This window comes from Cnephaeus nilssonii, assembly GCF_951640355.1.
Source record: "Cnephaeus nilssonii genome assembly, chromosome: 5".
Taxonomy (NCBI): domain Eukaryota; kingdom Metazoa; phylum Chordata; class Mammalia; order Chiroptera; family Vespertilionidae; genus Cnephaeus; species Cnephaeus nilssonii.
In genome coordinates, this window is record NC_137076.1 from 36,046,399 (window position 1) to 36,160,127 (window position 113,729).

The following is a 113,729-nucleotide window of genomic DNA, read 5'->3' on the forward strand; positions in this document are numbered from 1 at the left end:
ACAATGAAAGAAGGAACTAGAACCATTGGGAAATAGGGCTTACTGTCCACAGTCACATGTCCAAAAGACAGCCAACTGGAATAGACCCAGGAGCCTCACTCTCAGCCCTTGGTGCTCCCCAATGGTCTCTACAGACATATGAACCCTCCTTGATGTGGTTCAGAATCCCCAAACTCGTTCCTTGGCAATTTAATTCCTACTGCTTTTCTCCTTCACTTTCTTTCTTGCTGTCTTGGAGGTGGCTGTATTTCAATAGATTTTCATAAGCATTTTAACTTTAACCCTGTTAGAGAAATCAGGGGCACAAATGAGAGAGAAATTGGCTCCATGGCCCTTAGAAGGCTAGGTGCTGACACCCCCACCCCCACCCCCCGCTCCCAGGCTCCTGTGGGATTTGGGACAAATAACAATAATAATAACTAAAACATATAGAGCTATTTATTACTCTTTGCATTTAAACAAGATTCCAGGCTGGCTCATATGCACATTAAAGTTTGAGAATCCCTGCTTTCTAATATTTCCATAAAACATCATGAAATAGATATCCCACTTTAATACATGGATAGATTGAGGTATTGTGACTTGCTTGTCTTCCCACAACTAATAATGAGGCGATCTATGTAAAGAGCTTAGAATATAATATGTGCTCAACAAACAACTGTTATTATAAATGACAGTCAAGCTGTGAACCGTTGCTTTTCTCAACTCTATAGCCCTTTGGCCTCAGCAGAGACCTCTTAGGAGCCAGACATTCATTCCAAGAGGTGAGCCAAAGATTATAGTTCCTTCCCAGCTCAGCCAGAGTCTACAGAAAGGGGGATTAGGGGCTCTGAAAGCTATTGTTGGGTGTGCCTGATCCTATAGCAGGGGCCATTCTGTGGTGAGAATGTTGGTCTCCAGAAGAGGCCAGATATAGAAAGAGGCTGTATACCTCCTGGAAACTGCATGCCTGCAAACCTCATCCAGTCTGTCTCCAGGGCTCCTCTGTGCTGAGCTCCCTCCGGATCCCAAGCCATCCCAGCCTTTCTCTCCTCACCTCCTGCCCAAGCCCCTTCAGTAGAAGGCCCTCTATACTATATGGCTCCCTCCCAATCAGCAGGACACCATCTAAGGAGGGACTGGGCCTGTCTTCCTGTGTTGGCCCAGACCCCGCCCCCCCCCCCCCCCCCCCCTCCAGGGCCCTCTCAGCTAAGGCCCATGGTGCCTGCTTTCCTGTGCAGGTTCCCCATGCTCTCTGGAGAACTAACAACACGGAACATAACTATTTTTAAATAGTCTACTATTTTATCTTTTTATTCTTTGAAATGAAACTTTAATATACAAATATGATCTTTAAGGTAACATTTGTTTATGGCAAAAATTTCAATTATAATATTCAAGTTATACGAGTATAAAGTTAAAGATCCCATCCTTTAAAGATGTCATGAGAATTTCTTGACAACTTGTTTCCTTTTCACAATGACCTTGCTTAGGCTCGGAAGCTGAGCAAAATCAACTTACAGGCTTGCCTTTGCCTGAACCACCAAAGTTCTGTTTAGTCACTTAACTTTTCCCTAAAACCCTCGGTCTCATTAGACAATACACGTTCCAAAGGCGCTGCGTTTCTTCTCCACCGTCCGCTCGTTCTCAGTCTCTAACTGCCCTTCTTCCACGCCCGCTTTTTATCCCCAACCTTGGTTCCTTCGGGACCTCCAGGCGGTCCCGCCCCGCGCTAGACCCCGCCCCGCGCTAGACCCCGCCCCGCGCTAGACCCCGCCCCGCGCTAGACCCCGCCCCGCGCTAGACCCCGCCCCGCGCTAGACCCCGCCCCGCGCTAGACCCCGCCCCGCGCTAGACCCCGCCCCGCGCTAGACCCCGCCCCGCCCGGCGCCGAGCTCCCACAGAGCCTCGCGCCCCCGATGACGCAATAGCCCCGCCCACCCACGGAGGCGAGCCCCGCCTCCTGCGCACACCCGGGGGGCGGAGCCCCGCTGTACGCCCGCCCCAAACAGTCACGTGTCCACACAAGAGTGGGGACCCTAGCGCTACACCCACTTCCCCACGCCCGGCTCCCCGTTCCCAGGACAGCGTTCGCCCCCGCCCCGGGGCTGCGGGCCGGAGCCGGTGAGTGCAGCCGCCCGCCCTCCGCGTGGGCCGCGTGGGCCGGGAGAGGCGGCGGCTCCCTCCTCCTCGGAGGTGCGCGGAGTGCCCCCGGTCCCGAGCTTGGCCGCCGCCTGCGCGCGTTGTCGTCACTTCGTTATCAGCGGGAAAACTCAAATTAGGAAAATTTTAGAAGCGTCTCCATGGAACCCGCACCCCTGGCCGAATTTCCTAGGAGACTCCTCTGGGCCTTTCATTCTTGTCTCTGCGCCCACCTCACTTCCCCCCCGCCCCCCCACCTCGAGAAAGTTGGGGAGAGCATCCTTTTCGACTCTCCCGTCGGGAGTGAGTGATTTTCCTTGAAAAGACGGTGACGCCCTCTCCCCTGCTTTCAGAGTGGTCTGCTGCCAGCCGTCAGCCGGCCTGGAGGGGGCTTGAGGGCAGGCGTGGTTTCACGGTCAAATCTGCGTCCCGCCCTGGCCGCTTGGGCTCAGTGGACCGAGCGTGGGCCCTCCGACTGAAGGGTCGCTGGTTCTGGTTAGATTCTGGTCAAGGGCACATACCTGAGTTGCAAGCTCGTTGGACCCCAGTGGAGGGCGTGCTGGAGGCAACTTATCCTTGTGTCTCTCTCACATCAATGTTTTTCTTTTCTTTTTTTTTTCTTTTTTATAAATTTTAGTTGATTTTCTTTTTTTCTAAATATATTTTTTTATTGATTTTTTTACAGAGAGGAAGGGAGAGGGATAGAAAGTTAGAAACATCCATGAGAGAGAAACATCGATCAGTTGCCTCCTGCACACCTCCTACTGGGGATGTGCCCGCAACCAAGGTACATGCCCTTGACCGGAATCGAACCTGGGACCTTTCAGTCTGAAGGCCGATGCTCTATCCACTGAGCCAAACCGGTTAGGGCTCACATCAGTGTTTTTCTCTTCCTCCCTTCCACTCTCTAAAAATCAATGGAAAATATCCTCCAGTGAGGGTTAAAAAAAATGTGCCCCTTCTCGTTTTAATCTTTTAAGGCTATGGTAGAGGCAATTTGCTGCTCAGTTTTCCATCTCCAAAAATATACTTACACATGCCATGGGTCTAGGTACTTTAAGGACTAGGTGCATTTCAGAGGGAGGCTTTTCCAGAAGCTTCCTTCTTTGGAGATGACCTGGGCACAGAGAGCTGGCAGAGGTTAAGTTCAGCTGCAAGTATCCAGGTTTTTGTTTGTTTGTTTTAAATATATTTTATTGATTTCAGAAAGGGAGAGGGAGAGATAGAAACATCAATGAGGAGAGAGAATAATTGATTGGCTGCCTCCTGCTCGCCCCCTACTGGGGATGGAGCCCACAACCTGGGCATGTGCCCTGATGGGAATCGAACCTGGGACCCTTCAGTCTGCAGGCCAACGCTCTGTCCACTGAGCCAAAACAGGGCAAGTCTCCATTTTTGTTCCTATTGACTCTTAAGTGTCTTGAAAGTCTGATTAGGGGAATATTACTACATTTTAGTGACTCTCAGACACCATCAAATTTAAAATACACATTATTGAATGCGCTACTAATTAAGCTATGAGAAAGCATGACTTGTAAGAGGCATCCCCATTTCAGGGATTTTAAAATGTTTTTTAGAATTGCTGAAATACACTAGGTACCCATGTACCCACTTAGAGTTTTGGGTTTTCATCATTACTTATAGAGTCCCTGTGCAGGTGAGGAAACAGGTAGTTAAATAGTGTGTCCTGGGTAAGGGGGAGAGGGGGCGGTATTCCTGTGTCTGAGAAGCATCCCAGACTCAAACATCTGAATGCCTCCTACACAAGCTCTCAGTGAACTTGGGTGATTTGGGGCAGGGATTTGATTCAGGGTTAAAATGGAACCCCCGCTGTTGATCCATTACCAGGGATAAATATTTGTAGTTAAGCTGGAAGTGACCTCTCCCTGTTCTGAACCCACATGACCCTGTGTCTGCACTTGTCACATACACAGCGCCCTTAATTGTGAGGGGGTCCTGGGAGGGCTCAATCCACATCTGTGTCTTTGTGTCCCTTACAGCTTTCCCTACAGTGACCATCTCTTTCCTGAAAAAAGGAGGGGGGAATAAATCAGCAGCAGTGGGTTGGATTGGTTTTGGGGGAGGAAGGAGGAGGACAGAGAAAGTGTGGAGATGAGTTAGAGGCCACAGTCCAGGCAAAGGGTAACGAGGGTCCGAGGGTCCGCTCCTGTTCAAGCTGCCACAGGATCAAAATAGAGGGTGCCCTGAGATGCTGCCTAGCACTCTGTAGGTGCTTAATTGTTTGCCACATGAAGAACGGTGAGAGGAGCTGGAAGGGGAAACCCTTCCTGGGAAGCTGGCTCAGCTGGTTCCGCTCTTTGAGCTGACCCTCCTCCCAAGCCACGCCCCCTTTTGGGTCGAATGTACTGTTAAATGTTGGTGGCAAAAAATAGCTGCTTGAAAGCTCAGAGCTTGACACCCAGCAGAGATGCTAGAGAGAAACTAGCTACATCATTTCCGCCTGCAGGGATGCCAGAAGGGCCTTCGGTGAGGAAGTTTCACCATTTGACCTCCCCCTTTGTGGGGCAGCAGGTGGTCAAGACAGGGGGCAGCAGTAAGAAGCTAAACCCTGCCAGCTTCCAGTCCCTGTGGTTCCAGGACACCCAGGTGAGTCCAATCAGCTTCTGGTGGTCATGCCTCCCGCAGGTGGGCCGGCTCCCTTAGCATATCCTATGCCTCCTCTAGAATTTATCTCAGCACTTTCCATGCCATCACTTCCTTGAGCCCAAGACAACCATGCTAGGACTCCATGCAGCTCTCTTTCAGTCTGATACTTCTCAGCCAGAAGTGGGCGTTACAGTGGCCCATGGAATTGTAAAAAATACACATGCACGAGCTGGAGATGCTGATCACTTCAGCTGACTGAGGTGCACCTTTGGTTGGGAACCATGTTTAGTCCCACGGGGCCAGCAAGGACGTAAGCAAAGAGCATAGCCTTCTGATAGAGTTTCCAACCTGCCTCACCTTTGCCCTGAGTGTAAGTCAGAATTCCCTCAAGGTCTGACTGGTGCCTCCCTCTCTAGCACACTTCTGATCCTGCCCCAGATCTCTCTTCCAATCATATTGAACGTTCTGGAGCTCCTCTAACAGTCCTCCTCGCCCATGGCTTTGCCATGCTGCTCCCCTGCTTGAGCAAGTCTTCCTTTATCTTCCAACTCTGCCCCCATCCTCGTCAGCTCATGTTACCATGGCTCAGACACCTCTTCTAGTCTTCCCCCTTTCTGGGTCTGTAAGCCTCTATCTGTCTGTGCTGCTATAATAGAATACTACAGACTGGGTGGTCTACAAATCCAGAAATTTATTTCTCAGTTCTGGAGGCTGGAAAGTCAAGATCAAGGTGCTGGCAGATTCAGCTTCCTGGCTCATAGATGGTCATCTCCCTGTGTTCTCACATGGTGGAAGGGACAAGGGAACTCTCTGGGGACTCCTTTATAAGGGCACTAATCCCATTCATGAAGGCTCCACCCTCAAGACCTAATCACCTTCCAGAGGCTTCACCTCCAGATACCATCCCATTGCAAGTTATGGTTTGAACATATGAATTTTGGGGTGGGGGGTGGTGGTGTACAAACATATCTATCAGCAAAGGCTTAGATCATGTTATTTTTTTCTAGGTCCACGGAAAGAAATTATTCCTTAGATTTGATCCAGATGAAGAAACCAAGTCTCCTGGCAACAACCCACTGCCGGAACCTCTACTAAAAGGAGAGAGGAAGGAAGAGGCTGGGGACCAAAAGCAGACCTTGGGTCCTGACAGCCAGAAGATCTCAGACCAGTCTTCCCAGTCTGACAGTGGAGACAATGGTTCTGAGTGTTTGGGTGGAGACAGCCCAGCAGGAGGTGCCCAGAGGTGGCTGCAGGTCAGCTTTGGTCTGTTTGGCAGCATTTGGGTGAACGAATTCTCCAGAGCAAAGAAAGCAAACAAGAGGGGTGATTGGAGGGACCCCATTCCAAGGTAATGGTATGGTGGAGTGGGCTGTGGGCTGTGTCTGTCTGCATCTCTGTGGGGTCTGCAGTATTAACATGGCCCCCAGGGTGTGGCACACTCAGGTGGCTATCCAACCTGCTCTCCGGCAGTCCGCATCCAAGGAGAGAGAAGACACTTCTCTGTCTGTTGTCATAGACAGCAGACTGTGGTCTGCACCCAGAGAGGAAGGGTCACATCCTGGGTCAGCTTAGCGAAGGGGGAGATCTTCCCAACGAACGTGGTCCTGGTGGGTGGAGGTCTCTGAAGAACATTGGACAACTTGACGAGTGCCCTCTGAATTTAGGGACAGAATTGTCCCATTTTTTAATCTATTAATGTTGAGTCTACCTTAGTTCGTAAAACTCTATCCATATTCAGGGTTATTTCCTTACTGTACACACCCAGAGGAGTCATTGCTGGTCAAAGAGAATGAGCATTCTTCCTGTGGACCATGCTTACGGCCTTGCAAAGGTGCTCGCTTGCTTCGCTGAATTCTTACTAGCATTGGATTGTTTGTGTGCTTTTGATCACTTTGTAGGAGCTTTTGGATCTTGTGTATTAGCCTCTTGATGTGTGGTCCCAATATGGTTTCCTGTGTGTGTCCTTTGATACAATGTGCCTGTTGGCATTCAGGATTTTTAATTTTTATGTAGTCAATGCCAGTATTTTTTTAAATGCTTTTTCATTTTTCAATTACAGTTGACATCGAATATTATATTAGTTTCTGGTGTACAACATAGTGATTTGACATTCCTATAACTTAACAAGTGATCACCTTGATAAGTCCATATTTTTCTTGATAACTCTTAAGTTGACCACTCTTGCTAAAAAAGGCCTCTTCTATCCGAGTCACACTGCTTTTCTATTTTCTGAAGTCTCTTTTTTTTGTTTTAAGATTTATTTTATTGATTTTTTTACAGAGAGGAAGGGAGAGGGATAGAGAGTTAGAAACATCAATGAGAGAGAAACATCGATCAGCTGCCTCCTGCACGTGCCCTACTGGGGATGTGCCCGCAACCAAGGTACATGTCCTTGACCGGAATCGAACCTGGGACCTTTCAGTTTGCAGGCTGACACTCTATCCGCTGAGCCAAACCGGTTTGGGCTCTTTTTTTTATGCTCAGAACTATAGTCCTTATTTATGGTATGATGTCGGGCCAGTAGGATCTTTGGACTGTAAAAATAACTAATGCTGGCTTAAAGTGGGAGGAGATTTTTTTGGTTCACATAATTGGAAGTTCAGAGGGAGGGTGGGCCTTGGCGTGGTCTCAGTTCCCAGCTTTTGGCTTGAGGTTCTTGGGATTCTCCTGTCTTTGCACTTTTTCCACATGTTGGTTTTGTCCTTTGACCGGCAGCAAGAGGCTCTGCAGTTCCAGACCCTGTGTCCACACGAAGAAAGAGGAAAGAGGGAGAGAGAGGTCCTTTCTGAACGTCCTGACGAGCGTTTTCTCAGAAACCCCCAGCAAACCTCTCATTGCCTGAAGCTGGCTCCGGGGCTGACTTCTGAAATGGTCTCCAACTAGGGGAATTTAAATGCTCTTCCACTAACACAGCTCACCCCTAAGTTTTCAGATTTGTCATGGAGTTAATACATAACATTCTCTTACTTTTCAAGTCTTGTCAAGTTATGTCTCCCTTCTCATTGTTCATGTTTTATACATTACTTTGTCTCCCCATCCCTTTTTTCTTAATTTGGCTTGCCAGAGTTTTATCTACATTGTTGGTCTTTCAAATAAATAATGTTAGTTTTATATACTCTATATGTAAGAGTATTTCCTGCTCTAGCCAGTTTGGTTCAGTGGATAGAGCATTAGCTCGAAGACTGAATGGTCCTGAGTTCGATTCTGGTCAAAGGCACATATCTCAGTTGCAGGCTCCATCCCCGGCCCAGGTCAGGGTGCATGTGGGAGGCAACCAATCAATGTGACACATTGATGTTTCTCTCTCTGTGTCTCTCCCACTCCCTTCCGCTCTCTCTGAAATCACCTTCCAGAGGCTTCACCTTCAGGTATGAAATGGAAAAATATCCTTGGGTGAGGATTAACCACAGTTCCCCCCACCCCCCCAAAAAAAGTGTTTTCTAATTGTCCAAATGGTTAAATGTTTGGTCATCATTTTTATTGGATTATACTTTTGGCATTGAGATTTTCAGCTGAACACACAATTGACCTTTGCTTATACTTTATGTACATAAATGAAGATAGTATGTTCATTCAAAGTCAAACAATCTTTAAATGTTAAGAACAGGTTTATGGCTTTGATAACCCAACTTCTCTCTGTCTTTGCTTATTTATTGTTTACTATACTTAATATGCCAACGTGGGAAGAGGAGCGTTCCAGTCCCCCAGGGTAGTCGTGGTTTTGTAAAGTTTCTTCTTGTCTTTCTAAGCATTTGTGTGTGTGTGTTTTGCTCACCTGTGGTCCCAGGCAGCAGGGCTCCCTGACTCGTAGGTTCTTTACAGCTTCATTCTTATTTCTTTATTTTTAATAATATATTTTATTGATTTTTTACAGAGAGGAAGGGAGAGGCATAGAGAGTTAGAAACATCGATGAGAGAGAAACATCGATCAGCTGCCTCCTGCACACTCCCCACTGGAGATGTGCCCGCAACCAAGGTACATGCCCTTGACCGGAATTGAACCCGGGACTCTTGAGTCCACAGGCCGATGCTCTATCCACTGAGCCAAACCGGTTAGGGCTACAGCTTCATTCTTAAACAGCATCCCCTCTCATTGCCTTTGGTCTTGAATTCTGCTTTTCTGCTTTTTTTTTTCATTCCTTTTTTTCCCCTCCTGTATTCCCCCATTCAATCCTGTTTGCCACAATCAGACAGACAGAAAGGGCAAGAACATTCTTGCATCTGGAATTCTGCTTTTCTTGATGTTAATAGTGCCGCTCTGTTCCTTCGGCCCACCCCACGTGGTCTTTTCTCACTTAATTGTAGGTATGTCTCCTATGAACTGCGAGGCAGGCTTTTGTATCTCTTTAAACTCAAACTGAAACTCTTTGTTTTCAGATGGGGTAACTGTGGTATTTGGATTTTCTTCTACTTGCCATTTCATTATACCTTGTTCCTTTTCTTTTGTGGGATTTATTGTCTCTTTTCTGCCTTTTCTCCCTGTTAATTTGGAAGTATTGTTATTTATCTTCATTCTGTTGGTAATAATTTTATCTTTAAATTATACCTATATTTTTTTCTGAGTTAGTAACCAGCAAATTAAAAATTTTTTAATTTATTTTTCTTTTTAAAAAAAAATATATTTTATTGATTTTTTACAGAGAGGAAAGGAGAGGGATAGAAAGCTAGAAACATCGATGAGAGAGAAACATCGACCAGCTGCCTCCTGCACACCCCCTACCGGGGATGTGCCCGCAACCAAGGTACATGCCCTTGTCCGGAATCGAACCTGGGACCTTTCAGTCCGCAGACTGACGCTCTATCCACCGAGCCAAACCGGTTTCGGCTTTAAATTTATTTTTCAATTACATTTGACAAATTAACTGTAAATTTTTAAAAATAGCATTACATTAATAACTCCTCTCCCTTATTATTGAAACTGGCATTTTGGTCACTCTCCTCCACCCCTCTGAGATGAGACCTTTAACATATTTCTGCTTCCCTTACTCTTTTCTGTCACATCCACCCCATTTCCTGCATTTGCTAAAATAGTTTAGAATTTTAGTTCCAGGTTGTAAATTAACTAGATTGTGTAGTTAATTATATATAATTAAACTAATTAAGAACCTCGTCCACCAGCAGCTGCTCTCATTCCTGCAGCAGCTCTCTCCCCCTCACTGCCTGGAGCCCAGAATACATCCTGTCTTGTTCTTGCTGCAAGGCATGAATTTGAAAGACATATTGGCTGTTCTGGTACCTAAAGAGCAAGCCAGACAGTGGTGGTCAGATCACTGTGGACAGGATGTCTGGTGGCATGAGAGGCATGAAGGAATTGGTATAGGAAACATCAATTCTTGATCCTGATGAGGGCATCGGTTTCCGAGGCTACAGTATCCCTGAATGCCAGAAACTGCTGCCCGAGGCTAAGGGTGGGGAAGAACCCCTGCAAGAGGGCTTTATTTTGGCTGCTGGTAACTGGGCCAATACCAGCAGAGGGGCAGGTATCTTGGCTCTCAAAAGAGTGGACAAAGAGGGCAGCTCAGCCTCCTCATGTGGTCACCATGCTGGACGCCTTTTCCATCAATCCACACCCCATGTCTCAGCTCCGTGCAGCCACTACGGCCCTCAACAGTGGAAGTAACTGCCTGAGCATATGCAGAGGGTGTCAACAGAACCAAGTATTGATTCTGATTTACAAAAACTGTGTGGATATGATTGCAAAGCTACCTTGTGTTGCTGCAAAGATCTGCTGGAATCTGTACTGGGAGGGCAGCAGTACTGGGCCATTGACTAAGCTGGACTGGTCCCACAATTTCACCAACATGTTAGGCTATGCCTATGCTCAGTGTACTGAGCTCATGTGCTTGTACCTCACCACCCACAGTGACCATGGAGGTGGCAGTGTAAGTGCTCAGACCAGCCACTTATGGGCAGTGCCCTTTCAGACCCCTACCTGTCCTTTGCAGCAGAGCCCCTACATGGACTGGCAAATAAGGAAGTGCTTGTTTGGCTAACGCATCCACAGAAGGAAGTTGGCAAAGGTGTGTCAGATGAGAAGTTACTAGACTATAGTTGGAACACAATTCAGGGTGTGTTGTCCCAGGCTATGTCCATGCACTACTAAGGAAGGCTGATCCTGATACATGTGTCAGCAAGAGTTTGCTCTGAAGCACCTGCCCCATGACCCCATGTTTAAGTTGCTTGCTCAGCTGTACAAGATGGTGCCCGGTGTCCTCTTAGAGCAGGTCAAGGCCAAGAATCCTTGGCCCAATGTAGATGCTGCTCTAGTACAATGGCACAAAAGAGTTACTACAAAAGAGTTACTACACAGAGGGGGAGGAGGAGGGGGTAGGGAAGAAAGAGGAAGGGGTAGGGGAGGGGGAGGAAGAGAGAAACATCAGCATGAGAGAGACACACTGATTGGTTGCCTCCTGCATGTGCCCCTACTGGGGTTGGGGAACCTGCAATTGAAGTATGTGCCTTTGACTTGTAATTGAACTCTAAACCCTTTGGTCCTGGAGCTGACACTAACCACTGAGAAAACTGGTAAGGAATTATTTCTCTTTTAAAAATAATCCCATAAAAAGTAAGATCTGGAAATGTTCTAGTCCCCATTACTTTAATGCCTCCTTTGAGATTTTCTTTACATGCTGCGCCTCAAGCTGAGGATGCTCCGGACCTCCTTGCCTCAGTCCCTAGTAGAGACCTCGTTCAGCAGGTTGTAGAAACCACTGTCTGATGATGGGTCTTTCCTGTCATTTGGCTTTATTGGTGCTTAACATGAACTGGCCATTACTCTCTGACTTTTCCCCCCCTTATTTCTGTATGTGTGGGCCTTAGAATAGGGACTTGGGAATGACCATCATGTCTTCACGGTCTGGTCCCAGGGGTACTAGCACCTTTTTTGAGCAGGGAAATGACTTAAGTTTGACATGCTCTCCTTTGAATATCAGGTCCTAGGGCTGAGGGCATTAAGAATGGTAAGCCTCCTTCCTTATCCCCTGCCACAAGAAAGTATCCCTTTATGTATCAAGGTCCTTATCCCGCCTGCCCCATCCCTAAGGGCTCCGGGTATAGTGTTGGTTTTAGAAGCCCCATCTCCACAGGTTTTCAGTGACTCAGAATGCTCTACTGCCTTTTCTCTAAGAAAGGATCAAAACACACTCCTGCGGTGCCCCCTTCCTACCTCACAACTCCTGCCGGTGTTTGTGTGGCTCCCCAACCCCCAGAACCACACTGTTCAGGTGGCTACATTGTCTGTAAACCCCTGGGTCAAGTCATGTTGCAGACTCCAGGTTGTTCTGTATAAAATGCAAAATAAAGTTTTTATTCACAAAAAACCCCCAAACTAATAAATATTAAAAACACATTGCCTGGCCAGTGTGGCTCAGTAGCTGAGCATTGACCTATGAATTCCCGGTCAGGGCACATGCCCGGGTTACAGGCTCAATTACCAGTAGGGGGCGTGCAAGAAGCAGCCGATCAATGATTCTCATCATTGTTGTCTCTCTCCCACACCCTTCCTCTCTGAAATCAATAATAAATATATATATTTAAAAAACATATTAAAGTAGGTATATTTTGTTTCAAATAATTCTTTCCTAACACTTGTGTTGTAGTTTTCAGTTGTACTATCATAATTAATCCATTTTAGATCTCACAAGAAATATTACAAAACCCAGTGCTGCTTATTATGCCTGCCCTTTTCATCTCTCCCTGTCTTGAGATCCTTGCTGATTTAATTAATTACATCAGATACTATGCATAGATGTTTCTGAGTTCCTGTTCCTTTAAAGTCACACTTTTACTTGCATAGAAGAGTATCATCCAGGTCAGCTGCATGAATAGCACTCACCTTCCAATGTGGAGTCCAGTTCCAGCCCCATTATCTTCCCTTACAGAGTAACCCATTATTTCTTCTTCTTTTTTTTTAAATATATATTTTATTGATTTTTTACAGAGAGGAAGGGAGAGCGATAGAGAGTTAGAAACATCGATGAGAGAGAAACATCGATCAGCTGCCTCCTGCACACCCCCTACTGGGGATGTGCCCGCAACCAAGGCACATGCCCTTGACCAGAATCGAACCTGGGACCTTTCAGTCCACAGGCTGACGCTCTATCCCTGAGCCAAACCAGTTTCGGCTAACCCATTATTTCTTTATCACAGTTCATAAGGTTTCTCCTCTGTCCTTGGGGTTCAGGAAGCTCATGCGAGTATGTTTGGGTGTGTCTTTCTCAGTAAATCTTGCCTGAAACTGGAGTGATGCCTCTTTCGCATCTGTCTGTCTTTCTTTCCAGTAAACCCTGTTTTGTGCAGGTAGCCACAGCTCCTGAACTCTAGGCCTTTCTGTTCACCCCAAGTTGTCTTCAGTGAACATATATTGTTATCAGAAAAACGAAGAGCTATGTATCTGTTTTCTTTTCATTACTCCACTTAGCCGTGAAATTTTTATGATTCTGGCATATAAGATCCCTTTTCTCTTCGGGGACCTTAGCTTCCCCAGGTTAACCCTGATGGGAGTGGGAGCTGTATGGACGTGTGACCTGACAATATTGTGGGCACTCCGTGTGCTTATGATCTTTTCATCTTCCCAGGTTGGTCCTGCACTTTGGCAGTGGCGGCTTCCTGGCATTTTATAATTGTCAGATGTCTTGGAGCTCTTCCCCAGTGGTCCAGCCCACCTCTGACATCTTGTCTGAAAAGTTCCACCGAGGACAAGCCTTGGAAGCTCTGGGCCAGGAGCAGCCTGTCTGCTATACACTGTTGGACCAAAGATGCTTCTCAGGCTTAGGTATGACTGATGCGAAAGGGATAAATGAGATCCCCACAGTTAGTTAATAGGAAAGTCCCTTATCTGGGAGACACAAAATGGAGACCTACCCCACGTGTGAGCACTACTGGTCTTGCGGTGATCACTTACCCTCTTTAGCTTCACTTCCCTCATGTTTAAACTGAGGCACTTAGATTAGGCAGTTTCTGACTTCTTTCCTGGCTTCAGAATTCATATCTTAATTCTGTTATCAGTAGTGGTCTGCCTGACAGCATAGTGTGTGACCTCCTAAAGGGCAGAGTCCTGTCTCATCTGCCCTGAAGTCCTCCTAGCACTGTGCCGGGAACACGGGTGCTTGATAGGTGTCTGTTAGGAACCCAAAAGCCATGCAGTTTGCTAATGGAGAGCAGTGCATTTGCTAATGGGGGCTGCTCTCGGGCAGATGGAGCTGCCTGCTAGTCAAAGCAGAGATGTCTCAGCTCCACACTAGGATCTTGTAAGACACGAGTGAAGAGGCAGGTTCCCACTCTGTTCCTGTGCAGTGAAACTGAGCATTTTGAGAAGGAGGGAAGAGTCGAGCAATTTGAAAACTAGGACAGCTAATTAGCTGGACTACCTGACAACTAGAACAGCTAATTAGCTGGACTGTTTCCAGCAGTGGGACACCTATGATTGGCTGCTGAGGCAATAGGGTGAGCTGATGATGACAGAGTCACCTCTGTATCCAAGGCATCATTTTCTCTGCTGCAGGTGCAGCTCACCTCCTGAGGGGGGACGAGGCCCACTGGTTTGGTTCACCAGACAGTGGCCTTGCATTTTTATATTAGGACCATGGGAGTCCCTGCACCTTGAGAAGCAAAGGGTCTTCCAGAGTGGCCTTTAGGGTATATATAGTAAGGGCTAGTGCTCTACTAACAAATCGTTATTATGAACAATAGTAATAAGCGCCAACATTTCTCAAGTGACTCCGACATGCCAGGCACATGGTTTTATCCTCACTACTATTCTGTAGGGTGGTAATTTACTAGTGTTCCCTTTGTCCCGGGGAAGAAATTAAAGCAAAGGACATATTGCTAGTAAGTGGTACAGTGAGACAGGAATCCAGGTAGTCTGCCAGTGAATTTTAGAGAGAAGTGTTGTGTGTAGCCATGAGTGTGATTATGAAGCTCTTGGAAAGAACAGTGATTTCATTCATCCATTCACTCCACACGTGCTGAACGCTTGCCTTCTACCAAGCCCAACCTTTGCTGCTTAAGGAGATTATTGTTTAACGGCCCAGCAAGCATGGACTTCAGTTCACCGTAACTTGAGATAGACAGAAATAAATACCTGGTAGAGATTAAAGAAAGTGCATTGTTGGAACATTATGAAGAGAATTATTGACTCCGGAAGGAGGGATCAAGGCTGGCTTTATAGGGAATGAAGCAGGAGTAGAAATATAATAAAATAATACCTCCTAAACACTTTTATATCGTAGGCATTATGTTTGACAATTTAAACAATAATAACAGCTATTACTTATTGAGTGCTCTCTATACCAGCCACTTTGCTCAGCATTTGTGTGTGTAAATTCTCTTTACTGCTCACAAAAGCTAGGTAGCATCCCATTTTACAGATAAGGAAACTGAAGCCTAAAGGAGCTGAGAAACTTGCCAGGGCCACATAGCTAGGACCTAGATGAGCTGGGATTTAAATCCAGGTAGTTGGGTTCCAGAGCCTGTTTTGATAACCGCTTTGCTGTAACATGGGCCATGCATGAGTTTTATCTCCTTTCATCTTCACAACAGCCTTAAAAGTAAGTATTACCAAACTTATTTTTAAAAACATTCTTACTGATTACAGAGAGGAAGGGAGTGGGGGGGAGAGAGAGAGAGAGAAACATCAATGACGAGAGAGCATTGATCAACTGCCTCCTGCACGCCCCCCACTGGAGATGGAGCCCACAACCTAGGCATGTGTCCTTGATCACATTCGAACCCGGGACCCTTCAGTCCACAGGCCGATGCTCTATCCACTGACCCAAACCGGCTAGGCATCAAACCCATTTTATAGACAGGGACATCAACTCAAGGATTATGAGACTTACCCAAGAGCCTCCGAACACGCTGGCTCCCGTCTTCCTCAGGCTCTTCCCTGCTGTCCTCACACCAGCTTCAGTCTGCTTCATTAACTTTGTGGGCTGGCTTCATTACAAACGTGTCCTTGATTCTTCCCTTGTCCTCTCCCTGCTTTCTTTCAGGAAACATCATTAAGAATGAAGCCTTGTACAGAGCTGGGATCCATCCCCTTTCTCTCGGTTCACTCCTCAGTCCTCGGCAACTTGAGATCCTGGTGGATCATGTGGTGGAGTTCAGTACAGACTGGCTTCAGGGCAAGTTCCAGGGCAGACAGAATCACACGCAGATCTACCAGAAAGAGCAGTGCCCTGCCGGGCACCAGGTCAGGAAGGAGGCCTTTGGGCCTCCAGGTGGCTTCCAGAGGCTCACCTGGTGGTGCCCCCAGTGCCAGCCCAGGCTGCCACCCGACGAGCCAGAGCAAGTCCAGCTTTCCTAGGGCCCTTGGGCCCCTTCTTTACAAAACCTTGCCCTTCAGGGAGCTTGATGCTTGAGTGTAGAGAAAGGGGGTGTGGGCAGGGATTGGGACTAGGGGCAGGAGTTAGCGGTGAGGGTGGGTCCGGAGGGTATCAGTCCTGTTGATATTCATCTCACTGAAGTTGAGTTTTCAGGGGTTAGATTATTTTTTAAGTGTTGTTTAATTCTTCCTAATTCTGCCATTGTGAAAGATGATAAAAGTTATGTTGACAGTTACGGGAAAGAAAATATAAGTCTGTGGAAAATAGCTGTGCCCCACCCCACCATTGCTCTGTTTGGTTTGGTTTTGAAACTTTGGTTGTTTTAAGGCCCTCCATTTGAGAATCAGGAACACGAAATTATCTTTCTTTATTCCCCTGGAGAGATCAGGGATGAGGATGGAGTAGCATGAGGGTCATGCTTGGGGGCGGGGAAGGGGTTCGGGAGCTGGCCACCTTTCTGATGTGCCCAGTGGGCTTTAGAACAAAGCTGCTTGTTTCCTCCTAAGGTGATATATTTGTGACCATTGCTGTGTGGAACCAGCAGGAATCAAGGTTGTGGAGTCACAGTGTAAAGGTGTTAGCAACAGCTGGAAGAAACGAGGACATTTAAATAAAGCTGTTCGATATTTCCTGTTGTCATCTTTATTTGGCAGGAATAGTCCTTAAAATATAAGTAACTGAGTTCTTTGGCTGCATAGGACTTGTTGAAGTGGCGTGATGGATCCACTTAAAAGGAACAGGGCAGGGGGTCGGGGAGATGGAGGAAGGTAAAGAGAGATAAATGGTGATGGAAGGAGACTTGACTTGGGATGGTGAACACACAGTATAGTGTACAAATGATGTGTTGTGGAATTGTGCACCTGAAACCTGTATAATTTTGCTAACCAGTGTCACCTAATAAATTCAATTAGAAAAGGAAAGAAAAAAAAAAAGCAGAGGGTAGGGGGTTGGGGAGAGGGAAGGGGTGAGCGCACACCTGCCCTTCTGCCCCTCGGGCACTGCAGTGGCAGGAGAGCTGGTGAAGCAGAGATGGATTTCACTTCTGTGGCCCCAGTCTGTGGCTTGTAGAAGACAGTGATTTGCGAATGAATTAAAAACAGTGGCCGATACGTCTGGCTTTCCTTTTCTCTCCTCTGTCTTAGGAATTGAGAGTTGTCAACAGACGGAAGCCTCTTCATGGCAGACCTATAACCTGTATAATAATTCATATGTACTGATTGCTTACCATGTAAAGCATTTAGCCTAGTTCTTATGTAAGCTGCAATAAAACTCAATAACAACAAACCACATGAAAATAGGTATTCACTTTTTTTTTTAAATATATTTTATTGATTTTTTACAGAGAGGAAGAGAGAGGGATAGAGAGTTAGAAACATCGATGAGAGAGAAACATTGATCAGCTGCCTCTTGCACACCCCCTACTGGGGATGTGCCCGCAACCAAGGTGCATGCCCTTGACCGGAATCGAACCTGGGACCCTTGAGTCCACAGGCCGACGCTCTATCCACTGAGCCAAACCGGTTTCGGTGGTATTCACTTTTACTGTCTTTGTTTTATAGATGAGGAAACTGAAATCTAGACAGGCTGAGGAACTTGCTAGAGTCATACTGTTAACAAGGGCCAAGGGCACACACATTGTAGCCTCCTCTCTGTCAGGCTTAGACAGCAGCACTATTCAGTAAGTATTCATTGTGCACTAAGTATGTGCCAGGCATGATTCTAGATGCTTGGAGGTAAGTTCATGAACAAAACGAAGACGTGTTATCATTGAACTTACATTCTAGCAAGGGAAAACAGCCACTAAACATCATAAGTAAATTAGAATGTGATAAATATTCCCAGAAAATTTTAGAGTAGGATGGAGGATCAGCAGAGGTGGTGATAGGATGACCGTTATGGGCTTAAATGAGAAGGTAAGATTTCAGCAAAGACTTGAGGAGGTGAAGGAATTAGCCAATTGGATATTTGGGGGGGAAATATCACAGGGAGGGTGGAGTAAACCAAGCATGTCAAACTCCTGGCCGTCAGGCCACATGCCTTGTTTGTTTAACCCTACCAGACCGCTGTACTGATTTTTTGGTAATTTCCAAAATCTGCTGCTATACCACTGTACCTAATTTTCGGTACTTTGCCTAGTACGTGAAAAAAATGTGTCACAAACTAAAAATAACCAACCAATCGTGGTCAAACCTCATGGTTAGCCATTGCAAATGTGTGCCCCCATGTGTTTGAATTGACTTTGTGTGGTTTAACGTGAAAAAATTCTGAAAATTCACAATGAAACGAGCGGCTGATGAACCAAGCACTTCAACAGGAAAGCGAAGTAGGTCTAGGCTTATCACAGTCCAACAGGTGATCGATACTTTGGTTGATTCAGACTCTGAGGAGTCAGAATTTCATCAAGAATACGTTTCCAGTTCAAGTGACACAGACAGTGAGAGCTTGAGTGATGAGGAGAATCTTGAACCTTATAAAAGACTTGGGCGTCTCCTGACCTCATGTGCAATGGAAAATAAATCTCACGTGCTTGTCATGGACCGGTTCTATAACTCTGTAACCCTTGCTAAATATGCACTGTCAGAATTACACACAGGAATTGTAGGAACACTGCAGCAAAACAGGAAGCAGTTTCCTAAGTCGCTGAAAAGTGTAAAAAAACTTGCTAGGGTGACAGTCGCTATCTGTGTCAAGAAAGTGTAACATGTTTAGTTTGGCAGGAGAGAAAGCCCATCACATTTATTTCCAACTACCACGATGCAGCCCAAAATGTAGTAATAAAAAGAAGAAATAAAGATGGCAGTGTGCAAGAAATACAGATGCCACAGCTGGTGAAGGACTATAATAAATATATGGGTGGCTGTGACAAAAATGACCAGATGACCCGCCTTCACCGGTCTCGTCGTCATTACCGCTGGACCCGGCGGCTTTTCATAAAATTTTTTATGTGGGCCAGTTATAATTCTTATATCTTGTATGCTTCAAAGCAGCAAGCTGCTTCAAAAAAGCCAGTTTATTTCACCAGATATATTCAGAAACTGCCTGCAACTTATTGGTGGATACAGGACATCAGCCCACCGCCACCCACAAAAGGAACCCTGCCCTCAACGGATGACCCCAGGCAATCATTTTCCAGAGATTCCCCCTGGGACATCGTCTAATCATATCTGTGTTGTGTGCATGGAAAAGCACTCCAGGTACAACAAGCAAAATCCTGGAGTGTCTTACAAAGACAATCCATGCAAGAAGGTGAAGAGCAACATCTGGTTCTCACTTTGCAAGAAGTACCTCTGTGTGAAACAAGGCTCATCCTGCTGGGTGGATTGGCACACAAAGGTGGAATATTGGCGCTAGATGAAAGGTAGACCTATTTTCTACAATGTCTCCAAGTTCCATCTTATTCTAACCACTTGTTTGCATGTAACTAACATTTTTCTATATCATGTTGGTTTTTTCTCTTTAATGCTCAGGAGCCCAGGTATAGGGGACAGTTAGGTTCAGGGCCTCAGGTCTGGTAGGGTTAAAGACAGGCTCAGTTAAGGTAAAGGTTGATTTTGTCAGTGAAAATACGGGCCTAGGACATAACTACCCACCATAACTGCTTTTAGTTAAAGTTTAATTTCAGAGCATTCTTTGTGGTTACTTTAGGTCTCTGAGTTTGCAAGACTGCCATGCAGGCCTTCCCTGAGCTTGTCAGGTTAGCATGTGACCCCTTTCGTCCACACTTCAAATCCTTTTTTGGGGGTACTAAGTGGGTCCAAAATAAACACTTAGAGGAGAGTAGCTGAAACTCTAGTGGATGTGGTAGGCAGTTAGATAGACATGAGCAGAGCAAGGACGATGGGCCAGTCACAGAAAGTCACCGGGGCAGACGGCCCTGGACACCTAGCAATGAAAAAAAAAACTGGTAGAGCAGGTACTGGAGATATTCAAGATCTTGCCCTTAAAATGATGTCCTCTGCACCCCAGATTAGCAGGTATTAGAGGTAAGTATTGTTCTTCAAGAACTTTTCCCTAATACCTATCTCCACCCTACTCCACCCTAGAATGCCTTGGGTAATGCAGGTCAGATTCTCCTGAACTTTCTACCCCGGCACGTGGTTAGTCACGTGGTAGACCCCCACCCTTAGAGGAGAACTAGGGGGATGAAGGAAAGCTCCATCTAACTTGCGATGCAAGGACTGTAGACCATCCACAGGACAGGCCCTAATAGGTCAGTTGGAAGAAGAAAGCAGTTAACTCCCCTGAGAGGGATTAAAAGCAGCCCTACCCCACCCTCCAGGGCTGCTCTTTGAGGCCCCCCCGCTGGAAGTTTCTTTCCAGTGTGCTTTCTCTTTGCTTGCCCCAAAAAATTCTCTAGCGAGTTTGAGCCTTGGCTCTCATTTCTTGGCCAAAACTCAGAGTACTGAGGTTGCTGAACCCAGGATTGGTCTTATCCTACTGGCCAGACACCTGGGGCCCTCTGCCGCCTACCACAGAGCGATTGACAGAAGTGAAAGCGCTTTTCGGGACAAACGGGAGTTTGTCTGACAGGTGAGTTGGCCAAGCTGTTGCTTCGCATGTTGTTGACAAAGACCGACAACTTGTGGATGGGCTCACCTGCCTTTTAATGTTGGGCAGTCGGGCGCGACCGCCCACACAGCGCGCCCCGCCAGGAAAGAGCTAGTCTGGCCAGCAGGACAAACAAGACACATGGAGGCCCTATCGACAAAAATCGTGGCGGACTCTTGCCAGGTCTGCTCATTTTGCTGAGCCTCACCGGACGCCGAGGGGGCAGAGCCCATCGGGAGATCGGGAGATCAGAGACTGCGGGGTGCGTGCCCCCAGCCCCGGGGAGGGCAGCGGCGGAAAGCAAAGCCCCGCCCCCAGGAGGAGCACCAATCCGGTTCGTCTGCCTCTTTCTCACCGTTCAGTTAGCTTCCAGCCCATCTTCATCACGCCAGACCGATCCTGCCGCCGATTGGTCGGCATCTTCCTGGTGCGAACCGCCCTGGCCAATCAGCGCTTGTCAGTCCACCTCACAAGCCCACCGGAAGCGGCTCGAGAGCCCGAGGCCCGTTAAGGTGGGCGGGAAGTGGGCGTGGAGGCGCCGCGCTGGGCCCGCCTCCGTTCCTGCCCCGCCCGCCGCGCCTCCCGCGCCTTATCCTGGTGTCGGGTGCCGAGGGGAGGTATTAGCCAGGTGATCACCGAGGCCCGGCATCCTTTCGTCAACATGGAGTTCGTGAAGTGCTTGGGGCACCCGGAGGAGTTTTACAACCTGCTGCGCTTCCGGATGGGGGGCCGGTATAAGATGATACACAAGATGGACCAGGTGGGTTGAACATCCCTGCATCCCTGCCCCACAGAAACGCTGCGCGCGGCGCCCGCCCTTCGGGCCTGGCCCGGCGGACCCAAAATCGGGGGCGAGGGGCGCGGCGAGGCGAGGGGATGCCCGACGCCTCGGCCCCCGCCTGCCCTCCGGGAGCAGACCCCCGCCCAGGCAGGTGGTCCCACCCGCCCGGCCAGGGTCCTCTCCTTAACTCCACGTCGCGCCCAGCCAGGCTCGGTCCCCCACGCAGGCCTCCTCTTCTCGCTCGGACCCTCCCCAGATGTCCTAATGCTAAAAATGTTCCTACTCGGTCAATACATTGGCTTTCAAAAAAAAAAAAAAAAGACATTGGCTTTCAGGTAGTTTTGCTTCAAATTTTATTTTTCACGTTGATGTTTATCTGTGTTCTAACCCTTGGTGTACAAAACAGGTTGTGTGGGTAATTTCGGTGGTAGAGGACCCGAGATAGGACTGTGTGAACGAAATGTTCTGTGTTGATACGATCAATGAAAACATTTCCTAAATTCAAATCTGCCTCATCGTTCCTGTTTTCTCTCCTGCCAGCTGTTGCAGAAGCTTCCCTCACTTTCCTGCAGTCTGATCAATCCCTTCTTCCCCAGTGCTTCCTAGGATGTGGATAACCCTTATTTACTCCTCCGAGTTCTTAGTAGTCTGCGTGTCGTTGATTCACTGCATTGTTGGCTTCTTGAAGGCTAGACCTGGTTTTATTTATATTTCATCTGCCTCATTCCTGTACCCTCTGTTAAATGAATGCTTACAAAAGTATTTATTCCAACAAGAAGACTATTCTAAACTGATTATGGAATGAATAAATACCGTCAGCTGAATTAGAGGGTTATAGCAAAAGTTTTAAATTCTTTTCCCCAATGGCAGTATCACAGTGAAATAGTGTTACTTGTTTAAATGTACCCTTAATTGGTGTCCTTCATTAAAACACTTTAATTTTCCATCAGAACTGTTTTTTCCCCATTTGTCTCATAACTTAGAATCCTCATTTTTCAAGGTCTAGCTTCGTTGAGTGCCACCTCTCTTAACCATTCAGCAGTCATTTGTTAAACACCTGTTCTGTGCTAGGCAGTGTAGAGGGTGCAGCATGGCAGGCTGGTGTGTATAGACGAATAAGACACTCAAAGAACCCACCATCTTGTCAGGTCAATAAAATGTTACAAAATTGTTCACAGAAAACTTAGGAAGGCACCATCATGAGATGCCTTTTCCTGTCACCTGTGAACGTTCCTTAACCATTTTCTCTGGCACTATTTTACCTTCTATCAATCCCATAGTCTTGCATTGTGGTTATTTGTGTATTGCCTTTCTGTTCCCCAAATCCCTTTCAGATGTAAGATTCTGGATTTTAAGTAGTTTGAAAATAGGAATCTTGTTCGATGTACCTGTAGTGAATTAATGAACAAAAGGTAGGCGGCACTGCCCTCAAGAAACATCTAGCTTTTTAAACAAGATAAATGTAAGTAAATGTGGCAAATAATAGTAAAAGCCATTAGGGGATTAATCTTCTGAGGAATGCCTAAATGGAATGCAGTTTTAAATTGCTCTTGTGCCTTGCTCAATAGATATTTAATTAGAGATTCTTACTAAGAGTATTTATTTGGAGCTTTCCTGAAGTTGTTTTTCGAATATTTATGTTATTGTAAATTTGTGTGTTTGCGGGGAGAGGCGGGGAATGGTGTCCACTATTATCAGATTCTCCCAGGGATCTGTGACATAAAACAAATAAATAGTCACTGCTTTACAATCCAGGTTGTACAATCTCCTGAACACCTCCTGTGACAGATAATTCGCTACCTCTGTAGTCTACCCACTCCATCTCCAGACGGTTCTGGCTTTTAGGCAGTGTTACTTTAAAGTGAGCTGAACGTCTACTCTTTGTTCTCTCTCTGGAGCCAGAGAGTCTAATCCTTGTTTTGTAATACAGTACTTGAAGTGTTTTAAGAGAAGTCTCATATCTCTCTAAGAATAGTGATATACAAGCCAAATGCTCTGTGTTCTTCCACTTGATATCTACTGCTCTTTCCAGGTCATTTACTCTCCTGGCTTCTCTCTCTCTTTAAAATCTACTGTTCAATATTGAACAGTACTTTAGGGCTGGGCTGGTTATTTCAGACTTTAAAATTTATTTTTTATGTATGTTGTAATTTCTTTTAAAGTTGAAATCTTACTTATGACCCCAGTAACATAAAAGATTTGTTGTCCATGCTCAAAAAGAAGAAAAAGGTCTTAAGCAGGTCTGTGGTTTATCTCATTCCTTAGACTTCCCAACCTTATGTTTCTTGTTTTTTCTCTACACCTGTGAGGAGCTTCAGTGCCATCAGTGGGGGCATATCATAGTGCTTGACAAGAAATGTCACAAAGCTCTAGCTGGTTTGGCTCAGTAGATAAGCATCGGCCTGCAGACTGAAGGGTCTCTGCTGACTGAAGGGTCCCGGGTTCGATTCCAGTCAAGGGCACGTACCTTGGTTGCAGGTTCAATCCTCAGCCCTGGTCAGGGTGCCTGCGGGAGGCAACCAGTCGATGTGTCTCTATCATCCATGTTTCATGTGTCTTCCTATCTCTCCCCCTCCCTTCTACTCTCTCTCTTAAAAAATAAAAAGAAATGTCATATAAAAATAGGCAGCCTTGCCCTTGCAGGTTTGGCTTGGTGGGTAGAGCATCAGCCTGTGGACTGAAGGGTCCCAGGTTCGATTCCAGTCCGGGGCACATGCCTGGGTTGTGGGCTCAGTCCCCAGTGAGGGGCGTGCAGGAGGCAGCCGATCAATGATTCTCTCTCATCGATGTTTCTATCTCTCTTGCCCTTTCTCTTTGAAATCAATTTTTAAAAAAAATAGGCAGCCTTGCCCTGGCCGGTGTGCTCAATGATTAGAGCATTGGTTTGTGCACCAAAGGGTCTCGTGTTCAATTCCCAGTCGAGGGCATGTATCTGGGTTGCAGGTTCAAAGCTGGCCTGGTTGGGGAGTGTGTGGGAGGCAACCAATGGATCGATGTGTCTTTCTCACATCAATGTTTCTGTGTCTCTCTGTCTCTGTCTCTCTCTCTCTCTCTCTCTCTCTCTCTCTCTCTCTCTTTCTCTCTTTCTCCCCCTCCATCCCTCTCATCCACTCTCTCTAAAAATCAATGAGGAGCCCTGACTGGTTTGGCTCAGTGGATAGATTGTCGGCCTTCGGACTGAAGGGTCCCAGGTTCAATTCCAGTCAAGGGCATGTACCTTGGTTGCGGGCAGCTGATCAATGTTTCTAACTCTCTATCCCTCTCCCTTCCTCTCTGTAAAAAAAATCAATAAAATATATATTTTTAAAAATTAATGAGAATATATACAGGCAGCCTTGGATGTTGTATTTCTAATTAATGTACGTTAAGATTGCTTTAATTTTAAAAATGTGTTTAATTATATATATTTCAAACAAATAGAAAAGTACTAAAAATACTATAACAAACCATTTGTGTCTCCCAAGATTAACTATATATTAAATTTTTTTGCTGTATTTGCTTCATCTTGTGGACTTAGAATTGTGGTCAGTCCAGATCCTAATTATACTTGTTTAGGACCTATTCTCCCATTTAAAAATATATATATTTTAATTGATTTCAGAGAGGAAGGGAAAGGGAGAGAAAGAAACATCAATGAGGAAAGGGAATCATTGATTGGCTGCCTCCTGCTCGCCCCCTACTGGGGATCAAACCTGCAACCCAGGCATGTGCCCTTGGCCAGTATCTAACCCGGGACCCTTCAGTCCGCAGGCCGAACTCTATCCACTGAGCCAACCAGCTAGGGGCTTATTCTCCTGTTTTGATGATCATAATAATGGCTAACATTTATTGACCTATTGCTATGTGTGCCAAGCCCTATTTTAAACACCTCCTTGCATCTATTATTTAAACCTTCCAGTGACCCTATGAGAAAGCTACTAAACTTTTTTTGTGTTTTATAGGTGAAGAAACAGGCACAGAGAGATTAATGAATTGCCTGAAGTCCAACAGTAATCAGTAGTAGAGCTGTCTTTGACCCTGGAAGGCTGACTGAGAGCTCACTCTGTTAATGCCACCATGCTGCTTACCATTAAGGTGATGCAGCATGGAGACATTAAACAGAGGATTGTCCAGATTCAGCTAAAAGGTGAATCTTTTGTGTGATGGACACAAAGTGGAAAATACCTACTATAAATACAATCACAGTCTAATGGAGAACAGGTGTAAAAAAGTAAGATAACCTAGGACTTGCCAAATAATCTTAAGGTTATTTTGATTCAGGAAATTTTAGTGAAGTAGAAATGTTTGAGTGACAAATTATCAGAAAAAAAACCCAGGAAAAGTGCTTTGTAAGGTATAGGGCCTTGAAGAGGTATTCGATTTAGATTAGTAGGGAGGATCCTCAGTGGAAAAAGTCAGCATTAGCCAAGTCATGCAGGTAGGATAGAGCATGAAGTTTGTGGGATGATAATGAAACCAGCCTGGCTGGAATTGAAGAATGTGAACTAGATGGATTAAGTTGAGTAAGTTTGGGTGGGAATACAAAAGCTGAGCTGTATTCGGTAACACAGGTAATGGTTAACAGCAGTACTATGTCATGATGAAAGCAATATTTTGGAATACTCATCTGGCAGGTGAGTGGGATTAGGAGATTATATTGTGAGTTAGAGTGACCAAATTAATAATGATAATAATAGCCAGTATTTATTGAGTTCCTATGTTTGCCAGGAACTGTGCTAAGCTTTTTAATTCTTTTACCTCAGTGCATCAGTTAGCTTTCATTGAATAAGAAACCCCAAAACTTTAGGGCTTGAAGTTCATAATAATGGTTAACATTTATTGATGGTGACTCAGTTCTGGAGATTGGTTGCAGGACAATGTGACTAAACTTAATATTATTAAACTGCACACTTTAAAAATGTTTAAATAATAAATTTTATATTATGTATACTTACCACAATTAACTAAAAATAATCAGTGACTTAAAATAACAACCGTAATTGAGTTCACTATTCTCTAGGGGACCTGGGGAGTTCTTGTGGTCTGGGCCAGCTTGGTTGGTTTCTACTGGGTTTGCTCAGCTGAACTATTTGGCTTGTGGCTGGATAATCCAATGGTTCGCAGTGGAGTGTCAAGGGGAGATTGGGCCATACGTGTCTCACCATCCAACAGGCTAGCCCCAGGACTCCACATGGCGACTAGAAAAGTGCAGAGCCCAGTGTGCATGCACTTTTCAAGTCTCTGCTTGAGTCGCATTTGCTACTTGTTGGCCAAAAAAAAGTCACAGGGGGAGCCCAGGGATGTGGAGAAAGATCCCATTTCCTAATTGAAAGAGCCACAAAATTGTGCAGCCATTTTATTTTCCACTCCTAGTCCATCTCAACCACAACCCTAAAGAGATAGGCCTATTATTACGTAACATTCTATAGATTAGGAAATGGTAGCTTAAAGTAATTAAATAACTTGTTGGTCACACAGCTCCTAAGTGGTGGTTGCAGGATGCCGACTGAGGTGTGTCTGAAGACCACCCTGTTTCTAGTTTGGAGGCCACCTGGTGGGATAAAGAGCGTAGGCTTTGGTCCCAGACAGCTGATCAGATGCCAGCGCTGTCACATGTGCTCCCAGCACATAGCAGGCACTTCACGATTCCTAGTTGCTTGCTTCCCTTTCCAATTCTGTTGTGTATTAGCTTTCTTGCTCCCTCTCTTCCTTCCTTTAACAAATATGTGGCTACCAATTTTATGCCAGATATTGTTCTGGTGCTGGAGATAGCAATAGTGAACAAGATTGGCGAAGACCTTTCTGTTATGAAACTTAGATTCTAGTAGAAGAGAGAATGGGGGAAAAGCAAATATACAATATTTCAGATGGAGATAAAGACTATAAAGAAAAGTAATAGGTCAAGGGATCTGAGAGTCTGAAGTCAGGGGACACAATTTGTAGGGTTCATATTTGGGTCCAGAGAGTGGACTTCTGTGTCTCATTTTCTTTATAAAATGAGATTATTGGGAAAAATGGTGGCATTGATTACCTATAGAGAGGAGAATGGGTGGCCGTGATAAAAGGGTAGGAGAAAAACTTTTCATAGTATCATCTTTAGAAATATATATGTGTGTGTATATATATATGTACATATATACATTTAACCCTTTGCACTCGCTTGCTTTTTTCTCAATTCCTTTATTCTAATGCTAACCATGTCGAGTCACACTCGACATCCGAGTGCAAAAGGTTAAAATATATTTTTATTTATTTCAGAGAGGAAAGGAGAGGGAGAGATAGAAACATCAATGATGAGAGAGAATAATTGATTGGCTGCCTCCTGCACACCCCCTAACTGGGAATCCAGCCCACAACCCAGGCATGTGCCCTGACCTGGAATTGAACTCTCCTCCTGGTTCCGAGGTCGATCATCAACCATTGAGCCACACCAGCCAGACCCTGAAGTCTGGAAGAGTGTGGAGTGGGTTGGTAGCTGTTCATTCTCTGTGGGACTCTCTCTCAGCTTGAGACTGGAGCCCCAGTCCTGGGAGTTCAGTCTTGCACCTCTAGCCCACAGCACACGCTTCCTCTGAATGCCTTTCATCCCTGTTTGCTCTCATTTGAGAGTTCTTGGGAGTGCACTTAATCTCAGCCGTGGTAAACATCAGGAGGCTCTGGGGACAGGCATCAGGAGCTTTAGCATGGTTTCCTCCTCAAAGGAATCAATCAGTGGAAATTTTTAGTGACTAGGGTTTTCCATAGACTGTTTAAAAGTTGTAACTCCCTGTATCTTGGTAATTTTAGGAAATTTATTGTTATAGGGTGAGGTACTGAAACAGAGATGGGAGAAGGAAATAGGGATATTGACCTCGATCCCCTTTTGAGAGTGCAGGAGAGGTGTGTTGGAAAGGAGGTGTAGTGTGTTCTTTAAGAGTGTTGCTCTTCAGAACCAGTGCTACTGCACCATTGTGTTTATTGAAATTGAGTTTAGACATCAGCCCCAAACCATTAGATATAGCAGAGGATTAAACATCTGGCAATGCAGAAGGGAATCATTGCAGCCTGATAACAGCAATTTACATGAAGAACTGGCATGGAGCTTAGTAAGTAGCTCTTTTTTTTTTTTTTAATATTCTCTTTTTTTAAATCATTTTTCACAGCTTATTTATTTTATTTATTACTATTGGCCTGGTGCACAAAATTTGTGCACATTAAAAGGGAATTAATTAGAGGAAATATTTTAATATTGCTATTTGCCCTTTTTCTATAATAGAAGTGTCAGAGATGAAAGAAAATTAGTAAAATGTATATGAAAATCTTCCTCCTGTCGGAGTCTGGGGCACGCCATGGGACCCAGAGTCAAGTCCTGGCCTACCCGCACGCGCCATGAAATCGCGTGAGACTATGACCCTGCCAGTCCCCCCCCCCCCCCCCCCCCCCGTCAAGCCCCGCAGGGCACAGCCTCAGGTCCCCTGGCCCCCAGCATGATAACCATTTGCATATTAGCTCTTTGTTATATAGGATTTTTAAAAATTGATTTCAGAGAGGAAGGGAGAGGGAGAGATAGATAGAAACATCAGTGATGAGAGAGAATCATTGATTGGCTGCCTCCTGCACACCCCACATTGGGGATTGAGCCTGCAACCCAGGCATCTGCCCTTGGCTGGAATCGAAGCTGGGACGCTTCAATCCGCATGCCAACACTCTATCCACTGAGCCAAACCGGCTAGGGCAGTAAGTAGCTCTTCTTCCTCTTCTTTTACTATGAAATCTTGGGAAGGAGTTTGTGAATCGTTTTTAAATATTCTATGAATGTATTTATTTACTAATCAAACCTTCACTGTGTATTTGATTTTACTAAAATAAGATGCCCAGTGTATATTTTTACTAATAATTGTGTTGCTAATCCTCACTGTGTTGTATCGTAAATCATCAAATGAGATACAAGATGCCATAATAAGCCAATTAATTAGGGAGGTGTCTCTTCCAAATCTCTGAGCCCTGACATAGAGGAAGTGTGTTGTATTTATACCTTTTGAGCTTCTTTGTCTGCAGATATTACAAAGGGCTCGGTGTGAGTTATTGTTACAGACAGTTGTAACCTTGAATGCATAATGAGTTTGTACTTGGCTTAACCCTTTGCACTCGCTTGCTTTTTTCTCGATTCCTTTATTCTAATGCTAACCGTGTCGAGTCACACTCGACATCCGAGTGCAAAAGGTTAAGAATATGGGAATTATTATTAGTACTAGAGGCCTGGTGCACGAAATTTGTTCATGGGGGTGGGGGGGAAGGGGTCGTGTGTGTCCCTCAGCCCAGCCTGCACCCTCTCCAATCTGGGACATCACTTTCACAATCCAGGACTGCTGGCTCCCAACCACTCGCCTGCCTGATTGCCCCTAACCGCTTCTGCCTGCCAGCCTGATCACCCCCTAACCACTCCCCTGCCAGCCTGATTGATGCCTAACTGCTCCCTGCTGACCTGATTGCCCCCAACTGCCCTCCCCTGCAGGCCTGGGTCCCCCCCAACTGTCCTCCCCTGCATGCCTGGTTCCCCCCAACTGCCCTCCTCTGCTGGCCCGGTCACCCCTAACTGCCCTCCCCTGCAGGCCTGGTTCCTCCCAACTGCCCTCCCCTGCTGGCCATCTTGTGGTGGCCATCTTGGGGGCGGCCATCTTGTGTGTTGGAGTGATGGTCAATTTGCATATTACCTCTTTATTATATAGGATTAGTCTATTACTTTGGATGGCTAGCTTGCAAGGTCAGACAGTTAAGTTTATCTTTTTCTATTATTTGAACTAAAAACAAAGTCATTTTACAGAATAACAGACTGTTCTAAAGTGAGAGAGTTTATAATGACAGAATTTACAGGACTAGGGGCTATCTAACAATAGCAGAGTTTCAAACAGCAGTTTTTTATATAAGATGGAGGTTACTATGCTTCAACTGGAGGATATTTTTTTTCATAGATTTTTATAGAGTGGGAGGGAGGGAGAGAGAGAAAAACATCCATGTGAAAGAGGCACATTGAGGGAAGAAAAAAAAGAAAGAAAAGAAAAAGAGACACATCGATTGGCTGCTTCCCTCTCCCGCAAGTGCCCTAGTGGGGGCCCACGTTCTAACCACTAACACCAGCCAGGGCTTTAATAATATTTTTTTATTGAACATGGCAATAAAATTAAATTCTCCTGGTTGTGTGATTTTTTTTTAAAGCTTAACTCTTTAATAATATGCATTCATTTTAGGAAGTAATATACAAATAAGAACATAGTTGACCTAGATCCCACCAGGGTCTAATGTTTAATGTTAACATTTCAAAGTGACTATAGGCTATCCAGTGGATATGTGGATATGACGTATGTATTTTTTAACCTCTCCTGTTGTTAGATACTTCAAATATTTTCCATTTATCTTTTTAAAAGAGAGTGGGGGAGATTGTGGGCATGTAGGAATGTATATGGGAACTCTACACTTTCAATTTTCCTATAATAATAAAACTACTCTAAAATATAATCTCTATAAAACAGACACACATACACAGCAGTTCTTTCTTTCATGCTTGCATATCAGATTATGGTTTGTTGTGTTTTTGTTTTGTTTTGTTCTGGAAAAACAGTACTTGTTTTCCTTAAGAAAGAATAAAGTTCACGAAGCAGCTCGTTACAGCTCACTGATTTGAAAGGAAAAAGATGATTATACATCTTAAAAGGAATAACTAGTTTTCCAGAGACTAGTATACGATTACCAGGTGTTAAATTAAAAACAGCTGAACAAGTAGTTAAAGTGGTGAAAACAGATTTTATTTAAGAAAGCTGTTGCAATAGGGGAAAGAAACCTCAGTATAGAACTGGGCTCAATTCTGAATACAAGGAAAAGTGGACATTTATAGTCAAGGAGCGGGCAGAGTGGAAGGGTCGTTGGAGGGAAAATTTCGAAGAGGAAACATCTGGGACAAGGGATTTCTGGCACGACTTAATGGGATTCTTGCTGGGGGTTGGCGGGGAGGAGCCCGGTCAGACCAAAGCTGATCTGGTACCAGGTTTGGGAAGTTTGGCCAAAGCAGTTTAGCAGGATTTTTGCAAAAATTGGGCGATGCAAAGATAGACACACAAGTGCAAATGTGGAGGATTCAAGGGAGTCTGACTAAAGTTTGCCCACGGAGAGATGCTGTCACGGAAGAAAAAGCAAGCTATTTAAAAGTGGGCTGTTTCGTTAGCAGCCTGTGGTTTCTGGGGAGAAGGGGAATGCGATGGAAGGGGTTATAAGCAAGAGGCCGAGGGGCGTGGCCAGCCGTGGGGCGGGGCGGGATTCGCGCTTAGTGTGGGGGCGGGGCGTGCGGACGCCCACTCCCGGCTCGGCCAGCCCCCAGCCTATTGAGGTGCAGGGAGAGCCCGCCCCGCCCCCTCGGTGGGCGCTTCCCAGCTCCGCTCGGGTCTATGGAGGGAAAACTTGGCGCCGGCTGCACAATTCTGATGGCGGCGCAAGCTGCACAATTCTGATGGCCGCAGCCGCCTGCGGCACCAAGGCCATGTCCCTCTTCAAGCGGACCTGGGTGCTGAGCCCCGCCGCGGCGCCTAAGGGCGCGGGCACCCCCTCGCGCTGTTGTCCCTGGCCTTCCAAGGACTGGACTCGGGGAGAGGGCGTCTGCGCTTGGCTACGGCGTCCAGCGGCTGCCGGCTTCCTGCCCCAGTCCCACTCTTGCTCCTCAACAACTGCTACCTCCGTGTGTCTTCTCTGCCCGCAGGACTCGCTCAGCAGCAGCTTGAAAACTTGTTACAAGTACCTGCATCAGACCAGTCGCAGTTTTGCAGCTGTTATCCAGGCGCTGGATGAAGAAATGCGGTGAGTGGCTCCTAGAGGGCTTGGAGTCATTACAAGCAACTTGTTGACATAGCCCCTAGCATTGCACTGTGTGCTCGGGGGTTGGTTAATCTGTGCCACTTCAGTAAAGGAAATGTTCCCTGTCGAAATGCCCATGTGTTTATTTACTTTAGGCTGCCCTTCCAGGCACCTCGCCATCTAATACTGTTCCTGCACGCCCAGCTCCTTCAAGGGAGGGGTGGGGGGGATGTTTATTAACCTTTCTTAGCCCTGGCCAGCGAACTTGTTTCTGAGCAGGCCATGCATTTTTCGTGGCTTCACTTAGGCTTCTCTATATTTCTAGTTTACCGGGTTCTTTTCAAGTTGCTCTGCAGATTACATCTATACACGAATTTAAACCAATTGCCTTTATGTATGATAGTATTTATATTAAGAAGTTGTGTCTTTTGACTTTTTTATTATCTGAAAAATATTAGTTCCATCTAAACATTTGGTCTTTTGGCTTTTGTACAATTCTACATTAGTTAATCGTAACTCATTCTGGAAGTAGTAATGACATCCAGCTGATAAGTTTATTTTATTTTATTTTTATAAATAAACTACAGAAGTCCATTGCTACCATCTAAGAAAAGAAAACTAAGATATCTCAAGTATGAAAGGCTGGATATTCTTTCAGAGTTCTGCAGAGTTAAGGGTTTAGAAAATGGCCTGCTATAAATGAGTTGTTATTTCAAAATAAATACCTTTGGAAGTTTGTTCCAATACATTAATAGTTCTTCCTTTTTTACAGCCATGCAGTATGCATATTTTATCTGGTTCTCCGAGCTCTGGACACTTTGGAAGATGACATGACCATCAGTATAGAAAAAAAAGTCCCACTGTTACACAACTTTCACTCTTATCTTTATGAACCTGACTGGCGATTCATGGAGAGCAAGGAGAAGGATCGACAAGTGCTGGAGGACTTCCCAACGGTAGTGGAATTACAGATCTCTTCTGCCTATGGTTATTTTATAATTGATGATGCAATGTCAGTAGCCTGCATACCTGTAGAGAACGGTTAAATAAGCAATCACAGGGCAACGTAATACAATGTGATTGCTAAGCTAGACTGCCTGGGTTAGAGCCCCAACTCTCCCACTTACTTACTGGTGCTTAGTTACAAAGCCTCTCTGGTCCTCACTTTTTAAAATCTGTAACAGAGAGGTAATAATAGTACCTACTTCATAGTATTGTGAAGATTAAAAGTTAATATCAATAAAGCTCTTAGAATGGTGTTAGCTATTGTTATTATTGGTAGAGTGTTTGGAAGTCCCATGTTTACTCCTATGGAAAGATGCATTCGAGTTCCAGTGTCATAAAAGATGGATTCTCAAGCTAACCCACAAAATCTGTTCGCTATAATGCAGCCTACATGTGTAGCGCTACTGACTTGGGTACTCTAAGCCTGATAGCATGGGCGTGCTGTTCAAGATGGGCAGCAGCTGTGGTGTAGGGAGCAGACTCGCAGCAGCTGGGGTGAGGATTGAGAAGCAGGAGATCCTCTGTGGCTTATAGTGCTGTGGTGCTGCATAAGTTCCTTCTTGGTGTCTTCAGTTTTCTCATTTGTAACGTTAAAGCTACCAGGATTGAATAAGCTCATATGTCTAAAGTACTTAGAATAGTATGAGCTTATTGCCACATACTGAGTATTCTGGAAATAATTAGGTGTTCGGTCCATTCTGTTGGAATAAAGTGAGTTATAATTAAAACTTGAGCTTTAGGAAATCCCACAAGTTTATGTGATACATGGGACAAGGTCCTACTTTTCTGAATTTGCATGTCTTATCACACAAATAAGTGATTTTCTCATATCTTATGAAGTTTTGATTTAGCAAAGTCTCATGTTCCCTAATAGCCCAAAGAAGCCCTTCTGTATGTACATAGTTGCCAGAATTTTGGGGGAAGAATGATTCTTATGTGGCTCTTGCTGTTGAAAGAAATCTATATTCCTGAGTGGAGAGGGGAGGAATCCGCCCATTACAAAAGAATGTTTGAGAAAGACTCCTTTGGAGCAAGGGCTGGTTCAGATTACTGAGATCATGTCTTCAGTGTCAAAGCCAAAAATACTATACAAAATAAGAAAAAAGTCTGAAGAATAATGAGAGTTGATACAGTGCAATACAATATAAAAGAAGAAGAAAGGAAAAGAATCTGAAAAATAATTAGGTGAGGAATTAGAGCTCGCACCTTTCTCCGTTATACTAGTGGGCTTTCCTAGTATCCTTTCTTCATGCACTTGGGATCACCCCAAGGACCTGCGAATGTGTATGCGAATCTGTAGTAGTTGTGAAACAGAATCACCCCGAGGGGTAAAATAAATAAATAAATAAATAAGGTCCTGGCTCACTTCATTGGGCATAACTTGTTAATTTTAGAGAATATATGAAATGGGCTCGGAGTCTGGAGCGAGTCAGCAATGCTTTCTCCTTCCCTCAAGTTTCTGGGAAAACACAAAGCTCTTCATTGCCACTCTTTCCTAGATATGTTTGTTTTCATTTATGGAATGCATAATTATGTAACAAGTACCAAAGAGTTGTTGGAGGGGATGGCTCAAATTCAGCAGTGAAATGTTTATTTTGGAGTGTTTGTTTTTAAGTCTGAGCTGCTGCTCCTCCCCCACCCCACTGGCCTTTCCTCTCTTATAAATAGAACTGGCCTGGCCAAGGATCTGTGGAAAGAACCGGTCTTAGGGAGATTCAGGGATCCAAATAACCTTTGGTAGACTTGCTCATTTGTTTCAGTCCACAACAGGAATTGCTTTTGGTTTTGCTTGGAACAGCTGTTCTGGAAAGAAAGTTCTGGAGAGAGTGGGTTGATTTTTATGGAGTTGGGGCGGGGGGTTTAACAGTTGATGTTCATATAGTAATCCTAAAGTATCTTAGGCTTCTGAATCCCTTTGGTGCCCAGGTCCTTAAATTGAGGAGTTTCCTGGGGAAGTTTTTCTAACCTTTCTGTAAACACAGACCAGGTATTTCTCACTTTTGATGCAGATTAAAGTAATTTATAAACACTTCTTTTAACTTAAGGTATTTATGCAGTAGCAATGAATTTTAAAAACATCAAGAGTACTTTTCTACATAAGAGCTTGGGCTACGGAAAAAAATGTTGGGTAGCATGTCTCAGAATGAACTAAATTGAGTTGTGTAAAAGTTAAAAAGTGTGGCCCTATAGAGGAGGAGACACTAGCTTTGAGATACAAATTTGGAACTGATGATAGAATATGGTTGGCTGATCACTGGAATATAAACTCTGCAGGATATGAGTTTCTGATCATTTCTGGCTGGTTGTCCCATGTCTAGACAGTGCTTATTACATAGGAAGTACTAAATACATTAGCACAAATGAATCTTCACTATTATGAGGTTTGTCTGAAATGAGTCATTCTTCCTAAAATTACATTTATGCTCAGTTTTATGTTGAAGTATTTCATTGATTAAATATTAGAAAGATAAGTGTATAGTGAGACTATGAATCTTCTTTTGAGTCTAGAAACTAGCATTTTAGACCCTTCTATTTTAATACTTTTTAAATTTACTGAGTTTGTTATTCAGTATGTAGAAATGTTGATGTTAGGCATAATCTAGATGTTAGGCTTATAGATGAATCATTTGGGCGCCTTTATAAGTTTACTATTGCTTTGCTTTATGATCTTTAGGTACCATGTTGGTTCCCATTGTAAATATGTATTTTCTGTTTTTCATATCTCCCTTTCAGATCTCCCTCGAGTTTAGAAATCTGGCCGTGAAATATCAAACAGTGATTGTCGAAATTTGCCGGAAAATGGGATTTGGGATGGCGGAGTTTTTGGATAAGCATGTGACCTCTGAAGAGGAGTGGGACAAGGTTAGTGTCCCTATAAAGCGGTGTTGGGGCCATAAGACAGAGCTGGCAGTCCTCATCATGAAGTTTAGAAGGAGAAAGTGGTCCACTAGTTCCAGGTTTTCTGGTTTTACAATCCATCAGTTTATTTTATAATTAAAAAATAAATAAATTTTACTTATTGATAATTAGTAAGAGAGAGAGAGAGACATTGATTTGTTGTTCCACTTATTTATGTACTAGAGGCCCGGTTCATAGATTCGTGCACTGGTGGGGTCCCTCGGCCTGGCCTGTGCTGCGCCCTCTCACAATCCAGGACCCATCAGGGGATGTTGGAGAGCATGTTTGAGCCAGATCCCACAAGCCAGGCCGAGGGACCCCACCGGTGCACAAATGCATGCACTGGGTCTCTAGTATGCATATAAGATCTTAGGTTAATCTCTTCCCACCATCTCTCCCCCCTCCCGTCTGAGATTCATTAGTCTGTTCCACGTTTCCATGTCTGTGGTTTCCCCTCTTGCGTTGAGCGTCTGTCCCCTGGTGGTCAGTGCACGTCATAGCTACCAGCTGGTCAGCGGGTTGGCTGGTCACTTAGGCTTTTATATATATTCTTTGGTTGATTCCTGTATGTGCCCTGACTGGGCATTGAACCCACAATCTTGGTGCATCAGGACAAGGCTCTAACCGGTCTAACCAACTGAGCAACCCAGCCAGAGCCGAAACTCATCTGTTTAGCTTGACAGTCTCATCATAAACACTTCCTAAGGGCTTATAGTTTTAATACTTGAAATAATTTATGCTATAGAGAGTTTACCATTAAATTAGGCCAAAGTAGATATAACTTATCCCAGAGATACAGACATTAAGCTTATAAAATTATCTCTGACTTGCTGTGAAATTTTAGGTAAATGGCCAGATTACTTCATGTAGTATAGAGATATTAGTATTCAGATCTTAAAGATGTATTTTTTGTTATTTTCTTCTTCCCATTATGGACACTGTGTGTGTGTGTGTGTGTGTGTGTGTGTGTGTGTGTGTGTATCTTAGTATCTGAGCCATTTCAAGTTCCATCTTAATACAAGATTACTTCTAAACTATTAGATTATGTATGTTTCCTTAGAAATAAAAGTAGTTCATGAAAATTTACAGGTATTAACTTTGGATTATAGATGCTAAGGGGTGAGCACCTCTCTTTCCCATCATCTCCTTACAGAAATAAGACAATATGAGATGTTCCAGGTTTCTTGACATCCCCCAATTTGTATTGTGGTTATAAGCAAATATGTGTGGGAATGGCTTTTCTTCCTGATGCTCAGCTGTGAAGGATGTTGACCAGGGTAGGAGTTAGGGTCTGGAAGAGTGCTTACCTAGACAAAGTGACCTAATTGATTATGGGGACTAAACTAAATATCAAAACACAAGGTAGGAGGAAGGAGGCTTGCCCATTGTTCATGGAGTGGTGCTTGTGAGACTTAATTCGTCACCCCAGTGGAAGCAAAGAGGTTTCAAACATCTAAACTATGTACATATTTTGTATCTTTAATAGTGCTTAGATTAGGATCACAAATAGATGCTACTGATATTCATTGAGTGAGTGCAAGTCCAAGGTCTGGCATCTTAATTTTCAAGCTTCAGAACTCGATGGCAACATCTTTGAAACTGCTGGTCGATGCTTCCCAAGTTAGCAAGCGTGTGATTGCTGCTGGAATATCAGTTTATGAATTTAAAGTTAAAGCTAAAACTCCTGGCCAAGAATCAGCACTGGTTATCTGCACAGTAACTTCCTTTTCTGATGTGCAGATCTGTCAGGAAACTGAATTTTAGGTTGTTAAATAGAAGTTCTGATCAGATAAAATTGATTTTAAAAAGGATTTTATTTTTTCCTTCAATTTTGGAGAATGATAAATACTTCCATTCTAGGAGTGTTTCTTTCCAAAGAACTATTATCTTAAAAGAAAATATACTTCTCCTTGGACAGCACTATGCATGTACTAATGTTTTTAATTTCTAGTAATTCTTTTAAATTTTTTGTAGTTGCCCACAGCTCATTTCTGGCTCTCTAATTCCTGCACATATTTACTCTTTCCAGAGTTTTCCTCTCCTGGAACATATTTCAAGTGCTTTCTCCTTGCCATTTCAATGGGTCCTTGACTAGTATCTGGCTTTGTATTACTTTCAACCAGAGATACTTTACTCTTTGCATAATTTTCCAGAGGGTCCTTCTTGAACTACTCTTCACTTCTGATTGTCTAGTGGACATTCATTTTAGAAAAGCATTGCATTAAGTTGCTTTGGAGAATACTCTTCAGGGGAGGATAGCTTTGACAAACCACTTTTATGGGTAAATACTTTGTTAATTATTAGCTTACCCTTTTAGATAATAGCAGTTTTAGGCAAGTTGTTAAGCCTGCCTCTTAAGCCAGACTATTTGGCTTTGAATCCTTGGCCTCTGCCTTCCCAGATGTGTGGTTTTAACTTCCCAGATGAGTGATCTTGGGCAAGTTAATCAACTTCTTTGCCTCAGTTTCCACTGTAAAAGTGATAATAGTATGTACTGCATACAGTGTTTGTGAGGATTATATATACAGGATGGGGCAAAAGGAGGTCTACAGTTGTTTGTATGGAAATAATACAATAATTAATAAATAATACTTTGTGTTTTGAGTATTCACAACAGTAAACCTATTTTGCCCCACCCTGTACAGAGTGCTTAAAACAGTTTATGGACATCCTAGTACTACTTTGTTTTTCTGTATAATGAGGATTTTGAGATACTGCATAATCTTGAAATGCCTTCAAGATTAGACTCCATATTCAAGTTTCTATTAGAATATATTTTATTCCCTCATTGCCTTCACTCCCACTTTTGGATATAAAAAGTTTACTGTACTAGTTTATATTTTAAATAACCTTTTATTCTAAAAATATAGAAAATGCAAGTAATAAAAAAAGAAAACGCCAGCCAGAGGTTACTTTTGTTAAATCTTTTGTGCACATCTTTCTTGGATGTTTTCTAGTTCTTACAAGTACATAGTGTATATTTGTTTTTTTGGGGTTTTTTAGATCAAAATGAGATCTTATACATTCTGTTTGGAGCCTCTACTTTTGTAGCTAATGATCTCTAGCATTTTCATTTTAGTAAAAAATGTATTATTAAAGTACTTTAAAACTAATCTTTTACAGTACTGTCACTATGTTGCCGGGCTGGTGGGAATTGGCCTTTCTCGTCTGTTCTCGGCCTCAGAATTAGAAGACCCCTTAGTTGGTGAAGACATAGAGTGTGCCAACTCCATGGGCCTGTTTCTGCAGAAAACAAACATCATTCGTGATTATCTGGAGGATCAGCAAGAAGGAAGAGAGTTCTGGCCTCAAGAGGTAACAAATTCAGGGGACTTGGGGGAAAATAATTTAAAACACTTTCTGAAAACAAATCCCATTAAACCCTTTTGGTTGCAAGTGACAGAAATGCAAATCAAAGTACCTTAAGCAACATAAGAGAATGTATAAAGTAGGTTAAGATTTAGTTGCTTCTTGTAGATAGATTGGCTGAGTCCAGGGGTTCAGACTATGTAATCAGGCTCTGTGCCCTTTCTCTTGGCAGGCATTCTCCAAGTGGTGGCTATAACAACCCATGACTCATGACCTACTAGCTTAAAAAAAGTTCTTAGGAAGGTCTGATTCACAGGGCATGGTTCCCTCAATCACTGGAACCAGAGGGCTGAGTACTCTGTCCAGACCTAGATTATATCTTCCCAACACACACAGAATGGATTCCTGCCCGCCTCCACCCCCCTAAGCAAGAAGGATTCTAGAGCAAGAAGAGGGAAAGATGGACACAGATAGTAGGGTGCTGAAGGCGGGAGGTGGGGGTAGAATGGAGGGGGTCAGTGGGGGAGAAGAGGGGAACATTTGTAATACTTTCAACAATAAAGATTTATTTAAAAAAGTAGAGGGAAAGTATGCTAGATAGGCAAAAACTACAGATGCTCATTTAACAGACAAGAGGTGATCTTTAACAATTAAAAAATAGACAGGAAAAGGAAAGGCTTTGACAAATTGATTTTTATTCAGAAGGAAAGCTAGAAAATCTTATAACTATTTGCTGATTTTATTCCACCATTTACCTTTTGCTTTCCAGAAAGTAGTTTCCTTTTGCTTTTGTTATTTTTAAAATTTTATTTTTCAATTACAGTTTACATTCAATTTTTAATTTTTTTTATTTTTATATATTTTTAAAATATATATTTCTTTATTGATTTCAGAGAGGAAGGGAGAAGGAGAGAGAACTAGAAACATCAATGATGAGAGAATCATTGATCAGCTGCCTCCTGCACACCCCCTACTGGGGATCGAGCCCACAACCCAGGCATGTGCCCTTGGCTGGAGTCGAACTTGGGACCCTTCAGTCTGCAGGCTGACGCTCTATCCACTGAGCCAAGCTGGCCAGGGCTACATTCAATTTTTTTAAATTTATTTTTATTTATTTTAGGAAGAGAGAGCTAGAAACATCAATGACGAGAGAGAAGCATTAATCGGCTACCTCCTGCACGCTCCCTACTGGGGATCGAGCTTGCAACCCAGGCATGTACCCTTGACCAGAATTGAACCTGGGACCTTCAGTCCTTAGACCAGTGATGGGCAACCTTTTGAGCTCGGTGTTTCAAACATCGCCAAAAAACTGAGCATAACTCGGGTAGTGTGTCCCTTTGAGGAAAAAAACATTATTTCGCGATATTTATAGTTTAAATAACATAAATGTTTCATCCTCGGCATGCGACCGCCTCAGTGGCCGCGTGTCATCAGAAATGGCACTGACACGTGTCAGAGGTTCGCCATCACTGCCTTAGACTGACGCCAAACCACTAAGCCAAACCGGTTAGGGCTACATTCAATTTTATTTTGTAATAGTTTCAGGTGTACAGCATAGTGGTTAGATAATCATACTTTACAAAGTGGGCCCCCATTATTTCAATACACATCTGGCACTATACATAGTTATTACAATATTATTGACTATATTCCCTATGGTGTACTTTAAATCTCCATGACTGTTTTGTTACTACCAATTTGTACTTCTTAATCTCTTCACCCAATCTCCCAACCTTCCTTTCCCTCTGGCAACCATTAATCTGATCTCTGTATCTGTGTGTCTGTAAAACCAAGTGCTTTTAAAGTGAAAAAGGCAGGTGTCAAAGTGGGAAAATATTTGCAACTTAAATTGCAAATAAAGGATTAATATTCCTAATATTTTTTAAAAACTGCTAAGAGTTAAGAATAATTCCAAGTGTCCTGTAGAAAAATGGGCAAAGAGATAAGAACAGATAGCTCACAGAGAGAAAGATACAAATGATCCTTAAACATTTGAGATGATGATCCATCCTACCCTTAAGAGAAAAATTCACATTAAACCTACCCCAAACTCAGACATTATAGTTTTTCAAGCTTCCCAGGTGACTCTAATATGCAGCCAGGGTTGAGAAATAGCTCTTGAGCACCCCTTCTTTGAAACCATGGCTCAGAGAAGGGAAAAGGGTCCTGAGGACCTTCAGTGAGTTAGTGGTTGCCTGGAAGGGACTCAGTGTGCTGAGTCAGCCCAGTACCTACCCAGCATACCACACTGCTTCTCAGAGAAGCACCAGCTTTGCAGTCCTGCATACATTTCGCCTCCCTCTTCTGTAAAATAGAAACACAAAGAACTACAGGTGACCCTTGAACAACATGGGTTTGGACTGCATAGGTCTGAGTATATGCTGATTTTTTTTCAATAAATATATGGTCAGTCCTCCGTATTCTTGGATTTCTCCAGCATTCCACGATTCAACCAACAGTATTTTCAATCTGCGTTTGAGAATCCGTGTATGTGGAGAGCTGAGTGTATGCATTATTCTGTACCATTTAATACAAGGGACTTGAGCATCTTTAAATTTTGGTATCCACTGGGGTCCTGGAATCAATCCCCTGTGGATACCAAGGGATGACTGTATTTCAATTTTGGGGGAGTCAAAAGTTATATGTGGATTTTCAACCAAGTATGATTATTGACAACAACTGAAAACTTTTTTACATACGCTAGCCTAATGCCCTGTTTTTTATGGTTGTATTTGTACCTAAACTGTCAGATCAGATAGCCATTACCTACTATATCTCCTTTCCCTCATTTATTTAGTCTTAGCTTTATGCTCACCATCCATCTTTATGTTGGTGTCTAATCATTTTGGTTTACCAGAGCTTGTGCTACAGGAAAGACCCAACAGAACAAAATTCCTATGTTTATACGTATTGGTCACGTGTCCTTTATATTTGAAGGTCAGTTTCTCTGGATGTAAAGCCTTGAGCTTACATTTTTTAGTATCCTAAATCTGTTACTCCAGTTTTCTTCTGCTGTAAAGAAGCAGATTTTCCAGCTGGCTGTAGAAAAATCTAAGGATAACATGATTTTCTTTTTCTTATAAATTCATGGATTCTTTCTCTTTGTCCTCGGTGGTCACTATCTAGATCCATTATCATTGCACATGCCAAGTGGTGCCATCTTAATTCTATCATGCTTTCTGCATTTACTAGCTGGAATTTTAAATTTTGCAAAAATGATGATCATGATGGAAGCTTAGTGTTTGGATTTTTCCAAATTTTCACAAAAAGTTATGAAAGCAACTCGACAAAAAAACCCAGAATCTAGCCCAAGGATAACATGTTCAAAAGCACTAAGTAATACAGCATCCCCAGGAACTCCAAGTGGGTACAAAAAAAAAAAATACCAACACCACAGACAAAACCTGTCCTGCCACCTGCACAGGAGAGAGCAAGGGTTGGCTGCATGGTGTCTAACATTTGAAAGCAGGGGAGGCCTCAGAAGAGCTGGTAAGTTGAGACAGTGGGATAATTTGAACAGTAGAAATTTTGTTTATTTTTTTCCATATATATTTTTATTGATTTCAGAGAAGGGAGAGAGAGATAGAAACATCAATGATGAGAAAGAATCATTGATTGGTTGCCTCCTGTACACCCTAGGAATCAAACTGGTGGTCTCTTGGTTCATAGGTTAACGTTCAACCACTGAGCCACACCAGCTGGGCCAGACTTGTATTTTGTATTCAGTATTTATTGTTAATTTGTAGGTGTGATAAGATGTGTACAGGAAAGGTTCCTAGTCTTTTAGAAATTCATAATAAAATAATTGTGGATGAATTGATATATCTGGGCTTTAATTTAAAATAATCCTGGGGCTGGGGTAGGGGAACAAGTTTGGCCAGGTGTCAGTAATTGCTGAACTTGGTAAATGGAGACATAGAACCTATTTTCTCCAGTACCATCAATCTTAGTGGGCTTAGATGCAGGTTAAGAATGGATAACACTACCGAGACCGATTTGGCTCAGTGGATAGAGCGTCGGCCTGCGGACTCAAGGGTCCCAGGTTCGATTCCGGTCAAGGGCATGTACCTTGGTTGCAGGCACATCCCCAGTAGGGGGTGTGCAGGAGGCAGCTGATTGATGTTTCTCTCTCATCGATGTTTCTAGCTCTCTATCCCTCTCTCTTCCTCTCTGTAAAAAATCAATAAAATATATATTTTAGAGAAGAAAAAAAAAGAATGGATAACACTTTTGACTTTCCATGGAATTTCTTAGTCTTTTTAGGCCTAATCATTGATTCTGGGGAGTGTGTTCTTTAGGAAGCTTGAAAATCCTATATAATAAAAGGCTAATATGCAAATTGTCCCCTTGGGAGTTCGACCGCTCGCTATGACATGTGCTGACCACCAGGGGGCTGCGCCAAAGGAAGGAAGGCCCCAGCCGGCAGCTGGGAGAAGGCTCCAGTTGATAATCGACTAGGCCTAACGACCCTACCCGTGCAATAATTTCTTGTTCCGGGCCTCTAGTTACCAATAACAGTGAGTTATTTGCTGGCTTCAGAGAAACCTCTAAATAACATTATTAAAAACTAGAGGCCTGGTGCACAAAATTTGTGCACAGGTAGGGTTCCTAGGCCTGCCAGCTATCAGGGCCAATCTGTGGTGAGACCAGCAGGGTGATCGGGGGCCCCCGCTGGCACCCACCTTGGCTGACCTGGGTCCTGCGGGCTAGGGGCAGCATCTGCCCCCCTGGTGGTCAGTGCGCGTCATAGTGGCCAGTCATTCCGCAGTTCTGTTGCTTTGCATATTAGGCTTTTATTATATAGCAGGGGTCCTCAGACTTTTTAAACGGGGGGCCAGTTCACTGTCCCTCAGAGAGAAGGAGGGGAGTCGGAGAGTGCGGCGCACATTCCACACATGCGCACTGTGGGCCCGGGACGAGTCGGCTGCTAAGCAGGACAGGCAGCGGCGGCAAAAACACCCGGCAGGCTGGATAAATGTCCTCGGCGGGCCGTATGTGGCCCGCGGGCCGTAGTTTGAGGACCCCTGTTATATAGGATTATCAAGTGAATCCCAAATTGAGGACGTTATTTAACTTTTTCAGAAAAAATATGTTATGTTGATTTTAAAGAGAGAGAAAGGGAGAGGAAAAAGAGAGATAGAAACATCAATGCATCAACATCAATCAGCTGCCTCCTGCATGCCCCTTTTGGGGATTGAGCCCACAATCTCGGCATGTGCCCTGCCAGAAATCAAACTGGCAACCTCTTGGTGCATGGGATGACATTCAATCACTGAGCCACACTGGACAGGCTGTTATTTCACTTTCAAGTTACTAAGATCCAAGAAGGTGTAATGTTCTTATAGTAGAGACCCAGCTCTTTTCCCCACATATGCTTGTTCAGTAGCATTCTTATCAGAATTGGGAATGTAGTGTTAAACATTAATTATTTTGAGGCCTGGCAATCTTGAGAATGTTTAGCTTGTACCATTGTAGCTGATTTTATATGTATCTGGTTATTTTTTCAGGAATAGACTAATGCCTTCTGGATAACAGGAGGCCTCTTTAGTCTGAGGCCATCAAAGTATTGCTTAGTACATGCTGTACTAATTGTCCCAAAGGGACACTTTCCCAAGTACTTTATGTTCTCTTAGGTTGTGATTAGTCCTTGACTTGTAGTTATAAATAGCCATTGGGTGTAGCTTAAAATGGACTAAATCTTGGTGAAAGATGAGGCAGCAGCTAAAGAAGATTCAACTGTGTATCAATAATTCTTATTCACAAAGATCCTGTCATATTGCTTGTACATTTTTCCTCTATGCACATCTTGATTTGTTTTTGATCTTTTTATCTGTCTAGGTTTGGAGCAAGTATGTTAAGAAGTTGGGTGATTTTGCTAAGCCGGAGAATATTGACTTGGCCGTACAGTGTCTGAATGAACTTATAACCAATGCTCTACACCACATTCCAGATGTCATCACCTACCTTTCCAGACTTAGAAACCAAAGTGTGTTTAACTTTTGCGCTATTCCTCAGGTATGGAATAGGGCTGTGCTTGTTATATGGGAGATAGAGGTTAAAGGGAGTGGGGTGGTGGTAGTGATGGGGGTGGGTAGAATGCATCTACTATTTTGGTCTGCTGTATTCAGGAATATGGTTCTTTAAAAAGATGACTCTAGTTTATTTTCTTTGGCTGGGGGGCAGTCAGTGTTTCAAAACACCTCCCCTTGGCCTTACAACCACCACACTCAGCTAAGCCTCAAGGTGAAGTCTGCTCCTTCCCTAGATTTATGGGGAATGCTGAGTAGGTGAAGCTATTATCCTAAAAAAGTCTTAATTAATCACCTAAAATTTGCTGTCCTGTTTTTAAGACTCAGGCTAACAGAAACTGATCCTATGTGTCTAGCCCCTTGATGTTGTAGGAGCTTACACTGAAAATGCCTTTATCAGCCCGGCTGGTGTGGCTCAATGGATTGTCATCCCATGGACCAAGAGGTCTTGGGTTTGATTCCTGGTCAGGGCACATGCCTGGGTTTCAGGCTCCATCCAGTAGGGATGTGGGCGTGCAGGAAGCCGTCGATCAATGTGTATCGATGTGAGGTCAATTGGTTTGCCTCCCGGGAGCCCACAAACGTACGTGCCTTTGACTAGGAATGGAACCCACGACCCTTCAGTCCACAGGCTAGTGCTCTAACCACTGAGCAAAACAGGCCAGGGCAGTTTCAGTTTTTAACTAAACTAAGTGAACAAAGAGGATTTAACTGATTGGGAAACTTGCTTTACTCTTATTCTGATAGCCAATCTTGAATGGTTCTTGGAACTAAGACCTGTGTGCCTGATTTAGGTTTTCATTTATCCTAAAATTTACCTTTGAGCATGGGAAACTACCTTTGGTTTTCTTTTGTCTCCCTCCCCCCACTATGATATTTTTAAACGTATAATGATTATGTTCATTGTAGGGAAAATAGGACGAAAAACAAAATAGAAAAATCGTATTAGATTTTTTTGGAGATTATTTTTCAGATCTAATAACTAGCATGGAAAATGTTACATTTGTTTTGTTTTTTTTCCAAATAAAAAAAGGACTTTCATGACTAAACTATGGAATCATTTAAGACTGCAAAGACCACTTGATTATTCTGTGTGTTGTCGAGAAAGGGGGGAGTGGGAAAGGTAAAAGTCTTGACATGCTTTCTTTATGGGAATTTTTTCTTGGTTAGTTATTAGTTACATCTTAGCTCTTTGGCAGCTCTTTCTCTAGAAGATTTTCTTGCCTTCTCATGATGATGAATGCCTACAGTGCCACTTCTTTTGTTTTATGAAATGAAATGAATTAGTGTTTTTGTCCTCTTGTTTATTGTCTGTAGGTAATGGCCATTGCTACTTTGGCTGCCTGTTATAATAATCAGCAGGTGTTCAAAGGGGTAGTGAAGATTCGAAAAGGACAAGCAGTAACCCTGATGATGGATGCCACCAACATGCCAGCTGTCAAAGCTATAATATACCAATATATGGAAGAGGTGGGCTATTGAACTACTTGGATAAATTGTAGCTATTTTTATGATTTACATAGTGTTTACTTGTTTAAACATATCATTTGGGTATTAGATGACCCTAACAACTCACTGTGTTATGTAGTAAAGAAGTAGGAGTTGGTGGCCTTTAGCGTGAGAAAAAGTGCACAGAGGGAGGGAGCTGGTTGTTGACTCTGGTGAGAGGAGTTAAATGAAGCAAGGCTGCAACTTCTATGTAGAATCCTGTTTTTCGAGCTAGGAGATAATGTTAGAGGCCAACCAAGCTTCTGGTTTACAGGTGAGGCGTGTGAAGCTGAGGCTTGTATATGCTCATGCACTGTCTGACTAAGTGGTTCTTGGACCACAGACCTTATTTCCTGACACCCCTCAGTACTTGCCATTACCTCATGGGCCTCAATTGAAAAACCACAGTAGGGAATTTTGGCAAAGGAAAACCATCAAGTTGTAATTATTTCTAAGTTTTCTAATACAAATCCCATTTCAAATGCCAAGGCCATCCTATAAAACAAAACATGCTGATTTAAAGTCAAATCTCTAATAAAATATGACTAGGTTGAAAAGAACTTTTTTTTTCGAGGCTAAAACTCGAATCGCGAGGCCCTAGAATGGTGGTCCTCAAATGCAGTGGTTTTGCTTCCACCAGAGGACCTTTGGCAATATCTGGAGACATTTTTGATTGTCAACTGAGCCAGGGGTGGCTACTGCCAGCTGGAGAATGGAGGCCTTAATATGTTCTTTTGAAGATTGAAATACTAAAGAACTATTTGAAAACATAAAATGACCCTTTTCACTCCTCCCTTCCCAGAGATCACCTCTGTCAATAGTTTTCTACATCCTTCCGGTACCCCGGTTACGCCTTTATAGGGATGTGATTTATAACAGCGGGATCATCCAAAACAGAATTCTACAAACTGTTATTTCTTCTGATATCTATTGCACATTGCACATACTCCTTGTATTTCCTCTCTGTCTTTTATCTGACAAGTTTTGGACCCCAGCATTTATACCAGAGGCACCTGTAGAAGGTACAAGAGAAAACCAAATTTTTTTAAAATCCTAAAATTCTTTTAGTGACTGGGTGACCAAAATATTGCTGCCGACGATACTTGACAGTCCAGTTCACCAAATGGGAAGCACTTACTTGGGGTTTGCTATGTGCCTGGCATAGCAACTGAATAGGTTGATAGTATTGAGGTGAAGGAAACTTGAGGCCCTAACCCCAATGGAGCCATAATTTGGGCCCAGGTCTTCCTGACTTCAGAACCTATTCTGTCCATGATGTTCATGATGCTAAGGGGTTGAATTAACCTTTCAACACTGGATACAGTTGGCCTTCCATATTCTGTTTCCACATCTGGGATTTAACCAACCACAGATCAAAAGTAATTATGGCCCAAGCTGGTTTGGCTCGGTTAAAAGAGCATTGCCTGTGGACTGAAGGGTCCTGGGTTCAATTCCAGTCAAGGGCACATGCCTGGGTTGCAGGCTTGATCCCCAGTAGGGGATGTGCAGGAGGCAGCTCATCAGTGATTCTCTCTCATCATTGATGTTTCTTTCTCTCCTTTCCTCTCTGAAATTAATAAAAATATATATATTTTAAAGAATAATTAGGGGAAAAAGTAAGGTTGTTGCTGACATGTACTGTATAGTTAATTCTATGGTGTGTGTGTTTATATTTAATATGTACAGACTTTTTCTCCTTGTTATTATTACCTAAACAATTCCCTAACAACTATTTACATTATATTAGACTAGAGGCCCGATGCACGACATTCGTGCACTGGGGCGGGGGCGTCCTCAGCCTGCCCTGCGCCCTCTCACAGTCTGGGACCCCAAGGGGTCCTTAGAGCTGCTGCGGAAGCAGGAGAGGCTCCCACCACCACTGCTGTGCTTGCCAGCCGTACGCCCAGCTTCTAGCTGAGTGGCACTTCCACAGGGGGAGCGTACTGACCACCAGGGGGCAGCTCCTGCATTGAGCATCTGCCCCCTGGTGGTGAGTACATGTCATAGCGACCCATCGTTCTACAGTTCGGTCGATTTGCATATTAGCCTTTTATTATATAGGATGTTATAAGTAATCTAGAGATGATTTAAAGTATACATAGGAGGATGTGCTTAGGTTATGTGCAAATACTATGCCATCCTATATAATAAAGGCTAATATGCAAATTGACCAAACTGCAGAATGACCGATTACTATGATGCACACTGACCACCAGGGGGCAGACACTCAACGCAGGAGCTGCCCCCTGGTTGTCAGTGCGCTCTCACAGGGGAGTACTGCTCAGCCAGAAGCTGAGCTCACGGCTGGCCAGCGCAGCGGTGGTGGTGAGAGCCTCTCCCGCCTCCATGGCGGCAGTAAGGATGTCCAACTGCCCGCTTAGGACAATTGTGGATGTCCCCCGAGGGCTCCAGGACTGCGAGAGGGCACAGGCCGGGCTGAGCCCCGCCCCCCCGCCCCCCCCCCCCCTGCCACCAAGTGCATGAATTTCGTGCACCAAGCCTCTAGTTTTATATAAGGGACTTGAATGTCCTTGGAATTTGGTCTCTCTGCAGGGTCCTGGAACCAATCCACTGCATATACCAAGGGATGACTATAATGTATTCTGGGCACTATTTCTTCACTTTATATGAATTAGAAACATTTTCTATAGTACAACATTCAGGGAATGTTTTAGTTTCACAGTTTTATTTATCACCGATTTTAGAAAACCATTTCTTAAAATGCTGTAGGCAGTTCTATATTAAAATTCAATTATATTTTGTATTTTCCTTAACTATTGGAATTAAATTCTAGGTGTGATTTACAGTTGGATTTAGGGTAACAGTGGGCCAGCCATGGCTGGCTGACCTCATTTTTGTAAATAACTTTGTTTTAGAATAAAGCCACACCTGTTGCTTTACATATTGTCTGCTACTGGTAACACAGTTGCAGAATGGACTAACTGCAGCAGGGCAAATAGTTTTTTGTTCTCGAAGAAAATAATTGCTGGACTCTGATTTTGGGCATCACATATTTTGTTTAATCTTTCTGAGTATTGTTAACATATATGGCATTTTATGCATTCTAATATATAGAGGCTTATAAGGTTATAGCAAGAGTAGGTGTAAAAGTAACTATTTTAGCTCATGGCTAAGGAGGAGGAATATAAGGGGATTTTGACCTTTTATTTAATTTTTGTATTCCTTGTTCTTACAGGTATAGTTCTATCATCTAAATTTTGTTTTGAAGAATTGTAGTTTCATCCCCATCTCTCTTTTCTCTCTATAGTTGTCCTTTGTAACACAATATTAGATATTAGACAAAACTAGCATATTCCTGTAGGCATATTCTTTTATTTCTTTGTTATATGAAATTGCAGCTGTGCTTTAAGGTGGGGAAGAAGGAAGATGGCAAGAATAAATATTTTTGAGAAAAAATATCCATTGTATTATGAAAATTTTGGAAAACAATTTTTTTTAATTCCTGCTCTGTGCTCTTCACCCACTGCCTACCCCTCAGCTCAGATCATCACTTCCCATCTTATTAACCTCCTAACTGGTTTGTCAGTTTAAGTCAGTAAACATTTATGGAGGGCCTACTGTGTGCCAGGCACAGTGCTAGGTTGGAGGTAAGAAGATGAATAAGAGGAAGTGCCTTTGAGCTTGCAGTCTAGTTAGGGAGCAACTAGATGATTTCAATGTAAGAGATAAGGTAGGACTGTGTACAGGAGAGTGGCACTAGGCCCAATCGGTGGTGTTGGTGGTGAGGGGGGGAGTGTCAAGGCAAGTTTTCTAGAACATCGGTCACCAACCTTTTGGACCTCATGGACCATCAGTGGTCCGCGGACCACCGGTTGGCAACCGCTGCTCCAAAAGGTTTCCTTAAACCAGTAGTCACCAACCTTTCGGACCTCACCGACCACCAGTCGGAGACAACTGTTCTAGAAGACATATTGGTAAAGTTAAGTCTTGGGCAATAGGTAAGAGCCAGGTAAAGGAATGTGGGAGCAGCATTCCAGCAGAGGGAGTGGTGTGAGCAAAGAAAGGAACAGTGTGCAGTAGTAGCACGTGTAAAACAACACAGGCCTTTGTTTCTCAGGTGTGAAGGGAGGGTGTGGCGGGCCAGGTAATTGTGGCCATGTGCTCTACATCAGGAGCTCAGACCTTACTAGCTGGCAGTAGGGAGCCACTGAGGTTGTCAAGCGGAGGTTTTAGGTCTCTGACTGTGGAGAACGGATGAGTGGGTTTTGGTAGTCCAGCATAGAGGCAGGAGCTCAGTTTGGAGGCTGGTATTACCCAGAGGAGAGTCACTGGGGGCCGAACCAGGGGCTGTAATTGGGGGCATGTGGAGGAGGAGTGGGTTCAGCAGATGTTTCGGAGGTTTGCAGAGGAGGTAGGTGTGGAGGTGCAGGGAGGACTTTAGGATGACTCAGGTGACTGGTTTCTGTTCTTGCCTTTCTTCATCCAGTCTGTTGCCCATCCCACAGATTCAGTCTTGTCCTAAGCTGCGTCTGCTAGTCTTTCCGGTATTGTTTCCCCTTCGTCATATGCTGCTTCAGCCTAGAAACTGTGCTGACATTACCAAGCACCTACTGTGCTCCTGGCTGTGGGAGGTGTGGGGATGGATGACCATTGAGGACCAGTGGCTCCCGGTGCAGCATGGCTCAGGCCTCTCTGCTTGCTCTGTAAGGCAGGCTTTGGGATTACACAGGCCTGAGTTGATATCCTGCCCTATTAGTGGAGTGACCTGGGGTTATTACTTTCATGTTCTGTTTGGTAAAAGGTCATAAAATCCCTACCTGTTTGGTGTTGTTGTAAGAAGTCAACACACTATGTTTATATAGATCCTAGGACTCAGTAAGTAGCACTTACTGTCTTTTCCTTTTAACAGATCTATCATAGAATCCCCAACTCAGATTCATCTTCCAGTAAAACAAGGCAGATCATCTCCACCATCAGAACACAGAATCTTCCCAGTTGTCAGCTGACCTCCCGAAGCCACTACTCCCCCATTTACCTGTCGTTTCTCATGCTCCTGGCTGCCCTGAGCTGGCAGTATGTGAGTACCCTGTCTCAGGTCACAGAAGACTATGTCCAGACCGGAGAACACTGATTTGTTGACATGAAACAGACTGACCTTTTTTCAAGGATGGATATTGGTGTCCCCTTTTCTCCCCTCCTGCTTTAATCCTGTAATTCTGTGGGCTTGGACCCTGGGAAACTGTGACATGCAGCTGAGATGAGAATAAAAGAGGGCACCTCACCCTCAGCACCTGGGACCTGGGGGTTGTGCTCACCTGCGCATGATGGCCGAGGTGAGCACTCAGTGGTGTGGGTTGGGAAGTCGTTGCACTGGGACCGCTGACAGATCTGTGTGCATCCTGACTAGAGTTACAATTAAATGTATTTAATTTGAAGCAACCTTTGAACTCTTTATGTTCGTTTCTTTTCTCATTTTTTCTTCGGTTGATTTGAAGGTAATAGCTGTGAAGTTTACAGCTCTAGGTAATTTTTCTGTTTCCTAAGAATGCAGACCGTGTTCTGCACATGAAAACTGGGAATTAACTTCTGGGTGTTGTGGTAGTATTTTCTTCTCTGAAGAGGTTAACTTTCAGAAAGATTGCCTTAGCCCCATTGTTGAAGATTGGTCTCGTTAAGGCTGTTTTTGAGAATTTGTAAAATAATGAATTGAATTACTCTGCAGTGGTCAAATGCGGTTCACTTGAAAGCTTGGGTGAGTGTGGCAGATAAAGGAACTCAAGGATGGAATTGGTGCTGGAGGGACAGATGGCACCACGATGCCACCTGGCACAGTACCAATAAGGACACAGCTGCCTGGCCCCTGCATGAGGTCCCGCTGGGCGCTGGGAAAGGGGCCCGTGGCAGCCGCCCCGCCCCTCCAGCCGGTAGCCTGATTAGCTGCCAGCCTTCTCTGCTTTGACCAGTTCCCTTAGCTGCATTCAGGGTTTTAAATTCAGCTTTTGTTTCTTTTCATTACCAGTTTATACACTGAAGTCTCAAGAAAGGCAAAAACCATGTTCAGGTGATTGGCTTGAAAGCTGAATGGTACTCAGCCGATTCTCCTAGCGCCGTGTTCACCTTCCTCTTCACCCGGCCCAGCCATTTTGTGACGTGTTCTCACCCACATGCCTCGCTGAGCTCTCAGCTTGGACTAGGGAGGGACCTGGCCCCACTAGGGGTGCCTGAAGCCCCTCAGAGGCTGAGAATCACTTGTAGGCCATTCCAGTGCTTTGTAGAAGCCAGTAGTGCTTTGGGTGTATATAGCATATAGCTGCCCCTTTGCTGCAGTCCTTTATGAAGAGACTTAGTGAATTTGAGGTTTTCCAGCAGAGGTGTTGGATTTGCATTGTTGTACACATGCCCACACTGACCTTCCTCCTGTGACACCGCCACCGGACTGTTGGCTTAGTTTTTCAGTCCAGGGAAGCTTCAGATAATTGGTTCATTTGAGGCTCAGCCCTGGACAAACTAGTGACTTGCCATGTACCCCCCATTCAGCTGTGAACCGGACTCAATAGTAATCTTCCAAGGGGTTTAAAGCATCAAAACTTGGTTTGAGATTCCAGGACAGGAATTTGTGTGAAGTCTAAGGTGAGTTCTGAAGTTCCAGGTGGACATCCTGGAAGCTTCTCCCGTGGCTCAGCCACGACCTGTGGGACTTGCCAAGCTTGTGTGGTTTGGTGACCTTAGGTCCCTCTCAGCTGGAAAGCGGTGTAATTTTTACTGTCACTGATTTGTGCAGAGGTCTTAGATCTCAGGCCCACACCTATGCTTCCTTTCTTGAGACTTCAGATGTTTCCCTTTTAACCTTTTGCACTCGGATGTCGAGTGTGACTCGACACGGTTAGCATTAGAATAAAGGAATCGAGAAAAAAGCAAGCGCGTGCAAAGGGTAAGTGTCTTTCTATTAAAAGTGCCAGATGAAATGCAAGGTAAAACCCAGTTGAAACTCAGATAAACTTAAGTATAATTATATCCCAAATATCACGAGACAATACTTATTTGTTCACTTTGGCAGCACACATACTAAAAAAAATTGAAATTCAAATCAAATTGGACATCCTATGTTTTTATTTGCTGAACCTGGTAACCCTGCCCTTTATATCACACTTGAATCCTTTATAATAAAGAGTAATATGCAAATTAACCCCCACACCATCACAAGATGGCTGAGCCCGCAGGGAGGTGGGGTTCCCGTAACACAAGATGGATGTGCCCACAACAGAGGCGGGGTTCCCATAACAAGTGATCAGCAGGGACCTGAGGCTGCATGGCGCCCAGCGTGCTCCAGGGAACCTGAGGCTGCACACCCTTCCCAGTGGGGCTTGATGGGGGTGGGGACAGCCGGGTCTGGATCTTGCCCAATGGAGGTGGGGCCAGCCAGGTATGGGTCTCACACGATTTCTAGGCGGATGAGCGGGGACTTGACTCTGGGTTCCGCAGTGCACCTTAGACTCTGACAGGAGGAAGGTTTTCATACACATTTTACTAATTTTCTTTCATCTCTGACACTTCTATTATAGAGAAAGGGCATATAGCAATATTAAAATATTTCCTCTAATAATTCCCTTTTAATGTGCACAAATTTCATGTACCAGGGCCACTAGTGTAATTAATAAAATGTATAGCATTTCTGGCATGCAATCTACTGATTCCTCCTCACAGTGGTAGCTAAGGTAATGTCAATGATGATAACTTGAGGTTTATTGATGCTGATCCCTATTTTTTTTTTTTTTCTAACAAAAACTCCTTAAGCCAAGTGTGAAGATGACCTGCAATTCATCTTGTTACATCATTTTGCACATCCCTCCTGGCTTCTGGGATGAGGGATGGAGTTGTAGGGAACACTGTGGAGATAGGAGAAAGTGCGTAAAAATGGAATTATTCAACTCAGTTTGGGAGTAGGTAGAATAACTTCATTGAGGTTATGAATATATTCTCATTTAAATGTTAATAAAATGTTATGAATTTATAGCTTTTCCTACAGTGTTCACTGGGTGCTTAAGAAGTTATTTTAGGAGCTTCTGATTCTTCGGAGTCACATCAGAAGTCAAACTTGGCATGACTTTGGGATGAGCTAGTCCAACTCAGTTGGGGAAGGGAAATAAGATACTGACAGGCCAGTGGGATGGGTATTGATTCTTCAAGTTTCCTCTGTTCCCCTCAAGAACTGGTGTGCCTATGGCTTATGATTTTAACTAGACCTATCAAAGTAATATTTAAAGTCACAGGGAACTTGCAAAATAGCGCACCAGGCTCTGCCTCCACGCCATTCCAGCAGTGGGGGATGCCAGGGAAAGCTGGTCCTCCAGCAGGACATGGGCTGTGACGGACTAAAAAGACAGAAGCTGTGGTCTGAAAGGATGCTGGAGCGGAGAGAAGCTAAAATTAGGTATTTACTTTGTCCCCCTCAACTGACAGCCCTGGTAGAGCTTAAAGATCCATAAGCCCATGATTCTTTCTGGGGGATAAGGATAGATAGCAGCCACGCATCTACAGACAGTGACAAATGATCTTTGAGGTCCCACCAGAACAGCATTGAAGGAGAAACCTTTTATTGGCACAGTATTCCTTCTTTAATTGGGCACAGCAGTGATTTTTAAACAATAAAGGCTGGTTTCTCTCTATTTTCGTTGTATGTATTAAGAGGTCGGTAAGTCAGTCAAATCAAGACCACCCAGTTTGTTTTAAGGAGACAGTTGGTAAAACTAGTACAGCTCTTCCAACGTTAGACTATTTCATTCTCATGATCAGTTGAGGTACACAAAAAAATAAAACTTCTATTTAAAAAGGATCATGCCAAGATCAGAGCAGGTTAGCAACACTGCAAAGCTCGACAGATGCAGGGGCCCCGGGAGAGTGGCTTTTTTTCAAAGGGCTGCCCCACTATTTCTCTTCTCAACCTATTTCCAAATCTAGAAAGCTGCTTGCTCGGAGGTGCTGCGGATGGTGGGATGAGTGGGAAGCTATCATTAGGAAATCCACCTTTCATTCCTTTGGAAAAACTCCGAACCCTGTAGGCCTATCATGCTCCCTGGTGATGCACAGATGGAGACAGATGAAGGATGTGGAGGTGGTTGCAGGAAGAGCCGAGCAGCACTAGTCTAAGGGGGAAGGACTTGCTTTGCTTGTAGCAGTGGTTTAAATGCATTGTGACAACAGTCCACTGAGTGGCCTGGGAGGTAGCCAGGCCTTGGATGTGTCTCCTTGGAAGACTGCTCTCATGGTAGACACAAGGTTTGGCCCAATCCAGTCCTTCAGGCCCTGTCTAAAACCTATTTGTACTCAAAGAATAAAAGACATTCCTATCCCTCATCTCACCCCCAGCCCCACTGGCTACATTTCAGAAAACACTGCCCCAGGGCTGGCTGGAAGGGCCCACAGCAGGTTAGATCCTTTTCCAGTACTGGTCCGTGCAGGGCAGTCCAGCCACGATCTCCGACTCAATTCCACAGTGATCCTGGCCTCTGAGGATTTTAAAGAAGCCTGGAAAGCAAAAGTAAGATGCCTTTAAAGTGCGCCTTGGGTTTGGGGCCTTGCCAACATATTCAGACTCATCCCTGAAAGACCCAGGAGCAAAAGTCACCTAACAGGCACCAAACCAGCATCAGGGTGCTCTATCAGCTTCCACGGTTTGCACAGCAGCCCCGCTCCACATCAACCCCATGTCACCTGTCACTTGCACCTGGTGCGGGGCCGGGGGGGGTGGGGGGGGGGAGGAGATGGCAGGCACAGCAATCTGAATCTGGGCCCTGCTCCCTACCACCCTCTCTCAGGATCAGAAGCTGCCCTTGGGGCAGAGGGAAGCCAGCCCACTAGCACCTGGACACCCGGAAGGTCAAGCCTAGGGTTTGGAGCTGTGCAGTGAGGAGAGCAGAGGAAGATGAGATGACAGCCGTGTTCTGGCTCCTAACACCCTCTTAGCAGGAAGGGAGCGGCCACTCACCATTGTCACCCCAGTCGGTGTTCCAGGAGTTGCCTACCAGCCAGTAGGGGGTGCCATTCTCCACCCCCCAGCCCAGAATGCGGACTGCATGGCCTCCCACCATTTCTCCAGTGACATGTTGGTACACGCCTGAGGAAGGAAAACACCAGTCAGGCTGAGACCCAGCCACTGCCCCATCCCTCACAGCACCCCTCCACGTCAGCTGGCTCCCCAGGCAAGATAACCGGGGCCCAAAAGGCCTACTATTGTCTTCAAACGAGGTTCTCTATTGGGGAGTTATTTGAATATATTTTTGAAAGCCCAACACACAATAATGTTGAGTAAACATTAAAATGGGAGTCCAATGAAACATGCCTGTTGGTTGCCTTTAAAACTACAGTTATAAATTAGAATTTAAGAAGTAATTTAACGTTTAAATACCAATGGTCTGTTTCACATACTAATGATTTGTCAAAAGCAGAGAGTTCACCTGCTGCTCTGGGGTCACCAGAGAGGAGATGCAGAAGAGGGCTGAGTTGGTGGAGTGTATCCATCAGTGGGAGAGAAAAAGTGCTCGGGGAGCTGGCCAGCCAGCTGTACCCTAGTGAGTCACTTTGCTGGAAATGTATTCTTTTATAACATGCGGGCTGTGCTAAGAACTACCAGCTTTAGCCTAGCTGGTTTGGCTCAGTGGATAGAGCGTGGGCCTGCGAACTGAAGGGTCCCAGGTTCGATTCAGGTCAAGGGCACATGCCTGGGTTGCAGGCTCGATCCCCAGTAGGGGGTGTGCAGGAAGCAGCCAATCAATGGTTCTCTCGCATCATTGATATTTCTCTCTCTCCCTCTCTGAAATCAATAAAAATACATTTAAAAAAAATTTACAAAAAAAAAAATTACCAGCTTTATAGTATTTTTTTCTTGCCAGAAGCATCTTCTTTTGTCTAATCCAGGGGTCCTCAAACTTTTTAAACAGGGGGCCAGTTCACTGTCCCTCAGACCGTTGGAGGGCCAGACTATAGTTTAAAAAAAGCTATGAACAAATTCCTATGCACACTGCCTGCACATATCTTATTTTGAAGTAAAAAAACAAAACGGCAAAAACACCCACATGTGGCCCGCGGGCTGTAGTTTGAGGATGCCTGGTCTAACCCTTGCTTTCTAAAGAGTTGAGAGCTGTGGAGTTTTCACTTTAGCAGCATGTACATGAGACAGAAGTGGTCAGCACAGACTGTTCATCGGGGATGGGGCGTTTCTAAGACAGCTCTTGGGCCGAGGGCTGTCCAGGTCCCTGTTTCCTTGTCCATGGGGGATGGTAGCCATGAGGCTAGGGCTTTGCCAAGGAAAGATGAATAAAGAAGGTCACTCAACCCAGACACACAATCCATCCAGGGAGGGGAGGCAAGGCTCCCCTGGGAGATCTCCGAGCTGGATATTAAGGGATGAATGGAATGAGCAGGAACTAGCCATATAAAAACACTGCAGCGGGGGTCCGAATAGCATGTGCATAAGAGGCCAACAGGTGCAAGAAAGCAGAGCAGGGGCAGCTGCTGAGAGCAGTGATTATGAGTGTCGGGGGGCCTGGCACTGCCCTTCTGGACACCCTGCCTTCCTATTCTGATCAAGTCCTGTCGGCCCACCTGAACCCAGACCTCCCCTCCCTGCCGAGGCCATCTGGGGCCAATACACACCAGACTTGTACATCAGGAAGTCTGTATACACGGAGAAGGCTGCCTCCACTGGGCCATTCTTGTAGATCTCTGCCATGATCTCCTTCTCGCTACTGGGCACGCTGTACGACTTGCATCCTAGCAAAGGAACCAGCAGGTGGGGTGAGACATGCCTCCAGAGGCTCCACCAGCCAATTCACTGATTTACGCGGAGTCACTAGGTGAAGACTGAGCATCTAGGGGACTTGCCCAGTCTGGGGAGGGAGAGAGGGAGGGAAGGGAAGGGAAGGGTGTCGGTGATCAGGAACCCCCTGAAGGAGGAGTGATTGGGCTGGATCTGGAAGTTGAGAAGTGGGAGAATGTGGCCCTGAGGGCCGAGTGGGATTGGACCAGGAGGACTAAACCAGGTCACTCCCCTGTACAAGGGGTTTGGTCCCCTCCAACTCCAAGGGTCTGACTCCTAAGACCACATCCCTGAGGTGGAATTCGGGTGGAGACAGAAAACACAGCAGGCAGACAAGAGGCATTAGTGCCCCTCCTTGCTCCATCCCGTGTTCCTGACTCAAGACTCAGTTGCCCCGGCTTCTTCCTTTGGCTTGGGAAGGCTGTCAGCGGGTCTCAGGCCCAGTGTGCTTACCGTAGTGTTTATCTTCTTTGTAGGATGGGGTGTAGCCTGGCTCACAGATCTTGCTGCACTCAGGGGTTTCCCCCCCTTCCCCTGAGCATGAGGGCCGAGAGCCATTCACGTGGTGCTCACAGGGAGGGATGGAGTAGGGTCTGCAACCTGGGGGGACCAAGTAGAAAGGAAGGTCTGAGCCAACAGCTCCTACAGAGGCCTTTCGAGGCCAGAAAGAATTGGGATGACTCGCAGGAACAGTAGATACCCCCAAGTCTGCAGCCTGGGTCTGTTCTCCCCTCTGTTGCTAATTTTGCCATTGAGAGGATTGGCTTGTATTTCTATCCTGTTTTCCAGCCCAGTATTCTCGCCCTCGACCTTCAATCTTCTTTATAGTGGAAACTGAGACCATCATTAGTTATTGCTTATAAAATCCATCTGGCTAGATAGGGACCCAAGGCAGACACTCACCTACATGGGAGTCATAGAGGCCACCAGACACCAGGCCTTTTTTTGTCCAGAAGTTCCAAGCGCCAGAGGGAAAGCCCCCATTACAGCTAAGAAAAGAGCCATTCATTGAAAGTCATTGTGAGAGAGGTGCCAGCTGCTCCCAGACCACTGCCTGGTGGAGCCACCACTTGCCTTCAGCAAGTGGCCCAACAGTTCTCCCAGGTCCCAACAGACCCCCAATGCTTCCTCCCCTGGATTGTCCCTTCCAGGGAATCACCCCAGCTCTCCACCCCACCCACCAAGACCCTCAAGAAGACAGAAGGACACTCAGATTCCTGTCTACACCAAACCAGGTTATGTCCTTTCTAGAACAGGGATTCTCTATGAGGGAGCACACCGAATTCCCCGGGGTACTAACCAAATCACCAGTGCCAGAAATTCAAACTTAACTGGTGTGGACACACCTTTTTTCTTTTTAGAGGGCAGCCCAGGAGGCAGTGTGACCAATCTGGGGAACCATTATCATTAACTACAGATAAGGAAACAGGTCCTGAGGCTATTTCATTGCCTTGAGCAGAAAAATCAGACCTGAGATCAGAAATTTAACCACAAATCCTAAGCCCATCTGTTTTGCCCAGACCCCATCACCCACAGCCAGCCCTGTGGGGCCAGCCTGGGTTTAGGAGCCTCCCAGGAAGCAGCAGCCATACTAGGGCCTGCTTCCAGACTCCCCAGATTCCCACAGTGCCTCGACCACATCTGTCCTCAATGTACCACTCCCCCGCAGGGAGCCTCATCCCCCCTCCACGTGAGGAGGCCTCAGCCCAGGTCTCCCAGGTGCCATTCCCTCAGACTCACCCTTCTCCACACTGGAAGCCACAGCAGGTGAGCAGGTCCTCGGCAGACACCTCCACGTTGACATGCCCATTGGTAAGGATGCAGATCCGGTCAGAAATGGCTTCCACAGCTCCAAATGCCTGCAGAAACAATCCCTACCCAGGTAAGCCCCACCCCTGGACCTTGGGAGGCCGCAGTGGGCACCTCAGACCTCCTTGGTGACTAGTCTTTTTCAGCAGCATCAGGAGAGGGTCCTGGCACTCAAACTTAGCTTTATAATCTTTAATCCTCCCCGAACCCTCTACCTGGGTACTTGTTCATTTCTGAAATATGTAGTTTTGATTTTTAACATAAAAAATCAGCTCACACTTGTCCAGATGGAGTGGCTAAGTGGTTGAGCATTGACCTATGAACCAGGAGATCACGGTTCGATTCCAGGTCAGGGCACATGTCCAGGTTGTGGACTCGATCCTCAGTAGGGGACATGTAGGAGGCAGCCGATTGATGATGCGCTCTCCTCACTGATGTTTCTATCTCTATCTCCCTTTCCCTTCCTTTCTAAAGTCAATTTAAAAATATTTTAAAAAATAATAATCCATATTATTATCTTTTAAAAAAAGTCCAGCAAGGCTATCTCAAGATGGGGAAATAAAGAGCTTCCCAGACAAAAACGGCTAAAGGAGTTTGTCACCACCAAACCAGCATTGCAAGAAATACTAAAGGGACTGCTGTAATGAGAAGAGACAGAGAGAAACATAGGCATAAAAAATTAAAATGGCAATAAATAAGTACTTATCAGTAAAAACCTTAAAAGTAAATGGATTAAATGCTCCAATCAATAGACATAGAGTAGTTGAATGGATATAAAACATGGCCCAAATATATGCTGTCTACAAGAGACTTCAGAAAAAAGACTCACAAAGGATGAGAGTAAAGGAATGGAAAAAATTTCCATGCAAATGGAAACAAACAAACAAAAAAGCTGGAGTGGCAATACTCACATCTGACAAAATAGACTTCAAAATGAAGGCCATCACAAGAGACAATAAAGGTCACTACATAATACTAAAAGGATTGATCCAACAAGAGGATATAACACTGGTCAACATATGTACCCAGTATATGAGCACCTAAATATGTTAAAACTTCTGGAGGACTTTAAGAGAGATAGACAGCAATATAGACTTTAACACTCTGCTAACTTCACTGGATAGATCTTCCAGACAAAATCAAGGAAACAGTGACTCTAAATGACACATTGGATCAGATGGACTTAATTGACATTTATAGAACATTTTACCCCAAAGCTGCAGAATATACCTTCTTCTCAAGTGCACTTGGGTTATTCTCAAAAATAGACCACATGATAGAACACAAAACAAGTCTCAACAAGTTCAAGAAGACTGAAATCATTATCAAGCATATTCTCAGATTGTAATGGAATGAAATTAGAAATTAACTATAGCCCAGCTGCTATGGATCAGTGATTGAGACCTATGAACCAGGAGGTCACAGTTCAATTCCTGTCAGGACACATGCCCGGGTTGCGGCATCAACCCCCAGGAGGAGGCGTGCAGAAGGCAGCCAATCACTGATTCTCTCTGATCACAAATGTTTCTATCTCTCTCTCCTTCTCCCTTCCTCTCTGAAATCAATAAAAAATATATTTTTTAAAAGAAATCAACTACAGTATAAATACTCAAAAGCATTCAAACATATGGAGACTAAAGAGCATGTTATTAAACAATGAATGGGCTACCAATGAGATCAAGAAAGAAATAAAAAACTTCCTGAAAGCAAATGAAAATGAACACAAAACAACCCAAATCTCTGGGACACAGCAAAAACAGTTCTGAGAGGGAAGTTCATAGCACTACAGGCCTACCTCAAAAAAGAAGAAAAATTAATAATAAACTATTTAACCCAACAACTTAAAGAATTAGAAAGAGAACAACAAGAAAAGCCCAGAGTAAGTAGAAGGAAGGAAACAATAAAGGAGAGCAGAAATAAATGACATAGGGACTAAAAACACAATACAAAAGATCAATGAAACCAGCAGCTGGTTCTTTGAAAAGATAAACAAGATTGATGAACTATTAGCCAGACTCAGAAAAAAAACAAAGAGAAAGGACCCAAATAAATAAAATCAGAAACAAAAGCGGAGAAGTAACCACTGACACCACAGAAATAGAAAGAATTGTAAGAAAATACTATAAGTAATTATATGCCAACAAGCTGGATAATGTGGATGAGATGGGCAAATTCCTAGAAAAATACCATCTTCCAAATTGAATCAGGAATAATCAGAAAACCTGACTAGGCCATAACAACTGATGAAATAGAAGCAGTAATAATAATAATAATAATAATAATAATAATAAAACTCCCATCAAACAAAAGCTCTGGTCCGGACAGCTTCACAGGAGTTTTGCCAAACATTAAAAAAAAACCACACACACTAAAAACTACCACCTATCCTCCTCAATCTATTCCAAAAAATTCAAGAGGAAGAAACACTTCCAAGCTCTTTTTTGAAGCCAGCATTATCCTAACTCCAAAACCAGATAAAGACACTACAAAGAAAGAGAACTACAGGCCAATATCCCTGATGAACATAGATGCTAAAATCCTCAACAAAATTCTAGCAAATTGGATCCAGCAACATATTAAAAAGATCATACACCATGACCAAGTGGGATTTATTCCACCAAGCAGTGCAAGGCTGGTACAATATTTACAATCAATAAATGTGATACATCACATAAACAAATTGAAAGACAAAAATCACATGACCATATCAATAGACACAGAAAAAGCATTTGACAAAATCAAACACCCATTTTTGATAAAAGAACTCTCAGCAAAGTGGGAATAGAGGGATCATACCTCAACATAATAAAGGCCATATATGACAAACTTACAACCAACATCATATTCAATGGGTGAAAACTAAAACCATTTTCCCTAAGACAAGAAACAAGACGGGTGTCCACTTTCACCACTCTTATTCAAACTAGAGGCCTGATGCACGAAATTCATGTAAGAGTAGGCCTTCCTTCCTCTGGCTGCTGGCACCCGGGACCGGGCTTCACTTGCAGAGGGAGGCCCCGCTCACCCACCACAGCCTGCTGGTCAGTTGCAGCCCTGGCTTCATCTGGAAGGTCCTCTGGAAGGACGTCCGGTCTAATTAGCATATTACGCTTTTATTATTATAGATAGTATTGCAAGTCCTAGCCACAGCGATCAGACAAGAAGAAAAAATAAAGGGCATCCAAATTGAAAAGGAGGAAGCAAAACTCTCATTATTTGTCGATGACATGATATTGTATATAGAAAACCCTAAAGATGCCACCAAAATACTAATAGATATAATAAAGCAATTTGGCAATATAGCAAGGTACAAAAACTTAACACTGAAAAATTGATGGCATTTTTATATACCAATAAGGAATTCTCAAAAGAGAAACTAAACAATCCCATCTGCCATAGCAACAATAAAAAAAATTAAGATACCTAGGAATAAATGTAACCAAGGAGGTAAAAGATTTGTACTCTGAAAACTATAGGATGTTGAAAAAAGAGACAGAGGAAGATATAAACAAGTGGAAGAATATACTATGTTCATGGATTGCTAGAATCAACATCATTAAAATGTCCATACTACCCAAAGCAATCTATAGATTCAATGCAATCCCTATTAAATTACCCACAGCATTATTTCACAGATCTAGGAACAAATACTCCAAAAATGCATATGGAACCTAAAAAGACACTGAACAGCCACAGCTGAGAAAAAACAAAGTTGGAGGAATCACAATACCAGATCAGATATCAAGTTATACTACAAAGCCACTATAATCAAAACAACCTGGTACTGGCACAAGAACAGACATATAGATCGATGGAATTGAACAGAGACCCCAGAAATCAACCCAAGCCATTATGCTCAATTAATATTTGACAAAGGAGGCAAAAGCATGTAATGGAGTCAAGACAGTCTCTTCAATAAATGTTGGGAAAATTGAATAGATACATGCAAAAAATGAAACTAGACCACCAACTTACACCATACACAAAAATAAACTCAAAATGGATAAAAGACTTAAACGTAAGACAAGAAACCATACAAATCTTAGAAGAAACAATAAGCAGCAAAATCTCTCATAGCAATATGTTTGCAGATACATCTCCTAGGGCAGTGATGGGCAACCTTTTGAGCTTGGTGTGTCAAACTTCGCCAAAAAACTGAGCATAACTCGGGTAGTGTGTCACTTTGAGGAAAAAACATTTATTTCGCAAATGTTTCATCAGAAATGGCTATGCGTGTCAGTGCTGACACGCGTGTCATAGGTTCGCCATCACTGTCCTAGAGCAAAGGAAACTAAGAAGAAAATAACCAAATGGGACTACATCAAAACAAAAAGCTTCTGCACAGCAAAAGAAACCATCAACAAAATGAAGAGGAAGCCCACTGTATGGGAGAACATTTCTGGCAAGGATACATGTGATAAAGGGTTAATATCCAAAAAATATAAGGAACTCATACTACTTTTAACAAAAGGAAGACAAACAATCTAATTAAAAAATGGGTAAAGGACCTAAATAGCCACTTTTCCAAAGGGGATGTAGAGATGGCCAAGAGTCATATGAAAAAATGCTCAAGTCACTTATCATCCACAATAAGGTATCACCTCACACCTATTAGAATGGCTACCATCAACAAATCAACAAGTGCTGTCGAGGATGTGGAGAAAAGGGAACCCTAGTACACTGCTGATGGGAATGCAGAACTGTGCAGCCATTATGGAAGACAGTATGGAGTTTCCTAAAAAAATTAAATATGAAACTGCCATTTGACGCAGTAATCCCACTTCTAGGAATATCATAAGAAACCCAAAACATCAATCAGAAGGAATGTATGCAACCCTATGTTCATAGCAGTGCAATTTACAATAGCTAAGATCTGGAAACAGCCCAAGTGCCCATCAGGAGATGAGTGGATAAAAAAAGCTGTGGTACATTTATACCGTGGAAAAGAAGAATCTCTTAACCCTTTGAGACAGCATGGAGGGACTTGGAGAATATTATGCTAAGTGAAATAAGCCAGCCAGAGAAAGACAAGTATCACATGATCTCACTCATATGTGGAATCTAATGAACAGAGTAAACTGTTGAACAAAGAAGCTCCAGAGACACAGAAGCATGGAACAGACTGTCAGATCTCAGATGGATGGTGGGGCTCACTGGGTAGGTGGGAAGAGATCAACCAAAGAACTTGTATGCATATATGCATAGCCCATGGACACAGACAATAAGAGTGGTGGAGGCCTCAGGCTGGGGGTGGGTGTGGGCTCTAAGGGGGGAAAAGGGAGACACATACAATAGTTTCAACCACAAAGATTTAAGTAAAAAATAATAAATAAATAAACACAGCTCAAAGGTCAAACATTCTATGATTTCACTTCTATGAGGTATCCAGACTAGTCATAATCATAGTAGGAAGTAGAAAGGTGGTTGCTGGGGGCTGAGGGGAGGGCGGATAGGGATTGTTAGTGTTTAATGGGGACAGAGTTTCAGTTTTACAAGATGACAAGAGCTGTGTAGATGGATGGTGGTGATGGCCACACAATGTGAACATACTTAATGCCACTGAACTATATACTTAAGAATGATTAAGCCCGGGCCTGTGTGGCTCAGCTGGTTGAAGGATCGTCCCTTGCATCAAGAGGTGGCAGGTTTAATTCCCAGTCAGGGCACTAACCCAGGTTGTGATTTCAATCCCTGGTCAGGGCGAGTGTGGGAGCAATTGATGGATGCTTCTCACATTGATGTTGCTCCCTCTCTCTCTAAGCATGTCCACGGGTGAGGATTAAAAAAAAAGTCCTAGCTGGTTTGGCTCAGTGGATAGAGCATCGGCCTGTGGACTGAAGGGTCCCAGGTTTCATTCCGGTCAAGGGCACATGCCCGTGTTGCAGGCTTGATCCCAAGTGGGGGCGTGCAGGAAGCAGCCAATCAATGATTCTCTCTCATCGTTGATGTTTCTCTCTCTCTCCCCCTCTCCCTTTCTCTCTGAAATCAATAAAAATATATTTTAAAAAAAGAATGATTAAGATGGTTACATTTATATTGTGTATTTTACCAGTTAAAAAAAATTAAGACAGCTCACTGGGTCTTCATGATAAAGAGTGGAGGTCAAAACTAATGGTATTTCTGATGGCTCAGGACAGCATGTCAAACAGAAATAAAAACACTTCACAACGCACACATGGCCGTGGCCTGTGCACAGGGCTTTATACATTATTTATTTTTTTAAAATATATTTTTATTGATTTCAGAGAGGAAGGGAAAGGGAGAGAGAGAAATATTAATGATGAGAATCATTTGATTGGCTGCCTTCTGCATGCCCCCTACTGGGGGGTCAAGCCTGCAACCTAGGCATATGCCCTGACTAGGAATTGAACTGAGATCTCCTGGTTCATAGGTTAACACTCAACCACTGAGCCACACAGGCTGGGCTATACATTCTTTCTTCCACCTAGCCTCTGTAATAACTCATGATCATAGGGGTTTTGATTATGTTTATACTGCTGGAGATTTTAACTCAGGAAAGTTATGTAACGTGCCCAGTCACAGCTGGTCCAACTCCAACGTCCCTGGTCACTCCCAGGGCCCCCCTTCACCACCCACCCCTGCTCTAGCCACTCAGGACAGCAGGGCCTCACCCAGCAGGAGCCACAGGAACCCTGGTCTCTGATCTCCTTGATGGTCGGGCAGTTTGGCCACTGTTCCCGGGCATCGAAGTTTTCAGGCAGAGTTATGTCCTCAGCAAGCCACACTCTGGATAAAGGAAGATCTCCATTACACACTTGCATCTTACCACCTGTGCTGCTCATCCCTCCCCATCCCTGCAGAGGCCAGCCGCCTGCGGGCCGTCCCCGAGAAAGGGAGTGCGGCACACAACATACAGAAGAGGGATGTCCTCTTGGAAGTTTAGAAAGTGAAACCTGATTCTACTGCTTAACACAACTTACCACCCCACAGCCTTCTTTCTCCACTTATTTTGTGCATGTTTTAGCCACAGGGTCCAGATAATGGTGTTTCTTGCTTCCCCCGCCCCACCCCCAATCATACATCTGCCCTGGCTCCTCACATCATCATTTTTAATATCTTTGCCACTGTGTGATGTCCCATAACTTCACTAACCCACCCTCACTGTCAGGATTTATTTAATGCTTCCTACAAGAGTAATGATGCCTACATGAACCTGTCCAGGATTTTCTAAAAAACTAAAACATCAAGGGCAGAGCCCATGGCTTTCCCCAGAATTTCCTTATTCAAGATTGGGCCCACCTAGCTTGTGGAGACCCCGACTTGGGGCCTTTCCCACCCGGAGACGCACGTGGGAAACACGGGCATTTGGGGCTGAGCCCTGCCCTCAAGTAGAGCCTCTGGGAGATGTGAGACCTGCGGACGCCAGGGAGGCCTTCTCTCGTTCCTCTTTCCCACCGTCCCAAACCAGCGCCTGCTACTCATGCCCCGGGAGCAGATACTCACTTCTCGGGCAGCTTGGGCCCGCCCAGTTTGGTGCCACACAGAGTCCTCACGTAGCTCATGTCCACGTTGCGGAAGTTGTGTCCGGCCTGGAAGACAGCCCATCCCAACAGTCACCCACCATCAGAGGGGGTGTTTCCGGGGACAGGGGGGAGGAGAAGAGGACGCTGCTCACACTCAAGGTCGGACAAGGCCAGGGGTCCCTCCCAACTCAGCGGAGGATGGGGGCTGCTCTACCGCTATAGACCAAATTTCCCCCAGATTCATGCTGAAACCTAACCTTCAATGTGCCGATATCTGGCGGTGAGCCTCTGGAAGGTGCTCAGGTCATGGAGTCCTTATGCAGGGGATTAGTGCCCAGATAAAGGAACCACCGGAGAGCCCCCCTGCCCCGCCCACCATGTGAAGGTACCGAGAGAAGCCAGCCATCTACAAGCCGGAAGAGAGCCCTCACTAGAACCCGACCCTGCTGGCACCTGGATCCTGTACTTCCAGCCTCCAGAACTATGAGCGATGAATTTGTTTATAAGCCACCCAATGTGTGGCGTTTGTAGCAGCCTGAAAAGTCTAAGATGGGCTCCCTGTAGAGCAGGCCAGGACCAGCCCAGAGGGACCTCGTGGGCAGTGTGCAGCTCTCAGACCAGTGGGGGTCTCCTCTTTTTTGCTCATGCCAAGAGAGACCCCCATGGCCCTGAAGATGACCTAGTCCTCATTTCTTTGTTCCCAAAGTCCCGGGCCTCAGGGCTGGGCAGAACCAAGGAGCTGCTAGTACTGATGAGCCACACCACCTGCCACAAAGGAGCTCAGTTAGGAACACTTCCACAGCCTGTTTACCTCCCCATGCACCTCCAACACACTCACATACCCCACCACCCCCCCAACACCCACACACACGGAAGGGGGCAGGAAGGAAGGGGGATGGTCTTGAGCAGCCATGACTCTGAATCAGATTTTCAACTGTCCTGTGGGCCACCCCTGCTGGGAGTCAGGGTGCCCAGACCGACCACCCTCGGGAGGGACACGTGCAGAAGCGGCCCCCACAGCCCACCTTCCATGTAGAGTTCCGCTTATTAAGATAGTGGACCAGCTCATCGGACAGGGGCTGGAGACCGAGCCTGCTCCGCGCACTGGTCAGCACCACCAGGCAGCTGAGGGTGGCCAAGAGCCGCCACATTTTGGAAGCTGGGTCCTAGATTCACCTAGAAAGGAAAGGACACAAGACATCAGAGGCTGCTCCTCCTCCACCCAGGTCCACACACAGCCAGGTGCTGGGGCCAGGAATAACCCGGTGGATAAAAGGCCCGTGTTTTTGCCCTGGCTGCCACTTGTCCCCTTCTGTTCCTGTTTCCTCTTTTGTCAAGCCTGGGTGGGCAGCAGAGAACTCTCAAGGACCCACAGTGCCTGTGGGCTCCCGGGTCTGGTCTCAAGGGCCCGACCTGCGCCTGTAGCACACAAGACCGTGCTATGGTCTGACTGTTTGTGTCACCCCCAAATTCTTTTTTTTTTTTAAATATATTTTATTGATTTTTTACAGAGAGGAAGGGAGAGGGATAGAGAGTTAGAAACATCGATGAGAGAGAAACATCGATCAGCTGCCTCCTGCACACCCCCTACTGGGGATGTGCCTGCAACCAAGGTACATGCCCTTGACCGGAATTGAACCTGGGACTCTTTAGTCCGCAGGCCGACGCTCTATCCACTGAGCCAAACCGGTTAGGGCTGTCACCCCCAAATTCTGACCCCCTATGTGGTAGTATTAGGACATGGGGCCTTTGGTAGGTGATTAGGTCATGAGTGTGGAGCCCGCCCTCATAAATGGGATCAGTGCCTTTATAAGAGAGATAGATCTCTTGCTCCTTCCGCTATGTGAAGACACAGCGAGAAGTTTGTGACCTGGAAGTGTGCCCGCATAACCATGCTGGTGCCCTGAACTTGGACTTTCAGCCTCCAGACTGTGAGGAATAAATGTCTGTTTAGAAGTCGCCCAGTCTGTCTTCTGTTGGAGCAGCCTGAATGGGCTAAGACAGGCCACGTGCGCGTCTCCTCCAGGTGGCTGGAGCCAGGATAGAGGAAGCGGAGGGGCTGTGACGCCTGCAGTGAGGCTCCGGGGCAGCTGAGGGCTGGGATGTGTGCTGCTTGGGTCTCCAGGGCTATCAGTTAGAGCAAGGACCAAGCTCACAGTCTGAAATGGTGCTGTTCACTGGATGGTCTGTGGCCCAGACTATCTTGTGAGCTGTGAGGACCAGGGCTGACCTGCTGTTCTGTCAAAACCCCAGGGCCCAGGCAACAAGCAGGATCAACGAGTCTGTCCTACACGAATGAATACATCTACATCTTCAGGCTAAATTGAGTTCAGTGCCCTCCCTGCTATCTGTCTCGCCATGGATTTGTAGGACAAAGTTGAGGCCTTTCCCAAGTTAGTGCTCTGAAAGAGTAAACAGTCTGTCCGTGTGATTATGTCGCAAGTGGATAAAAAAAAAAAAGCAAAACAAAACAGATTTCATGAGCCACAATTTGGATACAAAACAAGGAAAACATAAGCCAGGCTATGGCCGGCCTGTGCCAATCTCCGGAGAACCGGGAAGCAGGGCTGGTTTGGCCAGTGGCACCGTCTCCTGCGATTTTTTCCGGGTTTGCAGGTCAGCCAAGGCCTCTGCTTCCGGTGCCAGAGATGGGTTTCCAGGAAGGGAATCCTCCACACCACAACCTCGGCCCTTAGACCTGGGACTGGCTAGTGAGTCAGGAGACAGCGATTTCCAGCTCAGCCTCTGCATCATGCTGTCAGGCCGGCAGCTCCATGAAAACAAGAAATGCATCCTGATGCCACACCACCTCCAGGCCTGTGAGATGCCCACACAGCGGGGACTGAGTGTGTTTGTGTGTGTGTTGGGGGATTTCCTGTCCCCGAAATGACCCACCTCCTCACAGGTCACAGGTCACTGTGAGGGTTACATGATGACATGTCTTAGGCGACAGCCCTTAAAACACTGCCTCCCACACAGTGAGTTGTATTTGAGGGAATATTTAAACTTTACTGTTGCTTAAGCAACAATTCATCTGGAAGAATAAATGCATAAGAATAGCAAGGGGAAAAAAAAAAAGGATAGCATGACATCTGTGGGGGGAAAAGCAAGAATGAAGGCCTGGCCCTCGTGGTAGTAGATGTATTATAACCTCCAGGTGATGCTGGCCCAGGACCAATCTGATCAACAAAACTGACAGACCATTCAGAAGCATATCCTGTGTGAGAATTCCGTGCATGTGGTACAGGAGAGTGAGAAAATTGCGTATCTCAGTAGATGATGCTTATAGAACTGGCTACGCACTTTGAGGGGGGGAAAAAAGTAAGGCTGAATCTTTACACTTGATTTCTTACACACAAAAAGTGATACATGGAACAAAGACATTGAATAAAAACACCGAAGCTGTAGGAAGAAAATAAATGCACTTGAAAAAATGTAATATTGGAGTGAGGAATGCCTAAGATTGACATAAAATAGAACCTTAAAAGGGAAAATGTTTAATTACATGATAATATTCTTCTAGAAAAACAAAAAGTGGCAAGCGAACATAAATTAGTGCTTATATATACTTAAGACTTCGTTTTCTTATTTTCCAAAGGGCTCTTAAAATCGGAATAGAAACAATGTAATAGAGAAATGGTAGAAGAACATCCACAGTGAATTTACAGAAAAAGAACTACAGCCCGGCCGGTGTGGCTCAGTGGTTGAGTGTTGACCTATGAACCAGAAGGTCACAGTTCAATTCCCGGTCAGGGCACATACCCAGGTTGTGGGCTCGATCCCACATTGTGGGGTGTGCAGAAGGCAACCGGATCAACGATTCTCTCTCATCATTGATGTTTCCATCTCTCTATCCCTGTCCCTTCCTCTTTGAAATTAATAAAATATGTATTTTTTTTAAAAGAGGAAAGAACTACAAATGGCCAACACATATTAAAAGATGCTCAACCATAGGCAGCTACAGATAAAATTAATGAGATATTTATCTTCAACCAGAGTGGCAAAGGCGGGACAGTCTAATACAGTGGTTCTCAACCTTTCTAATGCCGCAACCCTTTAATACAGTTCCTCATGTTGTGGTGACCCCCAACCATAAAATTATTTTCGTTGCTACTTCATAACTGTAATTTTGCTACTGTTAATGAATCGTAATGTAAATATCTGTGTTTTCCGATGGTCTTAGGCGACCCTGCTAGCGGTTCTCAACCTCTGGGTCGCCTCACAGGTTGAGAACCGCTGCTGTAGAGCCTAAGACCATTGGAAAACATAGATATTTACATTACAATTCATTAACAGTAGCAAAATTAGTTATGAAGTAGCAACGAAAATAATTTTATGGTTGGGGGTCACCACAACATGAGGAACTGTATTAAAGGGTCGCGGCATTAGAAAGGTTGAGAACCACTGGAATAGTTCTCGATGGGGGCAGGATGTGTGTTAGATGTGGGGAAGCAGAGATGTCACACTGCCCTGTGGTAGGGACCGTCTCTATCAACCTTTTCATTTGCATGCCCTCTGACTCAGCAATCTGACATTTAGATTTATACCAGCCTCAGAACACAAAGATACAGGTATATAGATGTTTCCGACATACTCTTTGTATTAGCAGAAGACCAGAAACCAAGCAAAGTACTTGTTAAGTTACAGTAAATAGTGAAATAATAGAATACAAAGCAGCCTTTAAGAGATGAATTAGTTGGAAGTGAATCATACTGTACCGATAAAGTAAATATGCCCAAGATACTCACCGCAGGTGAGTCATGGTAATGTAAGCACATGAACCCATTAAGCAATGTCCAAGTATATTCCTGCCACTACATGTTAAACATCAAGAAAAACGCACAGCCCTAACTGGTTTGGCTCAGTGAGGAGAGCATCAGCCTGCGGACTGAAGGGTCCCAGTTTCGATTCTGGTCGGGGGTGTGTTCCTTGGTTGTGGGCACATCCCCAGTGGGAGATGTGTAGGAGGCAGCCGATTGATGTTTCTCTCCCATCAATGTTTCTAACTCTCTGTCCCTCTCCCTTCCTCTCTGTAAGATTCAATAAAATATATTTAAAAAAAGAAAAACACACAAAAGTAGTAACTAACTGCAAAGGGAGAACTTATTTTTCACTATACATCCTTTTAAAAAATATATATATATATATTTGAAACTTTGGTCTTTTAGGAAGAATGGTTAGGGCGACCAAAGACCCCATGCCACTAAACTGAGGAAAGAAGACTTACTTATTTTTTAAATCTATATTTTTAATTTATTTCAGAGAGGAAGGGAGAGGGGGAGAGAAACCGAAACATCAGTGATGAGAGAGAATCACTGATTGGCTGCTTCCTGCATGTCCCCTACTGGGGACTGAGCCCGCAACCTGGACATGTGCCCTGACCGGGAAACAAACTGGTGACCTCTCAGTGCATAGACTGAGGCTCAACCAACTGAGCCACCCCAGCCAGGGCAAGAACACTGGTCTCAAGGAGCCCCCAGATGCACTGACAGCCATCTCCCCAGACACCAAGGGGGCTTCCTCCTTAGGGACTTCCTGCTCAAAACACTTGACTTTCCCATTTTCAGTGACTCATGGGGAGGCTGCCACTCACATGACCCCATGTCAGGGACCCACGCAATCTCCAAACGCTTAGGTAAATGTCTCGCTGTGGCCTCACATGGCGAAGGGGCCAAAGAGCAATCTGGGGAGCAAAGCAGTCGCGTTAGAGGAGAACCTAAGGGCAGGAGGCAGTCCCAGGGGAAGGCTCCCTAAACGACAACAGGAGTGTCCCCAGGTGCCCCCTGAGGCTCAGCCATCTGCAGAGATGTTAACTCATAAGCAAGTGGAGACCGGGAGCACTTCCACGGCAACTCAGATTTTAAAGCAGCATTTCTCCCGTGTCTATGGTAGGAGGCACCTCCCACCTTCCAGATGGTTCTCAGCTTCTGCACTGACAACTGCCATGGCCGTCCCCCAGCCTGAGTCGGGAGTCCTGCCAGGCCCCAGAGCTCCTGCACCACGTCTTTCATGCACTCCCCCTGCTTAGTCCTTTGGATCCATATTTCCTGCCAACTTTCTTCTCCTCCCTTATAACCTCAGTGGAGAACCAGGGTCCCCTCCCGTGAACTAAGGACCTCTGACCACCGACTCCCAGCCCATCCTTTCAGCCCAGCACCCCAGGCACAGCGCCAAGGCATTAGAGGAGAGTCTGGGCTGGGGATCCAGTGGTCAACAGCCACCATCGCCAGCAGTGAGGGTGGGCACAAGCTTGGAGTCAGGGGACCTGGATTCCAAACTTGGCTTTTCCACTCACTAGCTGTGCAGCCTGGAGCACCAACCTTCACTGAGCCTGTTTCACCACCTGCAACATGGAGCTCATGGCCACTGATTGCTCCGGGCGCAAGTCCAGAGTGTAAGGAGCTGGGCCGAGGCCCCTGGCACGGTGGCTGCCCGACGGCGAGAAGGCCACACAGGGCTGCTCCTCTGGGCACATTCAGTTCCCAGGTCAGACGCACCACCCTCTGCCTTCCCTCCACCTATAGCCTGTGCCAGAGAATCCCAGTCCGCTCCAAACCTGTCCACAATACCTCCACATCGCAAAGAAGAGTCTGAATTAAAATTGAGGCTTTAACCTCAATCAACCTCCAAATAGTCTTCCGTTCTGAGGGTCCTGGGACTGTTGAGCCCAAAGAATATGGAGTTTCTCCTCCCAGAGGGAAAACAAAGGTCCCCAGAGCAGTGGTGATTCATTTAGCGAGCACCAGACGGCTTTCTTTCTGCCCACATCCACACGAATCATGAACACTGGACAAACTACACGCAAATGGTCAAAGCAACAGGCTGTGCTGTTCGTCGTGGGTCCTGTGGTCTTAGCACGAAACAACAGCTTTCACTTCCCCTCTGTTTGGCAAACACTTCCCTTCTATCTCTCAATTCTGTGCATTCCCCCCCCTTGATTACAAGAGAGAATGAACAGAAAGTGCTTATTTCATGTGGGAGAGGGACCCAACAGTCACCACCCTGCCTTTCAGGGTGTGGGCTGGTGGAGGGAAGTGTGCTGGGCAGATGTTAGTTCTGTCCTTGTCAGCTGGACTCCCTGAATAGACCTGGGATTCCACTACACCCTCCTTCCCCTTTTCCAAGCTAGTATCTAGCTAAAAAATGGGAGGTGGGGAGGGAAGGGGGTTCTCTCATTTCTTTGTTCTCCAAACCCCTATAACACTGACTGGTTTATATGAAGGCACATCCCACTACAGTTCTGAGAATATCATGAGAAAATAAAGGGCCTCTGGCCATGTGATCCTACCTCTGCCTCCCTCCCCTCACTGCAGAACCGTTCTCCAGACTACCCTGAAGCCATTCCTGGGACTAACGTGGACCTTGGGGCTCTGGAAAGAGATCGAATGAACACAGAAGGAGAGGAGCTGACGCCTGAGAGACTTCAAACCCTGACATCCCTAAAGACACCGAACCAGTTTTGGCTGCCACCAGCCTTGATTTTTTTTTTCCCAAAAGGGTGTTTATAGAGCCCTCAGGTAGACGGGAATCCAAATCTGTATTGAATCTGATGAGACAGGGCATATATACTTGAACTTTCCAAGTAAGCCAGCTGCCACCTCCTGGCTAATACAGAAACAGACGAATGAAAGTCCAGCAAGGCTTCCACACCCAGCGGTTTGCTCTTCCATGTCCACTGCTGCTGCCCATCCACTGCTCACCTCTTTCACAGAGGGCTCTGAAGAATAAAAAAACTGCCCTGACAGGTTTGGCTCAGTGGATAGAGCGTCGGCCTGTGGACTGAAAGGTCCCAGGTTCGATTCCGGTCAAGGGCATGTACCTTGGTTGCGGGCACATCCCCAGTGGGGGGTGTGCAGGAGGCAGCTGATCGATGTTTCTCTCTCATCGATGTTTCTAACTCTCTATCCCTCTCCCTTCCTCTCTGTAAAAAATCAATAAAATATTTTAAAAAAAAGAATAAAAAAACTGAGTGCCTGCATTCTGCCAATAGTCACAAATTTAAGTTGTGCCACACACACACACACACACACACACACACACACACACACGGCTGCCTTTCCACCTACACACACATATATGTAGGTGGAAAGGCAGGAGGGGTGTGAAGATTGAGTGTGACTTGCTAAAAAACTCTGTCCATTTCTTTCTCTTCCACAAAGACTTGTCTTGCCTCTGGCTGTTGTTAATGGCAGTTCTTCCTCAACTTTTGACCACTTTCATACAAACAAAACGAGGCGGGCCTTCATTTCCCCTAAATTCCAGTTGGCTCAGCTCCACCTCGGTGACGGTGACGGTGTCGGGCAGCACTGTGGTGACGGACACAAGCGCAAACAGGCTCTGCTCGACCTGAAGGAAACCCCAGGCCTTTCCTTTCTGACTCAGAATCTCAGCCTTTGATCTGGTCTTTTCTGTTTTATGGCTTTGCTTCTAAGGCAAACTTGGTTAACTGCCTCTTGGCTTATAACCTTTAAAAACAAACACACAAAAAAAACATAAAGGGCTCCTAGTTGTCGCCTGTCTCAAGGAAGAAGAGGCACCAGGTTGGCTATCCATCCCTAGAGCCTGACTCCCTGCAGCTGAAATGTCTCCACCTCCCCCACCCGCCCCCAAGCAATTGCTGTGTGACCCAGAAAAAGGCATCCACTGAAGGTGGCCACCAGCATCACGCTTCATCAGCCCTGCAGGTTCCAAGGGAACCAGGAGAGCCAGTGAGAAGGCCCCGCTTGCCTTGGCCACTTCCCCTGCTGCCCACCTGTCAGTCATCTCTCCAAAATAAGTGACTAATTCCCACCATGTTGCCTGCAAACCACGGGGCTACAGAACCCACAAATGGAACATTGCTTAAGATCAGCCACAACAGCCCACATGCTGCAAACAGGAGCAAATGACTACCTTAGCCTTAAAACAATGAACCCCCAGAAGGTCTCAATGAGTCGAAAAAGTTTCTATTGTTGAGAAACAAGACACAGTTTGGACAAAGTTCTGGGAAGTTCTGGAAGCTTTTGCTCACCGACTGATGTGGCCTTACTGAGATGCTGCATGGGGCTCGGCATCCCCTTGTCTCAGTTTTGGAAATGGGCATACTGCCAGGATTCTGAAGGACCCTGCAACCACTTTATAAAAAATCCTTAGAGATTTGAATTAGATTAGTGCCCCATGGTTCTCCAGCTCCCTAATCCAATCACAGGCTAGATTACATCTCCCTGCCGGATGGGTACCAGCGTGACCGAGATGTTGGAAACCACAGAAGCAAGTAACAGAAAGGCTTCGTCTCTCTGGCTTGGTCTTGGTTTCCTCTCCTGGGGCCCCAGGAAAAGATACTCACCTCACCAGGCTGTGGGGAGACAGAAGATGATGTTCTTTTTCAAAAAGCCTTTCATGCTGCTTGTCTCTGAGCAGCAGCCCTTACAATGAACTGCCACTGGGAAACAGTCTCTCGCTCACTAGTGCAGTGCTCTGCCTCTCCCTCCCCACAGGCCAGTTGATGTCTCGGGGTAATTCTTTTTATTCTCCCAAGTACCCCAGTGTGGGTGAAAGATTATGATCCTCCCAACTTGAGTGACAAGTACTCCAACGATGGTTTGTTCTGCTATCCTGAACTCCGGAACCAAGTACCTCCCGAACACCCGCAGGGTTAAGCGGATCGAGAATTGGGTGGCAGATGGCTCCCAACGGATGTTGGACAATGCCTCAACCCTGGAGTGACTGAGGCCCTTAGCTGGCACCACCCAGGTCTTGTGCAAGCCCCGAAGCCATGGGGCTCTGGTGTGTGTGAGCACATGCTGCCCGAGTCCAGGTCAGCCGGTCAGAGGGTCACAGAGAAGCTCAGCCTCCGCTGGGTCTCTTGGCAGATTATCCAGGTGTTTCCAGAATGCTCTGTACTGAGCCAGTGCACTATCTTGGTGGTATCTGTCCCATCCTCCTCTCCCCGTCCTTGCTGCTAACGCTAGGTTATCTTGATGAGCAGGCTAAATGAGTTACTGGCCTGGTAGAGACAGATAACACAGTCAAGAATACAGGAAGGCCTTCTTCCCGGCATCCAGCATTCATCAAACAGGAACACTGGAAGAGTCTTGTGTAAGCTTATGTTTTACAGGTGAGGGAAAGTGGTGCTTGAGAAAAATCAAAGCCTGATAATATCTGGTGTTGGGGAACAGGAGGACCAGAAACGCTCCTCGCTGCTGGGAGTAGAGGTAGGTAAAACCTCACTTCACCTCCAAGCACTCTGTCTGTATCTAGCCACATAGAAGATGACCCAGCAATTAATTTAACTTCTGCTTTTGACCTAGAGAAACTCCTGCAAAGTGTCCGAGCGATCCAGAGATATTTAGTAGCCCTGTGAGCAACAGTGAAAACGCAGGTACAACCTAACTGTCCCGCAGTAGATAAGTATACTGTACATTAAGATGAACTAGAACTGTATGTATCAACATAAATAACTCACAAACACCAGTGGGAAAGGGTTACAAGCGTTACAATTAAACTTCTATCAACTGTAAGAACTGTTCATGGATTAAAGGTAGGGGGGAAAAAATATCGGAGAACTGTATAGGGAAAAGCGGAAAGCAGAAAGGAGCTACAATGTCCCTCAGGAAGATCAGAAGCAAGTGGTGGTGATTTGCAGATCAAAGAAAGTGAAACGTACTCCCTGCAAAGGGGAGCTAAGACTTGGAGGCCCTAGGTGCTGTGGAAAGGGAGTGGGATGAGGCTTGAGGTTAAAAATGGGACCAGTTAAAGTCTAGATATGTAATGGTGTCTGATCCCTAAACCCCCCTCGCTAGCCAAACTAGGGCGGAATATGAACATTAACAACCAAGGAAGGACTCCGGACTCATCTCCTTCTCTTAGGCAGCTCCTGGAGTATGTGCAGAGAGCTTAAACCAAAGAGATGATGATATGGGACCGGGTGCAGCCTGCTGACTGCCTCCTAATATCCGGTGAGTACAATGACATCTGTATGTGCCTCAACCTGACCCATCAACTTACTGGCAACCCCCATCATCTCTCCACACAGGAGGTTGGACCCTATGAAAATGCCCAATTTCCATCCTTGACGTTCACAATGTCCCATTTCATCCAGTCCAACCTCACATATCTCTAATACTTTCCTTACGCCAAACGCTCAAAAACAGGCGGCAGACATGGTGCGTCTTCACCCCCAAATACTTCAGTCCTTCTCTCCCAATGGCAGGGAGTCTACACAGCCACCACTCACATTTAAGAAAGTCACTCCACAGACATGTCAAGGCTCCCCTGACATATGCTCTCCCTTTCACTTCTCAATCCGGCTGCCCGTAGTAACACAAAATCTCTCTTCCCCTAAAATGTGAGCAACTTCCTACTCGGACTCCCCAGTTCAGCAGGTGGAGAAAGGAAGAACCAGGCCTCAATGCAAGGTGCTGAGTCAGCAGCACAGGGGCAGGCGTTTCCTGGAGCCAAAAAGCTTCCGCTCTCACCTTCTGACCAGTTGGGAAATAGGGCTGTCCAGACCTAATATGAAGGGAGTTACTAGAGCCAGGCTGTGTCAGGCCTGTGCTGCCACGCTCTGGGCCTGAGAAGCCCCCAGATGAGAGATCTGTACCTCTTCACCGGGCAGTACCCCATTCTGGGACAAATGCCCAAAAAAGGTTTGTGCAGAACCTCTCTCCAGGGAACATTCAACTCTCTTTGGGAAAGCCACACAGGGTGGGAACAACTCAGCCTCTTTCTTTTTTTATTTTTTTAAAGTATATTCTTATTGATTTCAGAGAGGAAGAGGGAGAGAAAGATAGAAACATCCATGATGAGAGAGAATCATGGATTGGCTGCCTCCTGTAAGTCCCCCACTGGGGATCAAGCCCACAACCTGGGCACGTGCCCTTGACCGGAATCGAACCTGGGACCTTTCAGTTCGCAGGCCGATGCGCTATCCACTGAACCAAACCCGCTAAATTTATTTATCGATTTATTTTGTTAATCCTTCCCTGAGGATATTTTTCCCATTGATTTTTCTAGAGAGTGGAAGGGCGGGGGAGAGACACACACCCGAGAAACATCGATGTGAGAGAGACACATTGATTGGATGCCTCCCGCACATGCCCAGCCCAGGGATCCAGCCTGCAATGGAGGTACATGCCCTTGACAGGAATTGAACCCGAGACCCTTCATTTGTGGGCCTATGCTCTAACCACTGAGCAAACCAGCTAGGGCCCAGCCTCTTTTTCTATGCTCAAGGACCCTTGGTCCTTGTCACCAGTGCCAACAGAAAACAATTCTCCATTAAGGAAAGGATTTTATGGAAGAAAAGGAAAGTAGCCTTGGCTAAGCCCTTCTTTCATCGTCTCCTCCCTCACTGCATTGATAGGTTCATCCAGACTAGATAGATTCTAGATGAATGAATCTCAGCTGCACTCACCCAGGAATGGAGGAACTTGGGAATCAGGTTTTCCAAGGTGATAAAAGGTGCTAGGCCTCCCTTTGAACCCACTACCTACCCTCCACTGGGGGAGGGTTTCCACTGGGTCAGGCACTAACTATATGGGGACTGGGCTTTTGTCCTTCTCCCTGTGCCTGTTGGCTTCCTCAGTGGCCAGGGAAGGGGGTTGGCCTAAGCCCACTAAGGGGGCAAATCCAGCTCATAGCTATCTGGACTGCCTGGGGCTGAGCCCAACAAACCCAGTTACCCCACATTGCTCCCTAAATGTTCCCTTCTCCCAGGCCCTCAGGGTCTGAGGGAAGGGTGATGCCCCAGGACTCCACCCTGCTTCCCCCCTTCCCACACCACCCTGGGCCAGAGGCACCGTCTCCCTCTGTTTCGTTTTCCTTCCCATCTGTGCATTTAACTTTTTCTGTGGGTTTCAGCTGAATCCACCCAGCCCCAGATTCCTGTTTTCTCATTTCTGTCTTCTGGGGTTCCTGGAATTGTGTGTGATTGTGTGCAGAAAGTGGCCCAGGCAAACACTCTGGAATAAGAAAAACACCTAAAATAGATGCAGGTAGATACTGTTATTTCAGCAGTTTGCTGCGAAAACCGGAGCCCAGAAATCGACGCAGGGGCGGGGGGGGGGGGGGGAGCCAGATTCTAGCCGAAAGTCACCGGGTTCTGGGCCAATCCATTGCTCGCAGGCTCCTCCCTAGGATCATCCCAGCAAACTGCCCGGCTCCGCCTGGGCTGCCTCCCGGGCCAGCCCTAGGGACAGGCGGGTCACAGGGTCGGGATGACCCGGCCCGGGACACAGTCCCGGAGGGGGAACCGGCGGGCGTGAGCTTCCCGGTCCAATGGGGGCAGGGAGCCCGGCTGCCCGCGAGCGGGTTGTTTACAGCTCTTCTCACCAGGGCGACGTTTCAGGCGTGTGCGCCGGCCACCCCCGCTGCCGGCGGAGACTGCCAGAGAGTCCCCCCAACCCGCCGGTCCCCGGAAACGCCTCCAGGGCCTGGCGGGGGGCGCACAGGGCCCCAGCCTCCTCTTCCGCCGCCAAGGTCATTCCACCGCGCGGCGCCGCGCCCGCGCCCGGCCCGCCGCCCTCCCGCCGACTCACCGCCGAGAGCCTGGGCCTGCAGCCGGCGAGGTGCCGTGTGGGTGCCCGAGCAGCCGCCGTAGGTAGCTTCCCCCCGGCCGCCCTCGGTCCTATTTACCGCGCCCGGCCCCGCCCCGAGCCGGGCCCCACCCCGCGCCCGGCTGATTCCTCACGTGACCGCTGTGGACGCGCCGCCCCACCCCCGGCTCCAACCAGCCCCTCTCCCCCGCCCTTCCTGCTGGCTGCACCCCATCGCCACCTCCGGTTCCCCTTTGAGCCGGGCACCCCTACCCACCCCCTCCTGCTGGCCGCACCGCCACCCCATCCGCGTCTCCCCTGCGCGCCCCGCGCCCGCCTGAGCTTCTGGCGATCGCCTTGTGGGTGGGCGCGCCGCCGGGGAAGAGGGGCTCTGAGCTCCGCCGGCTCCTAACCCTGCAGATTGGGTCCTGTGGGGAGCAGAATGGAACTGAAAGTGTCCTTACGTGCCTCCACCCAGCCTTGCAAAACTACCCAGGGGCCGCCGCCGCCTGAACGCAGCGCATTCAAAGCCCACCGATCCCTGCTTGGGGGAGGGGATTACTGTCCGGCATTTCATTCATTAAGAAACCAGAGTGGGGGGTATCAAGACAGCAGGATTACCAGAAGAACTTTAAAAGGCTCATTTAACGTTAATATAATGAACACGGTAGCTAATACCATGGAGTACTAATTGCAGGATCTGCGTCAGGATTTCTATAGAGAAGGACCTTAGGAGCAGAAATCTCAGCATCCAGCTCCAAGCCTGTGCTTCTCCAGACCCTGCATCACTCTTTTCCACCAGGAGGTGGACAGAGTTTGGAACTGAGGGACTTTGGATAAATGACTCAAAACCTCCCTTCTTCAGATTACTCATCTGACGAATGAAGATGTTGTATGTACCTCATACAGTTGTGAGCACTAAACGGATGGGGCTCCATCCATTCTGTTCTTCTCCATTTGTATCCCAAACCCTAGCTCTGACACAGTCGCTCAGAAAAATCCGGGTGCTCTCCCGCGGACAGATTCCGCTCTCTTTGGGTCAAACTGCTTATATTACTCAGCCAAGCAGAACTATATTGAGATTTGAGTTGCAACTAGTCCCCCTTAGCCTCAGAGGTTCCTTCCCTCCTTCCCTCCAATGCTTAGGGCAGCAGATAAGACCTTTTGAAGGTCTCCGTGGGCCCCTCATTCTCCCTTCAGGCCTTTTATGAGCCTGAGAACTTAAATCTCCTTCACCTCCAGCAGGTCAAAGGAAACAAGTGTTTGGAGAAGAATTTCTTCTCTTTTACCTTTCTTCCATCCCCTGCCCCAATTCATCTAAACCTACAGGGCCAAAAATAAAATAAAATAATAAAATAAATTAAAAATAATAAAAATAAACAAACCTACAGGGCCAGAAACCCTAGATTCTCCCACGAACCAGAATCTTCTGAGCTTCCTGGAGGGCTCTGACCAATGGGAAAAGGCTGACCACACTCCCTTGCACAGGAATCTCCCTTATCAACACCGTCTTGTTTCACTAGTCCTAGCCAAAGTGAAAAGAAAATGGAGCCAGAAAAACCTGGGTTTGAATCCTAGCTCCCCAGTTATTTCACCTCTCCCAGCCTCCAAACAGGTTGTTATGAGGAACAAATTTACATTAGCTTCTGCATAGTGCGCACCAACGGCAGGGTCATACACGCTTATTGATGACAGTGATGACAAAGCCCTTCCCATTTTCTAACGCCCAGAGGCAGATACGGTAAAGGAAGATCTGGTCTTACTGAAAACAGTGACAACACCAAATGCTGGCAAGAATGGGGAGCAATGGGGTTCTTGTATATTGCTGGTGGGAAAGTAAAAGAGCACAGCTACTTTAAGAAACACTCTGCAGGTTTTTTTTTTAAAAATCAAATAATGCACTTACCCTATGACCCAGAAATTCCATTTTTATGTATTTACCCAACAGAAGTGAAAATGTATGGCCACGAGAAGACTTGTGCAATCATGTTTACACTGGCTTTATTCATACTAGCCAAAACCTGGAAACAGACCAGGTGTCTATCTGTTGGAGGGTGGATCAACAAGCGGTGTGTTCAACCATTCTTCCCAAACACAAGGGTTGACATTCTACACACAACCACAGGTTCAGTCTCACAACATTATGCTGAGTGAAAGAAACCATATGTAAAAGAATGAATGCTATGTATGATTTTTTTTAAAAATATATTTTTATTGGTTTCAGAGAGGAAGGAAGAGGGAGAGAGAGATAGAAACGTCAATGATGAGAATCATTGATCAGCTTGCCTCCTGCACTCCCCCTACCGGGGATGGAGCCCACAACCAGGGCATGTGCCCTTGACCAGAATTGAACCCCTGGCGCCCTTCCATGCGCCAGCTGTTGCTCTACCAACTGAGCCAAACCAGCCAGGGCAACATGGAGACCAGTGGGGGTTGGTTGGAAGGAGGAGCCCTGCTTCACAATGTCACTGAGGGGCTCAAGCTGCTCCCTTCTTGTGCTGCCATCTTCTACACAGGGTCCCCGCCAAGAGAATGGGGAAACCGTCCGTGTTCTCTTCCCCTCCCTGTCCTATGAGCGGTATATAAAACTTTCTCATACATTCCACTGAAGAAAGCTCTCTGGATGTAACAGAGCTGGGAAACGAGGTTTAACTCTTTGCCCGGGAATAAGAAATGGTTTAGGCCAGTGGTTGGCAAACTCATTAGTCAACAGAGCCAAATGTCAACAGTACAACGATTGAAATTTCTTTTGAGAGCCCAATTTTTTAAACTTAAACGTCTTCTAACGCCACTTCTTCAAAATAGACTCTCCCAGGCCGTGGTATTTTGTGGAAGAGCCACACTCAAGGGGCCAAAGAGCCGGCATGTGGCTCGCGAGCCGCAGTTTGCCGACCACGGGTTTAGGTGAGCTCTGGCTGGTCTCTGCTGTGCATTCATAATCCTGGTTCCACCGCCTGGGCAAGTTCATTAAACTCTATGGGCTTCTTTTTTCTCATCTGTAGAATGGCAGTAATGACAGGGCTGATCTTACAGGGATGTTAGATCAAGGGAGTGTCTTAGCTCAGACTTCAGTAATAAAACACTAAAGGCGGAGTGGCTTAACAACAGGACTTTAGTTCTCACAGTCCCGGAGGCTGGAAGTCTAAACTCTAGGTGCCTGCAGGCTTGGTGTGTGATGAAGGCTCTCCCTTTGGGTTGCAAATGGCCACCTTCCGGCTGTGGCTGCGCCAGTACATGGTCTTTCCTCCATGTGGCAGGGAGAGAAGAGAGGAGAGGAGAGGGAGAGGGAGAGAGAGAGAGAGAGAGAGAGAGAGAGAGAGAGAGAGCGCTCTTTGGTGTCTCTTTCTTATTAGGGCACTCTCATGACTTCATCTAAACCTAATTACTAAAAAATAATAAACAAACAAACCTAATTACTTCCCCAAAACCCTATCTCCAAATTGGGGGTAGGGCGTTAACCTATGAAATTGGGGGAACACAATTCAGTCCATGGCAGGGAGGTAATACATGTGAGGCACCAAGTGCCCAGCACAGAGCGAGCTCAATAAGCATGATCTATCATTCTGCCTGCTCCAAATCAGAAGTCCTGACAATGCATGTGAGCATGTTTGTACTCATATAGCTCCTGAGAGCTTACAAGACTCTCTCACCCTCATAAACTTTTCTACTTGGAGCCTCTTAACCTCCCTATAAGGGAGGCTTTTTCTAGATGAGAAAACTGAGAAGAGGCCGGGCAATTCACCAAAGTCACGTGCACTTAAGCAGCTCAGCCTCCTGACTCGGTCCAGTGTGCTTCCCGTCTCCTTTTCTGAGCTCACACTCATCACCTTTAGCACAGTGTGGGCGTCTGGACCCACTCCAAGGCAGCTGAGAAGCTTGTAAAAAGGACCTGAGTTACAGAGAACCGGGGAGCCTATTTCGGGTCCCATATTTTAAGGTGTCGTGGAATGTTTCAGAGTATTGTTGTCCCAGGTACTAAATTTCCTTGGGGGGACAGACCCATTGACTTAGCTTTCTGTGCAAAAGCAGCTCCCTGCCATCAGCGGCGATTACTGAGCATCCTGTCAGCAACGTTGTCAGGAGGAGTGACGATAGGAAAGTACCCCAACTCAGGATTTCTCCATCACTCCTGGCCCAGTCTGTCGTCCAAATGGGAGGAAAGTTTAATACTATACGCCAGCAGAAATAGTTTCTGCATCTGAAATTCTTTTTGCTAAGGAATGGGAAAGAGTAAATTGTTCCCGTGTAAATGTACAACCATTGCTTTAACCCGTTTTACATCGCAGTAAATCCTCCATGGAGGATGGACTAATATCTCTATTGATTTTGGAAACGTGGGCTCATTTGCTATTGGTGGCCAGTAAGTAATTTTCAAAAATCAGTTAACCTTCCAAGAAGTGTCAATGTTTTGTGAATTCTGCTTTTGCTTGAGGATGACTTCAGTTTTCAGCAATCCATCCTGAGACATGAACTCCCAGGCTGCCTCCAGATGTTTACCTGTGTGAGCTTCCATCCTTATCTGTTTGCCTAGGGTTCTGTGTAGGTGAGAGGCCCTCCTCCACTTGGTATGTGTGTCTGTGACTGATTGTATAAAGCATTTTTCGATTGTTAATCATCTTATTTGTGTGAAGGGAAGCCGTGGAGCAGTCCTCAGGGAACAGGTACGGGGTGTTGGTGAATTTTGCAACAAGAGCTGAAAAGGGCTTGAACGTTCAATGAGGGCCAGGTCCAGTCTTAATTCCAGCTCAGTTTACTACCTTTCATTCAACCAGAAAGTGGCCTTTGATTTTGGAAGGGGAGCTTCAGGGAGATATGGGCTCATGAACCTGTAAAAGAATGTAGCTTCCTGCCAACAGAGGGAGATGATGGATGGAAGGCAGGGTTCCAGCATGAGCAGGCCTGTCACAGAGTTTGCTATTAGCACTGAGCCAGATACAGGTCAGAAAGCCAAGGAGGAATATCTACTTTAGCCTGCGGCCAGGCTTGGTATAAACGAGTGCATGAGCTCAGGACCAGGGGCAGGAGAAGAACCAGGGTCTAAGACAGTGATGGGCAACCTTTTGAGCTTGGTGTGTCAAACTTCGCCAAAAAACTGAGCGTAACTCGGGTAGTGTGTCACTTTGAGGAAAAAACTAACTCCAAGACTCTAGTCGCAAATGTTTCATCCTCAGGAGCAGCAAATGTTTCATCCTCGGCATGCGGCCGCGTGTCATCAGAAATGGCTACGCGTGTCAGTGCTGACACGCGTGTCATAGGTTCGCCATCACTGGTCTAAGACAACCTGAATTCATTAAAGCAAAAATATCTGTACTGCTGTACTTCCCGACTGGCATGGCTCAGTGGTTGAGCATCAACCTATGAACCAGGAGGTCACGGTTCAATCCCTGGGGTGTGTGTGCAGGAGGCAGCCAATCAAATGATTCTCATTGATGTTTCTGTCTCTCTCTCCCTTTCTCTCTGAAATCAATAAAACATTTTTTACAAAGTATCTGTGCTCTGGTCACTTTTCCTCTTTTTTTAAAAAAATATATTTTATTGATTTTTCACAGAGAGGAAGGGGGAGGGATAGAGAGCTAGAAACATCGATGAGAGAGAGACATCGACCAGCTGCCTCCTGCACACCACCCCCCAGGGGATGTGCCCGCAACCAATGTACATGCCCTTGACCGGAATCGAACCTGGGACCTTCCAGTCCGCAGACCGACGCTCTATCCACTGAGCCAAACCGATTTCGGCCACTTTTCCTCTTTATTCACTTGTTCTTGCATGCACTTTAGGTTTTCAGTTGGGGCTTCCCCTCCCATGCGATCCAGATAGCATGGATGGAGACCTTCCATTTTCATGCTGCCAGGTGTTTAAAGCTGTCCCTAAGATGTTTGCAAATCTCAGGTGCCAGAGAAGTGCCTGGGGCGGGGGGAGTGTTTGCTTGCTGCACACAGAAAACTCCATCCCTGGCTTGATTTCCTAACGCATCGCATCTGAAGCTCACACAAATCCCCATGAGTGTAGTTGACCCCCCTGGAGGTTGGGAGTAGGCAGTGAGGATGGGCAGGCGGTGACCAAGAGGTGGGGAAGGATTTTACCTTGCAAAAATACATCCAGAGCATAGGGCATCTCCTTTCAGAACATGGTCTTTGCTGACATCCTGGGGCTGGATTTCATTTAATCCCGAGCTCTCCATCTTTGGGGCCCCTCCCCCCTCCACTAATCTCCCCCCTTCCCTTTCAGTGGCAAAACAGCCCAGTCCTTCCCTGTCTCCCCCTTCTCTGAAGTCTGAGCTCCTGGTGACATCATCCCGGGAGGTCTCATTTACCCCGACCTCATCTCTCCAGGCTAAATATAGTCCCTGCACCAGTTAAGAGTTCTGGGGCCAGCTGTGCTTTCTCTTTTAAATTTCACTTCTCTAGAAATTTCCTTTTGGAAATTTCAACTTTACTCAGCTGAATGGAGGGAGTCAGGATGAAACCAGGGGCCAACCGAGTTTGGGGCTTGTGCTACCGGTCACCACCCAGCCCAGGAGCCGAGATGGGGATTGGATTATAAGTGTGTGTTTAATAACATCAGGTGCCTAACATCCACATTCCCCTTAAGCTCTCTAGGAGAAAGCTTATTCAGGGGAATCAGGGAAAAGGAATGTGGGTAATTCCTACAAGGGGGTTTTGGTGATTTGCAGGCCTGGAATCTGGGTTCCTGTGGGTCTTGATGAATGTCTTTCTTACTGGTCCCCGGAACAGGATGGTCAGTGTTCTGAAACCGATCAAGCAGTGTGCGTCATCCTGGTGTTTCTGAGATCTAATCAATCACCCTCCGCATTCCTGGTGGCCAGGCATGGAAGTTCAGGGCTGAGTTAAAATTCTCTTTATTCTTGCCTGGTCAACTGAGAACTGCAGCAAGTCTTAGCCAGAACATACCGTTAAATATATATAGGTAATTAATCAATTACATATTCTGTTAGTAAAAAGAGAGGGAAAATAAGAAACTGGAATGAAAGAGGAGAAAAACAAAAATCATATATATATATATATATATATATATTTGTTAATCCTCACCCAAAGACATTTTTCCATTGATTTTTAGGGAGAGTGGAAGAGAGGAAAGGACAGAGAAAACAACGATGGTGCACACCGGGCCAGGGAGGAGCCCTTGGCTGGAATCGACCCTGGAACCCTCTGGTCCACAGGCCGACACTCTAACCACTGAGCCAAACCAGCTAGGTCCAAAAGTCACATTTTTATTCTATCCTCATACCCCTATGAGGACTGCTGGTTGTGCGTGCCTGGGGACCGGACCTTGTCCTGGCCTCCTCAGTGCTGGGCTGCGCCCATGGAAGGCAGATGAGCCCGCCAGCAGGGAAACGCAACAGCTGGCTTAGATGTTAGGTGGGGGTGCCGTTCGCATGATCACTGCTCTGGTGTTTCAGAAGCTCCCCCAGGAGCTTGTACCCAGACACATGTACCCAGAAAGAAAACTTGCCCTGAAGTTTTTTTACTTGTTGGTGTGTTTTTAAAAATATATATTTTCATTGATTTCAGAGAGAAAGGGAGAGGGAGAGAGATAGAAACATCAGTGATGAGAATCATTGACCAGCTGCCTCCTGCATGCCCCCTACTGGGGATCCAGCTAGAAACCAGGGCATGTGCTCCGACCTCCTGATTCATAGGTCGGTGAACACTCACCATTGAACCAAACTGGCCTGGCTTATCTGTGTGTGTTCTTTAATATATTTTATTTTTAGAGTAGTTACAGTTTCACAGCAAAATTGAGAGGAAGGTACAGAAATTTTCCATTATCCCCTGCTCCCTCCTCAACCTCCCCCATGATCTATATCCCCCACCAGAGCAGTACATTTGTTACAATTGCTGAACCTATATTGACACATCATTATCACCCAAAGTCCGCAGTTTAAATTAGGGCTTACTCTTGGTGTTGTACATTCTATGGGTTTGGACATAATGTATAGTGTATAATGACATGTATTCATCAATATACAATATTATACAGAGTATTTTTAAAATTTAAATCATTTTGCATTTTTCAATTACAGTGGACATACAGTATTATATTAGTTTCAGGTGTACATCCAAGTAATTAGGCAAGTGATCACACCGATAAATCTAGTACCCATCTGACACCATACATAGTTATTAGAATATTATTGACTATATCCCTTATGCTGTACTTTACATGCATATGACTATTCAGCCAGATTTCAGATGGTTCCGAATGATGGTTGTCCTTTTTAGTTGTAATTTTGATGTGTTTGTGGGAGGATGCCAGTGCCGTGTTTACCTGTGCAGCTATCTTGACCAACTATTGGTATACAGAGTGGTTTTATTGCTCTAAAAGCCCTCTGGGCTGTAATTATTCATCCCTCCCTCATGTCTGCCCCAAAGTTTTCATCTTAAAAATGAATGTGAAGCCCTAACTGGTTTGGCTCAGTGGATAGAGCGTCGGCCTGCAGACTCAAGGGTCCCAGGTTCGATTCCGGTCAAGGGCATGTAGCTTGGTTGCAGGCACATCCCCAGTAGGAGGTGTGCAGGAGGCAGCTGATTGATGTTTCTCTCTCACCGATGTTTCTAACTCTCTCTCCCTCTCCCTTCCTCTCTGTTAAAAATCAATAAAATATATTTAAAATAAATAAATAAATAAATAAAAATGAACGTGAAGCTCGACTTTCACTCATAATACAGTCATGGTTGTATTAATGTAACAATAGTGTATTCTTCAGCCTACCTCTGTGCCAGGCACTATACTAAGCTTTGGGAATTGAATGGTAAGCATGACTGATATGGAAATTAGGATCTAGATCAGTGATGGCGAACCTATGACACGCGTGTCAGCACTGACACACGTAGCCATTTCTGATGACACGCGGCCGCATGCCGAGGATGAAACATTTGCTGCTCCTGAGGATAAAACATTTGCGACTAGAGTCTTGGAGTTAGTTTTTTCCTCAAAGTGACACACTACCCGAGTTATGCTCAGTTTTTTGGCGAAGTTTGACACACCAAGCTCAAAATGTTGCCCATCACTGATCTAGATGGACAGACAGATGGTAATCAGATAGTAATCACCCATGGCCATGAGATTTATCTGGAGGCTGCATCCCTTCATGGGTCTGGTAAGCAGGGTTGTTAGGACCTCTCTTACCCTTTCAAGATGCTCTGTGGCTTTCCCAAGATTTGGCTCACTGCAGACATTGAGTAGACCCAGTGTGAATGATTGAGCAAAGTGGTAAATGTCTGAACTCTCAAGTTTGACTTAGGTTCTCATCTTGGAGTGTGATAGTTAATGTTATGTGTAAACTTGACTGTCCTAAGAGGGGGGGAGGGAGCAGGTAGCTGGTAAACATTATTTCTGTGTGTATCTGTGAGAGTGTTTCTGGAAGAGATTAGCACTTGATCCAATAGACTGAGTCAAGAGGATCCCCCTCATCATTGGGGGCCCGAATGGAACTAAAAGGCAAAGGAAGAATGAATTCTTTCTCTTTTCTTGAGTGGGTACTATCTTCTGCCTCCCAGACATTGGAACTCCTGCTTTTCAGGTCTTTGGACTTTAAGACTGATACTGATACCCCGAATGGCAAGCTGGAACTCTAGTGCAGGTTCTTGTCTCATGAAGTTTGAAGAATAAATTTCAAGGACAAAGGATTTTAAGCAAAAGCGTGAATGTTTATGGCAAGCATATACAAACTCCCATGTGTGGAGGGGTCCGAAAATGGGGAACCTCCTGTGGAGGGGTTCCCAAAATGGGAAAACCCTGCTCTCTCTCCAAAATAGGAAGAAACCTGTGAATCTCTTTGTCTAGGGCAGTGGTCAGCAAACTCATTAGTCAACAGAGCCAAATATCAACAGTACAATGATTGAAATTTCTTTTGAGAGCCAAATTTTTTAAACTTAAACGTCTTCTAACGCCACTTCTTCAAAATAGACTCGCCCAGGCCGTGGTATTTTGTGGAAGAGCCACACTCAAGGGGCCAAAGAGCCGGTATGTGGCTCGCGAGCCGCAGTTTGCCGACCATGGTCTAAGGGTTTAAAAATGCTGACAGCTTCTTTGTACCTGCTACCTCCTAATTGGAACCTTCCCCATTTTATGTCCTCCCGTGCTTTTCCTAATTGGCCACTTTCCCCCTTTTCCCTGCATGTTATCAGTTTCAAAGCTCACCTGGTATCCCCCTCTTCTTTCCCTTATCTTTTCTGTCCTCTGTGTATATAGGATAAACAATCTGGTGATTTGGAGCTGTCTCTTCCCAGCATGTATGCATTCCTCTCCCATGGACCTTCCTTCCCTAACTGCCTCTCCTGTCTCTAAAATCCTCTCAACACCAGTGACCTCCTGGTTCTGGGGCCTTTGACCTAAGACTGGGACTTACACCTTCAGCTCCGTCTGGTCCTCAGGCCTTTGAATATGAACTATGCTAACAACTTTTCCTGGGTCTCCAGCTTGCAGACCGAAGATCATGGGACTCCTCAGCCTCCATAGCCATGTGAGCCAATTCCTGTAATAAATCTCCTCGTCTCTCTCTCTCTTTAGATAGATATGTAGATAGAGATATAGATACATCCTCTTGGTTCTGTGTCTCTGGAGAACCCTGCCTATTATAAGAAACTTGGTACAGCCACTCTGGGTTAGTGATGCAATCTGGGGATTGGATCCAAAACACTGATGCTCTGAAGATCTTCAAAGATGATTGAGCTTAACCCTTTGTTAATGTAAAAACATTCAAACCTGGGGGTGGGAGTGGCCAGGGAGAGGTCAATGGGGGGGAAAAGGAGACATATGTAATACTTTAAACAGTAAAGAATTAAAAAAAGGAAGGAAAATGTAAAAAATAATAAATAAATGGAGCCACTTTAAAATGGATCCAGAACTGCCGTGCCAGAGAAACTTTGCATGTCATATGCCTTAAAACTTTGGAATGTTAAAACAGGGCAAAATAACCTTTGGACTGGGCCTAGGGCACTTACTGTGAACTGTGTGCAAACATAACAAGAAAGCAGTTATGACTACTGGACTGATGACTAATGAAACCCAAATTAAAAACATTCTTTAGAATTCATATCACTATGTTATAGTATATGCACAAATAGAAATGCCTTCCTTCTACTGATGTAATTGTTCCCCTTCTCTTTCTCATATTCTTCTCCTTGTGTGCTGTCCTGGTCGTAGGTTTCATGGACCTTGAACCTCCACACATAAGCAGGTCGGGGTGGGGGTGGGTTGCCCAGGGCTGGGAGGAGAAGGAGGAAGGGGAGGGCTGCTAAGGCGGACCTTAGTGGGGCCCAACACCTCACATTTATAAGTCATGCTGCTCTGGGGTCCTCTTGAGTCTGGAGAGGTGGTGCCATGATGGATCGCCAAAGAGTTTGGCCGCGGTGGGGGTTGTGAGGATTACTGTGTGAGGTCCCGTCCACCTGGGCTCCAAGGCCTTGGGATGTAGATTCTTAAGGAGGACTGAACCCCCCGGCTGGAGGGCTGGTCCTCGGGAGCCTTGGTCGGCTGGTTCTGGCCTGGGCAGAAACCTGTCAGCGTGTTCCCGGAGCAGCTGCCTGAGTAGAGACAGGTACGGAAGATAAGTAGCCAGGAGAGGAGGGTCAGTAGGGAGACGATGGCTGAGCAAGAAGGGTCCTGCCTCGACCTAACAGGAGCAGTATTTGGGCTTCTGCCTGAATGAGTGCATCCAGAACAGCTATTTTTATTATTCACAAATAAGTGCTTGTTGCCTCTAAAAAACAATAACATTCAAATTTGTAAAGAATTTTTGTGCGTTTATTTGAGCCAAACTGTCAACAATTGCCAGGAAGCAGAATCTCAACGAATTGGGATAATGCTCCAGAGAATGGCAGTTTTCACCTTGTTTCATACATTACAACTAAAGGGGGAAATGTAAGTGGGTTCCATGAAATCCAATGGCGATAGATTAGGGAGGCAGGAGAAAGAAAAGCAGAGAAACCTCTGGGACTGGATAAAAAGTAAAACAGTAGGCACATACTTCTTTTTCTTAGGTGGGTACAGGATAGTTAACAGTCACAATGCACACAATAACAATGAAGGAATTTGTGGTATCAGTCCTGGTGCCCAGGGCATTTGGTTGTGCCCTGAGGGGTCAGGACAAAGGTAAATTACAAGTTACCCTGACATTTTAAAGGCTCAGTTAAGGTAAAGATTGACCTTTGTCAGGGAAGATACCGGCCTAAGATGTGACTACCCACCATAACTGCTTTTAGTTAAAGTTTTAATTTCAGAACATTCTTTGTGGTTACTTTAGGTCTCTAATTTTGCCAAGCCTTCCCTGAGTTTATCATGTTAGCATGTGGCCCCTTTTCCGTCCCCACCTTTAATAAAGAGTTGAGGAGGCTGAGTCCTAGAAAAATAACTTGGACATACAACTAACTCATTCAAACTAATGTGGACTAAACGGGGCCACACGCTGACCTGACAAACTCAGGCGAGGCCTGTGTGGCAGCCTTGCAAACTCGAGAGGCCTAAAGTAACCAACCACAAAGGATGGTCTGAAATGAAAACTTTTGAACTAAAAGCAGTTTATGGCAGGTAGTCACGTCCTAGGCTAGATTCTTTCCTGACAAAACTCCATCTTCACCTTAACTAAGCCTGTCCGTTGTCTTTTGCGTCTACGATAACATATCATTGGAATGTCAGGGTGACTTGTAACCTCCCTTCTTCCTGACCCATGCGGGCACAACCAATGCTCCAAGGCGCTGGGACAGAGACCACAAATTCCTTCATGCCATCATGTTAATTTTGAGTGTTAATTATGCTGTACCCGCCTAAGTAAAAGAAGCATGTGTCCATCGTTTTACTTTTTATCTGATTGCAGAGGTTTCCATGCTTTGCTTTCTCCCACCTCCCTAACCTATCACCAATGGATTTCACGTAACCCACTTAGGTCTCTCCTTTGATTGTGATGTACAAAACAAGGTGAAAAAAAACAAACATCATTCTACAGAGCATTATCCCCATATGTTGGGATTCTGCTTCCTGGCAATTATCGACAGTTTGACTCAAATAAACTCACAACATGGGGAAGGGACACGGGTAAGAGAGACTCGGGCTTCTGTTCTGAACAATTTCCACATAGACTCTTTCACAGCCACACCTTTGAAATTTGTTTTTGCTGTGCCCTTGACTTCAGATGCTCTTCCCTCTCCATTTCCAGCTCAGAGTCCCAGGCTAAGAATAAATGCATTTCTTCTCTGACGAGGTTATTGATCCCTTGACAGGAAGTGCACTCTCCCTCTCTAAGGCCGCCGGACTGGGTTCTCAGTGGTCACTTTGCCTGTCTCCTTGTGGTTGTTTGAGCATCGGTGCCCTGGGAAACCCTGGGAGGGAGAGATGATGCCCTGCTTCCGTCCACTGCGTGCTTCTGGCCCTGCAGGTGGGCACTGGGCGCCGATCCCGCTTCCTTTCTCAGTCCAGCCTTCCCAGCCGCTGCTGCTAAATTAGTCCCTGAACTTGCCATGGGAGCCCCTCTGCCAATCCCCGTGAGCCCAAGAGGCTTTGGTACTCACTGTGCAACAAGTTCATTATTTGCTGGGGAGTAGGTAGAACTAAGCTGTGACTGCTGTCTGGTCTTGAGACCCCCTCATCAAGGCTCGTATTCACCTTTCCCAGAAATACGCCAGGCAAAGGAAGGAGAAAGCCTCCTGCCTGCAGAATCTCTCACAGAAGCCCCTCTGATTCTACAAAATCGCCTTGCTTTAAAAAAACACACACCATATATTTTTATTGATTTCAAAGAGGAAGGGAGAGGGAGAGAGAGGCAGAAACATCAATGATGAGAGCGAATCATCAATCAGCTGCCTCCTGCACGCCCCACACTGGGGATCGAGCCCTCAACCCAGGCACGTGCCCTGACTGGGAATCGAACCTCAACCTCCTGGTTCATGGGTTGTTGTTCAACCACTGGGCCATGCTGGCTGGGCAAGTAGCCTTGCTTTTTAATGTTTCAGTTGGACAGTTAAAAAAACAAGCACTTGCCCTTCATTATTACAAATGTGGTCTTAGAATTATGACAGCATGACTTCGTGAGCCCCCTTTCTGTCCAAGGGGAAGGGAAAAAGAGGCTTGAAGCTACTGGCTGTAGGCTCCCTTGGAGCTTGGCTGCAGGACCCAGGCACCCATCAAGATCCACCCTGTGGCCAAGGGAGAGCCTGGTGGTCAGGAAATAAAGGGAACACAGAACATTGTGTCTGGTTTCTGTCTCGTAGCTTCCTTTTTACTATGATGGAAAACATCAAGGTGGGGCCTGACCCAGAGAGGCCAGTTATGCCTCTGTGTTGCTGAGTCCAGACTCCTCTGCAAGCCCCAGGTCCCAGCCAGTGCCAACAAGGGCAAGGTGCAATCGCTAACCTTGGATTTCAGAGGCCTCCTGAGGTGTGCTTTGCCCTCTCCCTTTTGAGAACCACGTGCTCTGCTGAAAATGAAAGCAGAAAGAATTAAGTGCGTTCATTTTCTCCTGTGGTCTGACATCACAATCCCAGCCTTCCTCTTTTATCTTCTTTCTTCCAGTTTTGTTGGCCTGAGTGTGCTCTCCTGGCCCCATGGGGGGCCATAGCCTGCCCACCTGCTCTCAGGGTTCTGTATCTTCCTTGTGCCTCCGGAATGCACTGAACAGCTATGCAAATTGTTCACTGCACTACTCTAGGGGGCGCCACTCACAGGCGTGATGAAGAAAATTGCACAATGGTACACAGTGGCCCTGTGGGCCTCCTTCCATACTTCACACACTGTCTTAGTCATGTGGATGTCCATCAGAGTTGCTGACTCTGCGTTCCTTTTTCCATTTTTGAGAGAGTCTTGCATAGAGAAACATTTTTCTATTATAAGAAGAAAAAAGTTCACAATGACAAGTGGTAATTAAGATGTGGTCTCAGCCCTAACTGGTTTGGCTTAGTGGACAGAGCGTCCGCCTGGGGACTGAAAGGTCCCAGGTTCGATTCCAGTCAAGGGCATGTACCTTGGTTGCGGGCACATCCCCAGTAGGAGGTGTGCAGGAGGCAGTTGATCGATGTTTCTAACTCTCTATCCTTCTTCCTTCCTCTCTGTAAAAAATCAATAATATATATATATATATATGATTTGGTCTCAGCATTGGGGAGAAACTAAGGGAGTGTGAGGAGAGGGAGAAATGGAGCATGTAGGCTTTAAATGAAGAGAGAACTTCCACTCAATTCTAGCAGATTTAAAAAAATGTATATTTTTTTATTGATTTCAGAGAGGAAGGGGGAGGGAGAGTGAGATAGAAACATCAATGATGAAGGAGAATCATTGATCAGCTGCCCTCTGCACACCCCCTACTGGGGATCGAGCTCACAACCTTGGCATGTGCCCTTGACTGGAATCAAACCCGGGACCCCTCAGTCTGAAGGCTGATGCTCTCTCCACTGAGCCAAACCAGCTAGGGCTGACTATTCTTGATAAACATATCTTTATCCTCACAGCAAGGCTAGGACATCTGAACTTCAGGGGTAACTGTCAGTTTGTCTGCAGTCATGTGCCCTTTCTAGTCATAAAAGAGTGAAATAATGTTGTAGTGGTAAAGAACCCCTGAGTGCCTTCCTCACCACTGTCCCCTCCCCAGCTTTCAAGACCTCCTTGGGTCCCTCTGAACTAACCGGAATAAGATAATATCTAGCACAGCAAGAAGCCTCCAGACACTGAACTGATTCCCAAATCCATTTAATATTATCCACATGGTTTCCATTTTTAGAAAAGAAAAAAAAAAGATCTAGAGATTTTTCTCAGTTTTGCCCAGAACTTCCTGCCTGGTTCATGGTAGAACTGGACCCTAAACTCAGGTTTTACTTTGGCTCTTTTTATGAGATTTTCAGATACTTAACAGCTCTGAGTGTTGCACTTTTAAGACCATCATAGATCCGTCCCTATGTCTTCATAAGAGGTAAGGGAACACAGGTAGGAAAGAGCACAGTGTCTCCATAAGCAGGGCCACCAGAAGTAGAGGACACTGGTTAAGAACATGCCCTTGGGCGTCTTGCCCCTTCAGCCTGGGCCTCCAAACAAATATGGAGCTGACCTGAATGCACATGCAGCCTGCAGCTTGGGGCAAGTCGCTGAGCTAAGTCCAGTCTAGATCTGCCAAATCGCAGTCTACCTGAAAACCCATAAGTAGAAGACCAAATACCTATTGTCAGAAGCCACCAAGTTTTTTGTTTGTTTGTTTGTTTTGCGGGGGGGGGGGAGGGGAGGTTATTGTGCAGCATCATTGTGCATATAACCGACATATAAAACATTGACATCAGACATAAGTTTGGCTTGGCTTCTGCCACTATCTGTATGATCCTGACCAAGTTACTTAATTTGTACCACCATAGTATCATGTTTATTTTTGTGAAGATTAAATAAGATTATATATATAATTTGTTTAGAATATTATCTGGCACATAGTAGGTTCTGGATGTTCTAATTAATAATGAATGTGGCTTCTGGTCAAGGTGATGACATAGGGAAATGCAGTACTTGCATTCTCCCACAACCATATAAAAAAATACAACTAATTGCCCTAGCTGGTTTGGCTCAGTGGATGGAGCGTCAGCCTGTGGACTGCAGGGTCCTGGGTTCGATTCCAGTCAAGGGCACATGCCTGGGTTGCGGGCTCAGTCCCCGGTGGGGGGCATGTAGGAGGCAGCCGATCAATGGTTCTCTCTCATCATTGATGTTTCTCTCCTTCTCTTTCTCCCTCTCTCCCTTCCTCTCTGAAAGCAATAAAAATATTTTTAAAAATACAACTAATTTACAGAATAACCATCATTCAGAACCGCCTGAAATCTAGCTGAATGAAAGCCCAACTAAGTTTAAAAAGAAGAAGCCTATTGAGACTCGTAGGAGCGGTGGAGATGCAGAATGGGCTAGTCCCACATGGTGGGTAAAAATCGGGAGGGATATCTTGATTATGGAGGTCTCTCCTGAGAAGCAAGGGGTCCCAGTCCCATACCACGGTTCCAGTGCTGAGAAGTCCCCATAACTTCTGGCTGTAAAAACCAGTGGGGATTGCAGCTGAGTGAGACAGAGGGCTGTTGGAGCCCCAGGCAGTTCCTCTTAAAGTTCCATACTCAAACTTACTCAGACTCACTCCCTCTGAATTTCAGCACTGGGGTAGCAGCTCAAAAAGCACTAGGGACATATGGGGAGGAAATGAAGTGGGCAGCTTTCTCTCAGACAATGGGAATTATAGCTCACCCCACAATTCTTTTGACATTGTTTCTATAAATGCTGACTCTGACTAATATGAAGCTTGTAGATAAATAGCATCTATAATAATAAAAGCGTAATATGCTAATTAGACTGAACAGCCAAACGACCTTCCGGACATCATTCCAGACAAAGCCGAAGCGGCGGGGGCTGAGGCAGAGGCAGTTAGGGGCGATCAGGCAGGTAGGTGAGTGGTTAGGGGTGATCAGGCAGGCAGGCAGGCCAATGGTTAGGAGCCAGTGGTTCCGGATTGAGAGAGGGTGCAGGCCAGGCTGAGGGACCCCCCCCTGGTCCTCCCCCCCGCCCACACATGAATTTTATGCACCGAGCTGCTAGTGTTTGATAAGAATTTTAGGAACTAACCAGAAGATACAGATTCTGATCTTCAGTCATCCCAGTTCCAGGAGATTTGCTGACCTTCAATCATAGAACCAGGATGACGTAGAACCAGAATGACAAAGACCAGGATGATGTACAGCAGATCATTTGGCCTAGTTTGAGATCCTTATTGGAATGGACTGTGCTGTTCTGCACGTAGAGAAATTTTCAACCTTCTTTCCCTTAATCTCTTTGTTCTGCTTTCCCTCTTCCTTCTTATAAAATCCTCTGCCTACACTGAGGTCTCATGAGTTGGGTTTCTGTGGTGGAAGGCAGCCAAACCTGGATTTCAGTTACAGGCAGAGGCCATTGTTCCTTTTTTTTTTTCTTTTTACTTTTTTAAAAAATATATTTTATTGATAATAGAGAGTTAGAAACATCAATGAGAAAGAAACATCGATCAGCTGCCTCCTGCACACCTCCTACTGGGGATGTGCCCGCAACCAAGGTACATGCCCTTGACTGGAATCGAACCTGGGACCTTTCAGTCCGCAGGCCGACGCTCTATCCACTGAGTCAAATTGGTTAGGGCCATTGTTCCTTTTTTGAGCCCTTCTTGCACAAAGCTGACTGGCAGGTGCCATATCTGAGTCTCACTCAACCTGTCTCACACTGTTCACCCCGCCCTGGTGATTCCTTAATACCCCACCCCACTGACTTACAGATCCACCTAAGATGTTTCCAGTGGTTTTTTAATACAAATAGCCTATATTGGGTCATGCTTCGTACTTTCCTAAAATGTCTCCAACAAGGAGCATCTGGCCCCAGTGTGCAAAACAGAAAGTCTTATAGATATAGAAAACATTTTGAAGGTTACCAGATGGAAGGCTGGTTGAGGGGTGGGGTGAAAATGGTGAAGAGATTTAGAAGTACAAATTGGTAGTAACAGAATAGTCATGGGGATGTAAAGTGTAGCATAGGGAATATAGTCAATAATATTCTAATAACTATGTATGGTGTCAGATGGGTACAAGATTTATCGAGGTGATCACTTAGTAAGTTATACATTATGTTTAATCACTGGGGTGTACACATAAAACTCATATAATATTGTATGTCAACTGTAATTGAAAAAATTAAATCTTAAAAAAATAAAACAATAATTTATTTCTAAGACAAAATGTACTCTGGTTATCCTAACTATTCTCATTTTGTACATTTCTTTCCATTCTTGTCCACATGAATAAATATTTTAGGTCCTTGCAATAATAATGTACAGAGCCACCTCCACTTTGATTATAAACATTTCTCTTTATTTTTGTACTAGAGGCCTGGTGCAAGGATTCATGCACTGGTGGGGTCCCTCCGCCTGACCTAAACCCTCTCACAATCCAGGACCCCTCAGGGGATGTTGGACTGCCGGTTTCGGCCCGATCCCCGCAGGCCAGGCCGAGGGAACCCACCGGTGCATGAATCTGTGAACCGAGCTGATTTCAGGCCAGGCTAAGGGACCCCACCAGTGCACCGGGCCTCCAGTATACATATAAGATCTTTGGTTAATCTCCTCCCGCCCTCCTCCCTCCCCGCTTTTCTCTGAGATTCATCAGTCAGTCTGTTCCATGCTTCCATGCTTGTGCATTGAGTGTCTCCCCGCTGGTAGTCAGTGTGTGTCATAGCTACTGGTTGAATGGTTGAATGGTCAAAAGGTTGAACAGTCGCTTAGGCTTTTATATATAGATAGCTTTCATGATCTCACTTTTTTTTTATTGTTTGCAGATTTGTATAAGAAGACCATAATTTTGTCATGAATTGATAATATTTCCAGTTGAGAAAAATATCACAATTGCCACAATAAATACTAATTCAAAAATTTTGTTGGGTATCTATGGTGTGGCTAGGCCCTGTTCTAGGAACTGGGGATGCAGCAGTAAATAAACAGATAAAAATCTCAACTCACCCGGCAGTGGTAGGAGACAAACAATAATAAAGATGCATAAACAATAATATGTTGTGTCAAGTGATATAAGCTGTAGGAAAAAATAAGACAAAGCATGTGTATGGTGTGGTTTGTAATTTTAGATACCATGGCATGAGAAGGTCTTTCACCCCCCACCAGAGAGTGAGCCATTGAGCCACTCAGATACTTGGGGAGGAGCATTTCAATTCAACTGAGAGATTAACAAATGCAAAAGCCCTGAATGCCTAGTTTGTGTGAAGAACAGTAAGAAGGTCTGCATGACTGAAGGGGAATGTGTAAGATGGGGAATGGTAGGAGATGAAGCCAGGGAAACAAAAGGGTTAGAATGCATAGGGCCTTGGCTTTTTTTAAAAAAAAATTGTCTATCTATCTACCTATCTATTTACTTATTTTTATTGTGGTAACATAAAATTGACCTTCTCAACCATTTTTGTGTAAGTTCAATGGTAATAAATACATTTGCATCATTGTGCAACCATCTCCATCACCCACCTCTAGAACTTTTTCATCTTCCCAAACTAAAACCCTTCACTCCTTAAACACTAACTTTCCCTCCCTTTCCTCCAGCCCATGGTCATTACCCTTCCACGTTCTGTGCCTGGGTTTTTACTTTGAGCTCTGTGGGAGCTACTGGTGGGTTTTGAACAAAGAAGTGCTGTGATTTGACTTAGATTTTAGTAGATGTCTTCTGACTCCTGTGTTAACAATGATGGGAAGAAGAATAGGAGGTGCCCGGCCAGTGTGGCTCAGTAGTTGAGTGTCCACCTACGAACTAGGAGGTCACGGTTCGATTCCAGATCAGGGCACATGGCAGGATTTCTGGCTCCATTCCCAGGAGGGGACATGCAGGAGGCAGCTGATCAATGATTTTCTCTCATCATTGATGTTTCTCTTTCTCTCTCCCTCTCCCTTCCTCTCTGAAATCAATAATAAAAATATATTTTAAAATAAAATAAAAAAAGAAGAGTAGGGGCAGTAGCAGAGAGGCTAGTTAGGAAGCTGCTTTAATAATCTGGGTGAGAGAAGATGGTGACTTGGATCAGGACGGTTGCCAAGAGAGGAAGGGTGGTGGTGGTGGTGGTGGTGAGAAGTGGGAAGATTCTGAAGGCAGAGCCAAGAAGTCTTGCCAATGAATTTGATGTGAGCTGTGAGAGAGAAAAAGGAGAATCAAGGATGACTCCAAGATTTTTTGGCCTAAGCAACTGGAAGAATAGAGTTGCCAATGTCTATATAAGAAATGTTCAAACCTGTAAGGAATTTTTATGAGTTTATTTGAATCAAAACAGACAACATATGCTGGGGAGCAAGATTTCAAATGTTCCAGAGAATGACAGATTTGCAGTTTCTTTTATGCATTTGAAGTTAAGGACAGAATATAAGGAAATTTACCTAAAGGTGGGAGAAAGCAAGGCAGGGATTGGATTACAGGATAGTTAAGATTATGCGCTCTCTTGAGGGTTATCACCCTTATTTCAAATATGCGTTAACCTAGATGCATAGAAACTATGGACAGGGCTTGCTTAGGGCAAAGATAGACCTTTTATTAAAAAATGCATATGACAGGTCATGGTGACTACCCACCATGACCTGTCTAGTAAGGAATTTATGATCAAATCACTCTGTGAGATTATTTTTCATAGAACCCCATTTTTCATCCACACCATAAAGTTAGGTGGGAAAGACTTCAGAGGAGGATGTAGTTTGTGTGTGGGTGTTTTGTTTTTTATTTTGGTGGTGGTGGTGGTGGTGGTGGGGGGGTGTGTGTGTGGAAGATCAGGAGTTTAGTTTTGAACATGTCCAGAATGAGACATTTTATTAAACATTAAAGCTGAGATACTGAATTGAGAGCTGAGTCTGGAGTTCACAGCAGCCGAACTGGAGATAGAGATTTGTAAGTAATCAGTGTATAGATGCTATCTAACGCCACATGACCAAATGACTTCACCAAAGTATGGAGAATAGCCGAAAACCAAGTCTTGGAAGTTAACCTGAAGGCTTTCCAAGGTTAAGAGGTCGGGGATACAAGGAGGAATCAGTAAGAAACCACTAGGAGAGGAGTACAAACAGGAGGGCGTCTCCTCATGGAATTCCAGCGAAGAACACTGTTTCAAAGGGATCTACACAATCACTGGTTTGTGCCTGATTGGATCTGCCCTCAGATCTGCCGAGTGTGAGGGTCACTGGGAGGTCAAGGGGTGAAGCTGAGCTGTGAGGCAGCATTTAGGAACAAGGATTGAAGAGCCACTCAGGGAGGGCCAGGGTGCCGGGGAGAGGATCCTGAAGAGTGAGTGGGAATTTGTGGAGTAGGGAAAACAGCTGTCCAGAGGTATCCCTTGTGGACCCCAGCGGTGGGTTCATCTGCAGAGTAAAAAAGACGAGAGCAATGGCCCGACACGGGAATGCAGTAATCCCCCTGGGCCCCTGGATTCTCCCCCATAATAAGGGTCTCCCAAGAGCTCTGAGGCTGCTGATGGAGCTCTCCTCAGTCAGGTGGACTCAAGGGCTGCAGTCTGATGGTGAGTGCCAAGGATAGTAAGGGCTGCTGAAATGAGATTAGGTCCCTGTTGTGGGCTGAATTGTGTGCCCCCCACCCCTCTAAATTTCTGTGTTGAAGCCCTAATCCCCCAGTATCTCAGAATGTGACTATATTTGGAGATAGGATCTTTAAAGGGGCGACTGAGTTAAACTGAGGTCTTTAGGGTAGGCCCTAATCCAATCTGACTGGTGTTCTTATGAGACGAGGAAATGTAGGTACTAGAAAAGCACACGCATGAGGGGAAAAGACCAGGTGAGAGGACACAGTGAGAAAGCAGCCATCTGCAAGCCAAGGAGAGAGGCCTTAGAAGAAACCAACATTTCCCACACCTTCCTTGATCTCAGACTTCTAGCCTCCAGAACTGAGAGAAAATAAGCTTCCATTGTTTAGGTCACCCAGTGGGGAGCTCCGTCCACAAGGCAAGGAACTGAGGATGGCTTCTCCCCCAAAGCCTGCTGGGAACTATGGCCCTCCAGTCCAACAGCCCAAAAGGAACTGAATCTTGCTGACAACCATGTCGGTGCACTTGGAGGAGGATCCTTCCCCAGCTGAACACTTTAGATAAGACCTTAACCTTGGCCAGTGCCTTGAGACAGACCCTGAAGTGGAGATGCAGCAGAGCTAGGTCCAGATTCCTGACACACGGGAATTGTGTGATAATAGATGTGTGCTTTTTTAAGCCACTAAGTATGTGCTGATTTTTACTCAGCAGTGGATAAATAGTACAATCCTGAAAAAGCTCCTTGAGCTGTAGACCGAAGCTTATCTTGGGCCCAATGAACATTGCCCTGAGGTGGACTCTTTGAATATAACTGAAAATTTGAGTCTTTTGGGATAAATCACCTTACTAATGCCACCCCCCTTCCCCAAACTGCAAACTCCTTATTGATGAAATGAGAAGTTTGGACAGATCCCCAAGATTTCTTTCAGTGCAATTTTTCTACAATGTATGGATTAAGAGCCCACAACCAGTACATCTGAATTGGTTGGCTCGTGGCAGCCCATTGATGTCTTCTTTAAAAGTCAGTTTTTGGTGTTTTAGATTTTTGCAGAAGGCAGCTAGAGTATCTCCCCAAAATTCACGACCATCCAGAACCTCAGAGTATGACCTTATTAGGAATCTTTGCCGATGTAATTAGGTTGAGATCGGACTGGGTTACGGTGACCTTTAAATCCAACAGTTAATGACCTTATAAGAAGAGGGGAGGACATACAGAGACACACAGAGAAGGAGATGTGAAGACAGAGGCAGAGATTAGAGGGATCAGCTACAAGCCGAGGAACCCACGGATTACCAGGAGTCACAACAAGCTAGGAGAGAGGCGAGAAGACTTCTTTCCTGGATCCTTTGAAGGGAGCGAGGTCCTGCTGACACCTTGATTTTGGACTTTGGACCTCCAAAACTATGAGACAATACATTTCTATTTTTAAAAATATATATTTTATTGATTTTTTTACAGAGAGGAAGGGAGAGGGATAGAGAGTTAGAAACATCAATGAGAGAGAAACATCAATCAGCTGCCTCCTGCACACCCTCTACTGGGAATGTGCCCGCAGCCAAAGTACATGCCCTTGACTGGAATCGAACCTGGGACCCCTCAGTCCGCAGGCCGATGCTCTATCCACTCAGCCAAACTGGCCAGGGCTACATTTCTATTTTTTTAAGTCATGCAGTTTGTGGTAATTTGTTATGGCAGCCCTAGAAGGTGAATACAACAGCATGTTTATTTTCTCTTAAGCTCAAATATACTGTACAGAAAATGATTATATTTCATGATGTGGCCACAAAGAAGGATGCTTCTGAAGATATTAGATCATTTGGAAAACTGCCTATGACACAATGTTAAGAGCTGAAAGCAGAAGTATGTACGAGTGCAGCTAGGTTAAGAAGGAACATTCTGCATAGGGAAAACGAAGCCCAAAATACAAATAGCACGGTAGGACTGTGCAGGGTTTTCTCCCTTTTAATTATTCACAAGTTCTTCGTGGGTTTATTTTCATGTGTATAGAAATTTGGATAGGAAACTAAGGAAAAGAAATCCAGGTTCTAAGAGAGAATGAGACACATGCAGGTTATGGAATGTTTGTGACCTCACTACCCAACATAAGAACAATATTAGCCAGAAAAGTACATAAACTATAATACTTTCCCCCTAGCTATCCCCTCCCTCCCTCCCGGAGATAACAACTATTCAAAACAGACTATACTGTCACTATTTTGTTTTTTAAATATAGTATGATGTTAATAATGAAGCTGCACATGATAATTGTGTGGTTCTATTTATTCTGAGGCTTATTAGTATGTTCATGTGTCCTAGTTTGATTCAATATCATATACCTAATATTCTCACATGCTGATTTATATGTGTACTTCATTTGCTGTCATGGATGTGTAACCTGCTCTTAAAATGTATTCGTTCAGCCTGGCCAGGGTGGCTCAGTGATTGAGTGTCGACCTATGAACCAGGAGGTCACCATTTGATTCCCAGTCAGGGCACATACTTGGGTTGCTGGCTCGATCCCCAGTGGGAGGCGTGCAGGAGGCAGCCAATCAATGATTCTTTCTTATCATCGGTGTTTTTACCTCCCTTTCCCTTTCCCTTCCTCTCTGAAATCAATAAAAAAATATTTTAAAAAATGTATTCATTCATGGCTTTATTTAGGTATTTTGTAATAAAGGAATGAGGTGGGGGTGGAGGTGGGGGGGGGGGGGAGAAATCTAGATTTTGAGGCAAAATTTTCAGAACAAAACTTTCGCAAATAGGGACTTGCAAGCATCTTTTGACCAAGTCATGGTTGTTTTCTCTTTCTCTTCCCCAGTTTGCCTGTTTCTCCACCTGCCGTGAGGACGTGATTTATCTGAGCACCCCCATGCCTGTTCCTATTTCAGGGGAGTCTGAGGCCATGGACGGGGGTGGGGGGCGCTGGACTGCTCAGTGCCAGCCACAGACTTCACAGCTCAGTGAAACTCCTCGTGTTTCCTCAGAGCTCATCGTTATTCTTGGACTTTTGCTTCCTCTCTGGGTCTCAGCCCACTCAGTGTCTCCTGACTGTGGAATCACATGCCTTCCTGTACTTCGGAGTTTGAGCTTTATCATGCTCCAGCTCTTTGGCAATAGCTGGACTGTGGGCCCAATGTCAGCAGTGGGGAGGAGTTTCTCTCCGGCTTTCCATCCACAGTCACATGATCCCAGTGACTCCCCATGACCCCTGATTTGACCCTCTGGTAGAGGAAGCCACCTGTCTCCTGAGACAGGCCCTTAACTGCTAACCACAGCACCTGGGGAGGACTTGAGTTTCCAAAGCCTCTGCAAACACACGCTCCCATCTGAGTCCCCTGGGAGGTAGGCGTTCCGAGTTCATGTGAAAGGAGAAGATGCACTGATTGCTAAGTGGGAGGATGCGGAAGTGTGGTTAGAGAAGACAACCAGCATTTGCTGAGTCTCTTCCCTGGGCCTAGCCCTGCACCAGGTGCTTTATTCACCTTGATTCTTTGAACAAACTTGAGGCAAGTTGATATGAACTGCACGTTTATTTTCTCCTCCAAATTCCTATGTTGAAGCCCTAAAGCCCAACAGATGCTAAAGAAAGTGGGGCCTTTGAAAGATGACTAGGTTTATATGAGGTCATGAGAGTGGGGCCCCATGATGGTGTGACAAAAAGGGCCACTTGGCAAGCCTGACAGGCTCAAGAACTAAAAGGAGTCACAGGGGAAGCTTCCATCATTGAAAAAAAAAAAAATTAACTGAGCAAATTGTGGTGAGAAGTCATGCCCCAAGGCCTATCTGAGAGAGTAATCTCTACCCCAAACAAGCCCTGTCCATCTAAATTCTATTTTTTTTTCATCTAGATTCTAGAATAACATACTTAACATGTCAGATAATCTCTTCTCCAGACCCTGGTATAGGGCGAGACAACCCCAAAAGATAACATTTCTCCTTGTTATCTTTTACCCGGATACTTCTGTAAACTATGCATGGGAAATGTTAACTGTTCTGCACCCATCAATGTAAAAGAAGTGTGTCTCTCTCTATGTTACTTTTATCCAGTCCTGGAGATTTCCCTGCTCTGCTTTCTCCCACCTCCTTAAACTTCCACTAATAGGTTTCATGTAACCTTCCTTAGGTCTCCTTTGAGCTAATGTATCAAGTAAGCTGCAAAACTGCTATTTTTCCAGAGCATGATCTCAGTCCCTTGAGATTTGACTTCTGGGACTAATCCCTAAACCCTTGGCTCATAAGACACTCTTGGAACCTTTCTTTAAGTTTGGAAAGTCTTCCCCCGATAATGGGGTTAGTGTTCTTATCAGAAGAGAAAGGGACCGGTGCTCTCTGCCATGTGAGGACACAGTGAGCAGGCGGCTCTGCAAGCCAGGAAGAGGGCTCTCACCAGACTCTGCATCAGCAGCACCTTGATCTTGGACTTCCCAGACTCCCGGGCTGGTAGAAACAACTGTGTTTTGCTTAAGCTGCCCAGTTCATGGTATTCTTGTTAAAGCGGCCCAAGCTGACTAAGGCAAAAACTAGGCTTAGAAAGTCAAGTGACACAGCGATAAATAGAAGGGCAGGAACTGAAACTCAGTTTTGTCTCATGTTTAGTGCTTTTGCCTACTACCTATATTTGTTACTTTTTGATGAGCAACTGATTACCCAAAACTCAGTAGTTTGAAACAATGACAATAATTTACCATCTCATAGTATCCATGGATTAGGAATTTGGGAGCAGTTGTAGTTAGGCTGTTCTGGCTCAAGGAATCCCACTGAAGTGGTTGTCTGGGGGCTCAGCCGGCATGGCTCAGTGGTTGAGTGTCGACTTATGAACCAAGAAGTCACGGTTCAATTCCTGGTCAGGGCACATGCCTGGGTTGTGGGCTTGATCCAGTGTGGGGCATGCAGGAGGCAGCCGATCAGTGATTCTCCCTCATCATTGATGTTTCTCTCTCTCTACCTCTCTCTCTGAAATCAATAAAAAAATATTTTTAAAAAATGTTGGCTTGGGGCTGCTGTCATCTGAGGACTCGACTGGGGCTGGAGATCTACTTCCAAGATGGCTGACTCACATGGCAGGCAAGTTGGTGCTGGCTGTTGGCAGGAGGCCTCAGCTGCTTGAGTGTCCTCACAACATAACAGCCGGCTTCCCTGAGTGAGTGACTCATGAGAGAGTAAGACAGAAGTGGCAATGTCCTTTATGACTTTGCCTCAGAAGCCATATAATAATTTCTGCAGCATCCCATTGGTTGCAAATACCAGCCCTATTCAATATGGGAGGGCATGACAGCGAGTGAAATACTGGGAGGCAGGATTATTGGGGGCCATCTTTGAGGTTGAGTACCATATTACACGTTACCCAACAATGTGGAATGTTGGTGCGGGCTGCTAAAAAACCCAATGCAGAGATAGCATTTGCATATTGTTAACTGGGTTCCAGACTCTTAAAGCATAAAGTTTTTAGGTGTTCATAATTTTATAAAAATGGGACTTGAGATTTTCTCACTGATAATGTGAACATTGGAAAGGATCAACATAAATATATATAGTAATTGGGGGGGCAGTGAGACGGGTATTCGATGAATTAAACATTTAAAACATTTAGTGTATATATTTTTAAAAAGAACATTTCCCAATATACTCAATAACAGTATTATACCAGAAAATGTAACCAAATCTTTCCCTAAGTCTTGTGATACTTCCATCACCCTCAAAGGGTTACTTACACTCCTTTGTAAATCCATCCTTACTTCTTCTTTTGTACTCAGGCAATCTCTCATATGCTGTCTGTTATTAAGTTTTAGTTTTCATTTTTGAGAATTTTAGATTATGGAACCATGTGGTGCACTCTAGTTTATGTGTGGCTTTTTCATTCAACACAATGATTTTGACAATCACCCATATTGTTATGTGTATCAATAGTTTGTTCCTTTTTTTCCCTAAGGGTTAGTTTTTTTAAATATAATTTTATTGATTTCAGAGAGAAATAGAGAGGGAGAGAGAGAGAGATAGAAACCTCAATGTTGGGAGGGAATCATTGATCAGCTGCCTCCTGCACACCCCACACTGGGGATCAAGCCTGCAACTGGGCATGTGCCCAGACAGGGAATCAAACCATGACCTCCTGGTTCATAGGTTAATGCTCAACCACTGAGCCATGCCATCCGGACTGTTCTTTTTTTAAAAAAATTATGTTTTTATTGATTTCAGAGGGAGGAAGGGAGAGGGAGAGAGAGAGAGAAACATCAATGATGAGAGAGAATCATTTATTGGCTGCCTCCTGCAGGCCCCCTACTGGGATGGAGCCTGCAACCCAGGCATGTGCCCTCACTGGGAATTGAACTGTGACCTCCTGGGTCATAGGTCGACACTCAACCACTGAGCAACACCATCCAGGCCAGTATTTATTTATTTATTTATTTATTTATTTATATATTTATTGCTGAATAGCATTTTATTGAATAGATAGACCACAGTTTGCTTATTCACTGCCAATGCAATTTAGTGTTCCCAACCCTTGGCTAATATGAAGAAAGCTGATATGAACATCCAAGTGCAAGTCTTTGTGGGAATGAATAGTTTAATTTCTCATTGGCGAAGACCTAAGAGTGGAATGGCTAGGTCATATGTAGGTGACAGTTCCAGTTGTTCCACATTATCCCAGCGGGTGTGCCGTGGCATCTCATCGTGGTTTTAATGTGCATTTCCCTGATGAGTAATGGTGTTGAGCATCTTTTCATGTGCTTATTGGTCATTCATATATCTTCTTTTGTAGAATGTTTACTCAAGCCTTTTGCTTATTGTTGAAATTGGGCTATATATTTTCTGAGCGAGTGAAATGCAAAGTACGGAGAGGGTGATAAACATGTGAGTTATTCACACAGGGACAGTGGGCCCTGTCTAGTTTTCCTCTGACTTCTATGGCCCGCTGTCATGGCCATGAGTCTGGTGGTGATGGTGGTGGGGCATTGTCAGGACCTGGGCAAATGCAGTAAAGAGGGTCACCTGGCAGAAGAGTGTGTGTGTGTGTGTGTGGGGGGGGGGAACGAGGTTGGCAGGCATCTTATGGCATCATAACTTCTGAAATAAGGCCCGTGCGACCGGGGATGCCATTGAGTCTGGCCACCTCTTCCTACTCTTTGGTTCCAGCCCTCCTACGGCTCCAGGTTGAAATGCTCTCAAATTACAGACATATCAATGACCAGGAGATTTGTCTGCAAAGTGTAAACAGCACAGATGAAACCCATCTCCAAACTGATGTCTGTGTAAAATAGAAGCAGCCAGGACTGTGGGTTTGGTGGTCTTTGCTCTGCCACCTCAGAGAGGTTTTGTGGATCCCTGGGCAATGACTTTGCAGTGATTAGGATATTAATAATTCTTTACGCTTATTGAGCATGCAAGAGTTTAAAAGCATGTCCTTGCTTATTATATTCCTCCCCTTTGAGATGGGCACGGCGTTGGTCAGTGTTCCCATTTTACAGCAAAACAAACTGATGTTCTGACAGGTTGGGAGTAGGACAGCCAGGGCCCCTTCTCCAGTCCAGCAAGACCTTGGTGGAGTCAATCCCAGAGCAAGCTCTGGCATCACCTCCTTGTGAGCTCCCACATACCTCTGACATCATGGTTCAGGCCTGTCTTCTCTCGTTTCCCTGTTAATCTCCCTTCCCATTTTTATTTTTTATGGACGGTGCATGTTTGTGCAATAAACAACAAAAAGAGAAACAATTGTGTTTACTGGACTTTGGTGCTAAATAAACTTGAGTAAGTCCTATAATTTCAAGGGACCAGTTTCCTGGACTATGAAATGGGCAGCTCTCATTCCTGCCCTATCATTTTATGCAGATTCTTCCCTGCAACCTGCAAGAGCTGGCGCCCAGAGTTTGTGTTTGTTTCAAATCCAGGCCTGCGGGTGGGTCCCTTGCAGTCACCATGAGCCTTGGTCTTCCGTGAACCAGCCCCGCCAAGCTCCTGGACCACCCTTCCAGCGGCTGCGGAACCCAGTGGTACCCTCTGTTAATGCCGACAGCGCCATCCTGCGGCCAATCTGGAGAACAGTAGCCATGCCCAAGAGTAAGTGAGGGATGCTCTGGGTGCAGAGGGGATGGGCAGAGAGCCCCACTTCAGCCGGAACCGGTCCTATAGGGTGGAAACCATCCCAGGCAGGGCGGGGCCTTCTCCCCAAGGAGGGCGAAGGCGACTCGCGTGCCAGCCGGAGCCACCTCCGAGGCTTCTGACGTCGTGACCTAAGCTTTTCTCCTTTTCCCGGTCGCCCTTGGAGTGGGATTCATGCCCAGGGCGGTGCCTGGGGGAAGCCCTGTCCTGAGGTCAGTCTGGAACCCTCCCTTCGGTGCCTGCAGCTCATTCACAGATCAGGGGTGAGGATTACCTCTTCTTCCCTGCAGGCTTCCCTGGTCATTCCTGCCTCCTCCTCCTCCTCCTCCTCTTCCTTTTTTTTTTTCATCCTCCTCCTCCTCCTCCTCCTCCTTCTCTTCCTCCTCCTCCTCCTCCTCTCCCCTTCATCTCCTTTGTCATTAAACGCCTCAGTTTTTTGGAAATCCCAGGTGTTTGTCTGGCTGCTGAATGACCAATGTGTGCAGTCCAGAGACTTGGGATCCAGACATAAATGTGCCACGTGTGAGCATCGTATCATCTGTAATGGGGAAGAGAAGTCTCACTCCTGAAAAGAGCCTCCTTGATGGGCTGCATTCTCCAAGCCCTGCTGTGGGGCCCCTGGCCCTCCAGGCTAGAGGACAAAAGCCTGCGCCTGCAATTCCAGATCCCATAGGACGGCCTCAGCCTACTCTTCCAGGCTTACCTCCAACCACTCTCTACCCCGGCAGGTGGGCTCACTGTCCCTCCCAAACCTTCCCACCATTCATTTCTCACCTCCACACCATTTGCAAAGTCATTCTCTTGGCGTGGAAGGCGTCTTACCACTCTCCCCCAGCCCACCCTCCCCCCAGCCCACTTTCCCCCAGCCCACTCTCCCCACCCCCCACCAGCCCACTCTCCCCCAACCCACTCTCCTCACCCCACCTCTCCCCCCAGCCCACTCTCCCCACCCCACTCTCCCCCAGCCCACTCGCCCCACCCCACTCTCCCCCACACCATTCTCGCCCAGCCCACTCTCCCCACCCCACTCTCCCCACCCCACTCTCCCCCCACCCCACTCTCCCCCACCCCACTCTCCCCACCCCACTCTCCCCACCCCACTCTCCCCCCAGCCCACTCTCCCCCAGCCCACTCTCCCCCACCCCACTCTCCCCACCCCACTCTCCCCACCCCACTCTCCCTCACCCCACTCTCCCCCAGCCCACTCTCCCCAGCCCACTCTCCCCACCCCACTCTCCCCCAGCCCACTCTCCCCACCCCACTCTCCCCACCCCACTCTCCCCCAGCCCACTCTCCCCCACCCCACTCTCCCCACCCCACTCTCCCCCAGCCCACTCTCCCCCACCCCACTCTCCCCCACCCCCACTCTCCCCACCCCACTCTCCCCACCCCACTCTCCCCAGCCCACTCTCCCCACCCCACTCTCCCCACCCCACTCTCCCCCAGCCCACTCTCCCCACCCCACTCTCCCCACCCCACTCTCCCCACCCCACTCTCCCCACCCCACTCTCCCCACCCCACTCTCCCCACCCCACTCTCCCCAGCCCCACTCTCCCCCAGCCCACTCTCTCCCCACCCCACTCTCCCCACCCCACTCTCCCCACCCCACTCTCCCCACCCCACTCTCCCCACCCCACTCTCCCCACCCCACTCTCCCCAGCCCACTCTCCCCACCCCACTCTCCCCCAGCCCACTCTCCCCACCCCACTCTCCCCCACCCCACTCTCCCCAGCCCACTCTCCCCACCCCACTCTCCCCACCCCACTCTCCCCCACCCCACTCTCCCCAGCCCACTCTCCCCACCCCACTCTCCCCCAGCCCCACTCTCCCCTCCCCCACTCCCCACTCTCCCCCAGCCCACTCTCCCCACCCCACTCTCCCCACCCCACTCTCCCCAGCCCACTCTCCCCCAGCCCACTCTCCCTACCCCACTCTCCCCAGCCCACTCTCCCCCAGCCCACTCTCCCTACCCCACTTTCCCCACCCCACTCTCCCCAGCCCACTCTCCCCCACCCCACTCTCCCCACCCCACTCTCCCCCAGCCCACTCTCCCCACCCCACTCTCCCCACCCCACT

General features: G+C 45.8%; 3 protein-coding genes and 1 pseudogene across 5 annotated transcripts; 3 read left to right on the forward strand and 1 right to left on the reverse strand.

Moving 5' to 3' along the window:
* Positions 1-2,000: 2,000 nt before the first annotated feature.
* On the forward strand, positions 2,001-16,879 carry NEIL2 (nei like DNA glycosylase 2). Its single transcript, XM_079773114.1, has 5 exons — positions 2,001-2,103; positions 4,589-4,728; positions 5,736-6,076; positions 13,305-13,501; positions 15,720-16,879. Exons 2-5 carry the CDS (start codon positions 4,591-4,593, stop codon positions 16,031-16,033), a joined length of 990 nt encoding a protein of 329 aa, XP_079629240.1. The 5' UTR covers positions 2,001-2,103; positions 4,589-4,590; the 3' UTR covers positions 16,034-16,879.
* LOC307100258 (citrate synthase, mitochondrial-like) lies at positions 6,145-11,667 on the forward strand (annotated as a pseudogene). The gene is made up of 3 exons: positions 6,145-6,156; positions 9,900-11,002; positions 11,661-11,667. The product of its transcript is annotated as a citrate synthase, mitochondrial-like (transcript).
* Positions 16,880-21,166: 4,287 nt separating the features above from the next.
* On the forward strand, positions 21,167-54,645 carry FDFT1 (farnesyl-diphosphate farnesyltransferase 1). 2 transcript variants are annotated; one of them, XM_079771052.1, is made up of 8 exons: positions 21,167-21,360; positions 32,087-32,184; positions 32,954-33,137; positions 35,920-36,048; positions 39,208-39,399; positions 45,232-45,408; positions 46,740-46,892; positions 51,781-54,645. In XM_079771052.1, exons 1-8 carry the CDS (start codon positions 21,262-21,264, stop codon positions 52,000-52,002), a joined length of 1,254 nt encoding a protein of 417 aa, XP_079627178.1. In that variant the 5' UTR covers positions 21,167-21,261; the 3' UTR covers positions 52,003-54,645. The 2 variants fall into 2 exon arrangements, with proteins under 2 accessions (XP_079627178.1, XP_079627177.1); XM_079771051.1 differs by lacking the exon at positions 21,167-21,360 and having other exon boundaries at positions 31,577-32,184.
* An 803-nt stretch (positions 54,646-55,448) lies between these two features.
* On the reverse strand, positions 55,449-81,629 carry CTSB (cathepsin B). Its single transcript, XM_079771053.1, has 10 exons — positions 81,497-81,629; positions 69,005-69,155; positions 67,960-68,045; positions 67,128-67,242; positions 60,427-60,545; positions 59,590-59,675; positions 59,140-59,286; positions 58,524-58,640; positions 56,857-56,985; positions 55,449-56,396 (listed from the first exon to the last, which is right to left on the reverse strand). Exons 2-10 carry the CDS (start codon positions 69,128-69,130, stop codon positions 56,299-56,301), a joined length of 1,023 nt encoding a protein of 340 aa, XP_079627179.1. The 5' UTR covers positions 69,131-69,155; positions 81,497-81,629; the 3' UTR covers positions 55,449-56,298.
* Positions 81,630-113,729: the final 32,100 nt, after the last annotated feature.

Bases quoted from the DNA above. Each gene is read 5' to 3' on its own strand.
- NEIL2 (XM_079773114.1), top strand. From the start codon at position 4,591: ATGCCAGAAGGGCCTTCGGTGAGGAAGTTTCACCATTTGACCTCCCCC. The intron at 6,077-13,304 runs GTAATGGTATGG...TCATCTTCCCAG, and splicing joins TGGAGGGACCCCATTCCAAG to GTTGGTCCTGCACTTTGGCA. The intron at 13,502-15,719 runs GTATGACTGATG...GCTTTCTTTCAG, and splicing joins AAGATGCTTCTCAGGCTTAG to GAAACATCATTAAGAATGAA.
- FDFT1 (XM_079771051.1), top strand. From the start codon at position 31,592: ATGGAAGGGGTTATAAGCAAGAGGCCGAGGGGCGTGGCCAGCCGTGGG. The intron at 32,185-32,953 runs GTGAGTGGCTCC...CCTTTTTTACAG, and splicing joins GCGCTGGATGAAGAAATGCG to CCATGCAGTATGCATATTTT. The intron at 39,400-45,231 runs GTAACAAATTCA...TTATCTGTCTAG, and splicing joins GAGAGTTCTGGCCTCAAGAG to GTTTGGAGCAAGTATGTTAA.
- CTSB (XM_079771053.1), bottom strand. From the start codon at position 69,130: ATGTGGCGGCTCTTGGCCACCCTCAGCTGCCTGGTGGTGCTGACCAGT. The intron at 60,546-67,127 runs GTGAGGCCCTGC...TTGTTTCTGCAG, and splicing joins GTTCCTGTGGCTCCTGCTGG to GCATTTGGAGCTGTGGAAGC. The intron at 56,397-56,856 runs GTGAGTGGCCGC...TTTGCTTTCCAG, and splicing joins CACCGACTGGGGTGACAATG to GCTTCTTTAAAATCCTCAGA.